The sequence below is a fragment of the Mesoplodon densirostris genome, chromosome 2 (genome assembly GCF_025265405.1).
Source record: "Mesoplodon densirostris isolate mMesDen1 chromosome 2, mMesDen1 primary haplotype, whole genome shotgun sequence".
Taxonomy (NCBI): Eukaryota; Metazoa; Chordata; class Mammalia; order Artiodactyla; family Ziphiidae; genus Mesoplodon; species Mesoplodon densirostris.
In genome coordinates, this window is record NC_082662.1 from 85,328,689 (window position 1) to 85,472,867 (window position 144,179).

Genomic DNA, 144,179 nt, shown 5'->3' on the forward strand with positions numbered 1-144,179 from the left:
AGAAAGGGAAATTTCTCTGTGCAGCCTCAGGAGCAGTGGATTAAATTTCCACAGTCAACTTGATGTACCCTGCATCTGTGGAATACCTGAATAAACAATGTATCATCCCAAAATTGAGGCGGTAGACTTTGGGAGCAACTGTAGACTTGGAATTTGCTTTATGCATCTAATTTGTTTCTGGGTTTATGTTTATCTTAGTTTACTTTTCACTGCTGGTTATCATTGGTGGATTTGTTTATTGGTTTGGTTGCTCTCTTTTTTCTTTTCTTTTTTTAATTACTTCTTTATTATTTTATTTTAATAATATATTTTTTAATTTTTTAATTTGAACAACTATTTTATTTTATTTTTTTATCTTTCTTTCTTTTTTTCTTCTCCCTTTTTTTCTGAGCCATGTGGCTGACAGGGTCCTGGTGGTCCGGCCTGGTGTCAGGCCTGAGCTTCTTTGGTGGGAGAGCCAAGTTCTGGACATTGGACCACCAGAGACCTACTGGCCTTCTGTAATATCAAATGGCGAGAGCTGTCCCAGAGATCTCTGTCTCAACGCTAAGACCCAGCTTCACTCAATGACCAGCAAGCTCCAGTGCTGGATGCCCCAGGCCAAACAACTAGCAAGACAGGAACACAACCCCACCCATTAGCAGAGAGGCTGCCTAAAATCCTAATAAGTTCACAGATACCCCAAAACACACCACAGAAAGCAACCTTGCCCACCAGAAAGACAAGTTCCAGCCCTACCCACTGGAACACAGGCACCAGGCCCTTCCACCAGGAAGCCAACACAAGCCACTGAACCAACCTTACCCACTGGGGGCAGACACCAAAGACAACGGGAACTACAAACCTGCAGTCTGTGAAAAGGGTACCCCAAACACAATAAGTTAAGCAAAATGAGAAGACAGAGAAATATTCAGCAGATGAAGGAGCACGATAAAAACCCACCAGACCAAACAAATGAAGAGGAAATAGGCAGTCTACCTGAAAAAGAATTTAGAGTAATGATAGAAAAGATGATCCAAAATCTTGGAAATAGAATAGAGAAAATACAAGAAACGTTTAATAAAGACCTAGAAGAATTAAAGAGCAAACAAAAAATGATGAACAACACAATAAATGAAATTTAAAATTCTCTAGAAGGAATCAATAGCAGAATAACTGAGGCAGAAGAATGGATAAGTGACCTGTAAGATAAAAATAGTGGAAATAACTACTGCAGAGCAGAATAAAGAAAAAAGAATGAAAAGAACTGAGGACGGTCGCAGAGACATCTGGGACAACATTAAATGTACCAACATTCGAATTATAGGGGTCGCCAAAGAAGAAAAGAAAAAGAAAGGGTCTGAGAAAATATTTGAAGAGATGATAGTTGAAATCTCCCCTAACATGGGAAACAAAAGAGTCAATCAAGTCCAGGAAGCACAGAGAGTCCCATACAGGATAATTCGAAGGAGAAACATGACAAGACACATATTAATCAAACTATCAAAAATTAAATACAAAGAAAAACTACTGAAAGCAGCAAGGGAAAAGCAACAAATAACATACAGGGGAATCCCCATAAGGTTAACAGCTGATATTTCAGCAGAAACTCTGCAAGCCAGAAGGGAGTCCAGGACATATTTAAAGTGAGGAAAGGGAAAAACCTACAACTAAGATTACTCTACCCAGCAAGGATCTCATTCAGATTTGACGGAGAAATTAAAATATTTACAGAGAAGCAAAAACTAAGAAAATTCAGCACCACCAAACCAGCTCTACAACAAACACTAAAGGACCTTCTCTAGGAAGGAAACACAAGAGAAGGAAAAGACCTACAATAACAAACCCAAAACAATTAAGAAAATGGTAATAGCAACATACATATCGATAATTACCTTAAATGTAAATGGATTAAATGTTCCAACCAAAAGACATAGACTGGCTGAATGGATACAAAAACAAGGCTCGTTTATACGCTGTCTACAAGAGACCCACTTCAGACCTAGAGACACATACAGACTGACAGTGAGGGAATGGAAAAAGATATTCCATGCAAATGGAAATCAAAAGAAAGCTGCAGTAGCAATTCTCATATCAGACAAAATAGATTTTAAAGTAAAGATTATTACCAGAGACAAAGAAGGACACTACATAATGATCAAGGGATGAATCCAAGACAAAGATATAACAATTGTAAATATTTATGCACCCTACATAGGAGCACCTCAATACATAAGGCAAACACTAACAGCCATAATAGGGGAAATCGACAGTAACACAATAAGAGTAGGGGACTTCAACACCCCACTTTCACCAAAGGACAGATCAACCAAAATGAAAATAAATAAGGAAACACAAGCTTTAAATGATACATTAAACAGATGGATATAATTGATATTTACAGGACGTTCCAACCAAAACCAACAGAATACATTTTCTTCTCAAGTGCTCATGGAACATTCATATCTTGGGTCACAAATAAAGCCTTGGTAAATTTAAGAAAATTGAAATCATATCAATTATCTTTTCCAACCACAACAGTATGAGACTACATATCAATTACAGGAAAAAAACTGTAAAAAATACAAACACATGGAGGCTAAACAATGCGCTACTATATAACCAAGAGATCATTGAAGAACTCAAAGAGGAAATAAAAAAATACCTAGAAACATATCACAATGAAAACATGACAACCCAAAATCTATGGGATGCAACAATAGCAGTTCTAAGAGGGAAGTTTATAGCACTACAATCCTACCTCAAGAAACAAGAAACATCTCAAATAAACAACCTAACCTAACACCTAAAGCAATTAGAGAAAGAAGAACAAAAAAACCCAAAGTTAGCAGAAGGAAAGAAACCATAAAGATCAGATCAGAAATAAATTAAAAAGAAATGAAGGAAACAGTAGCAAAGATCAATAAAACTAAAAGCTGGATCTTTGAGAAGATAAGCAAAATTGATAAACCATTAGCTGGTCTCATCAAGAAAAAAAGGGGGAAGACTCAAATCAACAGAATGAGAAGTGAAAAGGAGAAGTAACAACTGACACTGCAGAAATACAAAGGATCATGAGAGATTACTACAAGCAACTATATGCCAAAAAGTGGACAACCTGGAAGAAATGGACACATTCTTAGAAAAAAAACAACCTTCTGAGACTGAACCAGGAATAAATAGGAAATATAAACAGACCAATCACAAGCACTGAAATTGAAACTGTGATTAAAAATCTTCCAACAAACAAAATCCCAGGACCAGATGGCTTCACAGGTGAATTCTATCAAACATTTACAGAAGAACTAACACTTATCCTTCTCAAACACTTACAAAATATAACAGAGGGAGGAACACTCCCAAACTCATTCTTTGAGGCCACCATCACCCTGATACCAAAACCAGACAAAGATGTCACAAAAAAAGAAAACTACAGGCCAATATCACTGATGAATATAGATGCAAAAATCCTCAACAAAATACTAGCAAACAGAATCCAACAGCACATTAAAAGGATCATACACAATGATCAAGTGAGGTTTATCCCAGGAATGCAAGGATTCTTCAATATAGGCAAATCAATCAATGTGATACACCATATTAACAAATTGAAGGAGAAAAACCATATGATCAGCTCAATAGATGCAGAAAAAACTTTTGATAAACTTCAACACCTATTTATGATAAAAACTCTCCAGAAAGCAAGCATAGAGGGATCTTACCTCAACATAATAAAGGCCATATATGACAAACCCATAGTCAACATTGTTCTCAGTGGTGAAAAACTGAAACCATTTCCTCTAAGATCAGGAACAAGACAATGTTGGGCACTCGCACCAATATTAGTCAACAAAGTTTTGGAAGTTTTAGCCACAGCAGTCAGAGAAGAAATAGAAATAAAAGGAATCCAAATCGGAAAAGAAGAAGTAAAACTGTCACTGTTGCAAATGACGTGATACTATACACAGAGAAACCTAAAGACGTTACCAATAAACTACTAGAGCTAATCAATGAATTTGGTAAAGTAGCAGGATACAAAATTAATGCACAGAAATCTCTTGCATTCCTATACACTAATGATGAAAAATCTGAAAGAGAAATTAAGGAAACACTCCCATTTACCACTGCAACAAAAAGACTAAAATACCTAGGAATAAACCTACCTAAGGAGACAAAAGACCTGTATGCAGAAAATTATAAGACACTGATGAAAGAAATTAAAGATGATACAAACAGATGGAGAGAAATACCATGTTCTTGGATTGGAAGGATCAACATTGTGAAAATAACTATACTACCCAAAGCAATCTACAGATTCAATGCAATCCTTATCAAACTACCAATGTCATTTTTCACAGAACTAGAACAAAAAATTTCACAATTTGTATGGAAACGCAAAAGGCTCCAAAGAGCTAAAGCAATCTTGAGAAAGAAAAACGGAGCTGGAGGAATCACACTCCCTGACTTCAGACTATACTACAAAGCTACAGTAATGAAGACAGTGTGGTACTGGTACAAAAACAGAAAGATAGATCAATGGAACTGGATAGAAAGCCCAGAGATAAACCCACGCACATATGGTCAACTAATCTATGACAAAGGAGGCAAGGATATACAAAGGAGAAAAGAGAGCCTCTTCAATAAGTGGTGCTGGGAAAACTGGACAGGTACATGTAAAATAATGAAATTAGAGCACTACCTAACACCATACACAAAAATAAACTCCAAATGGATTAAAAACCTAAATGTAAGGCCAGACGCTCTAAAACTCTTAGAGGAAAACCTAGGTAGAACACTCTATGACATAAATCACAGCAAGATCCTTTTTGACCCACCTCCTAGAGAAATGGAAATAAAAACAAAGATAAACAAATACGATCAAATTAAATTTAAAAGCTTTTGCATAGCAAAGGAAACCATAAAGAAGACGAAAAGACAACCCTCAGAATGGGAGATAATATTTGAAAATGAAGAAACTGACAAAGGGTTAATCTCCAAAATACACAAGCAGCTCATGCAGCTCAATATCAAAAAAACAAAAAATCCAATCCAAAAATGGGCAGAAGACCTAAACAGACATTTCTCCAAAGAAGATATACAGATTGCCAACAAACACATGAAAGGATGCTCAACATCACTAATCATTAGAGAAATGCAAATCAAAACTACAATGAGGTATCACTTCACACCGGTCAGAATGGCCATCATCAAAAAATCTACAAACAATAAATGCTCAAGAGGATGTGGAGAAAAGGGAACCCTCCTACATTGTTGGTGGGAATGTGGATTGATGCATCCACTATGGAGAACAGTATGGAGGTCCCTTAAGATACTAAAAATAGAACTACCAGCAATCCCACTATTGGGCATATACCCTGAGAAAACCACAATTCAAAAAGAGTCATGTACCACAATGTTCACTGCAGCACTATTTACAGTAGCCAGGACATGGAAGCAACCTAAGTGTCCATTGACAGATGAATGGATAAAGAAGATGTGGCACATATATACAATGGAATATTACTCAGCCATAAGAAGAAATGAAATTGAGTTATTTGTAGTGAGGTGGATGGACTTTCACTCTCTGTCACTCTATATGACAGAGAGTGAAGTAAGTCAGAAAGAGAAAAACAAATACCATATGCTAACACATATATATGGAATCTAAAACAGAAAATGTTTCTGAATAACCTAGAGGAAGGACAGGAATAAAGAAGCAGATGTAGAGATGGACTTAAGGACAAGTGGAGGGGGAAGGGTAAGCTGGGACGAAATGAGAGAGTGGCATGGACATATATACACAACCACATGTAAAATAGATAGCTAGTGGGAAGCAGCTGCATAGCACAGGGAGATCAGCTGGGTGCTTCGTGACCACCTAGAAGGGTGGGATAGGGAGGGTGGGAGGGAGACACAAGAGGGAGGGGATATGGGGATATAAGTACACATATTACTGATTCACTTTGTTATACAGCAGAAAGTAACACAACAATGTAATGCAATTATACTCCAATGAAGATGTAAAAAAAAAAAGTTTTAGTATTCCTTCTTGACAAGCTTCCCATGTAATTCTGCATATAACATAATATTGATTAGTAACATTTTACCAGGTGAGAGACAAATTCTTTAAGATTTTTGGCCCTCTGTATGAACCCAAAGTTAGTTCAAGGACAAGAAGACTTCATTTAGAACCCAGCTTTTGGGAAATTTTTCAAAAACATCAAAAAGTTTTGGACACTTGACCAAACAGGACCATAGATCATTATGAAATGGTACTTAATTTATCTATTTGACGAAAGTAACAATAAAAGATTTCAAAGGCAAACACAAATACCTTACATAGTTGTAGCAAATCTTAGCTCTTTGAATATTGAGAAGATTCAGTTTCCTTTAGTAATCAAACACCTGATTAAGACCACATGAAGGGTGGGAATTCCCTGGCAGTCCAGTGGTTAGGACTCTGTGCTTTCACTACTCAGGGTTGGGGTTCAATCCCTAGCTGGGGAACTAAGATCCCACAAGCCATAAGGCCCGGACAAAAAAAAATACCACATGGAGGACAAGAAATTATTTTCATAAAACACAAATCTTTGTTTTCTAAGCAGATTACTTAATAGGTAAAGAAAAATCCTTCACAATCTGTCATCAGGAGCGGACCAGAATAAAAGTATATTTCCTTCATAGTAAATTTTCCAATGTGGCACCAAAAATGTTTACCAATATACCCAAATATCTTTAGTTTCTTTGTAAAGAAAGCCAAAAGTTGATGAATCTATTTTTAGTAATGTTTCAGTATTTTAACTTATTTGGAAATGATCTCGATATTTCCATATGTAGAGATCTAGACTACTCATCATTTAATTTAATCTTAGCAAGACTCCAAAGTTTCAAGTTACCAAAAAGTTTTCAGGAATTTACTTTTCAAGTACATATACCTCAAAACATAATTATTATACCAAAAACTCTTATTCTATTTTCCTCTACCTAAATCATTTGTTTCCAACAATTATGTTTAGATTATTCACAAAAACTTTCATATGACATTAAAACAGTTAGCCATCTTAAGTTATTTTTCTGGCTGACAAATTTTGTAAAAATAATAACATGAACTTCTCTGGTCAATACATCCAGATAGAATTAAAATTGTATGCCTGCAATTACTTTCAGATTTGATAACTCCAAAGACATGCTTGTTTTTAATTAAACCAACAACTAAATTAAGTTTACTTGCCCAGGTAGTCAAAGTTTTTTGTTTGGTTTTTGTTTTTGTATGCTGTAAGGATCCTTTTAGAGATGTTTTTTGGAGTCAGTTTGTCTTTCAGAAGCTTCTGCATAAAAATTAAGAAATAGATTCCATTGTCTCCTCTCTTTTAAGGATGTCCCTTAAGGTAGACTTATTTAAAACAAAGTTTCCCCCTTTTGAAAGGAATGGGTGACTTACCAAATGCCTTCAACAAACAGACTGACAGAAACAGAAAGCAAGTTTTCTCCTAGGAGTTTTGGAGTATATTTGTCTATTATGAAAAATCAAGGGTAATTGCTATTTTAATCTTTCCTTCTAGTTGTTTATTTGCTCCAGTTAACTTAGAAACAGAATTAGGGGTTTTGCATTTGGATTCTCAGAGGGTCCGATTTTAAGGTGTCAGGTTGTTTTGTTGTTTTTTGGTTTTTTTTTTGCGGTACACGGGCCTCTCACTGCCATGGCCTCCCCCGTTGTGGAGCACAGGCTCTGGACGCACAGGCTCAGCGGCCATGGCTCACGGGCCCAGCCGCTCCACAGCATGTGGGATCTTCCCGGACCGGGGCACAAACCCGTGTCCCCTGCATCGGCAGGCGGACTCTCAACCACTGCGCCACCAGGGAAGCCCAAGGTGTCAGGTTTTTACGGAGGAGGAGAGAGGAAGATGGCACGGGGGTAGAGTTTGAGCACAAGATGCCTTCTGGGGAAGACACACAAGATGTCACCTGAGACAAAGAGGTTGGGGAAGGGGATCATGAGAAGCATGAGGCTTTGAACACCATTTTGTTCTTCTCTAGTTTTTTAGATGTTTTGGCCAGTATAGAAGCAGTATCTTGCTGGCAGGTGTGAGAGCAGCAAACCACTTCCAGATACCACTCTGTCTTGGTGGAAGAGTTCCCAGTCACTATCCAACCAGCTTCGACTCTGCCAAGTTCAAGGCCCTCACAGGATGGAGCCAGATAGAAGGTTGGACCTAGAAAAGGAGAAAAACTGCTTCTATAGGTGTGTGTGTGTGGTTACATGTGGTGGCTCCAATTCCATATCCTCTGTGAGGCTAAAATTTCTGTGTGTGTGTGTGTGTGTGTGTATGGGGGAGAGAGAGAGAGAAAGGGAGCATTTTTACGTCTCTATATCCACTGAATTTTCTTTGTTTGTGCCAGTGATAACCCAGCAACCTGGAAAATCCAGCAGCCATCAGAAGTGAATCTCAGGTATTTGAGGCAAATGCTAAACTCTCTCACATCATTTCTGTCCAGCCTTTCTTTCTGTTCTTCGTTTCTGTGTCTGCTCAGCTATTGACTCCTTCTGTGTTGTGGTTAAGAGCTCCAACTCTGAGGTCACATAAACCTAGGTTCCAGTTCTGGCTTCCCCAGTTACTGTGTGACCTTGGGCAAGTTCCTTATTGTCCCTAAGCTTTAGTTTCCCTAAAAATAAATAAAATATGTTCCTATAAGTGGAGGCTCTAGTAATTACTCAGTCTTTCCCTTTTCACCCCTCAGACCAGACAACAAAATCTTGATAGTGAACTTTAACACTCTTCTTTACCAGGACACCGACTGCAGCTACTCTCTCAAGGGCTGCTTCACATACACACCTCATCCAACCTCATTCTCTAGGGCACCACGAGAAGTTTAGCCATGAGGTCAGTGCCCATCTTAGGGCAGCAGGCAGCTAATCCTCATCTCCCTTCCTCTCCCCTTTCCTTCTCACTCCATACACTGTTCCTAGTGTGGATAGAAGTTTGTTTGTTTGGTCTTTTTTTTCTACATTTATGGAACAATTTTATGTAAACTCTTCTTAATTTTAGATGCACATGAATATAATGTTACACATTTCTAGCTCTAAAAAAAAAAAAACCTAACAACTGAAATGGCATTAAATTGTTTTGTCCTAATGCTTATGTTTTTCTCTGGGTCTATGCGTGTGGATGGGAATGAAACAGTCCCCCAGCCTGGGACTCAATGATCTCCTGAGGTTCTTTTAGAGATATGAAAAGCAAGCTTATGACAAAATAATGAGTTCTAGCCTTACATGATGTGCAAGGTATGTGCCCAGGCTTTGTTGATAAGTCCAAGATGTTGTTGGCTGGTATTCCAAGAAAACAGAGTGTAGTCGTCTATATTTCTTTACATTTAACCTTTTTTTAAGGATTTTTTTAATGCTAGTTTCTTTCTTGATTTCTGAGTTCAACAGTAAGGCTCCTGATTAGACACGTATATTTTGTATATCAACACTGAATGCATTTTATCATGACATTTTTCTGAACTTTAATTTTGAAACAATTTAGATTTACAGATGTTACAAAGATAAGTTACATAGTGCAGAGATTAAGTTACAAAGATAGTACAGATAATTCTTGCATATGTTTCACCCAGCTTCCCCTAATGTTATTACATTGCGTATTCTATTTATCAAAGCCTAATAAATCAACTTTGGTACAGCATTATTAACAAAATCACAAACTTCAATTGAATTTCACCAGTTTCCCCACTTCTGCTTTTTCCGTTCCAGGATTGAGTGGGATTCTATACTGCATTTAGTCATCATATCTCCTTAGTCTCCTCTAATCTCTGATGGGTTCTCAGTCTTTCCTTGTGATTCATGAACTTGATGCTTTTGAAGAGCACTGGCCAGATATTTTCCAGAATGTCCCTCAATTTGAGTTTGTCTAATGTTTTCTCATGATCTGACTGGAGTTGTGGAGTTTTTAGAATACCACAGAGATGAAGTGTCCTTCTCATTGCATCATATCAAGGATACATGATATCAGCATGTACTAATCAACTTATTACTGGTGATCACTTGGTTACAGTGGTGTCTGCCAGGTTTCTACGCTGTAAAATTACTATTTTTTTCCATTTCCATACTGTATTCATTAGAAGCTACTTTCTAAGTCCAGTCAACACTCAAGATCTGGGGAAATAAATGACACCTTTTGGAGGGAGAAGTATTAAAGAATTTGTGGACATATGTTAAAACCACTAAAGCATTTAATAAAATATTTGGGGGGAGATATGGTGAGGCTGTGCAACTATTCTGTTTCTCCTTAAAGTTTCACCCACTAATTTTAGCACACATCCTTGAATCTTGCCCACAGTAGTTATTACTCTGGTGTTCAAATAGTGATTTTTCTATTGCCCTCATTCCTTCTATATTTATTATTTGGAATTTTGGAATTTTTCTGTAAGGAAGAGTTTTCCCTTCTCCATTTATTTATTCAATTATTTATTTATATCAGTATGAATTAATAGATACTTATTTTATTCTTTGAGTTATAATCCAATACTATTGTTATTAATTTTATTGCTCAAATTCCTCCAAGTTTGGTCAATGAAGCTCTTTTTATTTCTGTATCATTTATATTTATCTATCTATCTATCTATCTATCTATCTATCTATCTATCTAACAACTATGTGAGTTTATGCTGATATCTTTGACTCATTCAACTCCACAGGGTTCATTCTAGCCTTTCCTCCCTTACTTATTTGTAATTTACTTTCTCCAACAATGAGAAACATGATTTCCATTATCTACAATTTACTTACTTTTGTTCAACCCTAGTATACTTGTAATGCAGTATTGGAATTGCTAAACTGTACTCTTGTGTGACACACATTTACCAAGTAAAATATATCAGTGTTTTCATCAGTTCTTTTTGCCTTTAGTCTTACGGTTTCCAGTAAAAACCCTCTTCTCCCAGATGGGTCAGCTCTTCTCCTATCCCCATGCAGCTGAGTCATTTATTTTTCATACATTCTTTCCCCTGCTCTAATGCCTTCTGGTAAAATAATAAACATTTTTAAGCAATAAAGAATATTAGGAATCAACTTGTCCAAAATTTTTCTATTTTATACATTTTTTTGTATTTTTAAAATTTATAAAATACACACACATTTTTGTTTAATGGTAGAGAAAGGTATAATGTGAAAACAATTCTCCCTCAGTTGTTTGTATGTGTGAATATGTAAGGGTTTGACTATTTCTGTAGTTCTTTTTATCTCCATTGGTATGTCCATATCTGGCCTAGTAGTTAATAATGGTTCCAAGCCCCACTCTCAGAGTTAATTGGTATTGACTCTTTTATTTCACATATCAGAGTTTAAGGTCACACAAGTTTTGTTATGACAAACCGAGCTGGATCTCAGACTCAAGACTACCAGATCATTTTTCTTTCTACTTCCTGGTGTTTTTGTTCAAAGGCATGTACTCAGATCAATCTGCAACCCAAATATAGATGAGTGTGAAATGGACAACTTGTAAAACACCCATGAGGTGGTAAGTAGACCGTTTTGACCTCAGCTGCGGTAGCTGTGGATAAAGGGGCAGTCATGTGTTGGGGGAGTATGATTTTTATCTTCCGTGTTATGCCATGAAGGGCTATAAAAAACCTTTCCACTCTGGCTGCAGCAGGCGTTTAGTAGGGATTCATAGAGCAGCTCACAGACAGAAGGCACCAGCAAGGATTTTCTCATGGAAGTCCCTGTTTTGCAAAGATTGGAGCAGTAGCAATTAGAAGCACAATATGCTAGAACAATAAAAGAACCATTGATAAAATCTGTGCCCTTGAAACTGAACTTTGATGAACAGGACCGGAATAGAGCATCACCCTAGTGCCTCTTGGATGAAGCCTACACCAGCATCTAGAGGAGAGGCGCTGCTGCGACTCTAAAGCTATGCTATGATTATAGCTGTGAGTACTTGAAATATGGCACAGACATTTAAACTAGCATTATTTCCATTGCACAATTTAGTTTTTGTGGACTAATCCTTTTATCATTTGAATAAAATGAACTCCTTCATGTACTGCTAAAGACAGATGCCTGAACTGGGTGGAACTCAGGTAACACACGTAGTTGCAGCCTTGGTTTGGGCCCAGTGTGAGCAAACGAGGAGAACATTCCCAGCACAGAATGGTGCCCAAACAGGCCCCAGTTCTATGAAGACATGCCACTCCTTATATGTAAGAGAAAAATAAAAACCATAGCAGCAAAATCTGGGCATCCTCACAAGTGTAGCAATATATGCATCTTTTGGGGTTAACAAACTAGTTAGTTATGTTTTGAAATTAACCGTACATCCCACAGGACATTCTTAAATATTCTAACGGTTGTTTGAGGGATGGTTAAGATAAATTATTTCCCTTCCATGTTTTCAGATACCCTAGGTCTTCTTTTTTTTTTTTTTTTTTTTTTTTTTGGTGGTACGCGGGCCTCTCACTGCTGTGGCCTCTCCCGTTGCGGAACACAGGCTCCGGACGTGCAGGCTCAGTGGCCATGGCTCACGGGCCCAGCTGCTCTGCGGCATGTGGGATCTTCCCAGACCGGGGCACAAACCCGTGTCCCCTGCATCGGCAGGTGGACTCTCAACCACTAGGCCACCAGGGAAGCCCCCTAGGTCTTCTTAAGATAAATTATTTCCCTTTGCTATTTTTAGAAACTCCAGGTCTTTCTCAGGACATAATGGTCTTAACACTGGAACAAATTCCAGGGATGTTAACTTCTCTTTGAACCTGAATTTACCTTAAGTTATTGTCCTTAAAAAAGAATTAGCTTGTTTGTTTGTTTATTCATTCATTCATTTAGTTGTAGTTATAATTTATAGACCATAAAAGACACAGATCTTAAGTGTTCAGTTTGATGTTTTGACATCTGTAAACACCCATGAAACCCTGACCCCAAACAAAATATAGAACACTTTAATCACCCCGGAAAGTTCTGGTCGATTTTACCCCACTTCCAAATGCAACCATTTTCTGACTTCTATGATACGTTTATAGTATTTTGCCTGTTCTTGCACTTCATATTCATTGAATCAAGTAGCATGTGTGTGCGTGTGTGCACATGCATGTGTGCATGGATCTTCTTTCAGTTTCTGAGATTCATCCATGTTGCTGTACTTGTCAGTAGTTCTTCATTTTTGTTGTTGAGTAGTGTTCTAGTGTATGGCTATATCACAGCCTGTTAACTCATTCTCTTGTTGATGGACACGAGGGTTTCCAGTTTTAGGCTGCTATGGATGTTCTCGAATGTCTTTAAATTTTCTCTTTTTAAAAAACTTCTTTTTAAAAAATAATTTCAAACTTACCAAAAGTAGCAAAAACTGAAGTTGCACAAAACACTTATATACCCTTTATCCAGATTTATCTATTGTAACTATTTAAACTTTGCTTTATCATTTGTGTGTGTGTGTGTGTGTGTGTGTGTGTGTGTTTTCCCTGAACAATTTGAAGGTCCTTTGCTCCAAAATTATGGCCTTTTACTCCTAAAAAGTTCAGTCCATACTTCCTTAGAATGTGGATCTTCTCTAATATAGTCACAGTATAGTTACCAATTTCAGTGACTTTAACATCAGTGTAATACTCTAGTCTAGCAATTGTATTCCAGTTTTGTCAATTATTGACCCAATAATGTCCTTAACAAAGTCCCCTACTCCCCCAATAAAAAAATCCAGTTTAGGATCAGCTATTGCTTTTAACTGTCACCTCTCTTTAGCCTCCTTTAATCTGGAATATTTCTAAAGCCTTTTTTTGTCTTTATAACATTACATTTTTGACAAATTGGTACCCCCCTCTCTTTAAAAAAAAGTGTTCCTCATTTCAGGTTGTTCTGATGTTTCCTCAGAATTAGATTTATATTATGCAGTCTAGACCAGAATACTGCATGGGAGATGCTATATCTTTCTCAGGGTAGCACAGTTAGAGGCATGAACTGTCCATCTGTCCCCCACTGGTGATGTTAATTTGGATTGCCCTGTCAAGATGTTGTCTAATTTATTCAGTGTAAAATTACTATTTTCCTCTCTGTTGTAAATCATAGGTGGACTATGCAGAGATAATTTAGAATCAAGAAAATATCCTACTCCTTATGAAAATTTCCTCCTAGATTTAGCATCATTGGTGATTCTTACCTGATACAATCTTTACTGTGATTGTTGCAAAATGATCATTTTCCAACTTGCTTACTCTTCCACATTTACCAGTTGGCCCTCAACATTCAACTGTAATCAAGAGCTCTTTCCTCTGCACTATTATTTATTTATTTATTATAGGTACAAACTCATTAATTTCTATTTTTTCAATGGTTTACAATTCATTACTCTACATATTTTGACACACAAATTACCCCAGATTTGGCTAAGAAAAGTCTCTTCAAGATGGCTGTTGTGTTCTTGTGACATTCTTTCCCTCATGATTTTTTTAATCACTTTCTTATTTTCTGGTATAACTAGATGTTTCAGGTTCATCTAACATCTACTTTGCTCCATTCCTGGTATTAGCCATTTCTTTGAGGAGCCCTGGTTCGTCTTAGTGAAGAATGGTATTAAAGACCAAGACCTAAGTACTAGGTATGATCATTGCTGCCAGTATCTTTGCTTCTTGGTCCTTTCAGTGGACAGAATTAAATACCTATACCTACATACTTACACACATGCACTGATATATGCACACACACCCCATATGCATATTTTAGAAATCATAAATTCATACCTGAGATCTCCAGTTCCAATCCATGCCCTTAGGGTTCTTTTTTGTCTTCTTCTATTCCGTATTTGTATGTCCTTTCTTCCTCTGTGAGATCTCCAGCTCCCAGGAACATCAGTACATTTGTTCAATCCTGTAATATATTCTAAAATAGCTTCAGTATTTTCCCATACTACTACAATAAACAAATCTCTAAAATGAGCTCAGGATTCACTTGTAATTCTTTCCTAGCCCCCACCCTGTCCAAGACTCAGGGTGTGTAGTCAAATATTTGTTCGTAAGTGTCTAGGCTTCCTTCTTTCCTTGGCTCTTTCCTTCCTTTTTCTTCCCTCAGTGTGGTTATGGTATTCATTTGAAGTACAATTAGATTCATTTGTTTTATTTTGCTTTAAGTTTTTGATTTTCTCCCCATTCTTAGTGGTTGAATTTAATTTTTGAATATGTAGAACATAAACATGCTTTCAAGTATCAAAATTATGCAAAAAGGTATCCTCAGAGAAGGGATACTCTCTTCACATTCCTTCCACCCTATTTCCTCCTATCCTTGTATGCCACCACTTTCACTGTTACCTGGTTTCTCCTTCAGTGTTTCTTTTTGTAAAGATAAGCAAAAATGGGCTTCCCTGGTGGCGCAGTAGTTGAGAATCTGCCTGCCAATGCAGGGTACACGGGTTTGAGCCCTGGTCCGGCAAGATCCCACATGCCGTGGAGCAACTAAGCCCGTGCGCCACAACTACTGAGCCTGCACTCTAGAACCCACGAGCCACAACTACTGAGCCCGCGTGCCACAACTACTGAAGCCCGTGCGCCTAGAGCCCGTGCTCCGCAACAAGAGAAGTCACCGCAATGAGAAGCCTGCGCACCTCAGCAAAGAGTAGCCCCCGCTCACCACAGCCAGAGAAAGCCACTGCGCAGCAACGAAGACCCAACGCAGCCAAAAATAAATAAATTAAAGGGAAAAAAAAGATAAGCAAAAAAAGATGTATCCTTGTTTTCCCTTTTTTTGTACATAAAATATAATATCCTATGTAAGCCCTTCTGCTTTTTCTAAACTTAGCCATACCTCCTAAAATTATTCCATTTCAATTCACAGAGATCTTCTCTATTATTTTTTTAAAGCTGCATAGAACTTCTTTGTGTGCCTGTATCAGAGATTCTTCAATCAATGTCCTATGCTTGAATCTTTGGCTGGTTTCCATTATTTTGCAATTTCAAATAATGCTGCAAGAAAGAATTTTGTGCACATGGATTTTTGTATTTCTGGAAGTGGATCCACTTCCTTGGGCATTTAAGTTCCTAGAAGTAGGATTTCTGGGCAAGGGGTAAATGCATGTATAATTTTGTGTTTGTATTTGTATTGCCCAACTTCCCTCATTTTTTTTTTTTCCATTCCCACGGTGATGTATGAAGGTGTCTGTTTTCCTCATATTATTGCCAGAGGGTAACTTGATAAGCTTTTGAATTCTTGCCAATGTTATTGGTAAGAGATTTACTTCCATTAATTTCTCTTATTAAACATCTTTCAATATGTTTAAAGGCCATTTTTTATACCTCTTTTTGTAAATTGTCTGTGTTTTGTCATTTGCCCATTTTTCTATAGGCTTTTTTTCTTTCAGGTTTTATACATTATTTATAAATTAGGGATATTATCCCATCAACTGGAACGTAGGTTGCAAATATTTTCTTCTAGTTTATCATCTGTCTTTTGACTTTACTTATGCTGTTTTTTGGACATATCAAAATTTTTAAATTTTTAGTCCTTATATTTATCAATCTTTTTTTTTTACTGCATCTGGATTTTTAATTATAGTTAGAAAGACTTTTCTGATATCTGTGTTATAGAGGAATTTACTCATGTTTTCTTGCAGTACTTCTGTAATTTATTTACTTATTTATTTATTTTGATTTAATTTATTTTTTTAGTGGTACGTGGGCCTCCCACTGCCACGGCCTCTCCTGTTGCGGAGCACGGGCTCCGGACGCGCAGGCTCAGTGGCCACGGCTCACAGGCCCAGCTGCTCTGCGGCATGCGGGATCCTCCCGGACCTGGGCACGAACCCGCATCCCCCGCATCGGCAGGCAGACTCCCAACCACTGAGCCACCAGGTAAGCCCTGTAATTTATTTTTTACATTTAGATATCTGATCCATTTGGAGTTTATTCTGGTGTATGGTGTGAGAAATGGACTTAAATTTATCTTTTCTCAAATGGTTATCCAGTTGTCTCAACACCATTTATTAAAAAATAATTATATTTGCCCAGTGATGAGAGGTAACACATTTATCATATGCTAGACTGTTATATGCAGTTGGCTCCATTTCTGGATTTTCTATACTATACCATTGGTCTATCTATTCATGTGTCAATACCACACTTTTAATTATAGAGGCATTATAGTGTATTTTAATATCTGAAAGGGTTAAACCCTTTCTTGTCAGCTATTCTTGCATGTTTATTTTCCCATATGAACTTTGGGATTAACTTATCTACTTCCAAACAAAGCTCGTTGGGATTTTTCTTGAAATTGCAATATTTACTAAGGGAGAACTCACATATGGATGATGTTGAAACATCCTAACCAAGAATGGGGATGTCTTTCTATTTGTTCAAAACTACTATTGTGTCTTTTGGGAATGTTTTATAATTTTCTTCATATCGGTTTCAAACATTTATTACTAGGTTTATCATGAAATATTTTTTCTTTTTTGTTGCTATTGTAAATGGGGTTTTCTCATCCATTATATCTTCTAACTGGTTGTTATTTGTGTATATGAATGTTATTGATTCTTGCATGGTAAATTTATATCTTGCTATCTTTTGTAATTCTTTTATTGTTTGAGATAAATTTACCATTGATTCTCTAGGGCAGAAGTCAGCAAACATTTTATGTAAAGGACCAGAGAGTAAATATGTTAGACCCGATGGTCTAAAGGTCTCTGATGCAACTACTCAACCCTGCCATTGTAGTGCAAAAGCAGCCATAGACAAGTCACAAATGAGTAGACATAGCTGTGTTCCACTAAAACTTTATTTAAAACACAGATGAGGGGATGAATTTCACCTGTGGTCCATAGTTTGCTGACCCCTATTCTAGGGTTTTCCAGGTATATCACCATCTTATCTGTAAATAGATAGATTTACTTCTTATTTTCTTCTGCCTCATTGTTTCCAGTAGTCTAATTACACTGGATAGTAACTCCAGAGAATGTTAAATAACAGTGGAGATAGCAGGCAACTGTTGTTCCTGACTTTAGTGAGAATGCTGCTAGAGTTTCCTCATTTAGGAGCTGACTTTAGGAGTAAGGTTCATATATTTTGTCATGATGAAAAAATATCCATTCATTCTTGTAGCACAAATGAAACTATGAACAAAACTGCTCCAAGATGCTATCAGGGATATTAGGAAACAATTAATTGAGACCAAGAGAATAGAATAAATAGATCATAAGATGAAAATAAACAAAAATTTTAAACAAAACTATCAAAACCTTCTTAATGGTCATGGATTGGTAATCAAGTCAACTTTCCTATGTATAGCTTTCTTTAAAAAGATATATTTAATTGGCAATTTCTTAATTTGTTTAATGAATCTCATTATTTATTTTCTAATAATCCTGCTTTGATTATTAAAACCTCAAGTTAACAACTTTAAACAGAAATATTTGAATTCAAGTGGGTACCAACATTTATACACTACTGTGAATGGGTCTGTCTTCCTGTAACTATATTACAGAGGAAGGAACTGGGAAGAATATAGAAACAAAAAATAGAATAGGGAAAATTATACTGATTTTGTCACTAATTAGTCACAGAACATTGGCCAAGTCACTTCACCTCTCCTTAACTCAGTTTCTTCATCTGTAAATAAGGCCATGGGTCTAGATGTAAAGGTCCATTTATCTGTCAATGGACATTTAGGTTGCTTCCATGTCTTGCTATTGTAAATAGTGATGCAGTGAACATTGGCGTGCTTTTTGAATTATGGTGTTCTCTGGATATATGCCCAGGAGTGGGATTGCAGGATGATATGGTAGCTCTACTTTTAGTTTTTTAAAAACTAAATGCCCATTGACAGATGAATGGATAAAGAAGATGTGGTATATATACACAATGGAATATTACTCAGCCATAAAAAGAATGAAATTATATAATCTGCAGCAACATGGATGGACCTAGAGATTATCATATTAGGTGAAGTAAGACAGACAGAGAAAGACAAATATCATATGATATCATTTATATGTGGACTCTAAAAAAAGTGATACAAATGAACTTATATACAAAACAAATAGACCCACAGACATAGAAAACAAATTTATGGTTACCAAAGGAGAAAGAAGGGAGAGGGATAAATTAGGAGTTTGGGATTAACATACACATACTACTATATATAAAATAGATAATCAACAAGGACCTACTGTATAGCACAGGGAACTCTACTCAATATTCTGTAATAACCTATAAGGGAAAAGAATCTGAAAAAGAATAGATATAGATACATGAATAACTGAACCACTTGCTATACACCTGAAACTAGCACAACATTGTAAATCAGCTATACTTCAATTTAAAAAAAGCATTAGCATCAAAAAAAAGGTCCATTGTAGCTTTAGAATCTTCTGTTCATGCTTACCTTTTTATAGCTTTCCCCCCATAGTTATCATTATGATTTAAATCATCATCTTCTTGAACCTGTTTCACAAAGTAGGACCCAAGTAAATATAGGAATAGACATGAAGGCATAAAGTAAATAAAGTAAACTAAGTCAGTTGAATAAAGTAAAATACCTACATGTTGGTGGTATTTCTCTTTTTAATCAGTGCTAATTTTTAGGCTTTAAAAATTGTTCCACACAGTCAAGGATCATGAGCACACAATCAAGGATTATTAGACATCCAAGGAAAATCTCCTATGTGGAAGATAAAGGCATGATAGAAATAACAACTTGGGGAATTCCCTGGTGGTGCAGTGGTTAAGAGTCTGCCTACCAAAGCAGGGGACATGGGTTCAAGCCCTGGTCCACGAAGATCCCACATGCCACGGAGCAACTAAGCCCATGCGTCACAACTACGGAGCCTGGACTCTAGAGCCTGCAAGCCACAACTACTGTGCCTGTGTGCCACAACTACTGAAGCCCGCATGCCTAGAGCCTGTGCTCCACAACAAGAGAAGCCACTGCAGTGAGAAGCCCGCGCACCGCAATGAAGAGTAGCCCCCGCTTGCCGCAACTAGAGAAAAGCCTGCACGAGCAACGAAGACCCCATGCAGCCAAAAATAAATAAATTAAATAAATAAATTAAATAAATAAATTAAAAAAAAAGAAATAATAACTTGGAGAAAACAGAGTGTGCAGAGAGAAGACAACTTAAAAATAACTATCATTCGGGCTTCCCTGGTGGCGCAGTGGTTGGGAGTCTGCTTGCCGATGCAGGGGACGTGAGTTCGTGCCCTGGTCCGGGAGGATCCCACGTGCCGCAGAGCGGCTAGGCCCGTGAGCCATGGCCGCTGAGCCTGCGTGTCCGGAGCCTGTGCTCTGCGGCTGGAGAGGCCACAGCAGTGAGAGGCCCGCATACCACAAAACAAAAACAAAAACAACTATCATTCATAGTCTCAGAGAGATAAGAAATGATACCACAACCATCATGTAAGAATAAGAGTCTATAAAAGGAACATTCAGAGAACAGAGAACTTTTCACCATACTAATTCCATTCATATTATTCTGCTCCTTTTTGACACTTCTAAGGCATTTTTGCCTATGCTCATTTTTACATTAAATAAGTCACCTTACAGTTTTAAAGGTTTTATGTTTCAGTCCTTTTTCCCTAAAGATCACTGATAGGGCTTCCCTGGTGGCGCAGTGGTTGGGAGTCCGCCAGCCGGTGCAGGGGATACGGGTTCGTGCCCCGGTCTGGGAGGATCCCGTGTGCCGCGGAGAGGCTGGGCCCGTGAGCCATGGCCGCTGGGCCTGTGCGTCCGGAGCCTGTGCTCCGCGATGGGGGAGGCCACAATGGTGAGAGGCCCGCATACAGCAAAAAAAAAAAAAAAAAAAAAGATCACTGATAGATCTTTGAAACATTTTATGAATAGGCAATTGAGAAAACAGAGGAAGAATTAATTTAGATCTACAATTTTATTATAAGCCAATTTACATTTTTCTTATCTCACAATTTATCACTACACTATGCAGCTACACAGTTGACTGTTGAACAATGTGGGAGTTAGGGGCACTGACCCCCCTGCCCAGATGAAAATCAGTGCTGCTTTCTCTGCCTCAAAAACAAAGGAATTCCACAGCTAGCCGGGAGGGAGTCCGGGAAAACTCTGGAGCTGCCGAAGAGGCAAGAGACTTTTTCTTCCCTCTTGGTTTCCTGGTGCGCGAGGACAGGTGATTAAGAGCGCTGCTTAAAGGAGCTCCACAGACGGACGCGAGCCGCGGCTGAAAGCGCGGAGACCAGAGACGGGCGTGGGATGCTGGGGCTGCTGCTGCCACCGCCAAGAGGCCTGTGTGCGAGCACAGGTCACTGTCCACGCCGCCCTTCCGGGAGCCTGTGCAGCCTGTCACTGCTGGGGTCCCGGGATCCAGGGACGGCTTCCCTGGGAGAATGTACAGAGCGCCTTGGGCTAGTGCAACGTCACACCGGCCTCTGCCGCCGCAGGCTCGCCCCGCACTCCATGCCCCTCCCTCCCGCCCGGCCTGAGTGAGCCAGAGTCCCCGAAGAGGCTGCTCCTTTAACCCTGTCCTGTCTGAGCGAAGAACAGACGCCCTCCGGCGACCTACACGCAGAGGCGGGGCCAAATCCAAAGCTGAGACCCAGGAGCTGTGAGAACAAAGAAGAGAAAGGGAAACCTCTCCCAGCAGCCTCAGAAGCAGCGGATTAAAGCTCCACAATCAACTTGATGTACCCTGCATCTGTGGAATGCATGAATAGACAACAAATCATCCCAAATTGAGGAGCCAGGAGTCAGGGCTGTGCCTCTGAGGTGGGAGAGCCAACTTCAGGACACTGGTCCACAAGAGACCTCCCAGCTCCACATAATATCAAACGGCGAAAATCTTCCAGAGATCTCCATCTCAACACCAGCACTCAGCTTCACTCAACGACCAGCAAGCTACAATGCTGGACACCCTGTGCCAAACAACTAGCAAGACAGGAACACAACGCCACCCATTAGCAGAGAGGTGGCCTAAAATCATAAAAAGTCCGCAGACACCCCAAAACACACCACCAGACGTGGACCTGCCCACCAGAAAGACAAGGTCCAGCCTCATCCACCAGAACACAGGCACTAGTCCCCTCCACCAGGAAGCCTACACAACCCACTAAACCAACCTTAGCCACTGGGGACAGACACCGAAAACAACAGGAACTACGAACCTGCAGCCTGCAAAAAGGAGACCACAAACACAGTAACATAAGCAAAATGAGAAGACAGAAAAACACACAGCAGGAGAAGGAGCAAGATAAAAACCCACCAGACCTAACAAATGAAGAGGTAATAGGCAGTCTACCAGAAAAAGAATTCAGAATAATGATAGTAAAGATGATCCAAGATTCTATTTCCAAGAGCCAAAATCTTGGAAATAGAATAGACAAAATGCAAGAAACAGTTAACAAGGACCTAGAAGAACTAAAGATGAATCAAGCATCGATTAAAACCACAATAAATGAAATAAAAAATACTCTAGATGGGATCAATAGCAGAATAACTGAGGCAGAAGAACGGATAAGTGAGGTGGAAGATAAAATAGTGGAAATAACTGCTGCAGAGCAAAATAAAGAAAAAAGATGAAAAGAACAGAGGACAGTCTCAGAGACCTCTGGGAAAACATTAAACACATCAACATTCGAATTATAGGGGTTCCAGAAGAAGAAGAGAAAAAGCAAGGGACTGAGAAAATATTTGAAGAGATTATAGTTGAAAACTTCCCTAATATGGGAAAGGAAATAGTTAATCAAGTCCAGGAGGCACAGAGTCCCATACAGAATAAATCCAAGGAGAAATATGCCAAGACACATAGTAATCAAACTGTCAAAAATTAAACACAAAGAAATCATATTAAAAGCAGCAAGGCAAAAACAACAAATAACACACAAGGGAATCCCCATCAGGATAACAGCTGATCTCTCAGCAGAAACTCTACAAGCCAGAAGGGAGTGGCAGGACATAATTAAAGTGATGAAGGAGAGAAACCTGCAACCAAGATTACTCTACCCAGCAAGGATCTCATTCAGATTTGATGGAGAAATTAAAACGTTTACAGACAAGCAAAAGCTGAGAGAGTTCAGCACCACCAAACCAGCTTTACAACAAATGCTAAAGGAACTTCTCTAGGCAAGAAACACAACAGAAGGAAAAGACCTACAATAACGAACCCAAAACAATTAAGAAAATGGGAATAGGAACATACATATCGATAATTACCTTAAATGTAAATGGACTAAATGCTCCCACCAAAAGACACAGAGTGGCTGAATGGATACAAAAACAAGACCCATATATATGCTGTCTACAAGAGACCCACTTCAGACCGAGAGACACATACAGACTGAAAGTAAGGGGATGGAAAAAGATATTCCATGCAAATGGAAACCAAAAGAAAGCTGGAGTAGCAATTCTCATATCAGACAAAATAGACTTTAAAATAAAGACTACTAGAAGAGACAAAGAAGGACACTACATAATGATCAAGGGATCGATCCAAGAAGAAGATATACCAATTGTAAATATTTATGCACCCAACATAGGAGCACCTCAATACAGAAGGCAAACACTAACAGCCATAAAAGGAGAAATCGACAGTAACACAATCATAGTAGGGGACTTTAACACCCCACTTTCACCAATGGACAGATCATCCAAAATGAAAATAAATAAGGAAACACAAGCTTTAAATGATACATTAAACAAGATGGACTTAATTGATATTTATAGGACATTCCATCCAAAAACAACAGAATACACATTTTTCTCAAGTGCTCATAGAACATTCTCCAGGATAGATCATATCTTGGGTCACAAATCAAGCCTTGGTAAATTTAAGAAAATTGAAATTGTATCAAGTATCTTTTCCGACCACAATGCTATGAGACTAGATATCAATTACAGGAAAAGAGCTGTAAAAAACACAAACACATGGAGGCTAAACAATACACTACTTAATAACGAAGTGATCACTGAAGAAATCAAAGAGGAAATTAAAAAAATACCTAGAAACAAATGACAATGGAGACACGACGACCCAAAACCTATGGGATGCAGCAAAAGCAGTTCTAAGAGGGAAGTTTATAGCAATACAATCCCACCTTAAGAAACAGGAAACATCTGGAATAAACAACCTAACCTTGCACCTAAAGCAATTAGAGAAAGAAGAACAAAAACATCCCAAAGTTAGCAGAAGGAAAGAAATCATAAAAATCAGATCAGAAATAAATGAAAAAGAAATGAAGGAAACGATAGCAAAGATCAATAAAACTAAAAGCTGGTTCTTTGGGAAGATAAACAAAATTGATAAACCATTAGCCAGACTCATCAAGAAAAAAAGGGAGAAGACTCAAATCAATAGAATTAGAAATGAAAAAGGAGAAGTAACAACTGACACTGCAGAAATACAAAAGATCATGAGAGATTACTACAAGCAACTCTATGCCAATAAAATGGACAACCTGGAAGAAATGGACAAATTCTTAGAAGTGCACAACCTGCCAAGACTGAATCAGGAAGAAATAGAAAATATGAACAGACCAATCACAAGCACTGAAATTGAAACTGTGATAAAAAATCTTCCAACAAACAAAAGCCCAGGACCAGATCGCTTCACAGGCGAATTCTATCAAGCATTTAGAGAAGAGCTAACACCTATCCTTCTCAAACTCTTCCAAAATAGAGTAGAGGGAGGAACACTCCCAAACTCATTCTACGAGGCCACCATCACCTTGATACCAAAACCAGACAAGGATGTCACAAAGAAAGAAAACTACAGGCCAATATCACTGATGAACATAGATTGAAAAATCCTCAACAAAATACTAGCAAACAGAATCCAACAGCACATTAAAAGGATCATACACCATGATCAAGTGGGGTTTATTCCAGGAATGCAAGGATTCTTCAATATACACAAATCAATCAACGTGATACACCATATTAACAAACTGAAGGAGAAAAACCATATGATCATCTCAATAGATGCAGAGAAAGCTTTTGACAAAATTCAACACCCATTTATGATAAAAACCCTGCAGAAAGTAGGCAGAGAGGGAACTTTCCTCAACATAATAAAGGCCATATATGACAAACCCACAGCCAACATTGTCCTCAATGGTGAAAAACTGAAACCATTTCCACTAAGATCAGGAACAACACAAGGTTGCCCACTCTCACCACTCTTATTCAACCTAGTTTTGGAAGTTTTAGCCACATCAATCAGAGAAGAAAAGGAAATAAAAGGAATCCAAATCAGAAAAGAAGAAGTAAAGCTGTCACTGTTTGCAGATGACATGATACTATACATAGAGAATCCTAAAGATGCTACCAGAAAACTACTAGAGCTAATCAATGAATTTGGTAAAGTAGCAGGATACAAAATTAATGCACAGAAATCTCTGGCATTCCTATATACTAATGATGAAAAGTCTGAAAGTGAAATCAAGGAAACACTCCCATTTACCATTGCCACAAAAAGAATAAAATATCTAGGAATAAACCTACCTAAGGAGACAAAAGACCTGTATGCAGAAAATTATAAGACACTGATGAAAGAAGTTAAAGATGATACAAATAGATGGAGAGATGTACCATGTTCTTGGATTGGAAGAAACAATATTGTGGAAATGACTCTACTACCCAAAGCAATCTACAGATTCAATGCAATCCCTATCAAACTACCACTAGCATTTTTCACAGAACTAGAACAAAAAATTTCACAATTTGTATGGAAACACAAAAGACCCCAAATAGTCAAAGCAATCTTGAGAACGAAAAACAGAGCTGGAGGAATCAGGCTCCCTGACTTCAGACTATACTACAAAGCTACAGTAATGAAGACAGTGTGGTACTGGCACAAAAACAGAAAGATAGATCAATGGAACAGGATAGAATGCCCAGAGATAAACCCACGCACATATGGTCAACTTATCTTTGATAAAGGAGGCAGGAATGTACAGTGGAGAAAGGACAGCCTCTTCAATAAGTGGTGCTGGGAAAACTGGACAGGGACATGTAAAAGTATGAGATTAGATCACTCCCTAACACCATACACAAAAATAAGCTCAAAATGGATTAAAGACCTAAATGTAAGGCCAGACACTATCAAACTCTTAGAGGAAAACATAGGCAGAACACTCTATGACATAAATCACAGCAAGATCCTTTTGGACCCACCTCCTAGAGAAATGGAAATAAAGACAAAAATAAACACATGGGACCTAATGAAACTTCAAAGCTTTTGCACAGCAAAGGAAACCATAAACAAGACCAAAAGACAACCCTCAGAATGGGAGAAAATATTTGCAAATGAAGCAACTGACAAAGGATTAATCTCCAAAATTTATAAGCAGCTCATGCAGCTCAATAAGAAAAAAACAAACAACCCAATCCAAAAATGGGCAGAAGACCTAAATAGACATTTCTCCAAAGAAGATATACAGACTGCCAACAAACATATGAAAGGATGCTCAACATCTTTACTCATTAGAGAAATGCAAATCAAAACTACCATGAGATATCATCTCACACCAGTCAGAATGGCCATCATCAAAAAATCTAGAAACAATAAATGCTGGAGAGGGTGTGGAAAAAAGGGAACACTCTTGCTCTGCTGGTGGGAATGTGAATTGGTACAGCCACTATGGAGAACAGTATGGAGGTTCCTTAAAAAACTAAAAATAGTTCTACCATATGACCCAGCAATCCCACTACTGGGCATATACCCTGAGAAAACCATAATTCAAAAACAGTCATGTACCAAAATGTTCATAGCAGCCCTATTTACAATAGCCCGGAGATGGAAACAACCTAGGTGTCCATCATCGGATGAATGGATAAAGAAGATGTGGCACATATATACAATGGAATATTACTCAGCCATAAAAAGAAATGAAATTGAGCTATTTGTAATGAGGTGGATGGACCTAGAGTCTGTCATACAGAGTGAAGTAAGTCAGAAAGAGAAAGACAAATACTGTATGCTGACACATATATATGGAATTTAAGGAAAAAAATGTCATGAAGAACATAGGGGTAAGACAGGAATAAAGACACAGACCTACTAGAGAATAGACTTGAGGATATGGGGAGGGGAAAGGGTAAGCTGTGACAAAGTGAAAGAGCGGCATGGACATATATACACTACCAAACATAAGGTAGATAGCTAGTGGGAAGCAGCCGCATAGCACAGGGAGATCAGCTCGGTGCTTTGTGACCGCTTGGAGGGGTGGGATAGGGAGGGTGGGAGGGAGACGCAAGAGGGAGGGGATATGGGAACATATGTATATGTATAACTGATTAAATTTGTTATAAAGCAAAATAAAAAAAAATTTTCATAGTATGTTTTAAAAAATTTGGGATTTTTGCCAATCTGGTAGGTGAAAATTGCATTTTAGTGTAGTTTTATTTTGTATCACTTATCATGTGTGACAAAAAGCATCGTTTCATATTAATTTTAATTTTTTATTCTATGAACTATATTTCATATTATTAACCCATTTTCTATGTAGCTATGGTCTTTTTCTTACTGATTTGATGTACTTTTAGGAAAATGAACCACTAATCTATGAAATAAAGTGCAATTGTTTCCTACAGTTTTCTTTCTGCTCAGTTTATTGTGTTTTTTGTCATGAAGAGATTATTTTTAGTAGCCAAGCATCAATTATTTTCTTCTACGGTTTCTGGATTTTAACACTTGTAAAGGTCTTCCTCATGCCAAGTTTATAAGATAATTATTTCATGAATAATTATTTTATGTTTCCTTCCAATATTTTTATAGTTTCTTTAAATTTCTTTTTTCTTTTTATTCATTCTTTGATCAATTTGGAAATTATTCTCTTTATTTTGTTTGGAGTATGAGGTATGGATCCAATTCTTTTTATTGAGATGATGCAGGATTAAAGAAAAATAAGACTTGGTTTCTTCCCTTGTAATGGTTACTGCCATTTAAATAAATAAGCATTATAGGAGCTGTGACAGAAATCAGAACAGTGTGCATTGGGGACACCAAAGAGGACAAGAGAGTCCAGAAAAGGCTTCACAAGGGAATGTATCTCCAATACTTACTGATCAGAATTAATGCTCCTATATACTTCTGGAACTCTCTTTTATCTTGACTTCTCTGATTCTCATGTCTCTGCATTCCCATACTACCTTTTAAAGTATTCTCACTGTCCTGGCTCCTTTTCCTTCCTTTATCCTTAAAATGTAGGTGTTTCATAGGATTACACTCCACTTCTCAACTGCCTATTCTTCTTTTTAACTCTTATTCACTTCCAAGGATTCATCTGTTTTGTATATGGAAGACCTCTAAATCCATGTATATTTTTTCTAAATGTGTGTTTGAAACTCTTATTATATTTGGGATTTTATATTTATTTGATTATTTGTTTAGTATCTGTTCACCTACTAGACTGTTCTGGGTTAGGACTATTCTGTTTTTCTCACCTCTGGCCTCAGTTCCTGGCACATAGTAAGTCATTAACAAATATTTTCATATGAATAAATGTTTAGTACTGATCTTTTTTCCTATGAACTAGATCTTAATTTTCTGATTACCTACTGGGCATTTCCACTTGGCATTTCTCTTAACACTCCAAAATATTTGTTCAGGTTAACAAACATTTGCTGTGTGCCAACAGTATATAGGGCCTAAGGATATATCTATTCTAAAGAAACAAAAAGCACAATTGTGTGTGTGAGTGCTTTTAATCAGTATGACCTGCTCCATCAGTTTGGGGTAAAAGTCACATATCATTTCATATCATTTATTTTTCCAATTAATTGCTCAATTTAGGTCCTTATTAGGAAAACCTGCGTCTTACCCCTGAGGCTGCCTTTCTCACCTAATTCACCAAAAACCACAGGCAGTAATTTAGTCCAGAGAAATTAAAAGTTGTCTGTCTCCAGGTGAGAGGGAACTACTGCCGAAACTCTTTGGGTACTAGCTGCTGTGGCCATTGCCAGTTGGCCCTCCTCAGCATCCTTGCTCCCCTGTCATGTTGTCCTGGGTGCACAGCTTGTAGGGTGGCTGAAGCATGGACTCCCAAAGTTTTTCTACACTTGGATACTGTTCCCAAAGAACACGGGTATTCCTAGATGGCTGAATTTGGATGGCCTTCATGACTTAGCCAAGTACTGTGCTGGAACCAGCTCTCCTTGTGGCCATGAGGCTGTTTTTGAACTAGTTCACCAGCCCAGGCTTCCTATTTCCCCTGGGAGTTTCTCTTTAGGATCCCGAGCTTATGAGACAGGACTATCTCAGTCTATCAGAAGGTTCTAATAATATGGAACCTCAAAAGGAAAGAGGTTGACATCTCAGTCTTTCTTCCCAGAAGGCAATCCTAGGCAAATTTTCACATTACCAGTTTGGGCTAACTAGGGTTATTTGGAGGAATGGTCTTGTCCAGATGTCCTGTTACATACTTTCCCCAATCCAATGGGTACCAAACTCTCCTATAAACGCGTCAGTAAGAAGCGCTTCTCAAGTGTTTCTTTTCTAAGCAAAGATGAATTGTTCCTTGTGACCAGAGGTGTTTACCTTGTCAGAGAAATGATTGGCTGTTTCTCTTTAAAAATGTTTTAAGATCTGCCTCCCCGACACCCTACTATACATTAATAGAATTACATGTGAACATAAGTAGTACAAAGGGGGGAGTGATTAACTTTGCAGGGAGTGGGGGTGGCAGTGGGGGGAAGTGGTCAGAAAACAGTTTGGGGTAGGAGACCATGAAAGCTTCATCGTAAAGGATGTTAGGGCAGAACGGGATTGGTATTTCAGGTAGAAGGAATAGCATGCTCAAGGGAAAACCACAGAGGGGAATAGAAGTGCGTCCTGGGGCAGGGGTAGAATATACCTGCTGGAGGGGAAGAGTGCCAGGTTAGGAATTCAGAGAGGTAGGCAGAGCTTATATCATAACTGCCCTTCCGTAAGATGCTAAGGATCTTGGGGTCTATCTTGGTGATGAGGAACCAGTGAGGAATTTATTCATCTGCATCTCAATATCTTTCCTGACAAGCATGTGCCATTTCTGTGCCCCTACTCTCTGGTAAATATTATTATCCTCTCAGGCACTCAACCAGGAAATTTTGGAGTTAATAAAAATTTTTTCTTCCTACTAAGTAATGATCTCACCCATCCCCACCCAACTTGAATCCACAAAGTCCTTTCCTTCCTGTTTGCTCTGTGCTGCACTCTCTCAGATGCCCACAACATTTTACCTAGATTATTTCAGGAGTGTTCAAACTGGTTTCTCTACTTGATGTTTCGCTCCTTCAATCTGTCCTACACACTGCCACTAGCATGGTCTTCCTTAAATGATAGCTGAGGTCACTACCCTTCCCCCAAAGCTGCAATACTCCCTCTTACATGCAGAATAAAATCCCACCTGGTTAACTTAGTGTTTTAGATCTTCCATTAAACATTTCATCCTTTTCTCTCATTTCACACCCCTTCTTGAACCTCCGTCCACACCAGAGTTAATCACCTTCCTGAATCTGCTTTGTACCTTCTTGTCTCTGTAGCTTTGCTCCTATTATATCTTCTCCTAAAGCCCTTTTCTTCCATCCATTTTTCAAGGCCTGGCCCAAATCACATCAGCTGCATAACATATTACTCCAAAATTTAGTAGTTTAAAGCAACGACCAGCATTTATTATCTCCTACAGTTTGTGTGAGTCAGGAATTTAGGAGAGTCTTGGTTGAGTGTTCTGGCTTGGGATGGCTCATGAGGCTGCAGTCATCTGAGGCTTGACTGGGGATGGCAGATCTGCTTCCTAGGCTGGGAACCTGGTGCTGGTTCTTGGTAGGAGTCCTCAGTTCTTCCCTAGGGCTATTTGTTCTCTGCGCAGCTGGCTTCCCAAGCAGCAGCAATCTGAGAGACCAAGGCAGGAACCACGATGCCTTTTATGATCTGGTTTCAGAAGTACATACCATCACTTTTGCCATACTCTTTTGGTTACACAGACCAGTCCTAGCATGAGGGAGATTACACAAAGGCATAAATACCAGGAAGCAAGGATCATCTGGGACAGTGTTGGAGGCTGGCTGTCACAACATCTCTTCAAGAGGCTTTCTAGATTCCCTATCTCCATATGCCCCTCTCCTCCCTATTCCCAAAAGTTCAAATTCTTTAAAAATCAGAGCTCCTGAAGATCTCCCAATTAATTCACACTTAAAAAAATCATTTAACATTATAAAGTATAAATCCAAAAAATTGTTTTGGTTAATTATCAAAGGACACAGTGCTAAGGAACCTTCTCTAAAATCCTAGGTTGACAGAAACTTCATTGTTTGGAACTCATATTAGTGAGCAGAACATTCCTTTCTTGCCTGGGGGATTTATACCCTCCAGGTCACTTTGATTTAGAGAATTGGCTTCAATTTTCAGTGCGGGGGGGTTTGGACACAATACTCTACATTAATCTTAAATTTATCTTTCAAGAAAATAGAACCACTAGTCTGCTTCTCAAGCCAGGTCTGATATTAACCCCTTTACATACAGATCTGATTTGCTCTGAGCCTATTAACTACTGTTTTATTTAGAATCTACCTAAACTCTTCCCTTCCCCTGATACCATAATGATCCCCATTTCCTCCCTTTTTTGGAGACATACCCACAATTCCTCTGCTTCCTCTGCTGTGTGGTTTCCTTTGCTGCAGCGAGTTAATAAACCTAACTTTGTTGGGTTACAGGTTTGTCCCTGGTGGTCTTTATATGATGGGCTTATGAAGAACTAAAATTATTTGAGCTCATTATTAACTAATTTCATTTTTTAAGAATCACTCATGCTCCTTGAAGAAGGGTATCTTTTAGAATATCTTGCCCAATGAGTCATTCTTATCTTTCCTCTGAACTATAGTCTACTTCATAAATATATCTTTTCTTTGAAATATAATCTATTTACTAATTAGACATGTTTTGGACTAACCTTTCATGCCCTTCCTTCAGTGCTACAAACTCCAAGATGATACAGTCACTTTCTCCCAAGGTCCCTAACACTTTCACAGTACTATGCAATTTATTAGTGAATTAGTAACTTTCCTTCTTGTCTTACTGAGTGACTCTTGTAATCTTTATTAGGCAACTACCAATTTATATTGAGAAAACACCTAGGAAACCACTGTTTTGTGGGCTACTTTAAAGTGGGCTACTTTAATATGTGTATTATGCAAGGTTTTATGTACTTATTTTCTGACTGACACACTTGCTTTTTTCTCGTTTCCTCAACTAAAGACAGGGACTCGCTAGTCACTGTACATACCCGAGTCTAAATGCTAAGGATAAGAAATTCTGTATCATAGGGCCTGACAGAAGAATGCTGTAATCTGTAATGCCCTTCTGATTCTGAGAGTAAGGCCAGCATTAATACAATGCACTCTTGTTATGTCTGAATGTCCCTCTGCAAAGAACAGTGTTTCTCAAACTTTTTGTTTGATCAGATCCACATTAAGAAATACTTTTTTTTTTTTTTTTTTTTTTTTCTGTACGCGGGCCTCTCACTGCTGTGGCCTCTCCCGTTGCGCAGCACAGGCTCCGGACGCGCAGGCTCAGCACCCATGGCTCACGGGCCCAGCCGCTCCGCAGCATGTGGGATCTTTCCGGACCGGGACACGAACCCGTGTCCCCTGCGTCGGCAGGAGGACTCTCAACCACTGCGCCACCAGGGAAGCCCAAGAAATACATTTTGTATCACCCCTCGGGACACATAGATATAAAAGACTGGTATAAAAATTTCTCAAAACAACTCCTTTACATGTAATGCACTCTGAGATTGTTCTATTGTGTTCTATTCTTCTAGATTTCATTTTAAAAAAAAGTGGTGGTCTCCATCTATCAAACCGATAACACAATCCCCTAGAGATTATAATCGATGGTTTAGAAAACACCGCCTTGGCAAAAGGTTTTTGATTTGTAGTCATTCTTTCCACATTTCCGTACACCTCGGAGAGTTCCCCACAGCTGTTTTCATCTAAAGGATTACTGTGCCCTCAGTTTTGTGTAAATGCTCTGTGACGGGGCCGTTTCCCTTCTTCCTGGCTCCTTTAAGAGGGTGGTAACGGCCCATACTGGAGGTGGAGTGGCAGGTCCCACCAATCCCCCGGCGCAGGCCAGGCCCGCTTTTCCAGTTCGTGTGAAAGCCTGCGCGTGTGTGCGCGCGGAGGTGGGGGGTAGGGGTGAGCCAGTGGCGACACACTGACCCAGCAGTAGCCAGGAGCAGCAGAGGGAGACCCAGGGCCGTTTCCGAGCCCGCGTTCTCGGAGACACTGCGAAGGTCCACGCGTGCGCAGAGCGCGTCCCGGGACCTTTCCGGCCTCCGTGGCGCCCGCGCGCGTTCCCCACGAGCTAAAGGCCGAGGTGGGCTCCGGCGCGCGGCCGGTGCGGCGGCGCGCGCCAGGGGGCGGTCCTGCGCGGCCGGCACTGCCCGCCCCCCGCGCGCTCCTCTCCTCCCAGTCTCCCCCGCGCTTCCTGCAGTACGGTAGTCGCCGCCGCGTCCCCGTGCCTGTCCCCGTCTCGCTAGCACAGGCTGTGCCATGGCGGCCTTCAGCAAGTACCTGACCGTGCGAAACTCCTCGCTGGCGGGGGCCGCGCTCCTGCTGCTTTGCCTGCTCCACAAGCGACGCCGCGCCCTCGGCCTGCACGGGTAAGAAGGCCCGTGGCCGCGCCGCCTTCCCGGGCCCGAACGTGAGCTCCCCGCGTTCTCTTCTTCTTCGTCCGGCGGACGAGTCCCTTTGCCCCGCGGGGTCAAGCGGAGAGGGGGCCGGCTGCGGCCGCTGCCAGGCTCCAATGTCAGGATGTCCGGTGTCCCCGCGGCGCGGGCGTCCCCCGTGCTCCCTGCGCTCCGCCGGCCTGTCCGGCTGCTCACTCTGCCCCCGGGTGTGCGAATCTTTTTCCTGCGCCCGCTAGCAAACCCGTGCCTCTGCCCCAAGGCCGTCGCCCCTGATGTCCTCCTCTTTTTTGCATCAACTTTATGGGTGTATTCTTGTTTTGCCATCTCATCTCCTGACAGACCGTGGATTTGCTTTGTGGACGTGTATGTGTGATTTGAGGATGGGGATTGGACTCACCAGGCTGGCGGCTGTTGTCTAAGTCATTGGATGAGTGAGATTTGGCACGATTCCTTAGTAGTTGCTGGTGAAAGTCGCGAGGATGGTTCGTGTGAACTATCCTGGGTCCATTTGGCAAAGTTGCTTTCTAAAGTGGTGTCCCCTTCGAGTTGGCCAGTGAACGCCCTAGCATTTCATCGGAAAAGCTGAATCGGTTCCGAGGTATTTGGAGGGCAAGGTTCGTTTTCCCTGACTCCCAGGTGGAACGTGAAAGTGTGTTCTAGATAAGGGTCCAGATCCCTTTTGATGATATGCCGCTGCTTCTCCCTCGAGAATTTTAATGTTTAAATTTAACTTTGGGAGATTATAAGATTAGAGAAGGAAGAGAGAGAATTGAGTTACTGTTGTGGCGTTACAAGACATTTTTTATTTGCTGGGAGTCACTTTCATTCAGCAAATGAGTGAGAAAAGGCTACTTCCAAAGCATTCTTGCTACTATTGGATATTTCATATTAAATCTTAGCATAGTGCTTTCATCCATTTTACTTCATTTCTTTGGGCAGGTACTGTTGCCTTCTGTTCTGATTTGCCTAATATATCTTATTAGTAGTAGATTTTGGACTAAAACACTGACAAGTGGCCTTCCTTCCCATGAAGTTCTTACTAACCTTCCCCTGGCTTCTTTATCTTATTAGTCTGGAGCAGCGGTCTTTCTTTTCCTTCCTAAATCTGCTTAACAAAGTTGAAAATGATTTGCTTCTTTGTCAGGACAGTACAGTACCTATTCACTTTTCCTCTCTTCAGTTTGCTTTTAAAATGATTTATTCTGGAAAATATAAACAAAATTTTCTGTTAGATTGTGTGCTTTCTGATCTCCCAGTTGCAAATGGAAGTTATTTGTTATCTGGGAATATGCCAATAGAAAATGCTGAATGCTATAAAATAACTTTGAATGACATTTTTGCAGAGAAGTGTTTTAGTGCATAGAACAGGTGTTTTAGTATGGGAGAGGGGGATTTGAGGACAGCCCTAACAGCTCTGGCTTGCTTTTATGATTTTTTTAATTAAAAACTTTGTTTTATTGGAGTATTACATACTTGTAGAAAAATACACATAAGTGTAGAGCTTGAAGAGTTTTCACAAGTAGAACTCACTCATGTAATCATCACCCTCATCTGCACCCAGATAAAAATATTATCAGCAACCCAGAAGCTCTTTTCAAGTCCCTTCCAGTCACAGCTAAAGTAGTTACTGATTAATAAGGCCATAGATTATTGAGCGAGGGAAATTTTAAACATAATCTAATGGGAAATAGTAGCAATAATAGCAAGATGGTATAATGCAATCAGTTTTATTAAATAATTTAAGTGTTTATTCATTATTATGTAAAATGCTTTACAAACCTCTTTTTGAGAAACTGTGTAAACTTTTGGGGGGATTAAATTATGCAACTGTTAATTTACTGAACAAAAGATTGTTGTTAATCTTTTGCACTGGCAGTAGTGAGGAAAATCTTTATTTTACACATAGTTTGTGGGAGGAGAATGCAAATTATGAGCAGATAAGCATGTTTAAATTACTGAGGTAAAATGGTTGAATTACTATAAAACCATTAAGAATGGTGTCAAATCTATCTTTGTAGATAATATACTTCCATAATCATTTGGATATCTTTCAGCTGCTATCTTTGGCATCATAGTTTGAAGATCAGAAAATTCTAACTTTATATTTTACTGGCTTTTCGGGTAGCTTTGGTAACAGGGCTAATTAATTTTACTATCTAGTGCCTAATTAAGGAACCTGTGACTGCTTGACCTTTATTTGTCTATGCTATTGACAGTATATTTGTCTTAGAAGATATTCCTTAGAACCAGATAGTTAATAAAGATAATAAAATCACTTTAAAAGTTACAGTGTCATTTTATTCCAGACATTGGGAGAATGAGTAATTTAATGTTCTGAGTAAGTTTTTAGTTACATATGATTTGACTGGGTGAAATTTACTTTTTATTATGGAAAATTTTACACATATTCAAAGTAAGCAGAATAATGTAATGGACCTCCTATACACTTCACACAAGAAGTACCATTAACATTTTACCATTCTTGTTTCTTATAGCTCCTTGCTCCCCACCCCTTATTTTTACAGATTTTTAGGTAAAATTTATATATATTGAACTGTACACATCTTGTACATTTTTAAAATAAATGGATACAATAGTATAACACATCCCTTTCATAAATTAGAACATTTTCATCTCCCCAGAAAGTTCTCTTGTATTCATTCTACATGACCACCATACTAACCTTTTTCACCCTAGTTTTGCTTAATCGTACATCTTATTTTGTTTATTATTTATATGGGGAATAGTGGAATCTTTTTACTCATGGATAAAGGAGACCATGTATTTCAGTTCAAAGGAAGTATCTGTTTCAGAATGTTGTATTACTAGGTGCTATGGGTTGGAGAGGTGTGTGTGTGTTACACATACATTAAAGAAATATATGACATCTTTAAGTGTGAATTAGTTAAAAATGTAAGATGATGACAATGCAGTGTACAGACAGTCATATTAAAAATTTTGAGAAAGAAGAGATTAATGTGTTTGGGAAGAGTTAGGGAAGGTTTTATGAAGGATGTGAGCTAAGCCTAGAAAGAGGGTAGGAATGAATAACTGGAGATAAATTGAATGTCAGTAGCAGCCTTTATCAGATTTTTGTTGCCTTTTATGGGAGGAAGAAGCTTGGTGGTACTCTTTCAGTCCAAACACAAATATAATCATGTTATTTCTTCATTAAAATCTTTGAGCTATTCTAAACTACAAAATTCTTAGCATGAGTGAATGATGTTCATGATCTGGTCCTTTGCTACTTCTAGTCAGCCAGCCATATGGAATTAACACACTCTGAGTAGGAGAGGCTCTGCCCAGCCGTTGCCCTCTTATTGTAATCACTGTCATCCCCACCACTTCTTCCCACCCTCTGATGTTTATTTTCCTTCAAGACTCAGTTCAGTTAGCACTTTCGTGTCTTTTCCTTATCTCCAAACTGATGTTGTTGTCCTCTGCTCTCAGGCTGCTCTAAGCATTCCCCTACTCAAGTTACCACTCTGTATGGTAGTTTATTTTCTTGGCTTCTACCTGCATCAGACTGTGAGTTTCTGGAGGGCATGGACTGAGTCATCTTTAAATTCCTAGTTTGCACATGTCATAGGATAAACATTCAGTAAGTATTTATAGGGTGGACAAATGATGTAGAATAGTTGAAGAATTTTTAAGGGTAATTGTCTGACAGGCAGTTGGAGATGGGGTACTAGTTCAAACATGAGTAAAGGCATTATCTTCAGATAAGTGATAGTTGTGTACCTGAGATTATATAACAGGAACTGGGGGTAGGAAATCAGTGGGCCAGTATTAGAAGGCAGGGAAGAGACCAGTCTACATTGCCAAACTATTTTATGATCTTAATAAAACCAAACAAAGAACAAAAACAGAACAAAGCAGTTTTCTTTCTCTTCCCATGAATGCTTGTCAAAGTTCAGATTTCTCTTCCTGGATTTCAGAACCTTCCTTTATCTGGTCTCACCTTACCTGGCTAATCTTTTATTCCATTGCCTGCCAGTGACTACTCTCTGTTCCAAATAGGCCAGTTTCTGCACTGTTTTCTGAACAGGCCACACTCATTCCTGGCTTTGGAGCCTTATTCATGATATTAGCCATACCTGGAATATCTATCTCTTCCTGTATCCTCTGTTGTTCAACTCTTATCCTTTAAGGGTTACATCAAGGTCACCTTTTCCATGAAGTAATTTTAAACAACCCCTTTTTAATCTTATGAACCATGTATTTAGGTACTTTTCTCTTTTCATCTATTAATTGTTTGACTGGGTATGATCTAGTTGTTAGCCATCAGAGTGTAGCCATGTCCACCAGCTTATGGGGTCCTCCTTCGTCCTTTTTCAAATCCCCAATCTATAGATGGTAGGAATAACCAAATATTTTTGGAGAGTTTCAGGGAGCTTTTGTTTCTCTTAGTCATGCCTTACTTCTATGCTTCTGCTCTATTTTAGATCCCACTTGTATGTTGTCTCTTGAGCCTGTCATTTTGGTATCTGCCTTGATTCCTCCAAAGCATCAGTCACAAAGCAGGTATTTGTAGTAGAGCTTTACTGAAAATTTGGGAGTAGTGGCAGGGATTATATTGCAACATAGGGAACAGCTTAAAGTGGAGAAGTTCTTTTATTTACAAGTTTCTTTTCTTTTTTTTTTTTTAAACACAAAGGTGCTTTATTTCAAGTCCACGCCATCTAAATCTACTTGAGTACAGTAACCGGGACCGGAGAGGGGACGTATTAGAACCTAAACAATGACATTTATAAGTTTCTTGTACATTCCCACTGTTGGAAATTTGTTGGCTATTTTCCCCTGAGACTCAGCCCTGTGGCCTGTTGCTGGGTCTTTTCTGTACCCCTTGGATGTTTCCATATCTCTAGCTTCTATTCTACTCCCTGTACTCTCTCCCCACTAACCTCCCTACAGCTTTCCTGCATACTGAATTCAACTTTCCTTCTTGAGATCTGCTCCTTTCATATCAAGCTTTAGAAGGGGCTGGCTTCACTTTTCTCAGTTTCACGGGCTCACTGAATGTTCTGCAAAGTACAGGCGTGTGTCAGGTGAGGGGCTGGAGTTGAATGAGACTCTTAGGATGAACCATGAGTGGATGTTGTAGGGTTCATCACCAAATGGATCCTCAGAATAAAAAGGAGATGCTTAAGCAGCTATAGGTAAAGAAGGCCTTAAAGGATTTGCCAGGAAAAGCAGCTCTATACAGAAACCAACTGATGCAGGTCATGTTCTCAGAACTGTGCAGCTGTCTGTGGTATGCTGGGGGTAACTGGGTACTGACTGTTTAATTATTATAATTAAACTTCTCAGCTTTGGGCACATTAGCATCATTGGCCAGGCATTCCATTTTAGGGCTTTTGCAGTTGCTATTCCCCTGCCTGGAATTCTCTTTCCCCATACATCCTCATTGTGTTCCCTCCCATTTTTCTTAGAGCTGTGGTTACTGTTTGTTTAAATAACAATTTTTTTCTTGCTACAAATGTAAATGTTGTCTCCTGAAGTATATTATGAGCTCTTTAGGAGCCAGGCCCCTTCTATATGCATGGGTAAAGCAAGTCTTAGAAATTTATAAAAATAGTATCATTATTTTATGACCTGCTTTTGACACTTAACAATAGAGTAGAAACACTAAAGACAATATTAAGAAATTAAAAATCATGTACTTTGGTGTACAACAGACACTAACACAGTATTGTGAAGCAGTTATACTCCAATAAAGATCTATTAAAAAATCATGCATGTCATCACCATAACACACATATTGTTTTATTTTTATTACCTTTTATTATTTATATGCATATATTTTTACACAGTTATATACATGGTTTGCTATTTTCATTTAAAGCATAGACATCATTCCTGTGTTTCTACATGAACCTCATTACTATATTTTAAAAGAAATACATACATACTCCTTTGTGTGACTATATCATAATTTATTTTACCCTTAAATATTTGGTATCTAGATTGCTTCTGTAATTTTTACAGATAATACTATGTGTGTTTGTGAGTGAACATTTCTGTTTCTGCTGAGTTATTTCCTTGGAATAAATTGCCAGAATTAGGATTAATGAATGAAGGTTATAAGCTTTCTTTAGTGTTTGTGGAAAAGGAAAACATAAACATTCTGGAGCTACACAAGTTCCACATATTACTTTTTAAGAATTGTGCCATAGAATACTATGAATGGGTGCTAATTTAATTCTCTAATCATCATTAAGGGATGTTTGAATTTTTTTGGAGGGGGAACTACTTTAGAGATGTAAAATAATGTTTCAGGATTATTTTATTTTCCAAGAATGCATATTTTTATATGCAGAAACCTGTCTTTATTATGGAGGCACTCAGCATAGTATAAAACATGGTCTTTGGTGTTAGATATGGGTTCAGGTTTTTATTCAACCATCTGCTAGACCTGTGATCTTGGTCAATTTACTCAGCCTCTTTGAGCCTCAGTTTTCTCATCTGTAGAACAGGGATAATAGTATTTACTTAATCAGTATTTGTGAGGATTAAATGAGAAAATGTCCTAACTCAGTAGCTGGAACAAAGGTCGGTAAAAAGAAGATAGCTTTAGCTTTCCCTGTGCTTACCAAAGGACAGCAAAACATCCCATTGTTATGTACTCAGTAACTATTGAGCCTTCATAAAAATTTCCTCAAATATGCCCACGAAAATCTCCCTAAAGAAACCTTTCGAATTGATAGACTCATTCAGAGTTGGAAAGTATTTAAGTTACTTTTATGTGACATGGTTTCAGTCCTCTGTTTTTTTTTCAGTTGTTGCTTCCTGAATATGATACTCTATTTCTCCACCCCTTAAAGGGAGGTGTGAAACTGAATTCATTATTCTAAGTGTGGTCTAACTGACAGAGTGGAGTGGGCTGTTACCTGCTTTGTAAATCCAAAACTTTTGTTAAAATAGGTGAGGTTACATTCATTTTTGTGACAGTCAGTATTCTTCACTCATATTTTAGCTTGCACAATTGTTTTCCCTTCCTTTCCCCTTCTTAGCTTGCTGTGTTTGATTTTTTTTTTTTAAACCTGGGTGTGGGTATTTACAACTTATCTTTGGGCACATCACTTTCTCCTAAATTTTTTTTTCATCATGCACATTTAAAAAAAATTTATTGGAGTATAGTTGCTTTGCAATGTTGTGTTAGTTTCTATTGTACAGCAAAGCGAATCAGCTATACATATACATATATCCCCTCTTTTTTGGATTTCCTTCCCATTTAGGTCACCACAGACATTGAGTAGAGTTCCCTGTGCTATACAGTAGATCCTGCACATTTAATTAGTATCCTTTCTGTATATTTTGTCAATAAGTTATTGGACAGGACTAAGTATAGAACAATGTATTTATGTCACTATAGCCTTTCTTTTAAATGATACCTTTTGGGGGTTGTATTGGTTCTCATCTTTAACTTACCTGGTACCTTTTCACACCTTTCCTTCTGGTGATATTTTGCACTCGGACAGTAGGGCTAGGCGTTTGATCCATACTGGGCCAGTCAGAATCCTTCCTCCTCTGCGATGTTTCTGCTGTGGAGTCAGTGGGGAATGGTCTTCCTTTTTCGGTCATGGATGATGAATATCACCACCTTCTAATCTGTTGCAATAAAATATAAACTGGAATTATTATTATTATTATTTTATTGGCCTCACCACGCAGCTTGCAGGATCTTAGTTCTCTGACCAGGGATTGAGCCCATGCCCACTGCAGTGGAAGCGTGGAGTCCTAACCATTGGACTCCCAGGGAATTCCCTAAACTGGAGTTATGAAGAAGAAAGATAGGCGCTCTTTATAATTTTCTTTAGAGTTATATATGGCAAATTAAATTTTATGCAAAATGGGTACTGTATTTCCCTATTGTTATTTTTTTTGGAGTGATTTTTTTACAGAATGTTAGAGTTGTTTATAAATGACATTTGTAGTCATTTCTACAAAAAATTAGACATAAGGCCCTTGCTTAAGAATATGGCTTTTATCATAACATTCTTTTTATGAGGAAATAACTTTTGTTTTAGGCATCTCTTTTAAGAATATAGCCTTCCATAAGCATTAGGATAAAATGGTCTGGATAACTGATGGTTGTGTGTTTTTTTAAAAAAAACATGCATTTGTTGTTTGGCTAATTAGCAGTCCTGAATGACTGCAATTAAATTAATAAAGTATAAAATTGAAAATAAAGCTCATCAAAGCATTCAGCTAATTTGGAATCTGTGAATAGACGCAACAATCTCACATACCACTGTAATGGTACCATAATAATAGACATAAACATGGGTTGTATGATTTACTCTCTGCTGAAGAAGTTATTGGCATTAATTTAGTGCCAGTAGTTATCTGTTGGCATTGAAAATAAATGTACTATGTGGAATGAGGCAGCTTCTCTAGGTAAATCATAATTTGGTTATTTAATCAGCATACTGTGTCTGTAGGTCACTACATGTCGCTATTTAAAACATTTACACTTTCATAAACCTATGAAGTAAGCAACAAGACACATAGTGTCTCCTCAGAAGGAAAAAGTATGGTCCTATAAATTTATCATACTTTAGTGAGTAGGACTTTTTTACATTTCAGCTTCTCTGAAATTAGGATGCAATTTACAGCTGACGCATCTTAGCTTTGATTAATATGGTATTGGCATATTGTTACATTTCCTTTTTACTATGCATGTTTTTAATTTGCTTATCAAAATGCTTCATGGTAATTTACATCAAACTCAATCTTCTGACTCCATATTCAGTGTTACTGTCATTCTTTCTTCATTATATCTTAGAGGTTAACTTAAGTTAACTTAAGTTGAGGTAGAATCAGATCTTTTCCTCATTCCAGAACAAGGACTGGAGGAAGTAGGGTGGCATGGGAATCAACGAACCACTCAAAGAAAGGGACCCAAAGATCATGCACTAACTCATAAAACATCTCGTGCCTGCTACGTGTCAGATGCTGGGTTTATAGAGATGAAAAAAAGGTCCTATTCTCGAGAGTTGAGGGGTACGATACAAGTCTGTACCTTCATTCAACATTTAGTGCTAGGTGCTGAGGACACACAGTAGTGAATGAGAGTAGGTCTGTTTCCTAGATGGATCCTGTAGTGAGAGAAGACAGCCCATTTCATTTTAGTTTTGTATTGGGCACTTGGGAAGATTAAAAATTAAATCAGGCAAGATTTTTGCTGTTAAGAAACCCACAGACCATTAAAAGAGAGAATCCTGTGTCTGGACATTTCACACCAAATTTCTAGTTAAGAAAAGAAACTCCTGGTATATTTTATTTAAAATATTATTCTCTATTTACCTGTGATACAATTTTGTTGCATCAGGAAATTAGATTTAAGGTGTTTTCAACTATGGTATTCATTTTCTTTCCCCTGCAGTAATGCCCAAGATGTGTTGTTTAGTAAAGCAGTGGAGGCACGGGGGGAGGCAAGTGTAGGACAGAATCAATGAAATGATCCCATTTTTAACGAAAGTATCAGATAATTTCCAATTTAACTATTGATGAGTGAATGCATTTCTCTCTGTATTTTATCACTGGTTCAACAAAATAGCTACTTCCCCTTACTTCATTGAAGAAAATTTCAATGTGGAAGGAAATACAATGTTTATCCAGTACATTCTATTGAATGCTTCTTGTATGTCTCTAAGCTAGGCATTGAGATACCAAATTGATGAACATTATTTCTAACCCCTGTCTTGTGGAAACACAAATACATAGAAAAGTTGTACAAGTCAGTATGACTAGACCTGTGGTCTAATAATAATTCTGTGGGAGGGAGCGCTGAATTGGGAATGTTTGATTGTTTTGGTTGTTACCTGGGGAGGTTTCACTTTTGTGCCTGATCTTAAGAGATAAGGCGTAAAAGGCATTCTAGGTAGAGAAAATAGCATGAGCAAGGCATGGCGTTAGTGGAGTTATGATTTGAGAAGAAGGGACTGCAAAGACATGAAGCTGGTAACCTTACTATTAACTATTTATTGAGCACTTGCCATATTATAGGTTCTAAATATTTTACATTTATTCCTCACAACAGTCTTTTGAGATAGTTGTTTTTTTATCTTTATTTTATCGATGAGTAATCAGAAAGGTAAAAATGGTACCTGATTATAAGAGTTCTTACGTTTGAATTAGCCAGGTGGAGGGTAAAAGACAGAATAAAACATTTTTATCAGATCCTTCAGATAGATTTGTAACCAAGCAAGGCCTCATGCGCCCATGGACAGAAAGCCAAACTCTTGACAGCAGGTGTTTTCAGCAAAGTAAGGGTTTATTGCACGGCACCAAGCAAGAGAGTGAGAGACAAGCTTCAGATCCACTCCATCTTGGTCTTTGAGTTAGGGATTTTTTTTTTTTTAAAGGGGAAAAACAAAGGCTGGGACTAATCATCATCTTGTGACATTTCTTCATCATAGTTTCGGGAGTTGGAATGTTCTGGTTTATGAGGCTCAGACCAGGTGGTCCGTGGCTTGGGGGTCCATTAGCTCATCTTGCCCTGGAGAAACAACCTGGGTTTGTATGTTAATGATGATATATATAATAGCAATTTTAGTACATTAACGATGTTATCAACAATAGCAGTTTTCATCATCTGACTCTGGTTGATTAGTCTTCAGTTAGCACAGGATTGAGGTCAGAGGGGACAAAAAAGGCAATAAAGAATTGGATAGAGAGAGTAATCATAAACTCAGTGAGGGAACTCGGTTTCAGATTCAAAAGAACAGTCAAGAATCATTCAGGGGCTAAGAAAAAGACTTATGTTAAATTCAAAGTTATGTTAATTGTTAGATTAACAATTTTATTGTATATTAATTTTAAAATATAGTCATGGTGAAATACTCTTAAGATTTTAAAAACATTTTTATTGTATATTATACAGCAAATATAGAAAAGTGCATAAAACACATATATAAATTAATGACTTTTTTTGTAACTGCCACCCAGGTCAAGAAATATCTTTGCCATCCACCCAGAAGCCACATGCCCCTTCCCAGTCACAGCCCCTTCCCTGTACTATCCTGACTTCTATAGTAATTACATTGTGGCATTTCTTTATAATTTTATCACCCAAAGGTGCGCTCCTGAGCACTATAATTCAGATGTGTTTGTAGGATTTTTTGTTCAAGTCTCTCTTAATCTATGAGTCTGCATGCCATTTCTCTTTCCCCTTTGTTATAGTTTATTTGTTGAAGCAACCAGGTGTTTTCACCTATACATATTCTGTAATTTGGATTATGCCAGTTGCATAATTTTTCTTCATTCTCTGTATTTCCTGTAAATTGCTAGTTGGATCTAAAAGCTTGATCAAGTTTAGATTTTGTTTTTATTTTTTGGACAAGAATGCTTCCTAGGTGTTGATGTGGTATACTCTCTGTCATGAGGTATATAATGTCTGATGGTTTCTTTTTGTGATTTGAGCAGCCACTGATATTTGATACCTAGAACGATGAGTTTATTAGGTCTTACAAAATGGTGATATTTGAATTCGGTTATTACTTCATTTATAAGGTGGAATGCTTCTGTAAAAAGGAAGTTTTCTTCATCTGTTTGGTTCCCCAGTGGTACAGTTCAGTTAGGAAAGGCAGGATGGATATTTGCTTCTTCATTATACATCAGTTTCTTGTTATTCTCTGGAGGTGACCGATGAATTCTTCTTAAGTGTCATTATGAACCTAATGATTCACTACTTGTAAATAAGTAGTTAATGCTCTGTTATAGATGCTTTGGAGGAACCTTTATGAATGCAGTGAATCTTATAAAAATATGAAATGTGCCTCAGTTATCAACTCTTGCATTGGTTTTATTTCTATTTAAATTTTAGAATCAGCAAGTTGGGATTTTGATGAGGATTTCATCTAATTTATAGATTAATTTCTAAAATTGGTTATAGTGCCCTTTTTTGTTGATCAATCTTGCCATGAGTTTGTAACATGTGTCAATTTTTTTAAAAATCTGACTTTCAGTTTTGCTTACCTCTGTTGAGTGTCTTTTATTTCATTTTATTTGCTTTTATCTGTATTCTTTTATTCTTTATACTTCAGTTAATTTTGTTCTTTTTCTAATGTTCACATAGATGATGAATTTTCAGTCTTTTCTAATGTATTCGTTTAAGGTTATTTAAGTTCACTAAGCACTGTTTAGTTGCATCCCACAGTTTTTTTGATACGTAAACTCTTATGTTGTAAACATATCATTTGATATGTATATCATTCGTTTCAAATATTTTAAAAATTCCTTTGACCCATGACTTTTCACAAACCAAAGCGAATCTCTTTATTTATGTCAGTTACCTATTGTTGTGTAACAAACCACCCCAACAGTTATTTTCCCCCCTTATTTCTATGGATGGCTGGGTAGTTCCTTTGCTTGTTTTGTTTGGGTTCCCTTATGAGGAACCCAGTAGAGGATTGGCTGCACTGGAAGGTTCATATCTGGTAGTTGGTGCTGGCTGGTGGCTGGATGCCTTGATTTTCATCTAAGTGACTATATCATTCAGTAGGCTGTACCAGTTCCTCACATGGTGGTCTCAGGTCAGCCTTCCAAGAAGCCAGGGTGAAAGCAGAAAGGCTTCTACCCATTCTGTTGGCTAGAGCAAGTCACAAGCCTGGCCCAGATTCAAGGGTGGGAAAAAAGATTCCTCCTTTTTAGGAATTTGTCTCAGTATTTAGTATACTAGAATTTCAAAACATTTGGGAATTTTTCTTGTATTTTTCTTTTTGCTGTTGATTACCAGCATAATTGCTTTGTGGTTAGAGTATTGATTTTTTTCCTCATTTTATTTTTAACTCTTTTAGTTGTTTGGAAGTTATTCTCTATATAATTTTTTTTTTAATTTTACTGGTTACCCTAGAAATTTTGCCATCTGTTTACCTTTTCAAGTCTAAATATTAATCAATAAGAAATACTTCATCATTCTCCCAGGCAGTAAAAGGACTTCAGAGCAGTGACCCCATTAACTTTTCCTCCTTATTTAGATGCATTTGTTGTGGGTTTTTTTTTAGTACTATAAGACATTATTATTATTGTTTTATATAATATTTACTTAGAGTTAGTTATATATTTAACCACATTCTTTGCTTTCCATTCCTTCTTGCAATCTATACCTTTCAACTGAGATCAACCCTCCTCTCCCCCATAATATGTCCTTTATAAATTTCTTTAGTACAAGTCTGCTGATGATGAACCCTCTCCATGTTGCCAGGGAATGTCTTTATTTGCCTTCATTCATGTAAGTGTCTTTTTTCCTGAATGTTTAATTCTAGATTGGCAGTAATTTTCTTTTTGTACATTGAAGATTTGATGCCACTATATTCTGGTTTCCATTATTAATGTTGAGAAGTCAACTGTTAGTTTGTAACTGTTGCTGCCTTGAAGGTAATTATTCTTTTTTGCTCCCGTAGAGGCTTTTAAGGATTTATGTTTGTCTTTGGTTTTCTGAAGCTCACTATGATTTGGTTAGGTGTGGATTTATTTTTTATCTGTCTTGCTTAGAATTCACTGGGCCTTTTAATTTTTGTGGATTGGTGTCTTTCTTCCATTTTGGAATATTCTCAGCCATTACCTATGCCTTGTTTTCTTTCTTTATTTTTCCTGGACACCAACTAAGATAGTCTTATTGTAACCACTGTCTCTTATTTCTTTGTTTGCTGTCTTTTTGTTTTCTCCTTGCTATACTCTGTATAGTCAATTCTGACTTAGCTGCTAGATTATTAATTTTCTCTTCAGCTATGTGAAATCTATTAAACCTATTGATTAAATATTTAATTTTAATTTTATTTTTATTTTTAAGAATTCCATTTGGTTTTCTTAAGTCTGTGTAGCTTTTGATTATTTCCTTATCTTGGTAGATATCTTTGTTTTATTTTATCTATTTATTTCTTGAAATATAGTCTGCCTTGTTTTATAGGGTATGTTTGGAAATTCCAACATCTGAAATCTTTTTGGGTCTGCTCCTGTTTTCTGTAATTTCTACTGGTTCTTGGTTATGGAGTGTAGTTTCCTGTGTGCTTGGTTATTTTTGATTATGGTCTAGACATTTTATTTAAAATTACTTGTAGGAATAATTTTGAGGCTTATAGTAAACATACTTTCATTTTAAGAGGAAAGTTTACTTGTTAAAGTACCTGGGAACAGTATCAGTCAGGGAACAACTTAAACCAAGTTTCTTAAGAGCACATACTAAAATTTTTAGTACAGTAGCTTAATAAACAGGTGCAAGACTCGCATTTCAGATTTCATATTTTTGTTTCCCAAAGGAGTTATATCATTGTATATTCACGGTATTGTCATGTTAATTCCTGTCAAATCAACATCTCCACTCTTGAACTTCAAATCTAAACTTAAAAAAAAAATCTTCTGGACAATTCCATATAGTTATCTTATTGGAACCTGAAATTTAACACATTCATAATGAGTCCAATGATTATTTCCCTGAATGCTTCTACTGTTATTCTTTATTATGGTAAATGGAATGACTGTCCTCGGGTCACTTAGGGTGCAAACTGTTTGTGAGACCTGAGGAAAAATGATCTTTGCCTTGCAGGGCATAAGTTTGGAGCCGAAGGTTTCTAATACCTCCTGTATCTTTACATAGTTCTTTAAGTCTTTGCTCGTCTTCTCCTCTCGTTTCCATATTCAGTTAGGTCTTAGCTCTTATCTATTCCCTCACCCTGTTATTTCTAGCAATTTTCTTTCATCTTTCCATTTCCATAGCCACCACCTTTGTTCAGGTCTTCATCATTTCTGGGCCCTGATTGACCTTGGTTGTGTGCGTGTGCATGTGTGCCCCCACACACAAACACACACTCACACACACACAGCTATATTTGATATGGCTAAGGAAGTGAATTGGGGGACAGTAGAAATGATAAGGAACCTACTTAGAAAGCAGGTGAGAAAATTGTTAGTTTACATGAGAAATTTTGATAGCCTGAACTGAAGTCGTTGCAATAGAGGAAAAGGAGAGCATGGAGAGAGATTGGATAGGGAGAGTATGAGAAAGGGAGAATATCTAAGAATAATTCCCAAGTTTGTGGCTTGGGTGATTGGATAGAAGAAGGTACATTCACTGAGTTAGGGCCCAGCTCAGAATGATAAGGTGGAAGGGTAGATTTGGGGTGGAAAGGTAAGTTCAGACATAGAATGCATGTTGAGTTTAAAATGATTTCAGTAGATCCAGGTACAGATACCTTATTTAAAGTCAGGAGCTTAGGAAAGATGAGGGAGCTAGGGATTTGGGGAGTCATTAGAGAATGGGTGATAGCTGATATCATGGTTTTGACCGAGGTGTTCTAAAGTAGTATCTCTAGGGCCTAGAGATAATGGATCTAATGATTCATTCTTCAGGGTCCTAAAGTCTATGAGAATTTTCTAACTTTGTGTTTTCATCCTGGTGATAAATTATAAATAAATTAGTATAAGCACATTCTGGATCATCTGAATGACTACCATAGTATTGCAGATTTTTGTGCCCGTATTTGTGTTTGAATTGTTGCTTAAGTGATCATCGAAAGAGACCACATGTATGGTAGACAAATTTGCTGCATTAGAACCTACATCAGGCTGAAGGGTAGTAATGTAAAACTAAGAAAATCATCTTCAACCTTAGTATTCATACTGAATTATTTTGCTATTAAATTTTTCTTTTATAGTGATAATTACAGGTGAAAGGTGTTTTCATAGAATTTCTAAGTAACTGAAATCTTATAATGAAGCTTTGGTTTGAAATCATGAAAAAGACGTAGAGCAATTGAGTAGTGTATTACTTTGTCACAAACTGATAAAAGAACGTAGGGCCAACATGTAGATTATGTGTTTACACCAAGTGAATGCCTCATAAGATGTCATGGTGTACTCTGAATAAGGTATTTCATGGTAGCTTGAAGAGAGAAAAGTGATGGGAGAGCTGACTGATCATGTGGCCCATTGTGGGTGTGTGTATGTATATGTATTGTGGGTGGATATGTGTGTATATATGTATATGTATGTTTTATATATATATGCAAATTATATTTTTGTGAGCAGTTACATTGCATGGATCTCCATTTGTCTCTATAAATACCAATTTGTAACACTTATTATTAGTAGTATTATTAGCAGTAAGTTCTATGACATTTTCACTGAGTATTTTAATTTTTAGAATTTTGTTTTGGGGTATACTAATAAATTGATTATCCCATCAACATTACTGAAGCAGTGATTTAAGGCCAGTTCATTGTTTACAAAAGAAAAATAATGAAGATTATTTAAAAATCTTGGCTATTAACTGGAACATATAACACATAAATAATTCCTTCTACTCTTTTACCCCAGCACTGGTGATTAGTTGTAGCAATGTTATCTCATCTATCACTTTAAATGAATGTTGATTCCATTTTTATTGGCTTTAAAATTTTTGCAAGTTTTTAAGTGATAAATTTTATTTTGTGGTTGTAGAAGAGCTGTAAACAAAAGGAATGTATACAGTTGACCCTTGAACAACATGTTTTCGAACTGCGAGGGTCCACTTATGTGTGGATTTTTTTCACTACATATGTACTTCCATACTACATGATCCATGGTTGGTTGAATCCAAGGATCTGGAACCTCGGATACAGAGGGCCTACTGTATAGTTATAGGTGAATTTTCAACTGCAGTGAGGGTCAGTGCTCCTAACTCTCATGTTAAGGGTCAATTAACTTAATTTTATGCTTATACGTTTTTAAAATTTTTATTTATTTATTTTTGGCTGTGTTGGGTCTTCGTCGCTGCGTGCGGGCCCCCCCTAGTTGAGGCAAGTTGGGGCTACTCTCCGTTGCGGTGCGTGGGCTTCCCATTGCGGTGGCCTCTCCCATTGTGGAGCATGGGCTCTAGGTGCATGGGCTTCAGTAGTTGTGGCGCCTGGGCTTCAGCAATTGTGTCTCATGGGCTGTAGAGTGCAGGCTCAGTAGTGTGGCGCACAGGCTTAGCTGCTCTGTGGCATGTGGGATCCTCCCGGACCAGGACTTGAACCCGTGACTTCTGCATTGGCAGGCGGATTCCTAACCACTGCACCACTAAGGAAGCCCGCTTATACATATTTAAGGAAGCACCAAATTAAGTCAATGCTGGGGTCTGTAAGAATTTTTTTTCCTTCAGGAGAGGTTCATATATTATCTGGAGTCCAGGAAACACTGGCCTAGAAAAATGAACTAAGTGAGAAATTTTAGGGTCACAGTTATTGTTCTGGGTAACTAAACTCTGATCAAAGTTTTCAGAATTGTTTTCTTTTTTTTTACTTAGTCTGAAAGTTATCTGAAAACTCTTTTAATTTTTGTCAGTTTCTTTTTCCTAGTCTCATAGTTTGTTGGGGGAAGTTTCTGCTTATTAGTTTTACATATTTTGTTGGCATTATTAAGGAATAGTTAGCTCCATCTCCTTCTCCCTCACCCCTCCAACAATAAAGAACAAACAAAATGTACTTTTCTATCGTGTTCTTAGGAAAAAGTCTCCCCTAGGTTTTGGTCATCTTTTTCTTTTGTAGCTTTATTGAAGCTTTACTGATGTACAAGAAACTGCTTATGTTTAAAATACACAACTTAATGAGTTTTGACATGTAAGCACCTGTGAAACCATCAGTCCCATCAAGATAGCAAACATTTCCATCACTCCAAAGATCCCTCATGCCCCGTTGTAGTCAGTCTTCTCCCTTGCACCAGCCTGAAGCGACCACTGACCTGCTTTCTATAACTGTAGATTAGATTTGACTGCTCTAGAATTTCATGTAAGTGGGATCTACACTATGTACATTTTTGTCTAGCTACTTTTAGTCAGCACAATGATTTTGAGATTCATCCATGTTGTGTGCATCAATAGTTTTTTTTTTAATTGTTGAGTACATTTTATGGAAATAACTACAATTTTTAAAATCCATTCACTTGTTGATGAACATTTGGATGTTTCCAGGTTTTGGCTATTAAAAATAAAGCAGCTATGAATATTTGTGTAAAGTTTATATATGGAAATATGCTTTTATTTTCCTTGAGCAAATACTTAGTAGTGGAATGGCTGGCTTGTATGGTAGGTGTATGTTTAACTTTTTAAGAAACTGTTTTCCAAAGTGATTGTACCATTTTATATTCCCATCAGCAGTATAAGAAAATTCCAGTTGCTCCACATCCTTGATAACACTTGCTGCTATGATCAGTCTTTTTAATCTTAGCCATTCTAGTGGATGTGTATAGTGGTTTCTCACTGTGGTTTTAATTTGAATTTCCCTATGAACTAATGATTTGGAGCATGTTTCCTGTGTTTATTTTCCATCCATACATTTTCTTTGACAAAGTGTCTGTTTAAATCTTTAAATGAATTGCCACCTTATTTGATTGTAAGAGTCTGTTATGTATTCTGAATACAAGTTTTTTCTTGGGTATGTATTTTGCATATATTTTCTTCCAGTTGGTGGCTTGTCTTAATTTTCTTAGTAGTATATTTTGAGAAACAGACATTTAGAATTTTGATGAGTTCTAGTTTATTGATTTTTTTTTCTGTGTGTAGTTTGTACTTTGTTCTATTTAACAAGTCTTTAACTCAAGATTACTGAGATCTTCTGTTTTCTTCTAGAAATTTTGTAGTTTTAGCTCTTACATTTAGGTCTCTGTTTCACTACAGGTTAATTTTTGTATATGGTGTGCAATAACATCTGAGGTTCCTTTTGATTTTTTTGCATATGTCTGTCCAGTTGATCCAGTACCATTTGTTAAAAGATTATCCTTTCCTCATTGAGTTGCCATGGCACTTTTGTCTTAAATCAATTGACCTTATATGTGTAGGTCTACTTTGGACTTTTCTGTTTCTTTGATCTCTGTTTATACTCCAGTATCAAACTCTTGATTAGTATAGCTTTATGATAAGCCTTGAAATCAGGTGCAATTCCTCCAACTTTGCTCTTTGTAAAAATTTATTGATTGTTCTATGTCCTTTGCATTTACATACGGATCTTAGATTCAACTTGTTATTCTCTATAGAAAAGTCTGGTACGATTTTGATTGGGATTTCATTGTATTTCTAAATCAATTTGGAAAGAATTGACACTTTAATAATATTGAGTCTTCTGATCCATGACCATGATATATATCTCTCTATCTAGTCTTCTTTGAACATTTCTTTGCAATGTGTTGTAGTTTTCAGCATGCAAGTCTTGCACGTCTTTTTTTTTCTTTTTAATTTTAGCCCTAAGTATTTAATATTTTTGATGCTTTTATAAATGGTGTGTTTAAAATTTCAATTTCCAATTGTTCTTCACTCATATGTAGAAATAAAATTGGTATTTATATATAGATGTTGTATCCTGGAAACCAGTTGAACTCACTTAGCTTTTTTGTAGATTCCTTAGGCTTTTCTATATAGTGTTTATAGAGTCTGCAATAAAGATAGTTTTACTTCTTCGTTTTCATTCTATGTGCCTTTTGTTTGTTCTGCTTACTTTATTGCACTGTGTCCTTCAGTAACAATACTGAATAAAAGTGGTGAGTGTTGGCATCTTTGTAATGTCCCAGATCTTACAGAGACTCGGTCTTTTGTTAATTGGTATGATGATAGTTGTAGGTGTTTAGTGATGTCCTTTATCAGACTGAGGAAGTTCCTTTTATTTCTAGTTTGATGAGAGTTCTTAGGATGAGTAGGTGTTGGGTTTTATAGGCCTTTTCTGTATCTATTGATGTGATCATATGTTTATTCTTCTTTAGACTGTTAATATGATGAATTACATTGTTTTCTCAAATGTTAACCTGACTTTACATTTTTTGGATGAAACCTTCCTATACTTTTTATAGCTGGTTACTGATCTTGTCTTTTCTTTTTTGTAATGTCTTTGCTAAAGAAAAATGAGAAATTTGCAAAAGCACTTCTCGTAACATATCAAGTACAGAGGTTGTCTTGAGGGAAAGCACTGTGCAGTTGTTTGAGTTGTGAACTGAACTAGCCACCTTTTTTTTGTTGTTTTTTTGGTGGAACATCATTTTTACTTGAAAGAAAGACTGAATAACTCTGGTTATTCAGCCTTGAATGTTGCAGACATTTTCTTGTAATGCCTTCAAGGAAAAACAGCTGGCAGTGTTTGTTGCTAATGTTACAGTTTAAGCTTTCAAGTGAAAATTAGAATTTGGAAATCTTGTCTGTTACCACGAGCTTGCTAGCTTCCCAGTGCTTAAGACCTTTCTGATGAGATTGGTGGTAATGTTAACAAATATAATTTAAAAAAATTGTATAATAAAATGTATTACATTTGGAAGGCCTACTATATAACTCAGTGAACCAGCATTTTCCAAATGACTAATGCATGATCTTAGAAAATTTTGAGTGGGTTAAAAGAGCCACTGAAAGTGTAATATAGGGGCTTCCCTGGTGGCACAGTGGTTGAGAATCCGCCTGCCAATTCAGGGGACACGGGTTCCATCCCTGGTCTGGGAAGATCCCACATGCTGCAGAGCAACTAAGCCCACGAGCCACAACTACTGAGCCCATATGCTGCAACTACTGAAACCCGTGTGCCTAGAGCCCGTGCTCCGCAACCAGAGAAGCCACCACAGTGAGAAGCCTGCACACTAGAACGAAGAGTAGCCCCTGCTCACCGCAATTAGAGAAAGCCCGTGCACAGCAACGAAGACCCAACAGAGCCAAAAATAAATAAATAAAATAAATTTATTTTTTTAAAGTGTAATATAATATAGACCAGTGAATTTTATTGTATCAGAGTACAAGTTCATTGATATAATTATCAGACTGCATTGCAGCATTATAGTATCACAGAAGAATATCCACAGTTATTAGAATACTCCTGTTTTACAACTACCTATCTGAATTGCAGTAGATAGAACAAATACAGACTCAGATATGAGAATCCATTTGTCGTCTGTTGAGCCAGACATAAAGGAGATTTGCCAAAATGTAAAAACAATGCCACTTTTCTTACTAAATTGTTTTGTTTGAGAAAATATAGCTGTTTTTATAAAAATTTTATTTAACATGTAATGTGTTTGTTGTCTTTAAGTGAGTAAATAAGTATTTTTTAAATTTATGAGGTTGAAATTTCATATGATAAATATCCGTGTAACACAAATATATAAAAGTTCTTGGGGATCCTGAGACCACAAGGTTTGAGAAATGCTGATCTAGAATAGTGCCTAGCATGTAGTAAGCAATTAGTAGATGTTTGAATGCTTCTTGACCGTGTCACTTTTATAATTTACCTGTCTTTTCAGTACCACATGTACTTGATAATGTATCTTTTCTGTGTGCCTTTGTTTCATACTCTAGCAACCAAGTTGTTTTTATATATCTTATCCTGGTACTGCGATTCTCTTTTCCTTGCCTTTGCCCATGCCTGGATGTTGGGCAAGGCAATGAAAAGGATTGATGCAGGAGTGCCGTCGTATTTTGGAAAGTGTGCTGATTTATTGAGTGAGAAGAAGATAGATGAGCAGCTCCTGACTGAACATGACATTGATATTGGTATAATAGATTGGTTTAAGGTAATCATTCACATAGTCACAAAATTAGATTTAAAAATAACTTCAGTTGGTTATACCCTGAAATGTAACAAGATAACTGATATTTAGTGATTATTCTAGATATTATAGACACCTCGCCATTTTGTGTGCATATTGATAATATATTTCAAACATGTTGAATACTTTTATTTTAATGGATTTAGCTCATAAATATAGTATACTGCTCTAATTTATCCTAAGTAATTTATATGTATTTATATAGCTGGTATCTTCAAAATAGAGGAAACATTAAAGAATTCTTTAAAAAGAGGAATTTAGAAAGCCTTATTTATAAAAGGGGCTCATAATTAACTGTGCATGCTTGAACATATATATAAAAGGCATTCTGTGAAACAGTTTTGCGGTCTCATGGAAATTTAAAAACAGATGAACAATCCTGCAGTATAATTGAAACTAGAAACAGTAATAAACCTAAGCACTTTAAAAATGATAGCATCTACTGAATTGTATCAATAGTTGTTTGCCTTTCTAGCGTTATTCAGTGATGTGGTATCCTATTACTGAAAACGTTCACTGATTGCTGTACAGATTCCTGTGGCTCAACTAGGTATTGAACCTATAGGGTTGGGTAATATATGACCCCTGTAGTAGACAAGGAGATATGCTACCCAGATTCCCCTTCAAAGAAGGGCTCATTGTCCAGCTATGAGGAGTGCGGATTACCAGGTAGCCCCTTCTGCACACATCTCTAGGGTCTGCCTTACCTGCAGAGCTACCTCCCTCAAGGTCATGATCTCCCTGGAGCAGCATACATTTGCATGCTGAGCTAGAAAAAAGTTTAAAGACCTGACCATTTCATCCCATCACAGAGCACTATGATGGACAGTATTTGATTCAGGGCTTCCCACTTGGTTGGCTGAAATTTTGTTGGCCTATATCACAGTTTGAGTTCTGCCCAAACTTTCTTTCTTTGCCTTCCTTTCACAGATACTGATCTCTAATAAACATTTTGTACTCCAAACACCACCTCACCTCTACTTTGGAGAAGCCAACCTGCAATAGCTCCTGATCTCATGGAACTAATATACTGGGAGGAAATATATGTTAAACAAGAGATTTAAAATGTGATTAATGTTATATAGAAGCATAGGATGCTATGGTAGTGTGTATAAAAAGAAGCCAAGCCTGGTTATTATATTGTTTTGGGGGGAAGCCTGGGTTAATAGTCAGACCTGCGTTCAAGTGCTAGATTAACTACTTTTTTTTTTTTTTTTTTTTTTTTGCTGTACGCGGGCCTCTCACTGTTGTGGCCTCCCCCATTGCGGAGCACAGGCTCCGGACGCACAGGCCCAGCGGCCATGGCTCACGGGCCCAGCCTCTCCGCGGCATGTGGGATCTTCCCAGACCGGGGCACGAACCCGTATCCCCTGCATCGGCAGGCGGACTCTCAACCACTGCGCCACCAGGGAAGCCCTAGATTAACTACTTTGAGTAGCGTGAACCTTGGGCGTGGTACTGACTTTTCCAAGCCAGTTTTTTCTTTTTTTTTTTTTTAAATTAATTAATTTATTTTTGGCTGCGTTGGGTCTTTCTCTAGTTGCAGTGAGCGGGGGCTACTCTTGGTTGCGGTGTGCGGGCTTCTCATTGCGGTGGCTTCTCTTGTTGCGGAGCATGGGCTCTAGGCACGTGGGCTTCAGTAATTGTGGTGAGCGGGCTCAGTAGTTGTGACTCACGGGCTCTAGAGTGCAGGCTCAGTAGTTGTGGCACACGGGCTTAGTTGCTCCGCAGCATGTGGGATCTTCCCAGACCAGGGCTCGAACCCATGTCCCTTGCATTGGCAGGCGGATTCTTAACCACTGTGCTGCCAGTGAAGTCCCCCAAGCCAGTATTTTCATTTGTAACATAGAAATGACACATGGTCTCCCATCCTTTAGGCAGCTAACCTGGGATTGCTCACGTGGCTGGGAAAAGATTCCCAGCAGCAAGAGAGTGAGCCAATGCACAAACGTTTTTCAAGCCCTTCCTTGTGTCAATTGCTAATGTCACGGCCAAGCCTTGATTCAAGGATGGAAAAACAGACTCTGCATCTCCATGGGAGAATTTGTAAAATAAGTGTATTTGTGTGTGTATGAAAAAATTACAGTGTAATGCCTGATATATTATAGTAGTAGTTAACATTTATTGAGCACCTTTTGTGATTTATACTTAGTAAGAGGACTGTGGATTATACAGTTGGACTATTGTATTTAATATATTCTATCTCAGTATGAAATGTAAAAGAAGAAATTCATTTGGAGGATTTGGTATATTCTTTTGATATCTTAAAATAATATTTTATGATGGGAACAGTTTGCAAATAAAGCTGTCTTGCTCTTTTTTCTTTTTCTCTGCAGTAAGAAAAATGGAAAACCACCATTACGGAACAATGAGGTAAAATTTATGTTGTCTACTCTTTGGGATTTCGTGCATTTATTTCATTTGTTTCATTATATATTTTTGAATTAGGATAAAATCATGGAATTTAAGAATTAGAAGGGAACTTAAATATCACCTCTAATCCACTACATATTATAGGAATTCTTCCTAAAATAGGAATCCTTGGTAGGTCACTTTTCGTATTTACTTGAATCTGTTCATTTGATGGAAAGTACTACCTAGGAGATAGCCATAACTGTATTAGTTCAAGTCCATGATGGAATTAATCTTCCCTCTCTAAGCCTCTATTTTGTCGTTTGTAGAAACACAGGATAAGTTTACTCTATTTTCTCTTAATAGACTCTCATATTGTTTGAAGATGGTTGTATTTTCTGAATCTTTTTCTCCCGCTAAGCAATCCTCATTCCTTCAAGTGTTTCTCAGGTGACATGGTTTCTAATTTTTCTTCAATTATGTATACATTCCTCTGGATCTATACTAGGTAGTTCCTCTAGACATCATGTTTAGGATAGAATGTAGTCTATGGTCTATAGAATGTAGTCTAATGTAAATGTGGTCTGACTAGCGTGGAATGCATCAGCACTACTACATTTCTTGATATGATGTGTTGATATGTTGCTAAAATTCAGCCTAAAGTTGCTTTTACTTCTTTAGCCATTACTTCTGTTTATATTAAGTGGAGTTTGTGATAAATTGTAAGCCTTCAGGCGTCTTTCTGATGAACAGCTCTTTTGACAGACGTCTGTATTCATTAGTTGATTTCTTTATTTCTTTTTTTAATAACAATTTTATTGAGATGTAATTCATATACCATAAAATCCATCTATTTAAGTGTACAATTCAGTGGTTTTAGTATGTTCACAGAGTTGTACAGCCATCACCACTATCTAATTTTAGAAAATTTTCAATTCCCCAGGAGGAAATTCCATACACATTAGCAGTCATTCCTCATTACCCTCTCCTCCTGGCCCTTGGTAACCACTGATCTACTTTCTGTCTCTATTGATTTGCCTATTTTGGACATTTCATGTAAATAGAATCATGTAATATGTGGCCTTTTGTGACTGGCTTCTTTCACTTAACATGATGCTTTCAAGGTTCATATGTATTGTTGAATGTATCAGTATTTCATTCTTTTTTATTGCTGAATAGTATTTCATTGTTTAGATATACCACATGTATTTATCCATCAGTTGAGGGAAATTTAAGTGGTTTCCCCCTTTTGGTCATTATGAATAATGCTGCTATTAACATTCATGTACAAGTTTTTGTGTGGACATATGTTTTCATTTCTCTTGGGTATATACTTAGGAGTAGACTGGCTAGGTCATATGGTAACTCAGTTGTTTCCCTGTAAATGTCAGCCTATAGGGTCTATACTATTAGTCTATCCTATAATATGTCTATTCTATTACTGTAATTTTCTTTTCTTTTTTTTTTTTTTTTTTTTTTTTGGCCACACTGCACAGCTTGCGGGATCTCAGTTCCCTGACCAGGGATTGAACCCGGGCCATGGAAGTGAAAGCCTGGAATCCTAACCACTAGGCCACCAGGGAACTCCCTAGTGTAATTCTGAATGTAATTCTAACATCTAGTTTGTTAAGTGGAAGGTATTATCTACAAACTTAATTTGTCTTCTCTATGTTCCTCACAATTGCTGATAATATTGACTAGGTTAGGACCAGAAAATTCCTCTGTGGCATCTCTTAATCTTTGTTTTTTTAGTTATGGTTATTCAGCTGTGACTATATCCAACTGCAGAAAAATCTGGTCTTTATTTCTCCATTAAGGCCACAATAGTTTTATAAGAAACATCAAATTCCTTGATTAATTTGTTAATTCATTTATTAAGTCAGCCTGTCAACAAATATTGATTGAGCCCCTCATATATGCCTGGCATCGTTCTTGATTCTGCGTGTATAGCAGTTAACAAAAGTTCCTACCCTCATGGAGCTTAATGTTGTGCATGTCAGCTAATATACTAGCACAGTATCCTTAACAAAGAAGGAAATGAGAAGGCTTTGACATGACTTCTTCCTAGTAAACTTCTGCTGGCTTCTAGTGATTAGCGTCTCTTAGGTCTTCCTAAACCCTCAATATTAATGTCTATTCTCTGAATATCCTGGAGATTGACATCAAAATTGCTGTACTTCAGTTTCCATAATCTTTGAAAAATGAGACAGGATATGCTTATCTCCAGTCATTTGGCAAGTTTCCATCTTCATAATCTCTCATATCTAAATTATACTGAGTAATCAAACCTTAGTTATCTTAGTTATAGCTACTATTTGTATACCGCCGTATCTGAAAGTTCTAGGATATCAGTGAAACTATCCAGTACGGCAGTATTCATTCACTCATTTTTTAATTCTTCCTATTTTTTTGGTACATTTAAAAAATATATACTTGTTTGCTAGTCATATAGTGTAAGCAAAATAAATTTAGTTTAGATCAAATGGTTGGCCAAAAAAAAGGTTTAAGGCAGTGTACGTCCTGATACCACATTTGTGAAATCTATAGGAAGTGCACACACAGACATATGCTGAAATGAAATTTGGCAAGAGATGTGCCAAATATTAACAGTTGATGTCTCTCAGTAGTAGCCATAGGCTCCTTATTTTTGCTCATCAGAATTTTCTAATTTTACGACAGTGAACGTGTGTCAGTTATGAGGGGACGCAATTGAAAAGAATTTTTAATTGAAATTTTTTATAATCTTTGGTGGGATGGGTTGAGGTGAGACAAGTTTCATAAGACATGAGATTTAAGGAGAAAAATATTTAGATAGAGAATAGTATAAAGAGATAGTTGACTTGATTTTAAAATATTAATTCTTTTTGATGTAATACACAGGGTATAAAATTCAAAATATACAAAGGTAGCACTGTGCTGGGTTTGGTCTTCAGCATTCCTATGCATATTTTTGTACTTTTGGGGTGTGTGTATCTCCATAAACAATATAGGTAGAATTATTTTGCTTATTGAAAAATTTCATAAATTGAATCATTGTATGTATCATTCTCCTTTTTTTTCAGCATAATGTTTTTTTAAGATCCATCTATGTTGATAGCTATAGATCTAGTTAATTAACCACTCTATAGTATTCTCTTGTATGAATATGAGCTGCTTCCTTTTCTACAGTTGTGTAGAATCTTCATTGCATAAATTTACCATGATTTATGTAGTATCTCATAATTGATGTACATTTAGGTTTTTAATTTTATAGTATTATAAAACAATGTGCAAGTTTTTTCATTTATGTGTTTAAGCATATGTTCAGGAATACCTAGGATAAGTTTCTAAAAGTAAATTTGCTGGGTTGTTTTACATTTTGCAATGAGTGTACATTTTATATTTTGATAGATGCAACATAATAGTTATGTTGATTTATACTTCCCCTAACAATATACAGAAATGCTTACACATTTGTCAGCACCACATGACCTTTTATTTGCTATTTCAGACATCTGTCTTTTCTGGTCAGTTCCGTTCATGTCACCTTTCTAAGTTGATTGACACATCAATAGGAACTTCTCATTGCCCTTTGACCTTGTTGCCTCCTGAATGTTAGGTACATTTTTTTTTTCTGACTGCATTATTACTTTAGCTTCTTAAATGGTCTTTAATGGTTGTTGTTTTTTTCTATGATTTGCATGTTATATTTATATCATAAAAGTGTTTTTTATATTTTTTTAAAATTACTGGGAAGTTTAAAGGTGGGGAAAGTCAATTGTGGTTAAAATGAATTCTTAGGAGAAGCTAATAGTATTTATGAGATGTACTGTCTCTGTAAGTATTTGCATTTAGATTGGTTTCAGGTATAACTTTTATTATGTATCAAGAATAGTACAGTGCTCGCTTCGGCAGCACATATACTAAAATTGGAATGATACAGAGAAGATTAGCATGGCCCCTGCACAAGGATGACACGCAAATTCGTGAAGCGTTCCATGTTTTTTTTAAAAAAAAGAATGGTACAGCATCTTGATTATTTCTTCAGCCTGAGTCAGCCCTCCAGTCCAGATGTTTGGTGTTTCCTGACTTTAGGAAGTATATCGTTCCCTTTATGGATTCAAATGTAATGAAATAATAAGGTCAGCTTTCAGACAGCTTAAGAAATAGGAGCAGTGACAACAGGGACAGAAGAAAAAGAGGAGGAGGAATTAATACCAGGTAAACTGCTAATTGTATACGACATGCTTCATTGTTACTTTCTTATAACATTTTTTTAAACTTACCTCATTGTTGGCCCTAGATCATTTCTTGAGAACAGCTGGAAATAGTTATCCTCAGTTTAAATCAGAAGGTGGCCGTTTCACCTTGGAATTATTCTGTCTAAGGCTCAAGCTAGGGATGGAGAAGGTACTGACTTCTCCATTATGAAGGTGGGATGAAGTGAGGTAGGGAGGCAGTGACGGGAGGGAAACGAGAGTAGAGGTCTAACTTTCTTTAAAGGTAGTTGATGTACATAAAGCGCTTTCTCTTTATTCTTTTCTTCCTATACTTTCTCAGTTTGGGGGGGTGAAAGGGGAGATTTAGGTTGAAGTTGTAAGGTTTAGCTTGAGGAGAATAGGCTAGCTAGAGTAAATAGACTGTGAGTAGGGCGTTTTGTGTCTTGTTCACTGGTGTGTCCCCATGGTTTAGAACAGTGCCTTGGGCCAAGTAAATATTGAATGAATGAATACATACATGTGTGAATGAAGTAGACTAGGCCTGTGACTCAGGGGGATGGGGTTTACAACCTTTGTACGGTTTGAAAGACCTGAACTCTGTTCCAGCCGTTACACAGTAGGTTGGTTCTTATCCAGTTCTTTCTGTCCTAGTCTTTCTGATCTAACTCTACACACCCAGTGCCTTCATCTCTTGTCTACAATTCTGTACGATATGCAGTGTCTATTTATTAGGAGTACATATATAAAGCCCTTAGCACAGTGAGTGACATATGGATGGTAGCTTATTCTTCTAATTCAATACACAAACAACTCATTTAAGGTTTATCAAGTTAGATATTAATTTAATTAAAGCATATTTACAGCAAAGTTTGTCTAACTAATAGAATTTACTATACCATGGGTATTTGTTTATCAAGAGCACAGTAGTTAATACATAAGTGAGCTGTGATTATAGGAGTTGGGGAAAGGAGCTCAACTGGAGATGGAGTCCTTCTGGAGAGTCTTGCCTATTAAGTTTCTTCTGCCTGTTCTTCCAGACAGCCCAAGGGTAATGAAGTAAATAACATCCACTATACCCAGTTTGTGTCACTCTTTCCTTATCCTTGCAAATGGTTTTATAGCTCTATTTCCTTGGACCAGTGAAAATGAAGAAATATCTGAGGGTAATAAAATGATTTACTGCTCTTAATTATTGTCAGTGGTTTCCCTCTACACTAACAGTAAACTCTAAATCCTTCTATGGCTTCAGGGCTCTGTTTTTTTATAGGTCCTGCCCATCTCTTCAGCTTCTCTCCTTTTGTCCCCTCTGCTCTAGCAGCACTGTCATCTTGCTCTTCAGTGTGCATACCAATTTTATTCCTGAACTGGGTTTTGTGCTTGGTGTTCCCTGTGCTTTACTACCCTCCCCCAAAGAGACCTTTCTTCTCATACTTTTCTGGATCATTCTTTTTCTCTTGACCCTGCCTAGTCTATCTGTAACAGTTTATTTATTGGTTTATTTTTATCTGGATTTCTCCTGCTAGAATGTAAACTGTATAAGTGAGGGAACCTTGTCTGTCTTTGAATTTGTAAGGAAGAGTGCATATTAGAAATGTTAAATGATAAATCTAGGAATCCAAAAGTTTCCTGTAATAGATAGCAGGAAAACTCCTGTTCAGGATTTTTTAAAAATTCTGTTAATAAGGAAGTGAATGATGTACAAACAGTAATGATATGGTTAATGGCCATTTCTTAGCTGTCCTCTGACCTCATCTTCTACTTTCTCTTGCTTACAGCTCCAGCCAGATTGGCCATTTTGTTATTAAACGAGCTTTTACCTTGGTATTTGGCATTTGCTGTTTCTTCTGTTTGCAGTGTTCTTCTTCCAGATATTTCTGCAACTTCACTTCTGAAAGAATTTCTCACTTCCTTATTCAGTTTTTGGTAACAACTTAGTTTCTTGAAAGCATGTTTGAATATGAAGACTATGTTCTTCAAATGCAGTATCCATCTTAGTAGTTGTTTATGTTGCCTTAGATGAAGCATGGTTCTTTAATCTTATTTGTTATAACTATTTTAAAAGCTTTCTTTCTTTTTTTTAATGTAGAAAGAGGGGAAAAAAGAACGAGCTGTGGTGGACAAGGTGTTTTTTTCAAGGCTCACACGAATTCTGAAAATCATGGTCCCTAGAACATTTTGTAAAGAGGTAAGTCTTATGAAACGATAATGTTAAGTGTTCAACTTTAAAGCTTATGTGAGATCAGAACAATAGAATTATAAAGCCTTTGTTCTACTGCAGGTCAAGTGTCTCCTCGGTAGGTAATGAAGACTAAATTTTTGTCTGAGTCATTGCCTGTCATGCAAGTACCCTTGTTGTTCAGCGCCAGTTTTTAAATGATTTTCTCTTGTTTATGAAATATTATTTTATTATATTTTATGTGAAATACTAGAGTACTTCAGTACAGCCAGCCTAAATAGTGTTGCTTTATTATAATATAATGAAAACGAGATTAAATTTAGAAAGACCTTTTTATTACATTAAGATGTTAACAAGTAGCATTGATATGGCATATGTTTGAGAGTTGCTTCGTATTTGATTAAATATGTTTTTAAGATACCTGAATTCTTCAAGTATTTTCAGGAAGTGAACTGGTTGTAAGAATAAAGTTTTATTATTCTTTCATTTGCTCTTTTGTCAAGATTATCTTTGTCATGATTTTTTAAGTATTTTAATGATTAAAAAATAAAATAATGCTGTGTTCTCCATCTTTAATTACCTTAGTATTCTCCTTTTGTACAACTAGAAATATTATCACTGTTGACTCTTTCTCCTCCCCATACCTACCTCTCATCCTTTCAGTCACTGGTATCTGCTAATTTTTCTTTCTAAATATTCTTACCTAGATATTACAGTGTTCTTAATTAGTCTCATTTCAAAGAATCTCTCCTTTTTAAATCTTTTCTGCCAAGTTTGTCTTCTTCAAACATAATTGTTTCCCACCGTTCAAATTTTAAAAAGCATTAGGCTTGTAATCTATTGATAGCAGGAAAAGGATAAGATGTTCCAAAAGCACTATAATTCTCAAAGGAAAGGCACATTCCTCCATCACACTGGACTTGCTCTCCTTCCCCTCACTTCAGCGTCATGTCTTGTTGACTCTGCCCTTAAAAGAGACTAAAAATAATTTAATAACATTTGGTTTTTTTCTAATTAGAGATCCTATGTGTTTCTTGAAGAAAAATTGGAAAATGCACTTTTTAAATCTGCTTCGTCCCTTATATTTTAAATGTTTTTTCCAAGCATCCTTGAGTTTCTCTTCGATTAGTCCCTTACTTTCCATTTTTACTGTTCTCACTTGCTTGGATTATTATAATCTCTTCTCCTTTTCCAACTAGTCTTCTTTCTAAAACCTGAATAAGAACACTTGGCTTCTTTTCTCCTGTGGGGTAAATCACAACGTGACTTTGCCCTTCCTTTGCATACCATCTACTTGGAAGGTTCTTTGCTGTTTTGTAGCCAGGCCTTGTGCCCTCGTACTTTCATGACACCATTGTTTGTGACAACACCCCCAACAAAAACAAATATGTTTAAAAAACAGCTTAATGCTCTTTATCTTCTTTGTGAAGGCATCCCGTGACTCTCTGGATATAATTAATTGTTTTCTCATTCTACAATTTACCTGACTTTGAAGAATCTTTATTTAAAGTACAAGCTCTTCTCTGGAAAGATTTTTGTATTACCCCCCCCCCCTTATCAGTTAACAGCTTAATGTTCATTTAACCTTTTAGCAGAGGTTTGCTGAATATGAAATGAATGTGAGACATTGAATAGATCTCTGGGAGTTAGTAAGAAGGTAGATAGGCCTAACTTGGCCAACCTCCCAGTTCTGTCAAGGTATATCCATGCCACAGAGCCATTTTATGAACCATCTTTGAGGGATATAAAAATCCGGGCTTAACCCCAGTTCAAGAAAGTGAAATAAACTCCAGTAGAAATCACAGATAACTGGAGGTAGAGATAGAGAGATTAATTTAATCAATTTATGAAATAAAAATACTGCATATGGGGCTTCCCTGGTGGCGCAGTGGTTGAGAGTCTGCCTGCCGATGCAGGGGACACAGGTTCGTGCCCCGGTCTGGGAAGATCCCACATGCCGCAGAGCAGCTGGGCCCATGAGCCATGGCCGCTGAGCCTGCGCGTCCGGAGCCTATGCTCCGCAACGGGAGAGGCCACAACAGTGAGAGGCCCATGTATCGCAAAAAAAAAATAAAAATAAAAAATAAAATACTGCATATGAACATATGGAAGTTCATCTGTATCATAAGGTGAGGGACTGCCTAAATCAAGCCTATCTTTAGTTTCTGACATATTCTACGAACCCAGTAATGGAATTATGGTGATTCTGAGGACAGCCTTTGCATAAAAAGGCATTTCAGGACTGTCAGTAATCAAAGTTCGGCAGATTTTGCTAAATGAGGCAATAAACTTGATACTTATTTAAAGAAAAAATTAAGCAAAGTATATAAAATAAAGGAAAAAATAAGCTATCTTTGTCTAGTGCTACCTTTATTCCTCAAATGATTAATTTAGGATTGAGGCTGTACTTAAGGTCTGAATTAAAAGTTAGCATTACCGTTAAAGTGTCATCTACAGATAGGATTTATTAAAATCAGTAGGCTCTTCTGTTGTCAGTTTAATACCTAACTTTGAGATGGTGGGACAGGGTAGGAAGATGGTATCTTCCTTGCTGGACAACTCTGGCAAACGTTGGGGGAGCAGCTGTCACAACTCAGTCGTGTAGACTTTCTTTGACATTGTCCTCTTTCTTATGGATTCATTTATTACTTCCGTGTTTATGACTCCCTGCCTTGTCTTTCACTTAAGGGCTGTATTTTCAGTACCTTCACCTTTTTTAAAAAACAAGATTTGTTTTGCAAAAATTACAGAAGTCATAGATGCATTTGCCCCTCAATTCCATAACTTTGAAATCAAACACCTTATCCAACAAACATTCCCCCTGCCACACACCCTCTTCTCTGACTTTAGCTTCTATGCTGCTGTCATATTTTTCCCATTTAGAAAGTTTAAGGCCACCTTTGAATGGGTGTGTGTTGCAATTGGAGGCTGGAGGGTAGATTTTCATCCCACACAGACAATTGACTCCTATCCAGCCACTCAGCCTCTCATCTCTCCCCCATGATGATCCATCTTGCCCAGCATTGCTTAAGTAAACAACACTTTTTAATATTTTGTTCTACCTAAAAGCTTGCAGTAGTTTTATAAGCTCTGCTGGATATGCAATACCATAATTCATATGGTTTTAATCTATTTTTATTTTCCGTTAAATCTTTTTTTTTTTTACTCATAATCCTCATTTTCTCCTTTGTTTTACTTGGTTTATTTAATGTATTTCTAATGTCATAAGCCTTTTTTGCTACCTCAGACCTTTCGATCCTGCCACGTATCACATGAAGTGATGCAAATATCCTTACCTACACTGGTCTGTTTTCTTACATTTTATGTGTAAATTTGCCTTAATAAATAAATTGAAAGCCCTGCAAGGGCAGGGGCACTATTAAGAGATTTTTCTAACAAACCGAACCAAATTTATTCTACTTAAGCAAAATTTTAGGCTTCAGTATTTGTTCTTAACTGTATATTGGTAGTTGTCATTTTTCTTTATTAGAGTTGTATATTAAAAACATAGGACAATCACAGTACACTGTGATTTAGGTAGTCTAAGTTATACTGCTGGTTTCTGTCATTGACTAATTATATGAAGGGAAGTCATTTGACATGCCTGGGATTCACTTTTGAATCTGGATGAAAAATTAGATTAAATGATCTATAAGGCCTTTTCCATTTACATTATATATATATATATATATATATATTTTTTTTTTTTTTTTTTTTGCGGTATGTGGGCCTCTCACTGTTGTGGCCTCTCCCATTGCGGAGCTCACGCTCCGGACGCGCAGGCTCAGCAGCCATGGCTCACGGGCCTAGTTGCTCCGCGGCATGTGGGATCTTCCCGGACCGGGGCACGAACCCGTGTCCCCTGCATCGGCAGGCGGACTCTCAACCACTGCGCCACCAGGGAAGCCCATTTACATTATATTTTAAACTTCTTTCAAAATTATATTTAAAAATAACCTGTAGGTAAAATGTCAGCCAACTACATTAAAGCTAGAATAAAGCTTTGAATTTAGAAACCAAAAATCTTTACCAAAGTAATGTTTCTTTTAACTTTCTTAAATGCATTTAATTAATTTACCTGGTTTATTTTAGACAGGTTACCTGATACTTATTGCTGTTATGCTGGTGTCTCGAACATACTGTGATGTTTGGATGATTCAGAACGGGACACTCATTGAAAGGTATTTTTCATCTTCCTCCTGTATGTATGAAATACTAATTTGTGTCATATTTAAGTATTATTTTAAGCAAGAAATAGATTCTAAGTTAGGTATAAATACTTAAGTCAAATTATGTCTTTGTCCATTTACTTAGTAGATATTTATTGTCTCCCTTGTGCCACAGGCAGTGATAGGGATGTACCCATGAGTGAACAGGAGAGAGCCTGTACCAAGCCCTGCAGAGCTGCCCGTTTATAGAGGGTCAGAGACAAGTAAACAGAAAATTATGGAACTTCCCTGGCGGTCCAGTGGTTAAGACTCCATGCTTCCACTGAAGGGAGCACAGGTCCGATCCCTAGTTGGGGAACTAAGATATCGCATGCCCCCGGGGCCCGGCCAAAAAAAAGAAAGAAAGAAAGAAAATTAATATGCAGTATAATAAATGCTGTAGTGGGAACTTAAAAAGTCACCAAGCTGGATGTCTGAAATTAATGAGATAATTTGAGGAAAATATCAAAGCGTTTCAGGGAATCATGTTGAGAATGTTTATTAAACAGAAAAAAATTCTTAGACATTTTCTTCAGTTTCTGAAGTTAGTGCTTTATATATTTTTTCATTATAGTCTTTGTACATATATTAATTACTGCAATTGATGATTTGGAATTTAAAAACAAAAGAACAGTTGGGATATTAACATTTATCTGTTAATAAAGGATTTATTCCTCATGATACCAATTTGAATGTCAGTAAAAAACTTTTTCTTGGAATTTTGTTTCCTGGCATGCAGTATTTTATCAGAAAATTTCTTAAAGTACTTAATATAACATAACTGTTTGAATGACAGTACTTAAAATTTTTAAATGCTCCCAAATTTTGTAAGTTTTTTTCTGACATCCTTGATTTGTGTGTGGCTTAGAGGATTTGTAGGAGAGGCAGAATGCTTTATGCAGGCGTTTTCTGACTCATCTCTCTAGAAGAACAAAGACTGTTATCTGCATAGGATTAAAGCCATGACCATGTGCCTCTGAATATGTGTAAATGGTATAGATGCCAATATTCAATTCAGGTCTCCCTGAATCCTTTGGTCAGTCCCATGCCTTTTTATTTTAATCAAAATAATATATGAAAAGCTTAAAAAGTAAAACATGAATATAGTTTAATATCAAATAGCCTTACAGGACTTAATCACAAAAACATTAGTTCTGTGCCCCATTCCTCCCACCTGTAACTGTCATTCCTGGAGCCAGTTGTCTTCTGTTCTTTTTACTGTTTCATCTCTTATTTTGTCTCTGCATTTCATTGTAACACACTTATGTTACTGCCTCTAGATTTTTCAGTCTTAGAGAATATGCGTGTATTTATTTCTCTTTTGGAAGATGAGAATTACCTCTTTTACACTCCTACCCATGTCTGTGCTCATTCTCTCAATGTTATATCACAGTTTTTTGTTAAATCAGAATTTATTGTTTACATGATTTTGACTTTTGTTTATAGCTGAGCCAAATGCTCTTCTTTGGTAGTTTCTTTTATATACAACTTCTTTTCCTGGCATTTATAAATTGCAGGTTTTTGTGTACATTAATATTTTGCCTACTTCTTACTAATTCAGCTCAAGCTTATTGACAACACTATAAAATCTCACTATTTGGGGGCTTCCCTGGTGGCGCAGTGGTTGAGAGTCCGCCTGCCGATGCAGGGGACACGGGTTCGTGCCCCGGACCGGGAAGATCCCACATGCCGCAGAGCGGCTGGGCCCGTAAGCCATGGCCGCTGAGCCTGCGCGTCCGAGCCTGTGCTCCGCAACGGGAGAGGCCACAACAGTGAGAGGCCCGCGTACCGCAAAAAAAAAAAAAAATCTCAGTATTGTAATATGTCAAACACTAGATAACTTACTGATTTTTATCTATTACCACCCCACCCCATACCTCTTGTTAGTTTTCTGTCCTCCGGCTCTCATTAGGATTGATTGTGCTTTAGCTTCACTAAATAGCAGTCATGTTTGAATTTACTTTTATCATGATCTTAGGAATTTTTTTCTTCTTTCTTTCCTGCATTAAATAACTCCTATGTTCTGGATCTTTTGTTTTCCTCTTCCTCAGTTTACGTTCTCATTTTGGCAGATGCAGTCTTTTTCTGAGAAAAGGTTACAAGGGAAGTAAAATTTTGAGACCTTGTGGGTCTGATAAAGTCTTCTACTCTCACACTTGATTGATAATTTAGCTGTATTTATTCATTCTAAATTGGAAATCACTTTTTTTCAGAATTTGGAAAGCATCACCCTGTTGTCTTCTATAGGACTCTGTGGTTCTCAACCTTGGCTGCAGTATAATTAGAATGATCTGGGGAATTTTGAGACCTACTAATGCCTGGGCCCACCCCTAGAGATTCTGATTCAGTCATTACTTTTTGAAGCATCCCAGGTGATCCTAACCTTGATCCCAGCCAAGGTTAAAAACTACTGATCTAGCTTCCACATTTGGTGTTGAGTCCCATTCCTGTGCTGATTGCCCGCCCTTAGCAGCGGATCTCTTTTACCTGCTTTGGAAGCTTTTATTTCTTTATTGTTGATGTATTGCTGGTGTTATGGGAATTTCACTGAATGGTGGTGTGAATGTTTTTTTATTCCTTGTGTTTGTGCTAGGCATTAGGTGGGCTCTTTTCAATCTAGAAACTCATTCTTCATTCTGAAGAATGAAATTTTCTTGTGTTCTTAAAAAAGTTCTTCCTCTCCAGTTTTTTTCTGTACTTTTTCTGGAATCTTAGTTGAGTGTTGGACTTCCTGGACTGATCTTCTGACTATAATTTCTCTGTTTACATCTCTGACATTTTATATTATATTATAGGAGATTTCTTTTAACTTTATCATCCAGTGAATTTGTATTTGTTTTAATTTTATTTTCAGGAGCTATCTTTTTGTATGAATGTTCATTTTTGTAGCAGTCATTCTTTCAAGTCTGTGACTTTCAGTGTCCTTTGTTGTTCTGATCTTTGTCATTCAGTTTAGAGCTTTCCTTAAGCAGTCACTCTTGGCTGTGTATTCATATTTAACTTGCTAGAAGCCAAGTTGTGGGATTGTTGATTGTCTGGTTTCCCTGAAGGGAATTTGTAGGGGGAGTCTGGTCAGTTTTGTGTGTTTGTGCCCCAGTGAGGAATCCTCTAACGAATTCTAAGAAGTTAAGCATGAGTGTAATTGAAGTATTTGTTCATTGCTGCTAGCACATCAGCTTTAGCAGGATCAGTTTTGTTAAGTTCTCTTTCTATGAGCTTTGTGCACAAGTAATTTGAGTCATTTGTATAATTAATATAGAGAAGACATTTATGTCCTTTTACATGATTATAGAATTTTATATTTTTTTCCTTTGATGGCTTTACTTATTATTTAAATGTCATATCTGTTAATAAAAATACAGGCTCCCCAACTGTAGTGTTATTAATTACCTGCGACAAAAATAACAGGTTACATCCACTGTGAATAACATTATATTAGATATCTGTGTACAGTCAGTCACATGGTACATATAAAGAACCCTGTACAATCATGGTATAGTATAGAAGATTATTTTTTAAAGTTTTTTCCCTTTTATTCAGATTTTGTGATTTCATGTTTTTGTAACCTAAAAGAATAATATTTAATTTTCTAAACTAGGGATTCCCAACTTTAATTAAATAGGTGCTTATTTTAATTTTCTCAAAGACTGAATGCTCTAGAGAAAATCCATCACTAAGAGTATGTGGTGCATTAATTTAATGGGTAATGATGAATAAGAGGAAAGTTATTATGTAGCATGAGCCAACTTATAATTCTACTAATCAACTTGTTGGGTACTCAGCCTTAAAATTCAGTTATGAGATGTAGAAAAAAATAAAAATACAAAAACCTTAAGAGTTTTTAAGAAACATATGATTTTGACATAATTTAAGCTTGCAGAAAAGCTGCAAGAATAGTACAGGGAGCTTCCTTATACTCTTAACCCAAATTCACGATTCCGAAGCAGTCATTTTATTTATTTGTTTGTTTGTTTGTTTATTAGCTGCATTAGGTCTTTGTTGCTGCGTGTGGGCTTTCTCTAATTGCGACGAGCAGGGACTACTGTTGGTTGTGTTGTGCGGGCTTCTCATTGTGGTGGTTTCTCTTGTTGTGGAGCACAGGCTGTAGGTGTGTGGGCTTCAGTAGTTGCAGCAAGTGGGCTCAGTAGTTACAGCACGCAGGCCCTAGAGTGCACGGGCTTCAGTAGTTGTGGCGTGTGGGCTCAATAGTTATAGCTGCAGGCTCTAGAGCACAGGCTCAGTAGTTGTGGCACACGAGCTTAGCTGCTCTGCGGCATGTGGCATCTTCCCGGACCAGGGATTGATCCCGTGTCCCCTGCATTGGCAGGCGGATTCTCAACCACTGCACTACCAGGGAAATCCCTGAAGCAGTCATTTAAAAATTAATTGTTGAGGACTTCCTTGACAGTCCAGTGGTTAAGACTGCGCACTTCCACTGCGGGGGGCATGAGTTCAATCCCTGGTCGGGGAAGATCCCGCATACTGTGCAGTGTGGCCAAAATAAATAAATAAATAAAATTAATGGTTGAGTTTGGGTTTTTTTTGAGCATGAGCCACCTCTTCTCCTTGCTTGGCCCTGCAATAAACCTTTCTCTGCTCCTCCCTCAAAAAAACAAAAACAAAAGTTAATTGTTTACTTTCTCCTGAGTAAAGATTTTTGAGCTTCTGCTATGCATGAGATCTTTTGATATTTGGTCAAATTAAAAGTTTTAAAATATTATGAATTCATAATATAGAACAGTTTTATTTGAAAAATTAACACATTTCTCTAACTTGCTACTAAAGCTACATTGTAAACTTTATTTGTCTTTTCCATTTTGCCTATTGCAAAGTGTGTTTAGATTTATGTTCTTCTGCTAAAATAGAGTCACAAAGAGACTTGTTATGGTCCTTAATGTACTTAATTTTAATATCCTTTACATCTTTTAGGCTTACTTGTTAGCAGTGACTAATGACTTCGGAATGGGGCAGATTTTAATAGGGCAGACCCTTTCTTTAAGGTAGAAACTGGCAATTCTGTGATATGGAAGGTAATATTTCATATCTTGTTGCTGCTGCTGGGGAGGAAGAAATTCCCCTCTGCCCTTCTAGGTTATTCTGGCTGGTCTAAGAATTAAATGGGCGTGAGACAGATTAACAGGAGAAAATCAAACAAAAGTATAATAACATGTGTACATGGGAGAGACCCAGGAGAACTTAGTAACTTGCCAGAATAGCCGAAGCCCTCATCTTGAATACCATCTTCAGCTAACGACAGAGAGGATGTTGGGGGTAGGGGTTTGGGACTTCACAGGGGAGGAAGGCAATTCACATGAAGATGGAAAAGCAAATGTTTGGTAAACAAATGTTTGCTGGGCCATGTGGAGACTCTGGGATACAGCATGGACTCTGATCTCTAGGTCCTGCCTACTTTCCCCGCACACACTTAGCCCATATGCGTTGCAGATATCTCTGGTCATAGCTCTGTTCTGGGAGCAGGCCATTTTATCTAAATTCTTTAGGCAGCTAAGGGGGAGGCAAAAAGAAAGACTTCCTGAGGCTTCTGTTTCTTAAAAATAATCAGTCTAAAATAATCCTTATGCCAAAGAAACACATTTTGGGGTGGCAGAGTTTGTTCCCCTATACTGCCGTATGTAATCATAAATATATATTTTATTTTTAACCACTTGGCTATAAGTAGCATTTCAAAATTACCAAACTATCTTAAGATTCCTGTATGTTTTAGAAGTAACTATGATTGGGACTACTCTAAAATTACTTTATTGATGATTATTTTTCTTTTGCAGCGGACTAATAAGCAGAAATAAAGCTTTATTCAAGAAACCATTTTTTAAATTTGTAGCTGCTACTCCAGTGGTAAACCATTGTTGAATGATGGCATGTGCTTTACCAAAGTTTGATAATCTTGTGTGTTTCACAGCTTGGGCAGCACTAAAGCACTTTGGTTTTATGTAAAGTTTGGTTCAAATAATTTTAATTTAAACCTCTAAACTTTTGTACTTAATTACTTTTCATCTCTAATATTCTTATTGCTGTAAAAAGCATTTTTGTGTGGCTCTATTTTAACTTCTTTCTAGTTCAGCTTTAAAAAAATTTTTTTTACACTTTTTAGCAGCTGTGTCAAAATTGGACTATTAATTTTTCTATTGGTCTAGAGTAACATTTCCCAAAGTATGTTCTTTGGAATCTTAGCTATGATGGAGGAAATGCTAGTGCTACAAAGCCCTCTCAGAGAGTTTTACAATGCATATTATACATTAGAGCTTTGAGAGGGCCTTTGGTAAAGACATTTGTTAGCGTTAACTCAGGTTTTTGGAAATTTATTTGACCATGGAACTTTTTTGCTCTAAAAGATCAGTTCATATTACTTGGCATTATTCATCTACTCCCTCATAAAAAGAAATTATTTATCAGTATGTATACCAGTCATTTTTTTTGTGTAGAGCTAGGTTTGAATCATTTAGCGCATTGTTTTTCAAAATATGGTTAATTTACTTCTGGGAATATTAGCATTACCTTTGCACTAGACCACAGACATTTGGTAGTCAGAGATCCTTTACTTATAATGATATAATGGCTTTCTAGCTTTTTAAAAAAGTAGTGGAACCCTTTAAATAAGTTCTTAGTGGATATTTTTAAAACAGATAAATATTTAAAATAGATTAAAAATAGATAAAAGATCTGGTTTCATTGAAATCCCGCTGCCATCTTTTTTGGTAAAATTTTCTTAGGACCACAGTCAATCTCATTCTTAGCTGTTTTAGCTTTACAATAGCAGAACTGAGTAGTTGCAACAGAGACCTTATGGCCCACAAAGCTTAAAATGGTTGCCCTTGGCCCTTTATAGTAAGAATTTGCTCATCTGTCATTAGTCTGTCTCCTTGCCATTAGTTCATACAAATGACAGGATGTTAAACTATTTAAAAGAAAACAAAGAAATAGTACTTTGTTTTATCCACAGTAATCCATTCCTGGGTGTATAAAGTTGTTAATTGTTTCATCATATAAAACCCCTTTTGTGACTGCTTAAGTATAAGCCTGCTGGGGGGGGGTTTGTGTGTTTTTTTTTTTGCGGTACGCGGACCTCTCACTGTTGCGGCCTCTCCCGTTGCGGAGCACAGGCTCCGGACGTGCAGGCCCAGCAGCCATGGCTCATGGGCCCAGCCGCTCCGCGACATGTGGGATCCTCCTGGACCAGGGCACGAACCCGCGTCCTCAGCATCAGCAGGCGGACTCTCAACCACTGCGCCACCAGGGAAGCCCAAGCCTGCTGTTTAATTACCATTTTTACGAAGGAAAGAACTAGCTATCATTCTTATTTAATTTTGCCGTTTGTAGAGTGATTTCCAAGCAAGCTGTTTAAAATGACAGAATTTCAAAAGTTAATGTTTTTGTAAGAAAATGCTTTTAGCATCTTTTTCTTATTGATTCATTTGATTCAATGAAAATTTCCAAAAATAGTTTTAGAGATTTAGAGAGGTTTTTTTAGTGTTAAATATTGCTTCTTTTGCAACTAATGCATTGCATGTGGTGGTTTGCAGTGGTATCATTGGTCGTAGCAGAAAAGATTTCAAGAAATACTTATTCAACTTCATCACTGCCATGCCTCTCGTAAGTGTTAATTCTTTAAAGATTTTTACATAGGGAAAAAATTGCGTCTTACTGAAATCTTTTAGGATTTTTACTTATTAAGTTCTTTGAAGATTTATATACTAAGTTTTTTCAAGTTTAGTTTTGTAACTTATAGTGGAGTTTTTCAGTGTGCAAACCTTTACACTAGATAGAAAAATTTAAAGGAATTATGTTTGGATCAGTTTCTTTGCGTACATATGTAGGTGTATACAAGTGTAGATGATTTTTTCTTTGACCATTAGGCCAGGGTTTCTCAAATATTTAGTAACATGCCACTAGATGGAAATAGTACCCCTCCCCAAGTTGTGACAACAAAAAAAAATGTCTTCAGTGTCTCCAAACATTGCCAAGTGGCCTGTGGGGGGCTAAGGTGAGGTTGTGGGGCAGTGAGCTGAGGGCAGAAATCCTGGGTGAGAATCATTGCTGTAGGCCATAAACTGTTACAGTAACTCGAACCACTAATGTAATGTAATGTAATTTAATTGGAATTTATTGTCCGAATTTACTAAAAATAAATGTTAAGTGGTCCAAATCATAAGTAATTTTCTTAGCTTGAGTCTTATCTTTATTCTATTTTATCGGCACGAAAAGAATTTTATTATTGTATGTGTGGGAGTAAAAGGGAGGAGCTTGATTATACAACTTAATTAATTAGAACATATGTCAGATTTAATAAAGCTTGAGGATAGACCTACATGGAAGACCTTTTAAAATAGAAAATTGAGAAAAGCAGCATTGATGTCAATCAAAGATGGAGATTCAGCAGAAGACCAGTGTTTTCTTGAGAAAATTTTTTTATAAATGTGACCTCAGAACTATGGAAGAATTACTTTTAATATAATGGTGGAAAAGAGTAGTAAAGTTGACTCCAGAAATAATCTAGAAGATGGCATTAGTTGGTATAAAACTTGTAGTAATTTTTTTAGCAAATGCAAATACAGTGGGTATAGAGTTCCATTGTCTAGGGTTGTAGTGCTGGTAGCAGGAAAGAGAAGATATACTAAGCATAAATGTCAGTACTCCTAAAGTAAGTTCTTTACACTGGATAGAAAGGTGACAGATTTGCTCTTTGGCTTGTTTATATCTCCCCCCCCACAAAAAAAAGAGGTAACAAGGTGCTTCTCATAATTAATAATATTAATATGTTCTAAAATTAATTTCCAAGTAAAGGGTAATACAGCTAATTGCATTTGATTTAGCATGTTCTCTTTGTGTCTTTGGAAATGTTAAGTAAAACAGAACTGAATTATATCAATTTGTATTACCAGTTATAAAAAATTTATAGGATTTGGAGACAAAATCAATGATAGGGAAATAAATTATAATTTAGTAAGTAGAAATGAAGCAAAACCAATAATATGTGTTTGTTTGTTTTAGATTTCTCTGGTTAATAACTTCTTGAAGTTTGGGTTAAATGAGCTCAAACTGTGCTTCCGAGTAAGACTAACTAAGTACCTCTATGAGGAGTATCTCCAGTAAGTGATAACCTACTTTTATATTAAAAATACTTAAACAGTAATGCTTATGATATTGAGGTGTAGAAGTTTTTCTTTTTTATTTGATATGTATTTCAAGAGGATTGCTCTTAGACCTAGAAGCATATAGGGAAAGACATCAGCTATTTGGAATCTAATCCTAGCTCTTCCATTAACTGGCCAGTGATCCTTCTCCAGACTTGCATCTGCATCTCTAAAATAAATTAGGACAATCTTTAGGGCCTCTTCCAGCTCCAGATTTTTCTGTTTCTATGAATTTGCACTACATAGTATAATGTGAATTTTTTTGTTTTTAAAATCATTTGTTTTAAAGTCTTCTTCTTATTGTTATTTTAGAACTTTCACATATTATAAAATGGGAAATCTGGACAACAGAATAGCCAATCCAGACCAGCTGCTTACACAAGATGTAGAAAAGTTTTGTAACAGTGTAGTTGATCTGTATTCAAATCTTAGTAAGGTAAGTTTTTCTATTTTTATTGTTGTTACTTTGCTTATTTTTGAATCTAAGCAAATTTATATGGAATTGATTTGATGCACATAACAGTAGCATGTAAGTATTTAATGCTTTTATAAGAAAATTATAGAGTTGTTATAATAGTTTTAACTACAGTTCCTTAATTTTTTATATTATTGGTGTGAGGTGCTTTGGCCAAGAACTGAGAATTTAGTGTCTTATAAAGATTTTATAAGAACTTTGCAGGCTGATTTCAGTAAAACGACAGAAACTTGGATTTTTATCTCTTGACCTGTGTACTTCTGGCAGTTGTTAGAAATTCATGATCAATTTATTTTTAATTCCACATTCATAACCCTAGGCTAGGACATATTCCTGCCCAATTCTCTGCTTCAGTATCTCTAATAGATCATTTAAGTAATAGTCAAAAAATTTTCACAAGATATTAGTACATTTCAGTTTTTTCTAATTACTGTTTTTTCCCCCTTTCCAGAATATTGCCAAAGCTTTTGACTCTGACCTTAACTAGTTTTCTTCCTGCTGATTATGTCAGCTCTTAACTTCCTCTTCTTATCTCACCACCCCTACAGTTTTTGCTGTGGTCTTCTCATTAAGCCATCTTCTTTGCTGTTACCTCCTGCATTGGCTAGCACATGTAGAGGGCATCTACAAGACTGTCTGCCCAGCATTTCCCCCGCCACTCTTCATCTTAGATGCCCCATTTCCCATCCAGTCCACATGACTGCTCTTGGTTTGTGGTCGGAGCTTGTCTCAAACTGGACCATTTGTAGTATCTTGCCTCTGACCACAATTGATCCAAATACCCAGTTTTGAGGCAAAACACTATATACTACAAGGGGCTGGGTCACATTGTAAGAATAGGAATGCTCCCATTTCAACCATGTGGATGGAAGGAGGATAGGCAGTTCTAAGAAAAGCGATGTGTATCTATAAGAACTTCACCCCTCTTGATAGGCCCACTGCTAGGACACCTTTTCACTTCATGCCAAACTTTGTTCTTTATTTAGCTCTCTTTAAGTCTTTACTGATCCAGACTCTAGAAACTCAGACAGCTGCAAGTTGTTCAGTAATTCAGCTGCTTTTTTCCCTCTGCCCATCACCACATTTTAGTTTGTTCTCTGTGTGTGTGTAGGGGGGAGGTGCTGTATATAATATTCTTCATGTAATTCTGTAGACATTGTTGTGTATTCTTTATTACATCTTGGCACTTGAGTAAGTCCATAGCTCAGGACTTGTCACAGCTGCAGTAAAGAAAAATATTATCAAATTAATTGATTGTAGTGGTGCTATATACTACAGTATATTTAGTTTATAAAATATCTGATTGTTTGAACTCTGACTTAAATTGAGTAACTTAAGTGTACTTGAATTTTATATATCTAAGTATATGTCTAAATATATCTAACTTATTGATAATTCATAAGACAAGAAAGAAAAGGTTCATCTTAGTACAAGCCAATTAATAAACCAAGCCACCTATCCTAATATAGTCAGAAAGGAGTGGCTATGGACTTAAAGTAAATGAACACAGTTTGGGTTTCTTGAAAAACAGTTCAAAATATGTACAACTTTTGGTATGTCAGTTGAGTTGTCTCTGTGTGAGGAGCAGTACATTAATGTATTATTTTAGTTCTAGGAGCTTGAGTTTTAGGTCAGAAAATTAGATTCATAAGCTCACTCACCATATTTCAACATACAGATGTTGTGATAAAATCAGACAACGTTAAGAGCAGAAAGAGTCTCTCATTTTTCAGGTGAAGATATATAGAAACCAGAAAAGCTGTTAGTAGATTTGGGGTTAAAACTCAGGTCATTTTATTCAGTGTCTTTATACTACATTGAGAAATTGCTAAGTAAGTAATGGCTAATTATTACAGTAGAGCTACCTTAGTTGATGGAAAGTGGTAAATACTTTTCCCAGTTGATGGTCAGTAGACATTGGTCAGGCTGTTTCCATTTTGAGTTTCTTGAGAGTAAGAACTGTGTCTTTTATGTATTCATTGAGCTGCATACTGTTCCAGTACATTATACATAGTGGGAACTCTGCATGTTGACAATTATGTGTTAAATGTTGAATAGCATTTTGTATTTAACATGTTTATTGGCTATCAGTCTAGGCAATCTAGTTCTTTTTAATTCTGAACCTTCTGATGTTTATTTTACAGCCATTTTTAGACATAGTTTTATATATCTTCAAGTTAACAAGTGCAATAGGAGCTCAGGTAAGTTTACTTTTATTCTGTCTTTTAAATGGCTACAGTACTGGGCTGTGAATAGCTGGATGGTTTGTAAGAATTTTTATGTATCTCAAAGAATGTATTTTTTACAAGTGTAGCTAATAAAGTCTGTTTATAAAATAATACCATACTAGAGATTTTTAAAGTTTTCTAATTTAGCTTTTTAATTTTGCTTAAGCCAGACACTGGAAAATTTTTGTGGCTTTAACAACCAGAATTGCTTAAACATTGAACATACATGTATTTATTGTTGCAAAGTAATGTCTAAAAAGAAATTTGGAGACAGCTATTTTACTATGAAATTTGAATGTTTAAATACTTTTAGAGTGGCCATAACAGTTTCAAGAATATTTTATAATAATATAAATGGTTGACTATCCCATGAGCCTTATTAGGTGTCTCTCTGACATTTGTGTTAGTAAGAATGACCTTTATATTCTGAGTATTCTCGTTGAAGTCTAACTTTAGTCATTTAATATGTAGTATTATTGTTATATATTTATAACAATCATATGATAGTGTGGTTGTTTTATGTATATATGTACATGTGTATGTATATACTTTATGTAGTTGATTAATAAATAATTTATGTAGTGATTTTTGTTCTGTTCCAGAACATTGGGGAAAGCAGTTTTTTATTTTAATTTTCATGTCTATCTTCCTAACCTTTTGATATCCCATAAGCCAGGTTTAATCATTCTTAAAACTTGTTTTTACTGTAAACAAGTGAATAGGCTTAATGCCTCTTATCGGTATATTGTAATATTTTGATGGTACTTATTACATGTTTATAATACTTAAGTATTATATTTATATTTAAATATATCTCCATGTGTTCTTATTTTCTGATTTTGTATTTCTTAGGTGGAAACTATGTTTTAGTTATCTCTTTTGCCCATACTTCTAGTAATTGTTGAAATGCATTGAATCAATCATATTGAATTTAAAAATAACACACACTATATTCCATACACACTGTCTGAATAAAAAGATGAGTAAGACACAGTTCCTACTGAAGAGGGATTATGATCTGGTGAAAGGGTAGATATTCAAACAATTGTAATGCAGAGTGATAAGTCCAGTAATGGAAGTGTGGAAATGTATTTATTGTCCAGAAGAATTGGAGGTGATATTTGCGCTGCTTTGAGGATGATGAGTAGGCCTCCATTAGACATGTCAGGCTTACCAGACATAAGAACAACTTCACTGAAAGGCATGTTCAGGAAACAGTTATTTCAGTATGGCAGAACATAGGATATATATATGGGAATGAGGGAAGTACTTTCGATGAGCTTGGAAAGGCAAGCTTGAAGCTTCTCTCTTAGAAGGGTCAATGCGTGATGAGGTACTTTACCACATTAGAAAGTACGGCAGCTAGAAGCAAGACGCAGGAGAAGGGAAAGGCAGATTGAGCTCATTTGGGGGAATTGAGCTTGAGGTTCTACAGAGTAGTAAGCTTCAGATGTACAGTAAGTATTTGGAAATAACATCTTGGATTCTTAAGAGTGATGGGATTAGAGGTATAAATTTGGGAGAAACGAGTGAAAGAGGAAACCTCAGGGAGTATTAACATTCAAAGAGAAGGCAAAAAAGAGGTTTGCGAGTTATTGTGGAATTAAGAGAGTATCAAGAAGAGTTCCATCAGAAGAGTTTTAGGTGCTGTAAAAGAAAGAGTGAGGACTACAGTTAGGAGTTTTTAAGTGAGCAGATTTGGGAGAGCTGGGGAAAGAGTGGTGGGAGGAGGAGTAGACGAGTAGTAAAACCAAAGAAGACCCAGTGTGTAATTTCTCGGAAAAGAAACAATTAAGGGAAAAAATGAGTCAAAAGAGTAATTCCTCTCAAAGTAACTGGAGTTAATTATAATAAATTGTGAGTGTTGCCTTCAGTGAATTTATTATATCCTTGACCTTTGTATATCTTTCTCTCCCAATAATAACAGGGCCCAGCAAGCATGATGGCCTACTTGCTTGTTTCTGGGCTATTCCTAACTCGAATTAGAAGACCCATTGGTAAGATGACAATAACTGAGCAAAAGCTTGAAGGAGAGTATAGATATGTTAATTCTCGGCTCATCACAAACAGGTGTGTACAAATGTATTAAATGTAATTGGCTGTACTAAAAATTCCTTTGTATGGATACTGAAGTCCTGTAAGCTGACTCTAAAAAGTCTAGTGACACTGTTACTGAAATTATGTCTGTGTATTTACTTCTTTTGAAAATATACATTATGAAGGATATCAGTTTTATAAAGTAGTAATCCTCTACGTTTCTAACCCTTTTTCTTGTTAAACTGTTTAGTATCCCTGATTTACCTCTTCATGTCTTCTATTGACTAACTTTCTGTTGATTTCACTTTAAGCAAAGTCAAAAAACAATTTCAATTCAAATTTACCTCTTCAAAGAAAATTTTGTCTCAATTTATCCACAAATGTTTTTTGTTTGAGACTATATTTGGAATACTCAGAGTTAATTCAGTCTCACTGCATGTGTCTCTACCTATTTTCCAGACAGTTTAAAAATCCAAAGAAGGAAGAAGTATTGGGTGTTGGAGCCAGCCTGACTAGTTTCAAAATCTACCTTCTCCACTTACCAGTTATATATGACTTTTGGCAAGTTATTTATAGCCTCACTTTTCTTGTTGATGCTAGGTAGATAATATAGGGTTGTCATGAGGATTAAATATGAAATATATATAAAGCTTCCAGCACTGTTTTTAATATGTAGCAAGTGCTCAATAAATTTTCTTGCATATTGATGATCTGTCAACCTTAGGTCATCTTGAGGGTCCTAATATTTATTTACTACCCTGTGTTGGCATTACAAAATTATTTAGGAAATTATTCTTTTAACAGTTCCCTCTTCCTTTATTTCCTTGGATTGCTAAAATAGTACCAATTCTAAATAGGGTTTTTGTGCTGTAGGGAGACAGAAGAACAGAAGGTTGAGTAGAGCGGTGATCTGCCAAGTGAATGAAAGATGGTATCAGCTAGGATGCTTTCCATTGCAAGAAACAGAAAACCCTGACTCAGGCGGCTCCAACAATAAAGACACTTACTACTTCACATAAAAACTCTTAAAGATAGAGCAGTACCAGGTGCAGCATGATTGGGGTGTCTGGGTCTTCTCTTGGCTCTGTCCTCCTCTGTATGTTACCCTTTTCCTCTGGCTAGTTCTTTTTGTGATCACAAGATGGCAAAAGCAGTTTTAGATCTCACCAGCCCTCCTCCCCTGCAAAAAGTCCAGAAACAAAAACAGACCATTTCTGCTGTCTCTTTAAGAGAGCAAGGAAACTTCGCCAGAAGCCCCACAACAGACTTTCTTTCACATCTCATTGGCCAGAATTATCACTAAAGCAATTACAGCAAAGTGATTGGCTTAGACCATTGGGAACTCTTCCCCTGTGGATGGGGTTGAGGCCATTCCTCAACCATTTGGATGCATAGAAAAGGAGAGAGAACTTTAAGAAAATTGGGGTTCTCTTAGGAAGAAGGACATGGAAGAGAATAGATGTTGGATAGGCAGTTGTCAGTATTCTGGGATGTTCTGTTCTTTCAGGTTTTAGGTTTAGGCTAAAACGTTCAGGAGAAGTAGAATTATCACCTCATCTTTCTCCACTGACTTAAATGTGCAGATGAAGTAAAAGGAAGTAAGAAAAGAAATTATAGATATAGAATTGTGTTAAACTGGGATTCTGATACCCTGGGGCCCTGTATTATTGTGTAAAGGAAATTGTGAAAGGCAGGTCAAACACGAAGCAACTTTATGGAAAGTTAATTTTACTTGAATGGGTTGAGATAGGGGCTACCTTGTTTTTATGATGGAAAAAAATACAGATACATTTTGGACTAGAATATAAAACTCACATAAATTTTTAAGGGAAAAAGGAGACTTTAAAGAAATATTGTGTGTTTATTAAGAGCTGTTTTAACTGTGCCTTCTAGATGCCTATGTAAATCTTTACTTTCCTCTGCTGTAAGAGGTACTTTGCTGGGAGAGTTTACATTATACTGAATAGAGTGGAAAACTAGACTTTAGTGTCAGATATGAGTTATAATTTCAGCTATTTGACTTGCCAGCTCCATGACTTCTGCAAATTTAGTTAACTATATTTAACCTTTCTTCATCCGTAAAATGACCCTTTTTTCCTAGTTAAGATACTTGTGGCCCCTGTGTACCCATTCACATCAGCTCAAAGAAATAGGAGTTGCGAGGCTATGCTGGGGTTCCAAGAATAAGAACAACTGTTCAGCTAGGCCTCTTGGGAACTGGCACTGTGAGGTGGGCAGGACTTAGTTTGCTGTTCTGTCTTTTAAAGGCTGTATGTCATGGCATCACTACCTTATTTTTTTTCTAACTGTTGTTTTCTCCTCTCCCTTCTGGTTAGATCTGAACTCAGTTTGTAGTAATGGCTGCCCTAGTCCTGCCTCCCTATATGTCATGGCAATTTCCTTCTTACTTCTTATTTCTTATTATATTTCTTATTTCTTTATTCACATTTCTGAGAATTAACCCAGCACATCTTTTCCATATGCAACCTATGTCAGTAGTGCAGTCTGTGATCCAGTCAGGTGTGTATTCCTGTGCTCTGATCAGTTGAGCTAGGTACAGATAGTGGCTTGAGATGTACCCAGTAAGCTCATAGTCACAAAATGTCCAGTTATATACAAATATTCAGTCATTAAATATGGTATTTCAGTTGTTTTTCAGGATTAGGTAACATTAAAATTAATTGCTAAATAATTTTCTTTAATAGTGAAGAAATTGCCTTTTACAATGGAAATAAAAGAGAAAAGCAGACAATCCACTCAGTCTTCCGAAAACTGGTAAGATAACATGTTGGAGGTTCATGTGTTTATGGAAAAAAAATTGGGGGCCTTTGCCAAGATACATACATACACCTTTAATCTTTAAAATATTTATTTTTTAAATAACTAACTATGAAGAATTTTTATACTGTGTTTTCCTAAAAACTATCAAATCGATGTATTAAGCTGTCCAACTATAAAAATGGGTAGGTTTTATTAACATAATTGTCTGTACTTTTAAAGCGGTTACTTAGGAGTCTTATTTAGTGATAAATTTAGTGATTATTACAGAAAGAATTTGTTCCTATAGCATTCATGGAAATACTGTGAGCACAGTTCAGCAAACATTTTCTGTAATGGGCAAGATAATACATGTATAGTTTAGGCTTTTCAGGCCATATGGTCTCTGCTGCAACTGTTCAACTCTGCCACTCAAGAGTAACCATATTCTATATGTAAATGAATGGATGTGGCTATGTTCTAATAAAACTTGATTTACAAAAATAAGTGACAGGCTGGATTTGAACTGTGGGCCATAGTTTGCTGACCCTTGATTTAGAATATAAACGTTATTTCTTATGAAAACTATACCTTGGTTTTTATTTACTTGCCACTTGGAAAATTTGAATTTAATTAATTTTATTGATTATTCATTCAAAAGATATGGAGCACCATCTAGGTGTCTGTGCTTGTCCAGGTGATTAGTGTGGTAACAGTGGTGTGTGTAATGGACCACATCCTCCCTTTAAGGAGCTTACATTTTAGTGGAAGTCTTTGAAATTAAATACATATTTGAGGTGATTTTTAAAGGTTAAAGAAGTTATTTTAAATTATTTCAGAAATTGAATTTTTGCCTTTTTTATATTTAACATGACTGAACTTTGATAGTATTCACTGATAAAATGCATTTAAGGTAATGTTCTAAGGGACTGCTGTTAACTAGTTCACTCTTCACATGGCTTGCCCATGCTTATCCTTTAGATTTCAGCCCAAAAGTTAACACCTTTTTGAGGCCTTGTCTTCTCTGATGGCCTCCACCAGTTATTTTCCCATTTTAATGATCTGTTTCCTTAAAAGCGTACATTGTGATTTATAATTATCTTGTTTGTTTACTAGTTTGTCTCTTTCATTAGTATGTGAATTCCAAGAGCTCAGGGACCTTGTCTGCTTTATTCATTGTTGTATCTCCAGCATTGAGCTCAGTATGTAACGTCTGTCATTCATTGAATACATGTTCCAGCCATTGTTCTTTTACAGAAGATATTAAGAGCAAGCTACCCTGTACTCAGGAAATCCACGTTTTAGTGGGGGAGACAATAAACAAGTAAACAACTGGATATTTTACAATATATGATTTTAGGTTGTAGTGAATTTTGTGACCCAAAATAAAATGGAATAAAGTGGTAGAGTATGATGGGGGCTGTTGCCTAGCTATTTTAGGTAGGGGATGGCAAGAAGGTCTTTCTTGAAGAGGTGGCATTTTATCAGAAACCCATATGAAGTGAGGGAGTTAGTCACAGAATATAAATATCTAGGAAGACAATAATCCTGGCAGAGGGAACAGCAGGAGGAAAGCCTTAAGGCAGAAGCATGTTTGAGGAACCAATATTTCTGGAGCTCAGTGAGAAAGAGCAAAGTAGAAGCAGATGAGGTTTAAGATAGAAACCAGTGCCGGATCATGCAGGGCCTTGAGTAATATGATAGATGGAAAAGTCAAGAACATTAAAAATGCAGAATAAAATATATTTTTAGACTTGTAATTTTGAGATAATGCATGCTGAGATTAAAGCTACAGACTCGGGCTGTGCAGCATCATTAGCGCTTGGTTCAAATTGAGTGTAATATAATTCTTAGAGAAAGCACAGGCCAGAGGTTTCCAACTAAGGCAAAGCATTGAGTGCTATTTCCAGACAGCTGGTGTTTCACCTAAATTAGCTCATCTTTCTGTTCTTTTTCTTTTGATTATTGATCAATTTTAACATGTATGTATCTGACAATATTATGAATACAGTATCATTGTACTGTTACATGCAAGGGACACCACATTAATATTCTTTAAGTAGTTTCCATTCTGTTTGCATAAAGATGGTTTCATGAAGTATTTGTTTGGCACCTGTTCTGTGATCAGCATTGTGCTCAATGAAATGTGATATATAATGTAATTAGAGATCACAGGCACTCAGTTAATATTTGTTGAATACAAAAGTTACTTAGTTTCTTTTGTCCTCATGGTAGATTCACTTTTTTAATATACAGAAAGTATATATATTTTTTGTTTTTGCTTTCTGCCAGGTGGAGCACCTACATAATTTCATTTTGTTTCGGTTTTCTATGGGCTTCATTGATAGCATAATTGCCAAATGTAAGTATGCTTTAAAAGAGATAGTGGAATGGAATTTGTGGGAAAAGTGAAGTATTGTTGATGTTTTTAAGTCTTAACTGTTTTGTTTCAGATTTCGCCACTGTGGTTGGTTATCTAGTTGTCAGTCGTCCTTTCCTAGATTTGTCTCATCCTCGACATCTCAAAAGCTCACATGCAGAACTTCTGGAGGTAAAGTGATAGTAGTCATACTCAATTGAAATTTTAAATATAACAATAAAGAAAAGCTCGTTTTAATCTTAGAAATATAAGTGAAAACTAATATTTATTTCTATGTCAGGATTACTACCAAAGTGGAAGAATGCTTTTGCGAATGTCTCAAGCTCTGGGTCGAATAGTTTTGGCTGGCCGTGAAATGACAAGATTGGCTGGGTAAGTAAGATTAGTAATAATGAGCAATTGCAGAGAATAATTTTTTTCAAATATGTTATCCTTAATGATTGTGCCCAGTTGAGGTTGAGATAAGGGGCAGTGAAGCCCTGTATTTCTTGCTCTTGCAAGCTGGTTTTGATAGAAAATTAGGAAGATTTTCTTTGATAGTGAACTTTTCATGTTTCCTTAAGATAGCTGTTTGGAGCCTTAAACTAGGTTAGTTGTTCTCAAGCTGTCTGTTCTGTGGACACTGGTATTCAGTAAGCTGGGAAATGTCGAATTGTGGCAGTCTTTCCTTGATTCATAGAAAATTAAGTTAGTGAATAGAATTTTCTCGTTTGAACTTTTTTGTCCCCTACCATACTTTTTTTTTCCTTAGTTCTTTGATACCTGGCAACTCAGCAAAAGATAAAAAAGGATGAAGTTGATTTTAATGAAAAAAATGAAAAGTTACCTTATGGTAGCTGTAGGTCCAGTTGTAAATATGGTCAGGGTGTCTAGTAAAATTGTTCTTAAACCATCAAATGGAGTTAAATATTTCAAAATTTCAGGGTCTAATATAAAGGGCTTGGTATGGTGTCAAAAAAACTATAATGTAAAAAAAAAACACTGTAAGTTTCAGGTCATCTGAAGAAATTAGATGTCTTTGGATCTTTCCCAGGCCTGTGATTAGTCTGCCTATTTCCTCTCTTCCTTCTTTACTCCTTTGGCAGTTAAGGTCTTCATGGCAAGATAGAAGAAGTTATAAACTACTATGAGGAGTCTCTGTCTTGAGAATGCTGACATTCTTCCTACTTGTTAATAACTTTCTCATGCCTTTACAGTTCCTAGCATATAGGATGCTTCTGTTCCTTTAGGAAGTTTCTGCTTGTTATTCACAGAATGATCCTGTTTGCTTCTCTGGTTAGACTGCTTTCTCTTCGACCATCATATCATTCTTCTACTCCTCAACTTCTTGTCGTTAGTTTTGATTTCTATCACCACAGTGATTTCTCTCTAATATTAAGAACACTTCATCGTTTTCCCTCTTCAGAGGAAGAAAGAGAGGAATCCTTCAAATTCTTTCATGTTTGCAGGGAAGTAGTGTGCATTTGGCATACTTAAAATAAATGATGTCCTCAGAGAGAAAAGCCAACTTTGTCCAAGGCTTTATAACTCACTCCAGCAGGAACTCAGGGTCCACGCTTCCTGGACCTAAGGAATGCACTAGCATTAGTCCTTTTATAGTATTTACTAGAAAATTCCTTAAAATTCTAGTGGCAGAGAACCTTCTTGATTTGCCTATTAATGAAGTATCTGTTGAGATGGGATCCTATGAGACCTCTTTTCTTAGCCACGTGTTCCTGCTCTCCTATTGAAGCATAATAATAAAACGTGTACTGTCACTAATACTTCATGTTGATGAGATGTCTTTTAAGTTATCTTATTTAAACTTAATGATAAGTTTAGAAACTTCAGTTAGATTTGTATAAAGTAAAAAATATGAACTTAATGTTATATGTCAGTTATATTCAAATAAATAAATAATAAAAATTAAAGATATAGCCTTTGGAGTTTTGATTATGACTTCTTTTTTTCTTCAGCTTTACTGCTCGGATTACAGAATTAATGCAAGTACTAAAGGATTTAAATCAGGGCAAATATGAACGCACCATGGTCTCACAACAGGAAAAAGGTAAATATGAATGCACTAGGTCACATATTATAAGTTTTTGCTGACATGACATGATGCTTTAATACTGATTTTTCCATTTAATGTATTGAAGGAGCACAAGGCATTCCCTTGATACCTGGTGTTGGAGAAATCATCAATGCAGATAACATTATAAAGTACGTACAGAAAAGGGTTCTTTAGCACCATGAACATCTGTTAAACTACACAGTAGCCTTTCTCTTACAGCTACATCTGCTTAGTGTTTAATGTAAAATTATTCTCTTTTTATTAATTTCCTCTATAGATTTGATCATGTTCCTTTAGCAACGCCAAATGGAGATATCTTGATTCGAGACCTTAATTTTGAAGTAAGTTTTTACATGGTTATATAAAAGCTTAAATCATCTTCAAAACGTGAAATGAAGAACTGTTGTCTGAATATTTAACATAATTTTAAGGCTTCACTTAGTTTCTGAACCCACAAAATTGCTTTAAAAAGTAAGCCTTTATAAAGGAGGACTGCCTTTGATTAAGGTAGTCATAAGGTACTGTAAATTTCCAGTTATAAGATAAATAAGTACCAGGGATGTAATGTACAACATGATCAATATAAAAACACTGCTGTATGTTATATAGAAAAGTTGTTAAGAGAGTAAACCCTAGGAGTTCTCATCACACACACACATTTTTTTTCTATTTCTTTAATTTTGTATCTGTATGAGATGATGGATGTTCACTAAACTTACTGTGATAATCATTTCATGGTGTATGGAAGTCAAATCCTTATGCTGTACACTTTAAACTTAGACAGTGTTGCATGTCAATGATATCTCAATAAAACTGGAAGAAAAATATTAAAAGTCTTTGAAATAGAAATTTATTTTTCTTATTTGACAGGACTTTAAAGTTTCAAATACTACTATCAAAAATCTTTTGCAAATAAAGTCCATCTGAAGAAAGCCATAGAAGATATAGATAATTGGAATCTCTGATGTAAGATGAATATTTAAACATGCAAATATAACATTAGTCTCTTTAAATTAAAATAATTTACCATTTGGTAGTATTTTGATGGTATAGGAGGATCTGTACCTATAAAAACAAAACATAGATTTTCATATTACTGATGAAAACAGTGGAAGAGCAGCACAATAGCACTGCAGATTGCCACTCACCCAAGACACATAACATCTCGAGCCAAGTGAATCGTGATGCTGATCAATATAGTCTGTCAACCAAATGAGAATATGGCAGGCCAAATTAAAAAGAAAAAGCAAAAGATGAGAATTATTGTTATTGTATGATTTTAAAAGACTCTTGCAGACTTAAGGGTTACTATTTAGGTTATGTGTCTATTGTGACTTTACGAATAGTCCACATCTGAAAATCTTGAAGATTAGTAACAGATGTCTATCATGTGGGCTGTCTCTCCAGTTCCAGATACCATTACTCTAGAATAACACTGTCCAATAGAACTTTCTGCCATGATGGAAATGTTCTATATCTGCATTGTCCAGTATAGTAGCCACATGTGGATATTGTATTCTTGAAATATGGCTAGTACAGTTGAGGAACTGAATTTTAGATTTTACTTAATTTTAATGAATTTGACCTTAAATAGCCATGTGACTAGTGGCTATTGTATTGGACAGCACAACTCTAGAATTCTCTACATGCTTATGTTTATGGTCCTCTGTAATTTATGTTGTATATGGAGATTCTTTTCAACTGCTGTTATTGAAGGAATGTTGTCTGATAGTTTATAAAATAAGGAGTATAATTATTGGATTTGTTTTCAAAGTGTTATAATTATAGGTAAGTCTTCAATTTTTCTACTCTTAGTCATGTATATTTATTATGTACATCTCCACTTTCTTTTTAAGGAACTGTAATAATGAAAAGTGTTGGTTATGCAAAGTACTTTGGACTTATTCAACAATGAGTATTATATATTGTCATGTTTATTTTGAAGCCAGGAAACAAAAAGGGAAGTACAGAAAATGTGAATATAGTTGGTAAATATTTAATGGCACAAGTATTACAGAAGTGTTTTCTCATTTAGCTCCAGGTGCTGCAGTCAGAGCTACAGCTCTAGGTGCTGCTTTGCTCCCTTGGCAAAGTAGGTGGCCACCTACAGGGCTTGATTTCAGGAATAAAACAGAGCTCAAAACTCCACCTTTGATAGATTTCCAGTAGCCCCTTTATTGTCACTACCCAAGAGTAAAAAGGGCCATGATATTTCTCCATTGAAGAATCCTCTTAGCCCTTTCTCCTACTTTCCCTCACTTGTGTCTTTACACAGACATAGAATACGCCAACAATACAGATGCACACATGGCTTGAGCCTAGTGAGGAGAGATTTGTGATCTGTATGTACAGCCACATGGAATAAATAGATCATGATTATGGTCTGTGATATGCTCACTTTGTCATAGTGTTACCACACTAATGCTGTCCCTTTTATTTTAGTCCAAAGCCGCCCTTCCCTTTAAAGCCTTTATGTTTGAATTTTAGTATACTTCTGGCCAGTCCTGATAACTTCACTCTTTTAGTCTCAGAAAGGACCTAACTTTTTTGCTCTTATTTTGGGTTCATTTTGGAAAGTCTTATTTTAGTTATCAGTTACACCCCTGCTTGTTTAAGTTTTTTTACTCTGTGACCATGTTCTATATCACTGTTGTCTATTCTGTGATTCTTGTATTGTTTTCTCCTCCACTTGGAGCTGTTTCTTTGACTTCTGTACTTTTGGTCCACTGTTATCAATTACTCTTCTGTCTCTTTCTGACTTAGGGTATTCTAAGTTAGACTTGGCTTTTTCTCATTTATTTTGTCTTTCTATCATTTTTTAAACATTGTTTTGTTTTGTTTTTTAATTCAACAAACATCCATCACTTCTTTGTAACATCTGATTGTTTTCTATCCATCTGGCTTACTTGAAAATAAAGAGTCCTTTCTCCTGCAAAGAGGCATGATAAAACTGAGACTTGGCCATCACAAATAAATGTGTCCTACTTTATGATCAGTTTGCCTTTTGGGTTACCTAATAATCAAATAATGTAAGCTTCTTTGAGATAGGAGATTTTATATCTTATTCCTTTATAAACTCCCTCAGCAATGGCATATTTATATAGACTGGAGAAACCCTAAGAAATAACTACTTGTATGTTATAATGTGGGCATTAAAATAGTACTTTGTAACTTACTAAAATTTTTACCTTTTCAGTAAGCGAGCATATTTTAATGTTTAAAGAAGCCTAAGTTAATCTTCGTAAACAGCATACTTTCATGTAATCTCTCTTTTATTTAAGTCATATTTATGTGTAGAATATTTTGATGTTTTATTATAGTAAATTCATAGGAAGTAGGATTTATCAAGAAGTGATATTTCTGGGGGAATATTTTTATTGGTAAAGATATGGTGGTTCAAAGCGTTCGTTGCCCCAGTAAAGCAATCCAGGATCCTCAATAATAGAGTGTTATTGGGACTTCCCTGGTAGCACAGTGGTTAAGAATCCGCCTGCCAGTGCAGGGGACACTGGTTCCAGCCCTGGTCCGGGAAGATCCCACATGCCGCGGAGCAGCTAAGCCTGTGCTCCACAGCTACTGAAGCCTGTGCCTAGAGCCCATGCTCTGCAACAGGAGAAGCCACCACAATGAGAAGCACACCGCAGCAAAGAGTAGCCCCCGCTCACCACAACCAAAGAAAGCCCGTGCACAGCAATGAAGACCCAATGCAGCCAAAAATAAATAAAATAAATTTATATTAAAAAATTTAAAAATAGAGTGTTATTAACTTAATAACTGGTTTTCAGTGAAAGTTACCCTTGGCTTTTAGTCTTAATTCAACCCAGAAAAAAAATACATGTTTTCACAAATCTTTAATTTGGAAAAATTATCACTGGCTTACCATAGCTGATGTCATAATTGGAAGTTTTGTCCAACATTATCAAAAGCCACGGAGTAAAGAAAAGTTAATGCTGAGTCTAAGACACTTGTGCGTAGAAGACTACCTAAGGATTTCAGTAACTCTAGTTATTATTTATACACATCATTACAAACTTGGTTTTTAGGTTTCCTGGCATGTTGCACCAAATAATGTGGAGGGGTATTGGGTATCAGTGAAAACCACAAAAAGCAGTTAGGTGCAGAAAACAGTACATATGGCTAACATTACCTAAATAAATCAGAGTGATAGGGAACCATTTAATTAATCGTTCTCTGAACTTTAAGGTGCTCCTAGGGGAAACACTTTTATAGTAGAGTACAATTATATATAATGTATTACTAGGAATATTCACTGTATTCAACTTTATAGGAAAAAGAAATATGTATTTAGAAGAAGTCCATCAAAATAACTCTTTAAAATAATTTTTCAGAAAAAAAGACAAATACCTGGAAAAGTCATTCAGAATAGCTCATTCTCTAATACACAATATAAAATTTACCATTTTAACTATTTGGAAGTATACAATTCAGTGGCATTAAGTACATTTAGTGTGTTGTGCAACCATCACCACTATCTTCAGAACTTTTTCATCACAGCAAAGAGAAACTCTGTACCCATTAAACAGTAACTCGTTTCTCCCCGCCCCCCCCCCTTAGTCCCTGGTAACCTCTGTTCTACTTTCTGTCTCACTGTATTTGCCTATTCTGGGTACCTCATGTGAATGGAATCATAATATTTGTCCTTTTGTGTCTGGCATATCTCACTTAGCATCATGTCTTCAGATTCATTCATGTTGTGGCATGTATCAGAATTTCATTCTTTTTAAGGCTGAATAATAATATTCCATTGTATGTATATGCCACATTTTGTTTGTTCATTTATCCACTTGGGTTGCTTCCACTTTCGACTATTGTGAATAACGCAGAAGGCTCTGCATTCCATCAGAAAAAGTTCTTTCAGTGGCTTACAGCACCCTATAGTGTTTACCTGCCATTACCCTACCACCACCTCTGACCTCTCTGAGCTCATTTCCTACTACTCTTCCCTCCTGCTCATTCTTCTTCAGCAGAATCCTTTCTGATTTTTGAATAGGACAGGTACATTCCTGCCTTAGCATTTGTAGCTACTTTTTGTGGGTAGGGTTGGGACTGCAACAGTCCCTCCAGATAAACTTCTGGTTTACTCTTTCTTTCACAACTTTGCCCAGTTGTCATTTTCAGTGAGGCCTGGCCTGACCACCTTAAAAATGCAACCCACCCACCCCCACAGTTTTTTTTTACCTTTATCTGTTTTTTCCCTGTAGCACTTATTTTCTAACTACTGTTTAATTTACTTATTTATTATGCATGTTCCTTATTGTATATCTCTCCCACTAGAATGTATACTGGTAAGGGTAAGGATTTTGTTGTGTTTTTTTGTTGTTCTTTGGGTTTCTTTGGTCTCTTTTAATCACTAATGTACCTGCATTGCCTCGAACAGAGCCAGACACTGAGTATTCAATACATATTCATTGAATTAAAAAATAGGAACCTAAGGCTCAACAGTTTAAAAAGGCAGGTTCCACAGCCAGGGTAACTCATATCTCTCTGTTGTCTTTTCCTGCTGTGATACATTGCTGTGTGAGCTACAATTATGACTCAGGTTTTTTGATTCATCACCAGGTTGATTAACTCAGATAAGACCATAAGCTTAGAAATCAACCACTCTTGATATTTTTCATTTAACTTTATGTTGTTGCAGAGCAATTTGGTGGCACTTATAAATATTTATAATACATATGTACTTTGATACATAATTTCTAAGAATCTAATCTGTAGAAGTATTTCTCACTAGTGCATCAATTTGCTCTCAGCTTCATTGCAGTATTATTAAAAGAGCAAGCAAAATGCAGATGACCTAAATATTTAACAAAAGGAGAGTACTTAAATAAGTTATGATACATCCTTACTATGGAATACACTGCAGGCATTAAGAGAGGAATGGGGAGAATCTGAATATACTGAAGAATATCTGTGATATATTGTTTGTTTATTTATTTTAAATTTTATTTTTATACAGCAGGTTCTTATTAGTTATATCTTTTATACATATTGGTGTATATATGTCAATCCCAATCTCCCATTTCATACCACCACCACCCTGCCCCCCAACCCTTGACCCCCACCTCCGCTTCCCTCACCTTGGTGTCCATACATTTGTTCTCTTCATCTGTGTCTCTATTTCTGCCATGCGGACCAGTTCATCTGCACCATTTTTCTAGATTCCACATATATGCGTTAATATACGATACTTGTTTTTCCCTTTCTGACTTACTTCACTCTGTATGACACTCGCCAGGTCCATCCACGTCTCGACAAATGACCCAATTTTGTTCCTTTTTCTGGCTGAATAATATTCCATTGTATATATGTACCACATCTTCTTTATCCATTCGCCTGTTCGTGGGCATTTAGGTTGCTTCCATGACCTTACTATTGTAAGTAGTGCTGCAATGAGCATTGGGGTGCATGTGTCTTTTTGAACTATGGTTTTCTCTGGCTATCTGCCCAGTAGTGGGATTGCTGGGTCATATGGTAATTCTATTTTTAATTTTTTAAGGACCCTCCATGCTGTTCTCTATAGTGGCTGTATCAATTTACATTCCCACCAACAGTGCGAGAAGGTTCCCTTTTCTCCACACCCTCTCCAGCGTTTGTTGTTTGTGGATTTTCTAATGATGCCCATTCTAACTGGTGTGAGGTGATACCTCATTGTAGTTTTGATTTGCATTTCTCTAATAATTAGTAATGTTGAGCAGCTTTTCATGTGCCTCTTGGGCATCTGTATGTCTTCTTTGGAGAAATGTCTATTTAGGTCTTCTGCCCATTTTTTGATTGGGTTGTTTGTTCTTTTTAATACTGAGCTGCATGAGCTGTTTATATAGTTTGGAGATTAATCCTTTGTCCATTGATTCATTTGCAAATATTTTATCCCATTCTGAGGGTTGTCTTTTTGTCTTGTTTATAGTTTCCTTTGCTTTGCAAAAGCTTTGAAGTTTATTAGGTCCCATTTCTTGATTTTTGTTTTTATTTCCATTACTCTAGGAGGTGGATAAAAAAAGATCTTGCTGTGATTTATTTCAAGAGTCTTCTTCCTGTGTTTTTCTCTAACAGTTTTATAGTGTCTGGTCTTAAATTTAGGTCTTTAATCCATTTTGAGTTTATTTTTTGTATATGGTGTTAGGGAGTGTTCTAATTTCATTCTTTTACATGTAGCTGTCCAGTTTTCCCAGCACCACTTATTGAAGAGGCTGTCTTTTCTCTATTATATATCCTTGCCTCCTTTGTCATAGATTAGTTGACCATAGGTGCATGGGTTTATCTCTGGGCTTTCTATCCTGTTCCACTGATCTATATTCTCTTTCTGTGCTAATACCATATTCTCTTTATTTTATTTTATTTTTTTATTTTTGGCTGTGTTGGGTCTCCATTGCTGTGCGCAGGCTTTCTCTAGTTCTGGTGAGCCAGGGCTACTCTTCGTTATGGTGTGTGGGCTTCTCATTGTCGTGACTTCTTTTGTTGCAGAGAATGGGCTCTAGGCGCACAGGTTTCAGTAGTTGTGGCACGTGGGCTCAGTAGTTGTGGCTTGTGGGCTCTAGAGCTCAGGCTCAGTAGTTGTGGTGCATGGGCTTAGTAGCTCCGCGGTATGTGGGATCTTCCTGGGCCAGACTCAAACCCATGTCCCTTGCATTGGCAGGTGGATTCTTAACCACTGTGCCACCAGGGAAGCCCCTACCATATTGTCTTGATTACTGTAGCTTTGTGATATAGTCTGAAGTCAGGGAGTGTGATTCCTCCAGCTCCGTTTTTTTCCCCTCAAGCTAGCTTTGGCTATTCAGGGTCTTTTGTGTCTCTATACAAATTTTAAGATTTTTGTTGTTGTAGTTCTGTAAAAATTGCCATTGGTAATTTGGTAGGGATTGCATTGAATCTGTAGATTGCTTTGGGTAGTATAGTCATTTTCACAGTATTGATTCTTCCAATCCATGAACATGGTATATCTCTCCATCTGTTTGTGTCATCTTTGATTTCTTTCATCAGTGTCTTATAGTTTTCTGAGTACAGGTCTTTCACCTCCTTAGGTAGGTTGATTCCTAGGTATTTTTTTCTTTTCATTGCAATGGTAAATAAGATTGTTTCCTAACTTCTCTTTCTGATCTTTCATTGTTAGTGTATAGGAATGCAAGAGATTTCTGTGCATTAATTTTGTATCTTGCAACTTTACCAAATTCATTGATTAGCTCTAGTAGTTTTCTGTTGGCATCTTTAGGATTCTCTATGTATAGTATCATATGATCTGCAAACAGTGACAGTTTTACTTCTTCTTTTCCAATTTGTATTCCTTTTATTTCTTTTTCTTCTCTGATTGCCGTGGCTAGGACTTCCAAAACTATGTTGGATAAAAGTGGTGAGAGTGGACATCCTTGTCTTGTTCCTGATCTTAGAGGAAATGCTTTCAGTTTTTCACCTTTGAGAATGATGTTTGCTGTGGTTTTGTTATATATGGCCTTTATTATGTTAAGGTAGGTTCCCAATATGCCCACTTTCTGGAGAGTTTTTATCGTAAATGGGTGTTGAATTTTGTCCAAAGCCTTTTCTGCATCTATTGAGATGATCATATGGTTTTTTTCTTCAATTTGTTAATATGGTGTATTGCATTGATTTGCATATATTGAAGAATCCTTGCATCCCTGGGATAAATCCCACTTGATCATTGTGTATGAGCCTTTTAATGTGTTGCTGGATTCTGTTTGTTAGTATTTTGTTGAGGATTTTTGCATCTGTGTTCATCAGTCTGTAATTTTCCTTTTTTGTAGTATCTTTGTCTGGTTGGGGTATCAGGGTGATGGTGGCCTTGTAGAATGAGTTTGGGAGTGTTCCTCCCTCTGCTATATTTTGGAAGAGTTTGAGAAGGACAGATGTTAGCTCTCCACTAAATGTTTGATAGAATTCACCTGTGAAGCCATTTGGTCCTGGATTTTTGTTTGTTGGAAGATTTTTTTTTTTTTTTGCCGTACACGGGCCTCTCACTGTTGTGGCCTCTCCTGTTGCGGGGCACAGTCTCCAGACACGCAGGCTCAGTGGCCATGGCTCATGGGCCCAGCCGCTTCGCGGCATGTGGGATCTTCCTGGACCGGGGCATAAACCCATGTCCCCTGCCTCGGCAGGCGGACTCTCAACCACTGCGCTGCCAGGGAAGCCCTGTTGGAAGATTTTTAATCACAGTTTCAATTTCATTACTTGTGATTGGTCTGTTTATATTTTCTATATCTTCCTGGTTCAGTCTTGGAAGGTTATGCTTTTCTAAGAATTTGTCCATTTCTTCCAGGTTGTCCATTTTATTGGCATAGAGTTGCTTATAGTAGTCTCTTATGATGCTTTGTATTTCTGTGGTGTCCATTGTGACTTCTTTTTTGTTTCTAATTTTATTGATTTGAGTCCTCTCCCTCTTTTTCTTGATGAGTCTGGCTAAAGGTTTATCAATCCTGTTTATCTTCTCAGAGAACTAGCTTTTAGTTTTATTGATCTTTGCTATTGTTTTCTTTGTTTCCATTGCATTTATTTCTGCTGTGATCTTTATGGTTTGTTTCCTTCTACTAACTTTGGTTTTGTTTGTTCTTCTTTCTCAAGTTCCTTTAGGTGTAAGCTTAGATTGCTTATTTGAGATTTTTCTTGTTTCTTGAGGTAGGATTGTGTTGCTCTAAACTTCCCTCTTAGAACTGCTTTTGCTGCATGCCATAGGTTTTGGGTCATTGTGTTTTTGGTGTCATTTGTCTCTAGGTATGTTTTGATTTCCTCTGTGATTTCTTCAGTGATCTCTTGGTTATTTATTAATGTATTGTTTAGCCTCCATGTGTTTGTGTTTTTTACGTTTTTTTCCCTGTAATTGATTTCGAATCTCATAGTGTTGTGGTCGAAAAAGATGCTTGCTATGATTTCAGTGTTCTTAACTTACTGAGGTTTGATTTGTGACCCAAGGTGTGATCTATCCTGGAGAATGTTCCATATCTACTTGAAAAGAAAGTGTAATCTGCTGTTTTGGGATGGAATGTCCTATAAATATCAATTATATCTGTATGGTTTGTTGTGTCATTTAAAGCTTGTGCTTCCTTGTTAATTTTCTGTCTGGATTATCTGTCCATTGGTGTAAGTGAGGTGTTAAAGTCCCCCTCTATTGTTGTGTTACCGTTGATTTCCTCTTTTATAGCTGTTAGCAATTACCTTATGTATTGAGGTGCTCCTGTGTTGGTGCATAAATATTTATAATTGTTATATGTTCTTCTTGGATTGATCCCTTGATCATTATGTAGTGTCCTTCCTTGTCTCTTGTAGCATTCTTTATTTTAAAGTCTATTTTATCTGATATGAGTGTTGCTATTCCAGCTTTCTTTTGATTTCCATTTGCATGGAATATCTTTTTCCATCTCGTCACTTTCAGTCTGCTTGTGTCCCTAGGTCTGAAGTGGGTCTCTTGTAGACAGCATATTTATGGGTCTTGTTTTTGTATCCATTCAGCGATCCTGTGTCTTTTGGTTGGAGCATTTAATCCATTCACATTTAAGGTAATTATCAATATGTATGTTCCTATTACCATTTTCTTAATTGTTTTGGGTTTGTTTTTGTATGTCCTTTTTTTCTCTTATGTTTCCCACCTGGAGAAGTTCCTTTGGCATTTGTTGTAGAGCTGGTTTGGTGGTGCTGAATTCTCTTAGCTTTTGCTTGTCTGTAAAGCTTTTGATTTCTCCACTCAATCTGAATGAGATCCTTGCCAGGGAAGTAATCTTAGTTGTACTTTAGATATATCATGCCACTCCCTTTTGGCTTGTAGAGTTTCTGCTGAGAAATCAGCTGTTAACCTTATGGGAGTTCTCTTGTATTTTTCATTTTTCCCTTGTTGCTTTTAATAATTTTTCTTTGTCTTTAATTTTTGCCAGTTTGATTACTGTGTGTCTTGGTGTGTTTCGCCTTGGGTTTATCCTGTGTGGGACTCTCTGCACTTCCTGGACTTGGGTGGCTATTTTCTTTCCCATGTTAAGGAAAGCTTTAGACTCTAATGTCTTCAAATATTTTCTCGGGTCCTTTCTCTCTTCTTCTTCTTGGGACCCCTGTAATGCGAATGTTTGTGCGTTTAATGTTGTCCCAGAGGTTTCTCAGTCTGTCTTCATTTCTGTTCATTTTGTTTTCTTTGTTCTGTTCCACAGCAGTGAACCCCACCATTCTTTCTTCCATATTCTGTTCCACTGCAGTGAATTCCACCATTCTGTCTTCCAGGTCACTTATCTGTTCTGCCTCAGTTACTCTGCTATTGATTCCTTCTAGTGTACTTTTCATTTCAGTTATTGTGTTGTTCATCTCTGTTTGTTTGTTCTTAAATCTTCTGGGTGTTTGTTCTTTAATTCTTCTAGGTCTTTGTTAAACATTTCTTGCATCTTCTCAATCTTTGACTCCTCCGTTCTTTTTCCGAGGTCCTGGGTCATCTTCACTATCATTGTTCTGAATTCTTTTTCTGGAAGGTTGCCTATCTCCACTTCATTTAGTTGTTTTTCTGGGGTTTTATCTTGTTCCTTCATCTGGTACATAGTACTCTGCCTTTTCATTTTGTCTTTCTTTCTGTGAATGTCATTTTTCATTCCACAGGCTGCAGGACTGTAGTTCTTCTTGTTTCTGCTGTCTGCCCTCTGGTGGTTGAGGCTATCTAAGAGTCTTGTGTAAGCTTCCTATTGGGAGGGACTGGTGGTAGCTAGACTGGGTGTTGCTCTGGTGGGCAGAACTCAGTAAAACTTTAATCCACTTGTCTGCTGATGTGTGGGGCTGAGTTCCCTCCCTGTTGGTTGTTTGGCCTGAGGTGACCCAATACTGGAGCCTACCCAGCTCTTTGGTGGGGCTAATGGTGACTCTGGGAGTGCTCATGCCAAGGATTACTTCCCAGAACTTCTGCTGCCAGTGTCCTTGTCCCCAGGGTGAGCCACAGCCACCACCCCACCCCCCGCCTCTGCAGGGGACCCTCCCACACTGGCAGGTAGGTGTGGTTCAGTCTCCTGTGAAGTCACTGCTCCTTCCCCCTGGGTCCTGATGTGCACACTGCTTTGTGTGTACCCTCCAAGAGTGGAGGCACTGTTTCCCCCAGTCCTGTTGAAGTACTGCAATCAAATCCTGCTAGTCTTCAAAGGCTGATTCTCTGGGAATTCTTCCTCCCGTTGCCAGACCCCTAGGTTGGGAATCCTGACGTGGGGCTCAGAACCTTCACTCCAGAGGGTGGAGTTCTGTGGTATAATTGTTCTCCAGTTTGTGTTCTCCCAGTGGCTATGGGATTTGATTTTATTGTGATTGTTCCCCTCCTACCGTCACATTGTGGCTCCACCTTTGCCTTTGGATGTGGGGTATCTTTTTTGGTGAGTTCCAGTGTTTTCCTGTTGATGATTGTTCAGCAGTTAGTTGTGATTCTGGTGCTCTTGCAAGAGGGAGGGCACGTCCTTCTATTCCACCATCTTGATCCCTTCCATGAAATTCATTTTGTTTATATCTGTTCATATATTTTGTACAAGTCTTTATTTATACCTTTCCTGAGCCGTTTTATTATGGTATATTTCTTGTAAGCAATATATAACTAGATTTTTTAAGTACATTTTAAAAACCTCAAAGGCAAAGCAAAATAAAACATAGTTCTTTGCTGACCTCCCCAACTAGGCAGGATGAGTCTATTCAGCACCTGATATACTGTTAAATAATAACAAGTTGTAGAGCAGTATATATAGTATAATTCTATTTTTTTTTTTTTTCTTTTTGCGGTATGTGGGCCTCTCACTGTTGTGGCCTCCCCCGTTGCGGAGCACAGGCTCCGGACGCGCAGGCCCAGCGGCCATGGCTCACGGGCCCAGCCGCTCCGCAGCATATGGGATCCTCCCAGACCGGGGCATGAACCCGTATCCCCTGCATCAGCAGGCGGACTCTCAACCACTGCGCCACCAGGGAGGCCCTAATTCTATTTTTTAAAACAAGACTGTGTTTACATACATAATTACTGTTTTCAAGAATTCAAGCTTTAGATCTTTGTATTCTGATTGAGATTAAGTTAATATCATTCAATAGTGATATTTAAGTGGGAAAAAAAGTGACTGAGTAAAAATTGAAAGTAAACAAAAATAAAAGGTCTTCATCCATACCCTCCACTGCTTCTACCTAATATCACATTTATAGACATAATAGAAAGCTTATCATTAGCAAAGAGCTATTTGACTCTACGGAAATGTTCATTGAGTGTATATTCTATTTAATTAATTCATAGACTCATTTCCTTTCAGGTTCGATCTGGGGCCAATGTTCTAATTTGTGGTCCAAATGGCTGTGGAAAGAGTTCACTTTTCCGTGTTCTTGGTGAAGTAAGTAAAAATTGGTCTCAAGGTTTTGTAGTCTTATTTTGCCATATAATCTACCACATTGTGAAATTTACAGCTCTTCTTCCCCCTCCTCCTTTGCTTTTATAGTTATGGCCTCTTTTTGGAGGACGTCTAACTAAACCCGAGAGAGGAAAGTTATTTTATGTTCCCCAGGTAAGACCTTGTTTGAGTTATTTTATAATCTTTGATTTCAAGATCTTTTAACTTATTTTTTAAAAAATCACTTCTAATGATTTTTGCTCTGTTACTATCAGAGACCTTATATGACCCTTGGAACACTTCGAGACCAAGTGATATATCCAGATGGAAGAGAAGATCAGAAAAAGAAGGGGATTTCTGACCTCGTAAGGAAATGTTTATATCCTAGACTTACTGAAAATACTCCACTTCAGAGTCTTTATCTTAATCAGTTAAGTATTTTAGATTTCAAGTAGTTTATAACCTTTTGTAAAGGCTTCTACAGCCTAATCATTAATTATAACTTTCCAGGTTGAGGTAAGACGTTAACCATTTTGCTTAAATATGACTTGTTGAATGTTTAACCTTGTCTTTACACTATTGTTTGTTTTCTCATTGCCCTTGTCCTTTAATTATGTACAATAGTATTATTTTCTTTATGCCTCTAGATATATTTTGTCAAAATTAGTATAAATAGGAAGTAAGGAGTTTGTTTACCTTTGTGCCACATTCTTTTGTGAAATGTGCCTTTTTTAGTGATATTGACAATAGTATTATAGTCCTTCTAGTTTAAAAAATAAAGCAAGATAGAGAATATTGGTTTATATTAAGCATGATTTCACCCTTAATCATTTTGCTGAAAGGTACTGAAGGAATACTTAGACAATGTCCAGTTGGGTCATATCCTTGAACGTGAAGGAGGCTGGGACAGTGTTCAGGATTGGATGGATGTACTCAGTGGTGGAGAAAAGCAAAGAATGGCGGTAAGTGTGCTCTGAAAACACTGCACAGCGATGCATCTGGTTGCATAAAGTCACTCTTAGAATCCAGCATTTTGATAATCAAGGCATACAGTTTTGTTTTAATCTTTTTATTTAGCAATTATTATAGTGTGGCTTAGTTTATATGATAATAGAAGTATAGCTTGCATGTAAATTTGGAATTCTGAAAAATTCAGAAATATTCCTATGAAAGGAAAAGATGCAGATCCAGTTATATACCATTAATCCGTTTTTCCAAAAGTTGGGGGAACTTTGTAGCACATAGGTCCTGGTTGGGTTATGAGATCCCTTTCAGTATTTTTTCCCTATAGACACCTCTCTGTCTTAGCCTGTTCTCTCTAAAGTAGCTGAAGGTGTTAGAGATGTTAATTTTATTATCATTTTATTCTTTATTCCGTTCTTGTCCTTTCCCTCTATCATTATATTTATCCTTGTTTCAGGGCTCAGTATCTACTACCTAAAGTTATTTAGAATTTAAAAATTTTCCTAATACAAAGAAACATTTCAAAGCAATTATTTTATGATCAACTGAAGTTATCTCAATCAAACACGACTACAAAATGTGACACATTAAGAGTGATTCTTTGAGTACTCTGTAAAGGGGGATAACTTATTTTTTTATTTTATTTTTTGTAATTAATTAAGTAATTTTTGGCTGCGTTGGGTCTTCATTGGTGCACGCGGGCTTTCTCTAGTTGCGGCGAGCAGGGGCTGCTCTTTGTTGTGGTGCACAGGCTTCTCGTTGAATTGGCTTCTCTTATTGTGGAGCATGGGCTCTAGGCGCGTGGGCTTCAGTAGTTGTGGTGCACCAGCTTAGTTGCTCCATGGCATGTGGGAATCTTCCCAGACCAGGGACTGAACCTGTGTCCCCTGCATTGGCAGGCGGATTCTTAACCACTGCGCCACCAGGGAAGTCGCAAGGGGGATAACTTTTAGGGAGTAATTTTCTAACTAGACATACCATAGTTTGAGCAGATCCAGAGGAATTTTTTGGTGAGGGAGTGTTATAACCTTGTGGAAATTAGAGAAAACTGTAGCCAAGGAAAGGTAGCAGAAGAATGTACTTATTTCAGAATTGTTTACTGTTTATCTTCAGGTTATATTCTACCTTTTGGTTACCTCCTGTTCCCTGATTGTTTTGCATGTTGTTTTTCTCCAGGTCATACCCATTCTATATGAACTTAATATCAACTTAATATTGTGATTTGTCTGGCTAGTGAGATTAATCTAGAGTGATGAATGAATCATAAACGAAAGAGAAGAGAGATATCAGCCATACTCAAAGTGGAAATTGGGCTGAAGGCGTGAGAATTTAAAGTGATTGGGCATTTCTGGAATCAGTTTAGAAGATGCCTATAGAAATAACTGCAATTCAAGAAAACTAATTTAAATTCCTATCCTATGACTTCAAAGAAACTGGAAGGATAAGGCAAGATTTACAAGTGGACACAATGGAGACTCAGAAAGAAAAATAAATCTGCTTAAACTAAGGAATTCTATATGTGTGGTATAAATGTTACACAGAGGGTAGTTTTTATTAGAAGATATGAAATTTAAGGGTATGCCTAGAGGAGTGAGAGGTTATTTTGGAAGAATAAGTAGTGGGGGAAGGAACCCTGTAAAACTAGATGAACCATGATAGAACTGGGAAATGGGGAGAGCTCACCTGTAACACAGTTGCATGGCCAAGCCCTTGACAGGGTGTGTTCTGTATAGGCCAATATTTGGAGAATTGAATGTGAAGTTTAAAAGAGAGCATATTGTTTTGCTACTTTAGAAGGGTTTGGAGGGAGATAGAAAAGGCTAATGCAATAAATATTAACATGGCTGAAGTTGGGTGGAGTAATCATTTATTCTTCTTTCATTTTTTTTGGTAGGATTAAAAGTTTCAAAGTAAAAAGTTGATGGGAAGAGAAGACATAATTTTTATAAGTTATAAAAACCTATAATTTATAAATTATAAAAATTATAGTTTTTAGGAAGAACAGACGTGAGAGGTTTAACCAAAACAGTGAATCTATAAGAGTGAAGGTTGGTATAAGACAGATGAACCAAGGCTTCCCTGGTGGCGCAGTGGTTGAGAGTCCACCTGCTGGTGCAGTGGACACAGGTTCGTGCCCCGGTCCGGGAAGATCCCACATGCCGCAGGGCGGCTGGGCCTGTAAGCCATGGCCGCTGAGCCTGCACATCCGGAGCCTGTACTCCACTACAGGAGAGGCCACAACAGTGAGAGGCCCGCGTACCGCAAAAAAAAAAATAAACAGATGAACCAAAGGAACTCTTAGGTAAGGAGAATCAGGATTTGAATTTAAGGGAATGGAATAAAACTACTGAATAAAGGGAGATCTGGTGAACACATTTCTAAAAGTCCCTTGAAAAATATCAACATAAATATAGGGGGAAATATTATTCCATTATTTTAACAGCAAAAAAATTAATTATGGTATGCTTGCCACAGAGTTTAGGATTAGCTAAGAATCTATTCTGTGCAAGGCACTTAGCTAAGTGCCTGCCTTTATAATCCAGTTAGGGGAGCCAGATATGCTCCTTTAATTATGATACCAGACAGGCAGTCTTCAGTGATAATTACAAAGAAAATGCACTAGAATATTGTTGAGGGAAAGATTGATTTGGAATGGCAGGTCCTGTTTAATTCTCCCAAGAGCCCTGTGAAGTAAGGTACAGATGAGGGAAAGACTTGGAGAACTTAAGCAGCTTTCTGATACCAAACAGCTGCTGCATGGCAGAACTGAGATCCATGTGCAGGTGGGTCTGACCCCAGAACTCTTGCTCTTAACCAGTACATTACAGTATATGGCCTTCAATGTTCAGGTGGACTGTCTGACCAATTCTCTTCTCTCACTGTGCCTTGAAGTCTCAAGTGACATGTCTTTTTCCCCCATTGTACCCATTTGGGTCCATCCATCAGCTAGTCCAACCCTGACCCAAACATCAGCCAGGGTTGCTTCACCTAATCGTAAATTGGGCTGTCTTATTTCTCTGACCCATAGTTTTCTTTTCTACTCTTCTATTCTTGCTCTTCCTCTTTAGTGATGGTTTTTTTTATATTGAATTATGAAAAAGTATATATGATAGAAAAGTTAGAATATTTATAAAAGTGTAAAGAAAGGCCCAGGGCTTCTCTGGTGGTGCAGTGGTTGAGAGTCTGCCTGCTGATGCAGGGGACGCGGGTTCATGCCCCGGTCCGGGAGGATCCCGCATGCCGCGGAGCGGCTGGGCCCGTGAGCCATGGCCGCTGAAGCCTGCGTGTCCGGAGCCTGTGCTCTGCAATGGGAGAGGCCACAACAGTGAGAGGCCCGCGTACCGCAAAAAAAAAAAAAAAAGAAAAGAAAAAGAAAGGCCCAAACCACCTTACCAGACATACCACTGTCATAAGATTTTTAGTGTTTTTTTAAATTCATTTTTGTAATTAATTCTTTTTCTTTTACCTAATTGGCAACTGTCCCCGTTCTTCAAACTCACTGAGGTCTCTCTATTATTGACCCATTCCTTCTCTATAATTGATCAGTTCCCTTCTGACTACCTTCTTTCCTGTCCAGCACAGACTTAACAATCCAGGGCCTAGAACATAGGAGATACACAGGAGATATTTCTTAAAGGAATGAACAAATGATCCTTCCCCTTAACTCCCTTTCCCACTTTTTGTTTTCTCATATTATTTAAACACCAATCCAAGAGCAATTGTTTGCCTTGGCATTTCTGTACATTGGCTTCTGAGCACAGCTGGAAAAAAAAATCAGAGAATGAGATAGATTGGTGGCACTGCACTTCCATGGTTTCCAGTCTTACAGGGATTCACAGCATGGCTTGGCAATCCTATTACTGATTTTTGTCCCTCTGTCTCATTTTTCATGATAATCATTTGAAAACTACCAGTCTCAGGCTTTCTACCCCATTACCTACTCCACCACTCTCAGCAGAATAACTCTCCTCCTACTTCTTAAAAAAGAGATACTGTTATTTCAGTTACAGGACTGCTAATTTTTATTTAGTGCTAAATAGGCGATAGACAGTATGCCAAGCACTTTACACAGGTTATCTCATTTCATTCTCGCCATAGTCCTGTGAGATGAGAGCTGTGAGTGTCCCATTTCACAGAGGAAATAGAATGTAGAACAGTTAAGTGGCTTGCCAGGCAAAGATAACTAGGAAATGTTAAAGCTGGTGGGGGGTGGGAGTGGCCTGTCATGCTCAGTCAGCAGTATGACTGCAGAGTTCATATACTCCAAAACCTCCTTGTATTGAGAAACCGAGTAGCTGACTACATAGTGGGAGAGAGAAAGACACATGATGAGAAAATTTCCATATAATGTGCTAAGTGTGGTGACGAAGGTATGCAAAGCATTGCATGGGAACACAAAGGAGGGGCATTTGTGGAATGCCTTCAAATAATCACTCCTCTTAATAACTTTGCACCGGGCTGTCCTGACCTCCCTGCTCCCACTGTTAGTGGAGGATATGTCATCCTTCCTCTTGAGAAAGGCTAAATGTCTCCATCTATGTTTTTGGACCCTCCCTTCTCCAACTTCATCACATCCCTCTCCCTCAGTTATGCACCCTCTCCGACACCCCCCCCCATATTTAATCTCTTTTAGTCCTCTTATAGAAAGATATTTTCAGGTCTCTGTGATCTAAAAAGCAAACTCTGCCTTAACCAAAGGTCCCATGTAGTCTATACCTTTCATTCTCTGCACAGCTGAAATTCTTGATGGTCTGTCCTTGCTGCTTCCCCTTCCTCACACCTCTTATAAATAAGATATAAACCCCAAGAAAGCTGTTTTTATGTTTTAGTCAGTCATTTATCAAATATTTGAATGTTTGCTATACTATACAGGTGTTGGGTGTACAGTAATGTTTAAAACGGAGTCTCAGCTTTTGTGAATATTATAGCCTAAGGGGTAGACAAAGAAGCAGACAACATACAATTTACAGTATGTGAAGAGCTGCAAAGATGTTACAGAAGGGACCCACTTGGAATGGGGAAAGGGATCAGGATAGGTTTGTCTGAGAAGGTGACATTAAGCAGAAATTTGAAAGATGCAAGGAGCAGAGTAAGGCGTTTGAGACATAAGGAAAGTGACATGTGCTAAGCCTGTAAGACCTGTGACACATTGTGTCCTGGTAGTTGAGAGGAGATGGTGGCTGGAATGTTGAAGTTAGAGAGTGAGTAGTAATAAGGTTGTGTGGGGCCTTGTAGACCATGGTAAAGAGTTTGAATTTTATTCTAAGTGAAATGGGAAGTTATTGAAGGGTTTTAAGCAGAAGAATGAAATTCTCTGTTATGTTTCTGGAAGATCTTTTCTGGTTACATGGAGAATGGGTTAAAGAGGTGCAAAAGAGGAAGCAGGAGGCTATTTGTGGTCATCCAGGCAGGAGAGGATTATGCTCTGGGCTAAGGACATGATTGTGAGCTGGGAGAAAGTGAGTAGGGTCCACAGGACTGACTTGAATGGACTAAAAATGGGGGGGAAGGGAAGGGAGGAGGAGAAGGGAAAGATCAAGGAGGACTCACAGCTTTCTAGCTTGAGCAGCTGTTTGATAGCTTCATTTCTGAAATGTTCAAGATGGGGTGGGGGAAATGGATCAATGGATTTAAGGGAAAAATCTAGAAAATCCGTTGAGTTTTAGATTTTTAAAGTCTGCGAGTCCTGTAAGATATCCAAATAGAAAGATCAAATAGGAATTTTTATGTATTAGTTTGGAAATTAGAAGAGAAGTATGGGTGAGGGAGATATATTGGGAGTTTACAAATGTAAATAATATTTGAAATCATGAGATTTGATGAGATCACTCAGAGAGAAACAACATAGGAAAAAGCAGAGAGGACCTAGGAATTAACCCTCAGGGACCCCAACATTTAATGGTCAAGTGAAAGAGAAAATGCTGGAAAAGAAACTGAGAAAACAGCATAAGAAATGGAAAGAAACTTAAAACCATGGTTTCACTCTCACTTTCTCAAGAAGGAGGGAATGGTCACCTGCGTTGAATGTTGCAGAGAAGATAAATTGGGCAAGGATAGAAAGTGTCCATTGGTCATGCAACATGGAGATCATTGTTAGGAGCAGATGACAATTTGAAATATCTGTTAGACAAAGGATCAGAATAAATAATTCCCAGAAAATAAGATACATATGGAAAATAAACAGCAAAATGTTCAGCATTACTGCTAATCAAAGAGATGTAAGCTATAATAACCTTGATGTTAATTTTCACTTATAAACTTAGCACAGCCTTTTAAAAATGAGCATGCCCAATACTGACCACATGGATATATACAACAGGTACACTCAAACACTGTTGGTGGGAATATTAATTGGCAACATAATATTGACATTACTTTAGCAACAAAATGTTTAAAAATAGTCAGTTTTTGCATGAGTCATCTATAGTCTGAATTCTAAGATTTCATCAAAAAGTGTACCCTCTAACCTTTTTTAGAGAACTTTCTTTAATACTAGTTTAAAACTCAACTTCATCTCCCATCAGTCTTAAAAGTTTTTGCTTTACTCTTAACAATATTTCCCATGTGTTACATTTTTCCCTTTGTTCGGGAAGACAATAAAAACGATCAGGTTTCTTTATATTGTTTTTGCTTCTGAGGAGTCGATTTTTTGAGTTAGAATAATTTTCATCTTTGCTTTAGAAGACTGTAAATGAGTATTTAAAGTAAATCTATTTTCGCATATTAATTTTAGCTCTCTAAATGATTATACAGAATATTTCTTTTTATACTTCAGATGGCAAGATTATTTTATCATAAGCCCCAGTTTGCCATTTTGGATGAATGCACAAGTGCAGTTAGTGTGGATGTGGAAGACTACATTTACAGTCATTGTCGAAAGGTAAGTGTGATAAATTCTTAGTCCCCCCTTTCAGTTTACTCTGTGTCCAACCAAATATCTATCCAAAGAGAAGATTCCAAGTTATAAAGTGACAAAATTACTATCAGGATGATATCTTGCTTTAATATTTTAAACTGATAATTAATAGATATGAGTAAAAAAAAATTATCAATGAATTCTGAATATAATTCTTTTTAGCCGTGTATTAGATATAAAATAAATGTTTAAATTTATTTTCCTTTTAACTCATTCTCTATACTCAGAGTTAATAAACTGATATTTTCTTAATTTGTTCCATCAACTTTACCTAAATATCATTTGTTTTTTTATAAAGAAAATTCGAAAAATAAAAAAAAATTTTAATTAAAAAAATTCGATAGTAATTATTTGGCAACTTTTAATTTATCCATTTTTTTTTCTGGCCTGGCCAGTGTTTTACCAAGGCTTCTTTTGGTAGCCTTTTCTTAGGCTGTCTACATTGGTTCCATTCTTTAAGTAATTACTCAGTAATCTCAGTTTTTTTGTTTGTTTTTTTTTCCTGTGAGGAATTGTCACCATCATCTATACTTGCTTTGGATTTTGAGAACAAGAGCAATGTATCCTAACTGTTTTAGAGTTTCAGTGTAAGCAAATGAAGTACAGGAGTCTTTTAACATTTTGTAACTGCTCTTTGGGAGTTCACAATAAATATAAAAAGTCATGATGCATATATACAGTATCAATTCCTTCTGCTCAAAGTGTGGTCATAGCTCAGCAGCGGCAGCATCGCCTCGGAGCTTGTTAGAAATGCAGTCTCAAGCCCTACTACTAAATCAGAGCCTGCATTTTAACAAAACCCCCAGATGATTCAAATGCACATTAAAGTTTGAGAAGAATTGGCATAATGATGAAGGCATAAATTTGCTACATTCATCTTTTAGGAAGATTTTATAGGTACTGATTTTATTTCTTTAATGGTTTTCTGTTCTTAATCAGTTTTAGTCATTTATAATTTTTTATCCATTTGTCCATACACATTTTCAGATTTATAGGCATTAGAGGTGTTTGTGGAATCTCTTACACATAAAACCATGTAGTCTCTACTTGATTAGTGATTTAGAGGCTCTTTGCTAGTAATTTTGTCCATGCAGTTTCCTCTTATATCTAGCTGTAGGCTGCAAGTCCCCACAATGGGTGCAATTCTCCTATGTATAGATTCCACTTAAAAGAAAAAATTCTTATGGAGCCCCCAATTGATAAATTACTATAATGCCATTACTATAATGGCACTTGAATATGGAAAAGCATGAAATGAAGTATGAACTTAAACTTAAAACTCATTTACAAAAGCTACAAAACCAGTATAAACTTATAAATTAAGTACAGATAAAACTTTAAAACACAGTTTCAAAACTGCAGCATTAGAGAGACCTATGATACTGTTTTGCTGAAACTAAACCACTGGTTTAGGTTTAATCTGAGGTCCAAAAATAATAGGAGGTCCAGATCTTATGTTTTGAATTTTGCTTACGTATTTTGACTTAAGTAATTCTATTATAAGAATGCCTTCATTAAGTTGAGATCTAATCCAGTTATTTTAGAGTTGTAAGAGAAATAATATCTGAAGTGAGCTTTCAAAAATCAGATGTGTTTTACCATCGAAATATATGTTTTATTAATAACTGACCGTATACTTGTCATGCAGTTCCTAACCTGTTTGAAAACCTTTCCCCTGGCAGCCAAACTTATGATACATTAAAAGTTTTAAATGATACCACTTTAAGTCACCACTTGGTGCCAACAGAAGTGTAAACACAAACTTGGGCACATGATAGAAGTGATAAGAAGAACATACTTACTCAAAATTCTTTTTAATTATCAAAAGGAATATAAAAATTGGATCTCATGGTGGAGATTTCCTGGCTACCCTAGCATGTATCTCAGCCTCGAGAGATCCATTTTGAGAAACACTGATCTAGAGCAAGTTTTCTCAATCTCAGCACTATTGACATTGTGGGTTGGATGACTCTTACTTGTGGGAGGCTGTCCTCTGCTTTGTAGGATGTCGGGCAGCATTTCTGACATCTACTCATTAGACTTCTGTAGCACTCTCAGTTGCAACAATCAAAAAAGACCTTGCCAAATGTCCCCTATGGGACAAAATCCCCTGCCTCCCCTCCCTGGTTGAGAATCACTGATCCAGAACAACTAGCTATATCTCTTAGTGTTGTTTTGAAAATTTGAAGAACAACCCATAAATCCTCATTCACAGTCTGAAATCCAGTAAGCTTGTAAAACCAAAAGATTTTTCATTATTTTGTAGCAAGCTCACTGGGTAGCCAGACCTGGCCTGAACTAACAGAAGATTTTTAAGCTCTTATTTATCTCACTGAATGTTCATGTCCAAATGTGTTGTTGCAGAAACATTGATGTGTTTGATTTCAGAATTCTGCCTCAGAACCCTCTGGGGGTGGTAAATACTACTTTTCCAAAATCTGAATTCTAAGACATTCCAAAATAAGGGTTTCCAATAAAAGATTATAACCCTGTATTTGAAAAACAAATTTACTATAGGCAGTACTATATTGATTTAATTTTCCTGTTTTTGACTTTTTGCTACTTTTACCACCTTTATACTCTTTTCATATATTTTTCACAATAAAATATAAAATGTGCTAGGATATATATTTTCTGCCCAAAACAAAATAATACACTTAATTAAGCTAGTACCTATTAGTTTAGTTTTTTTTTCTTAAAGATTATATTGATACTTGTTAGTTTTTATTCTGTGGTCAATGGCCTATACTTTGCATTACCTTAAACATTTGGCGTCAGTTATAGTTTTTTCTCTTTGGCATTGATTTTTAACTATAGCTACTGAAGACAGTTATCTTAACAGCTTAAATTATATAGACTAGTTTAATTTGTGACTCTGTGTTATTGATATAAACCTAAATCATTTTCCTTGTATTAGGTTGGCATTACCCTCTTCACTGTGTCACATAGAAAGTCTCTTTGGAAACACCATGAGGTTTGTATTTCTTATACTGAATGGTATAGTGAGAGTTTATTTTCATATATGAATTCAGGTGATTATGGTTTTAGATTTCTTGGTGTATATTCCCTTATAAATATATAACTTAAGGGAAAAAGGTGATTCTAATTCATTTTTATAAAACAGGATTTTCATAAATATTATTGTAGTTGTTAATTTTGAAAGCTACAATATATGTAAACAGTCCCTAGTTACATATGATAGATATTAGAGAACCAGTTAGTGGTTCTCCAGTTTTATAAATGACTGTTGTATAATAACTGACTAAAATGTGCATAATCTTATCACAACTATGGCCAAACCAACTTTTTCTTACCATTCTGTATTGACAGAAGGAGAAAGTCTTAAGAAGGATCAGATAGCAAAAAGTTTAGAGACAGTTTTAGTAGAGATCAGGACTACAAGGAGGAAACTGTATAATGTCAGCTATGTTTGTCATCACACTGTAGTAAACAGAATCCATTAGGTGGTCACTATAATCTACACAGATAATGCAGTGAGGTTTACACGGGTACAGGTGCTCCAGCAGTGCCACAGTGCCATCCTCAGTATGGGAGTCCTTTTCAACTCTTAATGTAAAATAATCAAACCCTAAAAACAAACCCAGCTTAGTTCCTCTTTTCTTTTCTTTTCTTTTCTTTTCTATTCTTTTCTTTTCCCTCCCTCCCTCCCTCCCTCCCTTCCTTCCTTCCTTCCTTCCTTCCTTCCTTCCTTCCTTCCTTCCTTCCTTTCTCCCCCCTTCCTTCCTTCCATCCTTTCTTTCTTTCTCCCTTCCCTCTTCTTTCCTTTTTTTCCTTCCTAATTGATACAGAAAAGGGTTGAGAAAAATTGGAACATGGTAAGGGTGTTTTGTCCCATAAAATACATACCTGATTATCTTTTTAGCCAGATACTGGGCTAAGTGTCATGAGGGATACAGAGTACTGTCCTTACACTCAAGAACCTTACGGTTTAGATGATAGTGTATAAATGGTTAAATGAAGAACATGGGATTTGAAGTCGGAAAACCTGGGTTCAGGTATCACTTTCTGGCATTAATTGCTTCCTTCATATAATAAAGTATTGATCCTTGCCTAACTGTCTCAGATTACCGTGAGGATCAGAGAGGTAGCCTGTATGAAAGTTCTTAAAAAACCGTAATGAAATTCTATATAGCTGTTGACTTTTAAAGATACTTTTATTATCTTAATGACATATTATAATTTGCCCATTTTCATGAATTGAATGAAAAACTAAATAACTAGAAATCAAAGCAGTTTAAAATATACCCAAGCCTTTGTGTTTTCTCAGAAGTTCATAAACATTACAGCCATAGGACAGTGAAAGCACTTGGGTTTCCCCTCTCCTCTTCTCCTGGAGGTGTAGACAGTTATCAAAATAACCATCAGGCCAGTGATCATGTGAAGGAGGGGTAACACAAAGAACTGCAATGTTAAAGAGTCCAGAATAGCTTAAAAATAACAATATAGAAAATGGAAAAACAAAGGTCTTTTCTGTAAACAAAAAACCACTAAATAAAACGGAAGGCTTTGTAACTGCTGTCCTAAGCATCTTCATAGGATGAGATATTTGAGCTCACTCTATAGTTCTCATCCTCCTCTGCTAAGTCAAAGAACAAATGAACAAAAAGCCTTAAGTTAGAGGTTCTGAGCTGATCTGGGAAACCAGGTAAAGTAAGTATTTTAGAGGCTCTCCTATACGACAGGCTTGCACTTAGTGCGCTTGCACCTCTGTAGATCAGATCGTTGGTTGTGGAGTGGTAGAAGCATTCTAATTTGTGAGATGCTTACAGATTTGGTTCCTTTAAAATAATAAGGAAAAAAATAATAAGGAAGCCTGGTGTTTTAGTTCTCTTAATGGAAAGTACTATATCCACTACAAGCAGATGTATATTGTGGCTCCTTTTAAAAAGAGCGGACATCTTCTTTTAGTCTTTCCTTGGAAAATGGTATGCATTTCTGAGTATAAACTTTTGAAGATTTTAGTGGCTTAAAATAATTATTTTCAATCATTTTCTTGTATAATAACCTCTACATAAATTCCTGACAAAAAGGAGATTCTCAGTTATTGATTTTTCCCCCTTCTTTCCCATAGTACTACCTGCATATGGATGGCAGAGGCAATTATGAATTCAAACAGATAACAGAAGATACAGTTGAGTTTGGCTCTTAGAATCCAGAGAACTGTATTGAACCAGCTTCAATGAAATAATTACACAATACAATTAGAAATACAAAGTACATTGTAAAATAAACTTGAGCTTGTTTTTTTAAAGAAAACAACAAATTAACTAGATATAAAATAATCATGAATAAGTTGTTGAAACATTTGATATTATATAGGATATTGCTAATTGTGTATATGTTGGTTTAATTATTAATATGTACTAAGAATGTCCTTATTCTTGTGGTTAAAAACCTGCCTAAATTAAATTGGGCTTAAATCAGTGTAACCTGATTCATCCTGGGGTGTAAACCATTTGAAGTCAGCTACTTTGACTTTTATGGCTCTATCTTTTCCTTCAATGAAGAACCCTGTTTAAAACTAGGGTCATCACTTGTCCTGTTCTAACAAGATAGTCTTGAGTTTCATTTTCTTGTGGCCCATGATAGTGGGAAACAAACAAATCATAGTGTATTATCAAAATGTACATCTTGTCATAATGGCCTTTATTACCCTGTGGCAGATGTCTTCAGCTGCCACAGTTATACTCATTCCTTATGTCTTGGGGTACATTTGAATCCAGGAAAGCCATTTGGATTTTCTTTGGCTAAATAATAAATATGCCCCTCGCAATCTTCATTATTGAGTTGTTTTGAGGGTTATTTGTGGTGATGCAACAGAAGTATATGTGCAGTCTTGCTTACAGGGAATGGTTACTGTGTTTCACACCTAATCTTCTCAGTGATGGAATATGAAAACACAAAGTCCTTACATGTCAAGCTCAAGGTCTTATAAGATTTTTAGAATTTTTAAAGAATTAGATGGATTTGTATATGTTAGGAGCCCATTCATTAGAAGTGTGGTGGTTACATGGCATTAAACTCCAGATGAGCCGTAGGAATGTACTACATGAAGTAAAGCACTGAGTATGCAATGTTATCACTGTCTTTGACTGTGATTTTATGTTTAAAAAATATGTTATAAAATTATGCACATGAGTGAATTATGTTTCCTAAGGCACTGGTTTATCTCTGTGACTCTTTAATAACCTTTTTATATTTGGGTCATTATGTTGAACTATATCCTAAGAGGAATCAATTTCATCTCACCAGACCACCATTAATGATTGTGTATTATTTGCACAGGGAGAACTGAAATTGAGTATTATCAATAAGCTAGATATGAAATCAGTTTTATCAAACTGGGATTCAGAAAGGGGCTTTTTATATTCTTGTTTTGCATAACTGGTTTGGGGTTTTTTTTGCAGAATTAACTGTAAGAATCACTGACTACCAAAGTTAAAACTTGATGTACTGATTCCATAATACATAACATTCAATTTTTACCACTTCTCTTTAGCAAACTTGTATACTTACCTATTTTCTGTTCAGATTAAAAAAGAATCAGATATCCTATACAACCTTTGCTTGTTCTTTTTATTCTGGTATATAAATCCTAGGTAGTTCATACAGAGTTATACAGTCTTGACTTGAAAAATACAAAAATAAACATTCAGAAAGCCCTTTTAGCATCCAGTATCTCTTTTTAAAAAATTTTTGTCAAATGTGGTTTTAATGGAATGAATTTCTTCTTTAGAAAAGCCAGGAAAAAACCTTCAGTGTACTTCACAAATGCTACCAAATAGACAGGAGACCTTAAAAGATAGTGTCAGTCCTGGGAAACATTTTATGGCATAGGGGAAATTTCAGATTTTCAGATTTCTAGGTTACCCTAAGCCTACTAATAGAAGTATTTTCCTAGCTGCCTCCTTATTTCTCTGTAATGAATTCTTGCAATCAAAAAAATTTTTTTGTTTTTGTTTTTTTTTCTTTATTTTTTCTTCCCTTTTTAATTTAACAAATGTTAAAGTGCCTCACCATATGAGGTATAAAGAAAGATCCCTTTCCTGGAGAATCGCAGTATACATTAACTTGTTGGTTCTAGGAAGGCTTGCAGTAAAGGAATCCAGTGTTTCCAGAACGTGATTGACCATGGAACATCTTTTCCCACATAATTCCTGTTAGTATCATCCATAGACTGAACTGGGAAATGGCAGTTTAATCTGAAGAATAAACTGAAGATAAGGACTTTCATCCATGAGCAACACACTGCATATCAAGTGTATCAAGTGTATCATACCAAGCTTCTACTTCTTCTGTGAGAAAATAGGGATGCAGACACCTAGGGTTGTATGCTATGCACTAATAGAATAAATGTATCTGGGGTTTGCCTCTATAGGGGAGGCAAAAGTTTACTTCTATCCTCTTAGGGTTTTTGACTGGGCCTAAGAATTAAATTGACATAAGACAGATTAACAGGACAAAAACATATACATTTATTTAATGCAAGTTTTATGTGACACGGGAGCCCTCATAAGGAAGTAAAGCCCCAAAGAAGTGGCAAAACCTGAGGCTACAAAGCTGAACAGACAAGCAATTGTGGAAAATAACTATGTGGAGAGGCTAAAAGAAGGTAAGAATTATTTTTAAAAAGTTTTGTATAGAATTCTCTCAGCCTCAACATCTGTCCTTGATAACAGTGTTATTCTCCTTCTGGTGTAGTGAGGACATATTCCATATGGGGGTTTTTTCTCCTGTTTTTAGGAAGAAAAAGGGGAGAGTAAGAGTGCCTTTCCTGCACCTGCTGTTTAAGTGCCTGTAGCTCAGACTAGTCCTTATGCCAAAGTGGCATATTTTGGGATGACAAATCCTACCACCCTTCACCTCTTCCCCCTCCCCCCCTTAATTAGCATTTGGCTTAAAACTGGTGATATTATAGCATATATCATTTCCTTATATAATTTTTTAACTTTTAAATTTGGTGTTTAAAACCATAGTTTGCCTAAAAGCAGAGTGAGTTTTCTCCTATCAGATGGGACTTTAGCATTGTTAGTTTTAGGAAGCTGTTTATATTTTTACCTCCAGTAATTTTTCTTTTGTGAAGAGTTGAAATGCTCTGACCTATAAATGTATGCATGCCACTTAAAAAAAATCTAGTAGCAGAAATTCGTAAATAACAGTCCCCACACCCTAGGGGCAATCTCTCTCTCTTTTTTTTTTTTGTTTTAAATTGGAGTATAATTGCTTTACAATGCTGAGGTCGTTTCTGCTGTTCAGTGGGGCAACCATTTTTAACCTGTAACTTTTTTTTTTTCTTTTTTTTTGCTTTATAACAAATTTAATCAGTTATACATATACATATGTTCCCATATCCCCTCCCTTTTGCGTCTCCCTCCCACCCTCCCTATCCCACCCCTCCAGGCAGTCACACAGCACTGAGCTGATCTCCCTGTGCTATGCGGCTGCTTCCCACTAGCTACCTTACGTTTGGTAGTGTATATATGTCCATGCCGCTTTTTCACTTTGTCACAGCTTACCCTTCCCCCTCCCCATATCCTCAAGTCCATTCTCTAGTAGGTCTGTGTCTTTATTCCTGTCTTACCCCTATGTTCTTCATGACATTTTTTTTCTTAAATTCCATATATATGTGTCAGCATACAGTATTTGTCTTTCTCTTTCTGACTTACTTCACTCTGTATGACAGACTCTAGGTCCATCCACCTCATTACAAATAGCTCAATTTCGTTTCTTTTTATGGCTGAGTAATATTCCACTGTATATATGTGCCACATCTTCTTTACCCATTCATCCGATGATGGACACTTAGGTTGTTTCCATCTCCGGGCTATTGTAAATAGGGCTGCTGTGAACATTTTGGTACATGTCTCTTTTTGAATTATGGTTTTCTCAGGGTATATGCCCAGTAGTGGGATTGCTGGGTCATATGGTAGTTCTATTTGTAGTTTTTTAAGGAACCTCCATACCGTTCTCCATAGTGGCTGTACCAATTCACATTCCCACCAGCAGTGCAAGAGTGTTCCCTTTTTTCCACACCCTCTCCAGCATTTATTGTTTCTAGATTTTTTGATGATGGCCATTCTGACTGGTGTGAGATGATATCTCATTGTAGTTTTGATTTGCATTTCTCTAATGAGTAAAGATGTTGAGCATCCTTTCATGTGTTTGTTGGCAGTCTGTATATCTTCTGTGGAGAAATGTCTATTTAGGTCTTCTGCCCATTTTTGGATTGGGTTGTTTGTTTTTTTGTTATTGAGCTGCATGAGCTGCTTATAAATTTTGGAGATTAATCCTTTGTCAGTTGCTTCATTTGCAAATATTTTCTCCCATTCTGAGGGTTGTCTTTTGGTCTTGTTTATGGTTTCCTTTGCTGTGCAAAAGCTTTTAAGTTTCATTAGGTCCCATGTGTTTATTTTTGTCTTTATTTCCATTTCTCTAGGAGGTGGGTCAAAAAGGATCTTGCTGTGATTTATGTCATAGAGTGTTCTGCCTATGTTTTCCTCTAAGAGTTTGATAGTGTCTGGCCTTACATTTAGGTCTTTAATCCATTTTGAGCTTATTTTTGTGTATGCTGTTAGGGAGTGATCTAATCTCATACTTTTACATGTCCCTGTCCAGTTTTCCCAGCACCACTTATTGAAGAGACTGTCCTTTCTCCACCATACATTCCTGCCTCCTTTATCAAAGATAAGGTGACCATATGTCCGTGGGTTTATCTCTGGGCTTTCTATCCTGTTCCATTGATCTTTCTGTTTTTGTGCCAGTACCATACTGTCTTGATTACTGTAGCTTTGTAGTATAGTCTGAAGTCAGGGAGCCTGATTCCTCCAGCTCCTATTTTTCGTTCTCAAGATTGCTTTGGCTATTCGGGGTCTTTTGTGTTTCCATACAAATTGTGAAATTTTTTGTTCTAGTTCTGTGAAAAATGCCAGTGGTAGTTTGATAGGGATTGCCTTGAATCTGTAGATTGCTTTGGATAGTAGAGTCATTTTCACAACGTTGATTCTTCCAATCCAAGAACATGGTACATCTCTCCATCTATTTGTATCATCTTTAATTTCTTTCATCAGTGTCTTATAATTTTCTTCATACAGGTCTTTTGTCTCCTTAGGTAGGTTTATTCCTAGATATTTTATTCTTTTTGTGGCAATGGTAAATGGGAGTGTTTCCTTGATTTCACTTTCAGATTTTTCATCATTAGTATATAGGAATGCCAGAGATTTCTGTGCATTAATTTTGTATCCTGCTACTTTACCAAATTCATTGATTAGCTCTAGTAGTTTTCTGGTAGCATCTTTAGGATTCTCTATGTATCATGTCATCTGCAAACAGTGACAGCTTTACTTCTTCTTTTCCAATTTGGATTCCTTTTATTTCCTTTTCTTCTCTGATTGCTGTGGCTAAAACTTCCAAAACTAGGTTGAATAAGAGTGGTGAGAGTGGGCAACCTTGTCTTGTTCCTGATCTTAGTGGAAATGGTTTCAGTTTTTCACCATTGAGGACGATGCTGGCTGTGGGTTTGTCATATATGGCCTTTATTATGTTGAGGAAAGTTCCCTCTATGCCTACTTTCTTCAGGGTTTTTATCATAAATGGGTGTTGAATTTTGTCAAAAGCTTTCTCTGCATCTATTGAGATGATCATATGGTTTTTCTCCTTCAATTTGTTAATATGGTGTATCACGTTGATAGATTTGCGTATATTAAAGAATCCTTGCATTCCTGGAATAAACCCCACTTGATCATGGTGTATGATCCTTTTAATGTGCTGTTGGATTCTGTTTGCTAGTATTTTGTTGAGGATTTTTGCATTTATGTTCATCAGTGATATTGGCCTGTAGTTTTCTTTCTTTGTGACATCCTTGTCTGGTTTTGGTATCAAGGTGATGGTGGCCTTGTAGAATGAGTTTGGGAGTGTTCCTCCCTCTGCTATATTTTGGAAGAGTTTGAGAAGGATAGGTGTTAGCTCTTCTCTAAATGCTTGATAGAATTCACCTGTGAAGCCATCTGGTCCTGGGCTTTTGTTTGATGGAAGATTTTTTATCACAGTTCCAATTTCAGTGCTTGTGATTGGTCTGTTCATATGTTCTATTTCTTCCTGATTCAGTCTTGGCAGGTTGTGCATTTCTAAGAATTTGTCCATTTCTTCCAGGTTGTCCATTTTATTGGCATAGAGTTGCTTATAGTAATCTCTCATGATCTTTTGTATTTCTGCAGTGTCAGTTGTTACTTCTCCTTTTTCATTTCTAATTCTATTGATTTGAGTCTTCTCCCTTTTTTTCTTGATGAGTCTGGCTAATGGTTTATCAATTTTGTTTATCTTCTCAAAGAACCAGCTTTTAGTTTTATTGATCTTTGCTATCGTTTCCTTCATTTCTTTTTCATTTATTTCTGATCTGATTTTTATGATTCCTTTCCTTCTGCTAACTTTGGGATGTTTTTGTTCTTCTTTCTCTAATTGCTTTAGGTGCAAGGTTAGGTTGTTTATTCGAGATGTTTGCTGTTTCTTAAGGTGGGATTGTATTGCTATAAACTTCCCTCTTAGAACTGCTTTTGCTGCATCCCATAGGTTTTGGGTCGTCGTGTCTCCATTGTCATTTGTTTCTAGGTATTTTTTAATTTCCTCTTTGATTTCTTCAGTGATCACTTCACCTGTAACTGTTTTGTGATGGTTTTATTTTTTTTTTTATTTTTATTTTTTTTATTTTTTTTTTTTTTGCGGTATGCGGGCCTCTCACTGTTGTGGCCTCCCCCGTTGCGGAGCGCAGGCTCCGGATGCGCAGGCTCAGCGGCCATGGCTCACGGGCCCAGCCGCTCCGCGGCATATGGGATCCTCCCAGACCGGGGCACGAACCTGTATCCCCTGCATCGGCAGGCGGACTCTCAACCACTTGCGCCACCAGGGAGGCCCTGGTTTTATTTTTAAGCAGTGTATTATATAGCTACTTCTTACTTTGTCAGTTCTAGGCATCCCCTGCTGCTTGTATTCCAGCCACAGCCACCACATATAACACTTTATTGCAATATAATACATAAGCAGAAAGACCCACAAATCATTGGCTCATTGGATCAATCAAAGGCTCATTGGATTTTTAGAAAGTGTTCATGTGCATTACCACCCCCCAGATCAAGAAATAGGACGTTGTCACACCTCTGAGCCTCCTTCATGTCTTCTTCCAATCGTTAGCCCATAAAAGCCACTTTATCCTGACTTATAAATTAGGTTGCCTGTTTGTGAACTTCATATGTAATTGGATACCCTTTGTGTACTCCCTTCAGAGTACAGGTCCTTTGCATCCTTAGGTAGGTTTATTTTTAGGTATTTTATTCTTTTTAATGCAATGGTAAATGGGAGTGTTTCCTTCACTTCTGTTTCTGATCTTTCATTGTTAATGTATAGAAGTGCAACAGATTTCTGTGTATTCATTTTGTATCCTGCAACTTTACCATAATTCATTGATGAGCTCTAGTAGTTTTCTGGTAGCATCTTTAGGATCCTCTATGTATAGTATTATGTCATCTACAAACAGTGACAGTTTTCTTTTTCAGTTTGTATTCCTTTTATTTCTTTTTCTTCTCTGATTGTCATGGCTAGGACTTCCAAAACTATGTTGAATAAACGTGTTCTGTTCCTGATCTTGGAGGAAATGCTTTCAGCTTTTTACCATTGAGTATGATGTTAGCTGTGGGTTTGTCATAGATGGCCTTTATTATGTTGAGGTAGGTTCCCTGTATGCCCACTTTGTGGGGAGTTTTTATTATAAGTGGGTGTTGAATTTTGTCAAAAGCTTTTTCTGCATGTATTGAGATGATCATATGGTTTTTATTCTTCAATTTGTTAATGTGGTGTATCACACTGATTGATTTACATGTATTGAAGAGTCCTTGTATCCCTGGATAAATCCCATTTGATCATGGTATATGATCCTTTTAATGTATTGTTGGATTCAGTTTGGTAGTATTTTGTTGAGAATTTTTGTGTCTATGTTCATTAATGATATTGGCTGTAATTTTCTTTTTTTGGCATATCTTTATCTGGTTTTGTTTTCAGGGTGATGGGGGCCTCATGGAATTGAGTTTGGGAGTGTCCCTTCCTGTGCAGTTTTTTGGAATAGTTTCAGAAGGGTATGTGTTAACTTTCTCTAAATGTTTGATAGTATTTGCCTGTGAAACTGTCTGGTCCTGGACTTTTGTTTGTTGGGAGTTTTTAAATAACAGTTTCAATTTCAGTACTTGTGATGGGTCTGTTCGTATTTTCTGTTTCTTTATGGTTCAGTCTTGGGAGATTGTACCTTTCTAAGAATTTGTCCATTTCTTCTAGGTTGTCCATTTTATTGGCATATAGTTGCTTGTAGTAGTCTCTTATGATCCTTTGTATTTCTGTGGTGTCAGTTGTAACTTCTCCTTTTTCATTTCTAATTTTAGTGGTTTGAACCCTCTCCCTTTTTTTCTTGATGTGTCTGACTAAATGTTTATCAATTTTGTTTGTCTTTTCAAAGAACCAGCTTTTAGTTTCATTTATCTTTTCTGTTGTTTTCTTCATCTCTAATTCATTTATTTCTGCTCTGATCTTTATGGTTTCTTTCCTTCTACTAACTTTGGGTTTTGTTTGTACTTCTTTCTCTAGTTGTTGCAGGTGTAAGGCTAGGTTGTTTGAGATTTTTCTTGTTTCCTGAGATACGCTTGTATTGCTATATATTGAATACTTCCCTCTTAGAACTGCTTTTGCTGCATCCCGTAGGTTTTGGATCATCATATTTTCATTTTCATTTGTCTCTAGGTATTTTTTTGATTTCCTCTGATTTCTTCAGTGATCCATTGGTTATTTAGTAGCATATGGTTTAGCCTCCACATGTTTGTGTTCTTTATAGTTTTTTAGTTGTAGTTGATTTCTCTTTTTTTAAAAATTTGATTTATTTTATTTTTGGCTGCGTTGGGTCTTTCTTGCTGCGCATGGGCTTTCTCTAGTTGTGGCAAGTGGGGGCTACTCTTCGTTGCGGTGCGTGTGCTTCTCATTGTGGTGGCTTCTCTTTGTTGTGGAGCACGGGCTCTAGGCATGCAGGCTTCAGTAGTTTTGGTGCACGGGCTTGGTTGCTCCATGGCATGTGGGATCTTCCTGCACGAGGGCTCAAAGTTGATTTCTAATCTCATAGTGTTGTGGTTGGAAAAGATGCTTGATATGATTTCAGTTTTCTTAAATGTACCAAGGCTTGCTTTGTGGCCCAGCATGTGATCTGTTTTGGAGAATGTTCCATGTGCACTTGAGAAGAAAGTGTATTCTGCTGCTTTCGGGTGGAATGCTCTATAAATATCAATTAAGTCCATCTGGTCTGATATGTCGTTTAAGGCCTGTGTTCCCTTATTGATTTTCTGTCTGGACGGTCTGTTCATTGATGTAAGTGAGATGTTAAAATCCCCCACTACTCTTGTGTTTCTGTTGATTTCTCCTTTTATGGCTGTTAACATTTGCCTTATATATTAATGTGCTCCTTTGTTGGGTGCATACATATTTACAGTTGTTATATCTTCTTGGATTGATCCCTTGATCATTATTTAGTGTCCTTCTTTGTCTCTTGTAACATTCTTTATTTTAAAGTCTATTTTGTCTGGTAGGAGTGTTGCTACTCCAGCTTTCTTTTGATTTCCAATTGCATGGAATACCTTTTTCCATCCCCTCACTTTCCGTCTGTATGTGTCCCTTGATCTGAAGTGGGTCCTTGTAGATAACATATATATGGGTCTTGTTTTTGTATCCATTCAGCCAGTCTGTCTTTTGGTTGGAGTATTTAATCCATTTACCTTTAAGGTAATTATTGATATGTATGTTCTTATTGTCATGTTGTTAATTGTTTTGAATTTGTTTTTGTAGGTCTTTTTTCTTCCTCTTTTGTTATCTTGTGATTTGATTACCATTTTTAGTGTTGTGTTTGGGTTGCTTTTCCTTTTTGTGTGTGTATATGTATTGTAGAATTTTGGTTTGCAGTTACCATGAGGTTTTGATACAGCAGTCCATATACACACACACACACACACACACACACACACACACACAAGATTGTTTTAAGTTGCTGGTCTCTTAATTTCAAATGCATTTCCAATATCCTACGTTTGTACTCTCCTCACGATTGCTGGTTTTGATATATTTGTTTGTGGATGATTCCTATCTTTACTATATGTTTGCCTTTACTGGTGAGCTTTCCTATTTGTAATTTTCTTGTTTCTAGCTGTGGCCTTTTCTTTTCCATTTAGAGAAGTTCTTTTAGAAGTTCTTTTGTTGTAAAGCTGGTTTGGTGGTGCTGACTTCTCTTATCTTTTGCTTGTCTGTAAAGCTTTTGATTTCTCTGTTGAATCTGAATGAGAGCCTTGCTGGGTAGAGTATTCTTGATTGTAGGTTTTTCTCTTTCATCACTTTATGTTGTGCCACTTCCTTCTGGCCTGTAGAGTTTCTGTTGAAAAATCAGCTGACAGCCTTATGGGGATTCCCTTGTATGTTATTTGTTGCTTTTCCCTTGTTGCTTTTAATATTTTCTCTGTGCCTTTAATTTTTATCAGTTTGATTACTATGTGTCTCAGCGTGTTCCTCCTTGGGTTTATCCTGTATGGGACTCTGCACTTCCTGGACTTGGGTGACTGTTTCTTTTCCCATGTTAGGGAAGTTTTCAGCTATTATTATCTCAGGCCCTTTCAGATATTTTCTCAGGCCCTTTCTCTCTCTCTTCTCCTACTGGGACCCCTATAATGTGAATGTTGGTGTGTTTAATGTCCCAGAAATCTCTTAAACTGTCCTCATTTCTTTTCATTCTTTTTTCTTTATTCTGTTCCATGACAGTGATTTCCACCATTCTGTCTTCCAGGTCACTTATCTGTCTTCTGCCTCATTCTGCTATTGATTCCTTTTAGTGTATTTTTCATTTCAGTTATTGTATTGTTCAACTCTGTTCTTTATAGCATCTAGCTCTTTGTTAAACATTTCTTGTATCTTCCTGGTCTGTACCTCCATTCTTTTTCTGAGATCTTGTGTCATCTTTACGATCATTACTCTGAATTCTTTTTTTGAGTAGATTGCCTGTCTCCACTTCATTTAGTTATTCTTCTGGGGTTTTATCTTATTCCTTCAGCATATTCCTCTGCCATCTCATTTTGCATAACTTTCTGTGTTTGTGGTCTCCATTCCACAGGCTTCAGGGTTGTAGGTCCTCTTGCTTCTGGTGTCTTCCCCCTGGTGGGTGAGGCTGGTCTAGAGACTTGTGCTGGCTTCCTAGTAGGAAGACTGTTGCCTGCCCACTGGTGGGTGAGCTGGGTCTTGACCCTCTGGTGGGCAGGGCTATGTCAAGGGGCGTGTTTAGAGGTGGCTGTGGGCTCAGGAAGACTTGAGGCAGCCTGTCTGCTGATGGGTGGGGCTCTGTTGCCACCCTGTTGGTTGTTTGGCCTGAGGTGTCACAACACTGGAGCCTACAGGCTGTTGGGTGGGGCCAGGTCTTGGTGTCAGAATGACAGCCTCCAGGAGACCTTACGCCAATGAGTAGTCCCCAGTACCTCTGTCACCAGTGTCCATGTCCCCACAGTGGGCCACAGCCACCCCCCGCCTCCCCAAGAGACTCTCCAAGAGCAGCAGGTAGGTCTGGCCCAGGCTCCTATGAAGTCACTGCTTTTTCCCTGGGTCCCAGTGCACATGAGACCTTGTGTGTACCCTCCAAGAGTGGAGTTTTTGTTTTCCCCAGTCCTATGGAGTTCCTGCCATCAAGCCCCGCTGGCCTTCAAAGCCAAATGCTCTGGGGGCTCCTCCTGATGCCAGATCCCCAGGCTGGGGAGCCAGACGTGGGGCTCAGAACTCTCACTCCTGTGGGAGAACCTCTGTGATACAATTATTTTCCAGTTTGTGGGTCACCCAGCCAGGAGGTTTGGGATTTGATTATATCACAAATACGCCCTCCTACGGTTTGCTGTGGCTTCTTCTTTGTCTTTGGACATAGAATATCTTTTTGGTAGGTTCCAGTCTTTTTTGTTGATGGTTGTTCAGCAGATAGTTGTGATTTCGGTGTTTTCATGAGAGTAGGTGAGCTCAAGTCCTTCTACTCTATCATCTTGTCCCAGAACCCAAAGTAGAAATTTAAGATAATGAGCATTTCTAAAAATTAAAAAGGACGTTTCATGATGATAAAAGGTTGATCCACCAGTAGTGGGGGGAAAAAAACCCACATAAATATTGAACACAGTTAACCAACTTGACCTAATTGACATGTGTACCCAGCAACTGCAGAATTCACTGAGCATGATAAATCCCTCTATTTATTTAAGACTTCTTGAATTTCTGTCAGTAATATTTTGTTGTTTTCTGTGTAGAGGTTTTGCACATCTTCATTGCTAGGCATTTGACGTTTGTTGATTCTAGTATAGTATATTTTATTTTCTACTTGTTAATTTTTGTAAATTGATCTTTGTGACAGATTGTATTTTCCAAGGATGGTCCCATCCCACATGCTCTTTACAGTGTGGTATGAACATCCTCCAAGGAGAAGTGAGATTTATAATCCCACCCCTTGAACCTGTGAAGTTCCTAAGTTCTTGTGGTAAGTCAGGGGCTTGGGTGTTGATCAAGGAGGAGACAAGATAAACTTTAAATGCATAAACTTTATTTGGTTGGCAGTTGGACAGGATTGCATGAGAGAGGAAGTCCTTCAACACGTGAAAACTGACAGAACTTAAGAAAAAATTAGTTCCAGAGATGGTGGCGTGAGACCACTGCCTATAAGCAGAATAGGACAAGGGGACTCCCAGGGGCAACAGGGAAATCAGAGAGGGGCTCATGTGTCTAGTGATGTCCCTCAGCAGCAATTGCTCTGAAGGACAAGCAGTGGTTTGGGGTCTTACAGCTATAGGATTGTCTTATCTATGGTCAGCAGATGTTCAATACAGTTTCATGGGGTATATAAAGTTAGGTAGGCTCTAATCGGCTAAAATAATGGTTTGGAACAATATTTAAAGCAGTCGATGTGTGAGGATTTGAGTTTGTCACAGGTGGGCTTTTAGCTAATGATCCTAGCCTGCTTTACAATGTTGTGTTAGTTTCTGCTCTACAGCAAAGTGAGTGAGTTATACACATATCCATTAGAAATTTAAATTTTAAGCATCAATTAATTGGTCAAACTATTTAGCCAAAGATATTTTGCCAAATGGCTTTGACTTTGGGATGCTTAAGGCAATACAAAACTCCAAGCTTTTTCAAACACGTATTTATTTTTGGCATTATCCTATGTCCAAGACATTGTTTTGTGATCAAGCCTTCCGTCTTCCTGGAACACTTCTCACACTTTCTCCTCTCCCTTTCCTCCATCTGCCTGGTTAACTGTGTCCTTCAGCTGAGGTTTTAGGTAGCCCTTCCAAGTCCAAGTTAGGTGGCCCCACATGAGTTCCCAAAGCACCCTATACTTCCCCTATCATAATGTTTATGTTCTATTATCATTACTTGTTTGACATTTTACCCTGCAAATACATGAGCTCCACAAGAGCTGAGATTATACCTGTTGTATTTTATCAAATCCAAAATACCTGGCACATAGTAGGTGCTTAATATTAGAATAAATGAATGAATTCAAATGAACAAGCATGGTTCTTGCCAGAAAAATTACCATCTAGAAAGGGGCTGTAACAGGTAAAGATCTGTACAATACTAAGGGTGGTAAGAAAGAATTGTGAGAATGCAGTAAGGAGGTAGGAAGAGTACACTGGGAATATGGGAGAGGAAAGCTCCTGGGTAAGATCCAGGAATTATTATCCAGTCTGGAAGGATGGGTAGGTAGAAGCAGGGCACATGAATCAGTGAAATTGAGGCAGGAAAGCTTTTGGTCTTTAGAAAACTGTGGATTAAAGCAGAGGTCCTCAAAGTATTGTCCTAGTGAAATGTGTAGTATTTACAATATGATCATGGCTCTGCTTTTACTTTTGGCATGGATTAATAACTTGCTAAAATTTAAGTTTAATAAATGGCAACTTCTTGTCAAGGCTGTGCAGTTCTATCCATTGGTGAGGTGTCTCTTCCCTTTCTCCACCTCACTTCCCCTACCCTGCCTTTGTTAAATCAGAAGAGTGGGCTAAATGATTGGGGAAAGCACAGAGCACAGAGCTTCTCAGACTTCAATGTGCATATAAATCACCTGGAAAATGCAGATTCTGTTTCAGTAGGTCGGGGGTGGGGTCCGAGAATTTCCATCTCTAACTACCTCTCAAGTGATGCTCAAAGGCTGTCCTGAGACCACACTTTAAGTAGCAGGATCTGGGGTGGAGCTCTAGCTGTGGACTAAAGAGACCATCACAGGTAGAGTTGCAGCAACTTGGAGAAGGTTCTCTGGTTCAGTGATTCTGCCCACCCCTCCCACCATGTTCCTTCATTCTTAATCATTTACAGGTGTTTTGGGTTTTATTTACTATTCCTTTGCTTTTACAATCCAGTTCGTGAATTCTGGTTAAGTTGCAATCCTCCTCAGGAACTGAAGATGGCACCACAATCTTAGTCATTAAAAGGACACTTCCATCCTAAATGCTGTTATGCAAAGGAAAAGCATTTTCCTGCCCCTCTGAATGTTTCTTATTCTCCGGCCTGATATATGCTTAGAGAAGACAAGTTTCTTTGCAGATGGAGCATAGTTTTCCAGTGATTTTTGAAAATCAGGCTGGATTAAGATATGTCAAAAACGTTTTTCTTAAAGCTTTTTTAGAACCTTGTTTTAAATGTTTATTAAATTTTGTATATTCAAGATGAATTGCAATTTCTGTTACAAAATTCCTGGATTGTTTTGAAGTGTTTTCATTTCTCCCAGAGAAAGTGTTGTCTTTCGGTTGTTAATTATTCATGCTCTATCTAATGAATACATAATCATGGAATTTAGGCTAAAAGAGATTGAAGAGCTTTCAACCAATTAGCTCACTTGACAAAAGAGAAAACAGGCTCCCCAATTTTGCTTAAGTTCCCTTGGAAGAGTTTCGGTACGTTGCAACAGAAAATATTCTAACAGACCCATATATGACAGACCTTCCAGTGCAGCTAAAGACAGAGGATCTTGTCTATGCTTTATGTATTCTTAATTTGATTTTGGCTTCACAGCAAGCTGCTTTCTGACCTCTCCCAGGGCTAGGAATGCCCCATTTGTGTCTAGAGCTACTTGTTGTCTCTCATTGCAGTAAATTATAGATTAAGCCAGTGGTTCTGAAACTTCACTGGGCATTAGAATCACTTGAAGGGCTTCTTGTTAAAATGCAGATTTCTAATTCAGTAAGCCTGAGGTCAGGGTTGTGAAGTTGAAGTTCTAACAAGCTCTCAGGTGATGCTAATTCTTATTCCATCACCTGAGATGCAGGACCACACTTTGAGAACCATCAGATTAAGCTAACATTGGGGCTACATGTTTCTTCATTATGTTCATCAAGAAAGAGAGCATCCCAACATTCCCACAAAGAGTGCTGAGATTCACCCTTCCTAGACCAAGTTAGGGCATGTGCTTACCCCTAAACCAGTTTCTGCAGTCATGAGGAAGGAATGTGCTGAATGGCAAAGCCAGAATCACCTCTGTCTGCAGTTGAAAAACAGGGCTGTGGGAAAGAAGAACTAGAGTCCACTATAAGTGTGTGGTATGAATGAAAGTCACCTTGTAACCATCACAAAGCTTCTCAGGCAACCACCGAAGAAAAATAACACATGCTAAATACACGTGTCTTAGAACAGGTCAGAACTGCATTTGGTAATGAGTTTATTTACTATTTGATAGAATTGGTCCTTTGTTTATTTGAGACAAGTCCTTAGGTTATTGGCTCTCAGCTGTAACTAAGGTAAAATGTCTTTGGATTTCACAAGTATTAGTCTCTTATATGTAAGTCAAACTTGGTTAATAATTTAAGATGGTAAAAATCTGTCTTCAAAGCATGAACGTTTAGTTTACCAGCAGTTAGCTTTATGGGATACTTTTAAGGACCGGGATAAATAATGAAATATAATTTGGCCCACTGGAGGGCAGTAGTTTCTGGATACCAGCCAACAATTTAGAGTATGGTTTTCTGCTCCAGTGCTAATTACGATGTTGATTTGAGCAGCAGCTCTTTAGTCTCAGGGATAAGGGCGGGGGTGGAAACCTGAGTCGTGGTTAAAATTTGCAATATTGAAGCTTCCCGATCATTGCAGTGCAGCCTCATTTGGATCTGTAATGAATTCCTTCCCTGTGAACAGCCAGACACCTCATTACTACCCAGACCTGCTTTCACCCTGCCAGTACTTTCTTTAGTGGGACCATTCAAGTTCCTTAGATTATGAGACCATGGAATTGCATAATGCTGTACTTATTCCTGGCAGGGAGAGAGCAGCCTGATGGAACCACCCAGTCAGATACCCTCTCTGGGAGCTTGTTCTACCCCCATGCACTGAGCTCTTTGTCCCGGATAGCCCCATGTGAGCAGGAATTCAAGATAACAGCCAAAGCATACTTCTTTTGGGACATGCTCCCATGCCAACCTCTCCTTTGTTGACTCTGCTGCAAATGCACGCCCTCTTTCTCTGGCTTGAATGCCACTCCAGCATTGACACAGACTGGCAAACAACCCATCAGAACCAGCCAATAAACCAACCACTGGTCTGTTTCCCTTAATTTCTCCAAAATATATATATATATATTTTTCAGGCTGCCATCTTTCTGAGGACGTGAAAGGTTGTTTGGCCCCATTCTTTCTAAGAATATGGTGTTATACCTAACATTTCATGTTTAGATCTTTATTGACAATGCTTTTGAGTTCTTTGGAGCAAAGGAACAAAATGCACTTAATTCATGAACAGCTGGACAGTGAGCTGAGTCTTGGCTTTCAGTGCTTGCTCAGTGTCTCCTTGGTGGGACCACGTCCAGGTGGGGGTGGCCTCTGGAAGCTTTCCCCAGGCTGCGCTGGCCCAGCCTTCCACAACAGGAGGCAAACACAGCTGGGCTCAACCAGGTGCCAGGAGCCTCATTTTCATCTCTACTTAGAATCCTCTTTCAGTGCAGTTGTGAGATCAAGACTGTTCTGCTAGATTTTATTTGCATTTGAATGGAGAACTCACTATTTCTACATTCTAGGTGGAGGAAGTGAAGTCAGTTCGACTCAGCCATGTCTAAGAGCCCACTGGCACGGTCACCCTCAAGGAGCAGTAGACAGTGACCCCCCCATCCTGCCCACAAAGAGCTCTCAACCTAGTTTGCTTCTAATAACTCTAGAAACTCCACTTCTCTCTCTCCCTATCTTACATTGTCCTTTTATCAAATTTTCTTTCAATAATCTGAAGAATTTTTCTTCTCCTCTCCAACCCTCATCTGCAACTCAAACTAATGCCCATGGGAAGATCTCTCTCCCGCTAAGCCTGCAGTAGATGGTATAAGATCCTCCCTTCCCTGGAAACCATACATCCATGCCCATTGCTGTGTGACTCATGGTGCCTCCCGGCAGGCAGAGTGTTACCAGGCTTGGTCATATGTCTTGCTTAGGCCAGTGGCATGTGACCAGAAGTGACACTGAGCCACTCTGGAGTGGAGTTTTAGGAGGAGGCTTAAACCTTGAAGACATGGCTGCCTGTTCTACTAGTTTTTTGCTTTTCCCTCTGCCCTGATCCAAATAGGGGCTTCACCTTTGGTTTTGGTCCAAGAATGAGAAGACATTAAGAAGAGCTATAGTCAATCTACAGCCACCAAACTGTAAGTGTAATGTAAAGATACCATTGTCATAAGCCACTGAGAATTTCAGGGTCATTTGTTACTGCAGCAGAGCCAACTAATACAAAGGTCAAACCATAAATAATAACTAAAGATAAATAAGATATAATAAATAGTCACAATTCCCAGTTACCTTTATTTATATAAAAGTATATTAAATAAATTATCTCAATATATACAAACAGAACAATATTACCTCTATAAATAGAAAATCCCCATATATAAAACCTTTTTTCAAGTTATATAAATATGTACAATGTTGATCATAAAGTGTGAAGTACCTTAAATCTTAAACTCTATGTAATTTGTTGGTATAGTGGTCTTATAAAAATACAGCTATCTGTCAAGTGTTTCATCAACAGCATTTAAGTCAGTTAAAGTGCTAAACTGTAATGCATGTTATGAATGTGCCCCAAATACAAGTCTTCTGCTTTTAACACATTCATATAAATGTTTGCTAATTGTTTCGAACCTCCAAAAGTACTCAAAAAAAAAAAAACCCCTAAACACCATATTACAAAAGGACAGAGATATGTTAGAAAGTCTACCCAGTTTCCATTTTACTCTCCCACATGCTTTGAAGTCGGCCTCTCAAAAGTTCTCCAAAAATCCACCCAGGATTTTTTAGGGCATTTGTTCATTTGTTTTTCCTTAGATGATCTGTCTTCAACTTGAGTGTAGAAAATATACAGTCTAGAGCATGATATGTGCAAAAGGTGCTGTAGCATTAAAATAGAAATTTAAAAAACTTGAAATTGGTTGTACCGCTCATTACATTCCAAAGTGTCTAATGCTGATGTTGAAACCAGAATGCTGATTGTGAGAATAGGTCGGATAAGAGCTTTCTTTGAGCCCAGGGGTCTCTAAGCTCCAAACAAACGCTCATTTGTGTTTCCATGTATTCTACTGCCTTAAATGTTCTTGGTCACAGTGCAACGCGAGCTCTGCAGAGTTGGCAGATCCAAGAGCAGGATCTTTCATGCAACATTGAGGGGCAAGCTCTCCTTCCCACTTCGCCCTGCTCTCGCCTTCCTGCACTTATACAGAGACACAGACAGGACGATGATGAAGATGATGACCACAAGCGTCACTGCTACAACGATGAAGAACATTTCTGAAAAATAAAAGGTACCAAGTCAACTCAGACAGAGAGCTTGAATCCCATTTATCAGTGGGCAGAACTGAAGGCATAACCCCAAATTACACCATCCTGCTTTTGTGTAACTTGAAATTTCTTTCCTGCACTCTTTCCACCACAACACATTTCGATTAGGAAAGAATCTGTCAAACCCTAGATGTTTGCAGGCAATTGACAATGGTGAAAATGATTTAATAAACTGGATAATGCTCACAGTCTAGAAAGATACATGAAGATGGAAGCAAGAACGGCTGTTAGAAACAAGTGGCTAAAAATGATGCTGAGTTTGGTGGCAACAATTATAGAAGCTGAACTATGAGTGCAAAGAGAGATACAGAGCACTACCAAGATTCAAGTAAAGAAGAGATGATAACTGGTTGGGGCAGTAAGAAGGTTTCCTGGTGGAGGTGGCATCTGAAATGATTCTCAAAGGACCCAATTCAGCAGATAGAGAAGAGGCAGGGGAAGCAGCGACCTAGGTGTGCATGAAGTCAGAGAGCAGCGGAACTCAAGCTGGCTTTAGGAGGATGGACCTGAGGGCTGTGGGTATGAGGGCCCAGACGGTGCAGAACCAGAGGGAAGGAGAGCCCTTTCCTTCTGTCGGTGTCAATAAACGGGAGGGAATTTTAAAAGTGTTTTTAAAAGGCTTAAATTACATCTTAACAAGGCACTAGGTCATTATTGCTATCCTTTGACTTTTTTGTTCCCAAAAGTACTCAGAGCACTATCCCGCTCAAGCCTGGTGGGAGATTCCTGGGCTCTCATCCTCATGCACGTGTCTGAGCCTCTATGGCATCTCCAGATAAGATCCACTCCTCACTTGGTGTCAGGGCCCTGGTGTGGCACATATGTACACACACACGTGCCGGCCAGGGACACACACATGCACGTGGTATACCTGACAGACTCAGTCCCTTCCCTTCGTGGGTTACAACCTTTGTGGCAACAGCCCACAGTAGGTGCTCATAAATGTGCATCAGGTGCTACTGCACCTGGTCCAGAAGCTCCCCCCAAGCTCCCCAAATCAGAATTTAAGTATGAAGAAATGCTCAGAGAAATCTGCATTTGATGCTAAATTCTAAACACGTACCATGGGCCCAGGGCTCAGCAGAGAGCTTAGCGCATGGTATGTGCTCAAAAAAAACACTTGCTAATACAAGGGAACAACATAGAAACATCTCTAAATGCCTAAAATTATGAGTACCTCCAAAACCACAAAAAACCAAGGCAGTTTTCCCCTGAAGAAAGTACATCCTGGTCCTGGAAGGCACCCCTCCCTCCCAGATGGATCAGAGGTAGAGCCACTCACCCGTGGACGCAACTTTCTCTTGGCTAGTGCACTCGATGGGACTTTCTGGACTCTTCTGGTTAGCTCTTCGTGATGGAATCACTGCTTGAACATTGAAACAGTAGTTTTCTCCTTCATCCACATCAATCAAAAACTCATTAGTGTTTGTCGTGGCCTTTTTCTGTTAAAAGATAGAGTCCTTTATTCATCTGGGCTCAGAGTGAATTCTGCCCCCTTTACTAAGTCACTGTGATAGTTAAAGCCTACATGGACACATCTGACATAAAGGATTGGAAGTGAGTTGGCTCATCAAGTTCCCCCGATAACTGCTAAGGATGTTTTTTTTCCAAGGATGAAGATACCCAGTTTGGGCACATCCAACCCAGTTTTTAGCCCCTTTAGAAGATATCTGGGGCTTCCCTGGTGGCGCAGTGGTTGAGAATCTGCCTGCCAATGCAGGGGACACAGGTTCGAGCCCTGGTCTGGGAAGATCCCACATGCCGCAGAGCAACTAGGCCCGTGAGCCACAACTACTGAGCCTGCACGTCTGGAGCCTGTGCTCCGCAACAAGAGAGGCCGCGATAGTGAGAGGCCTGCGCACCGCGATGAAGAGTGGCCCCCGCTTGCCGCAACTAGAGAAAGCCCGCGCACAGAAACGAAGACCCAACACAGCCAAAAATTAATTGATTAATTAATTAATTAATTAAAAAGATATCTTCAGTAAAGGAAAATAGGAATGAAGTATTAATTGTTGAATGGAAAACAAATCTTGTCTCTGGGATCCTCCGTAGAGGAAGAAATGCGGGAGCCGGTGGGAACTTTGGAGATGACCGGTCCAGCCCCCTGGCTGAGGAACCTGAGTATCCGAGGAGGCCCTGACCAAGGCAGCTGGAAGTCACAGGTAAAACCAGGACAGCGGCCCCTCCCACTCCGCCACCCTGTCCTCTCAACCACCCGCTCTGATATTTGAGTTGGAAAAGAAGTAGGCTGTAAAATCAAGGATCTACAATTTAAAACGAGTCATAAAAACAAAAGAAGGCTCACTTTTCCTGTACTTGAAGCTCTCCAATAATAAAGTACATAATTCAAGTCCTTGCCAAAAACATCGCGGAGGCTTAGGAATGTGCCGCTCACTCTGACTAAGGTACGTGCATCTTGTACGGTCACATTCAGTTTTGTCCCAACTTGTTCAGAACTCCGAATTGTTGGCTGTCCAAGGTTTGCTAAAACACAGAAAATGAGCTTTGTTGGAACCAAAGAATTCTAGACAAAGTAGAATCCCATTAATCACGGTTAATAACAACTTGGTCATCCCTCATGAAACAGCTCATAGAACCAACTCCCTAGTCCCAGAGCTGGGCCCTGAGACGTTCTACAGCAGTGCTGTCCAGCGGAAATGTAATGGGAGCCACAGATGTCACCTTAAGTTTCCTAGGAGTCACATTAGAAAATGTAAAAAGGAACAGGTGAAGTTAATTTTAATAATATATTTCTTTTAACCCCATATGGCTAGAATATTATCATTTTAACATTTAATCAATATAAAAACTTTTGGAGATCTTTCTCAAAATCCAGTGTGTTTTACACTTAGGGCATTAGCCATATCTCAAGTGCTCAACAGCCACATGTGGTTAACCAAACAGCTGCATAAGGTTCCATATCTTAGATAAAATAAATTAGAGGCTGTGGGAAACCCCAAGAAATGTCCTTCGTACCTCAAGGAACCAGTTTTAACCACCAGGTCTCTCTCTCTTTTTTTTTTTTTTTTTTTTTTTGGCAGTACGTGGGCCTCTCACTGCTGTGGCCTCTCCCGTTGCAGAGCACAGGCTCCAGAAGCGCAGGCTCAGCGGCCATGGCTCACGGGCCTAGCTGCTCTGCGGCATGTGGGATCTTCCCGGACGGGGGCACGAACCCGCGTCCCCTGCATCGGCAGGCGGACTCTCAACCACTGCGCCACCAGGGAAGACCCCACACCAGGTCTCTTTGATGGCTCAATTATCTCATGTGCATTGGTTGAAGGACAGTAAAACAAATCCCAATAATTTAACAGGAATTATATGCAAGTATGTGTGTGTGTGAGCACACACAAAAACATAAACTATTTTCCCTCTTGCACTGAAAAAGGATTTGAAGTGGCTGACAAAAAACTCAAGAAGTATAAAAAGGAATCATGAGGATGCTGGAGAATAAATGTCAATGACCCTGCAATTACTGCAGGCGGCTGTGGGTAGGGTCGCTACTCTAGCTAAGTGCTGGGAGAGACACACAGGTAGAAGCACTAGGGGAGTTTGAAGATGGGCTCTGGCACACAGGGGCTCAGGGCAGGCAGCCAGATTCACCTGGGGTGAGGCTGGCCCTATTTCCACCCTCAAAGTAGGTGCTAAGGGGAAAGGCGGCTGCCTGTCCCTCTGGCCCCTTATCTCCATCCCTGCTTTGAGAAACTCCCCTCTGGGTCTCAGAAGGGTAAATATAAAAGCACCAATAACACTACACTTTCATTCCAAGTCTTCTTGCTAGAGCAGCTGATTTCACTCTTCTCAATGTGCTACATGTGTTTATTTAAAATACCTAGTTCAGAACCATAGCCGTGACAAAAAATTTACGTCTCCTACTTGGCAGGAATCCTCTGCTCTCCCTTAGTAGACGCTCAAGTCAGTTTACTGGGCCAAAGGCTGGGGAGAAAAGCATTCTGCGTTTTCAAGACCAGCATGAAGGAAGCAGGATGGGAGCTGGCCCAGCAAGTGCCAGCACATCACAGGACTCAAATCATGGTCAAGCGATTAAAAAGGTCAGCAAGCCCAATTATGAGATTGGAGGGAAATGGAACTCTCCCCATGGAATTGTGACCATCTGTGAAAAACCCTAAACTGGGACTTCTGGTCTGATGGGACTTCTGAAAATTCAGAAGTGAGGTATATAAAATCTCCTAAATATATATGGGGAAATACTGGAATATATATGGGAAAATACTGGAACCTCAGGCTTGGTGAATTTCCTACTCCCTGCCCCTCATCCAGCCAGTTACTGGTAGGGTCTGGGGACAGACTGGTGGAGAAACCTACTTGATGACATTGTTATCAACTCCAAAGTTCACGTTCCGTGAACCTCCTGCCACATCCGGAATGAGCGAAGAGGGCTGTGGCACTTACCAGTTTCTGAGAAAGAAGATGTGTTTATGGATAAATATTTTTTTATGTCATGGCTCCTAAGGGTCACAAGCTCACAAGAATATTCAGAAGTTTTTGAAAACAAGAATGAACGGTTACTACAAACCAAGCTACTTACTCTCTAGGTAAGGTGTGAACTCCAGGGAGTTGGTAAACGGAGGCTCCCCAGTAGAACCGATGGCATCCGATGGGTAGGAAAAGACCCGGGCCAAGTATGTCTCTTTCACATTTTTCACGATCTCATCGGTGATGTCACACTCTGTGTCTGTTGTGTAGAAGCATTTGTTTTTCCAATTTCCTAATCTAGGGCTGAAGGAAGAGAAATGGAACATTATGATTTGCATCCAACCAAACAAACTGTTTTCTGGCTGGGGTGCTGTGTTACAAGAGCAGCTTCCACAAGCAATCCCGAGGAGGCGTTTGGTATGCTGAGCACTTTAGATGAGTTTGAATCCTCACAGCAACCTGCGGGTGGCTCTGTAATTGTCTCTGTTCTTACAGATAAGGCAACGGAGGTAAAGGGAGACTGGGTGACCAGCTCCAAGTCACACAGCTGGATTTTGAGCCAGACAGCAATTTGACTACTGGGTCTGTGCTCTGAACCGTTTTGTTAAATATCTTTCTTAAAATGTAGATGATCTGTCATGACTATGTGGGAGAAAGGGCAATTTTCCATCAAGACCCAATTATTTATTACAGTCTACTTATTATATTCTGTTTACCACATTCTATATTCTATGTAATATATTCTATCCTATTACATTCTATTGTGACCATTCTTGGTGTGGTTATTTAACAGTCATTGAATCTACTATAAGCCAGGCACTGTACTGGACCCTCAACCATGTTACTTCATTTGGTATAATCCTTCCAAGAAGGTATTGGATCTTCCTCACATATGAGGACCCTGAAGCACAGAGCTGCTTGTACAAGTTACAAGGTAACTTGTAACAAGACAATTCTCACAGCTCATGCGGTGAGAGCTGGGTCTGTTCCTCTCATTATACTACATGCCTCCCTCACTTTCACAAGATGTGCTGTCAAAAACTATAGAGCAACAACACAGGTGGTTATCTGTCAAAGTCTAAGACTAAGAGACAGATCTGACGAAGGACAGAGCTTTCTTTTGTAAGATGTCATTGAAGAGGAAATGATTTAAAGAACTGCCAAAAATGAAAGTATCCTGAAATGATATAAAGAGCTTCTAAAAATGAAATTATTCTACAGAACCAAGATAATTCCTAGACAAATGTCACTGCAGCTGGATCCACACACATCTGTCCCACATAAGTTGACAGCTACCCTGCCCATCCCCATCATCAACCACCAGCGTTCCCTACCCTTCATTCAAGGCCACTTTCCAATCCCACCTTCTGCAGGAATCTCCAGATCTCCTTGCTCAGAACTGATCTCTCCCTTCCCCATCCCCCAACACTGACATCTCATTAAAGCACTTAAGGTGAGGGTGGTACCAGGGCTCCACGCCCTTGTGCTCCCCCATCACGCAGTTGGGCTTTAGGCCTTGCACATGGCCAGGCCTTGCTGGGTATTAGATGCTTTACATTTCCAGGTTGAACTGGGGGAAAACAAGCTGCCATATGGATTCAGTTGTCTAAATCCAGGCATGAGAACCATAAATAAGTATTTTTTTTTAAAGTCTGAACTAAGTAATCGGGCTAAGAGGGTGTGAGTAAACACCTCTTGGTCCTTAAATTCACAAACAAAGATTGATACAGAAATATCAGTTTACATATTCTTAGATTTCTCTAATTTTCTGTGATAAAAGTAGAGATGCAGTCTTAATTCCAGAATGACCAGAATGCATTTTTTAAAATTACATCATTTCTATTTTAAAAAGTGAATGAGAACCTGATGATTCTTCTCCACTGCTATGGCAAACACATGGTTCAGATAACAGGAGCAACACTGCTGGGTGCTGAGGCTACACTCCGTCTGAGAGATAGCATTTGGTTCCTCCCAGCTCACAGTAGCAACCACAGTCCTCTGACCAAATTTAGCACAAGCAACTAAATCATCAAAAGTACTAAAGCCATAAAGTGCTGTGAGAAGGTTAGGAAGGGGCAATTCTGCAGTTCAGTTTCTCTGAATGCTATAATCAGCATGAACAATATAAACGCCTCCAAGGTTCCTCTGGGTATTGCAAAATCTCCTGATTTGGAAATAATAAAAGTTCCGCCTGAACTTCTAAAAACTCCCAACAGAATCCAGACTCACCAATTAAGAAGCAAGTTGTTTTCTACAAGCTTGGGGAGTTCTGTTTTAGAATTCAGAACCTTTCATGGAATCAATACTACAAGGGCTGGTCGGTGCTAAGGCTTGAGCCAGTAACACTTTGCAACCACCGGTGAACACTGTTTCCAAAGGGGAAAAAGGCAGTTGGTGCTCCAAGGAGGGGCTTCAGACACAGCAGCGGCGCCCTGTGTTTGAGGACAGGCTGGTGGTGAGGTGGGTGGGTCAGAAGGTGCAGCAGGTCAAGACGCTTTCTCTAGGGAAGGAAACTGGAAGGGAGGAAGGCGCACTGAGGAGACTAGTGGGAATGACTTTCTTTCCCCCTCCCGGCTTTGGAGCCCCACATCAGACCCGGGGAGACCCACTGAGGGGTGGTGGTGCGCGTTGCTGGGTAAACCGTGGTACCCGACCCTGCTGGGCGAGCCCCATCAGCGCAGTCATGAATAAGTCCCTCACCTTCCCAGGGCCAGTTTCCTCTTCTATAAAATGATTGCTACGGTCCCTTCACCCAGGAATCCCATTTACCCGTGGGCTGGTCGCCGAAGAGTGCGGGTCTCCGGCAGGGGCGAGGGACTGCTCACACGTCCTCCAGCACAGGTGTGGAGACGGCCGGTGCGGCGGGAACCACCCCCAGCCCGGGTCCGCGGGCGCCCCCAAGAGGCAGCTCTGCACTAGGATGTTTGCACAAGGGGACTGCGTCCACTTTAGTAACAACAGCCTAGCAAAGTCCAAGAACTTTGAGTTGACAAAGGCTTGTGTTTAAAAAGCTGGTAAATCAGAAATATGTTTCCTCGTGTTCACCAAACTTAATATATTTCGGAGGTAAGCATTCCTCCTAAAATCTTATTTTCACTACCCAGAAGGAAAGCGTCTACTAAGGTAAACTTCAGCTCTGTATCAGTGGAATTACTAACTCTCAACCAGTAGAATCTGATTTGACAAGTTTGACCATAATCGTAATTATTACCTCGAGTTATGAAATTCCTTAAATCTTTCTATGTATCTATACAAGCATGCATGCACACACAAATTCTCTTCCGTGTTGCCTTGGCAATGGTTGTCATGAAGTTGATTTTGGAAAAAAAAAAAAAAAAAAAAAAAAACACCTAAAAGCCCCACTCCATACTTAGCAGCTGCATTCCAAATGCTACAAAAGGCTTGGCACAAGCTAAACAACATAGCAAAGCACCTTTAATTTTAGCCAGCGATACTTTTGTGCCTTTTACAAGCAGTGTTAATTTCCACAGCTGCTCTCCTCTACTTAATAAGAGCTCTACCAAGCCTCCTAGAACATTTCAGAAACCAAAAACTTGCTAAGAATATGGTGACAACCATCAAAAAGAGGACATTGAGACTGAATATGCTGAATTAGGGGCTCTTGGGGACAGCTGCCAATCAGGGATGGAGACGGATGAGCAGAGTAGCCCTGACAGCTCAGGGTGCAGACAGAGGAGTATTCTGTTCCTGCTCAGTGAGTCATGAATTTGACCGCCTCCAAGATCACGTATGCAACCGAATTTTGAATCATGAATCCAAAGATTAATAAATCAAACACTGTTTAAGGGCAATGTATACATCCGAACTCCTCCCCACCTCTTCTCTAACATGTTAAATCCCGCTAGCAGTCTAGACAGCACGGAAAAAGAGCTGTGTACTTAGATGAGATAAATTATCAGCGATCAGTGCCACCGTGGCTTGCTCAAGAAGGTCTCCTATCCACAGCTTATACTCCACTTACAAATTTCCCCATCATCTCCAAAAACAATTAAAATGTTCTATCAGTTTAAGGTCTGGAAATGTTGCAGGCTTGATAGAGTATGGCTCTGGCCAGCAAATTACGATGAATGCCCTCTTCTTTGTTATCTGTTAAATAATCTCATCCAACAATCAGCTTTAAAGACATTTATATTCAGCACAGGAAAGTGGAAACAGCAAAAATCTTATTTTTCTTTTTTGGTACCTAGCTTACCTTATCTGAACAGTGTAGACATGATTGATGGGTTTGGGTTCCCACTCCAAAATGGTCTTGAAATTAGTTGACTTCCAAGTTAAATTATATGCTACTACTACATCTGTAGTGCCTTTAAACAACAGAGAAACAGCTATTAATGTTTACATGAACTTCTCAGCACACGATTTCATGTTGATGGTATAAAACATCTTCCCACTCCCCAACATCATCATAAACCTCACATTAATATTTTTCCAACCACAAAAGCTTTAACTGAATTATCATAAGAAAAAATCTGCAGTTTTTTCCTAAACCCAGAATTTCCTCATGGCAAGATTGACCGGGTAATCTGAGGAAACACACAAGGATCTTGAAATCCTTGTTTGAAATTATTCATGGGGGAAGCCCTGTGATAATGACCTGGAAGCACAGCCCAGGAGCCATCAGTGGCCCAGGGTGTCCAAGGGCAGGACTCCAGGTTCAACTTAGCAGGGAAAGCCGGCTAGGAAGGGTTTTCCATAAATTACGTTAAAGGGCAAAGCCCACATATGTAAGAAGAGTTAGGACTGCATCCAATAAAAAAAAACCCAAACCTTGACTTTTTTCATTTATATCTAAAATGTCTCTATACTGAAACTTCCACAGACACCCGTGCAGCCGTTAAGCCTGTTACACCGTCGGATGTATTCGGTTAGGAAGGCTTAGTGTTAAGGTCTGCTTGGCCAGTTCTCAGCAGATCAGCCTCTGCCCTGCCCGCACACAGAACAGGCTTACAGGGCACGCACAATGTGGTGCCTGCTCCAGTCCAAGCGACATTTTGCAAGGACTGCCTCTAACGCAATCTAAAACACAGACGATCAAGATAAGACCTAGAGCCGCTTTTTATTATGGAAAGTGCATATATAATGAAGGATAACATTCAAACATTGCACGCCGACCCGTGCAGGTGAGGAGCCACGTCCCACCACCTTCAAGGTGTCGGCTCCCTGGGAAGCTCTTTCCCTAAACTTCAAGCGAGAGCCCCGAATGCACTTAGGCAACGCTGGACGCCACGAGCAAGCATCTCTAGCAGAAGGGGCGGCGGGTCCCGGGCGGGTGGCACCTCAGGGCGGCAGGACGAGCCTGCTGCCAGCCAGGACTGTCCTCCCTCCTCACGATGGCGGGCCCCAGGGCTCGGAGGTGGGGGGGGGGAGGGTGACACTCACCTGTGGCTCCGGCCACCCGGACCAGGACCCAGCCGAATAGGAGCGCCCGAGCGACGGCGGCCTCGGAGCAGGGCACCCAGGGCCCGGTGGGGGTCGCCATGT

The 144,179-nt window shown here is 37.8% G+C and overlaps 2 protein-coding genes and 1 non-coding gene across 4 annotated transcripts in view; 2 read left to right on the top strand and 1 right to left on the bottom strand.

Annotated features, from left to right (window-relative positions):
- The first annotated feature begins 33,365 nt into the window (after window positions 1-33,365).
- Window positions 33,366-116,994, top strand: ABCD3 (ATP binding cassette subfamily D member 3). Of its 2 annotated transcripts, XM_060085410.1 has the most exons (23): window positions 33,366-33,549; window positions 57,447-57,483; window positions 63,748-63,846; window positions 67,930-68,018; window positions 75,587-75,656; window positions 77,055-77,152; window positions 77,510-77,633; window positions 79,817-79,873; window positions 81,828-81,970; window positions 84,643-84,712; window positions 86,987-87,056; window positions 87,148-87,245; window positions 87,355-87,446; window positions 89,030-89,121; window positions 89,213-89,276; window positions 89,405-89,468; window positions 102,387-102,464; window positions 102,570-102,635; window positions 102,737-102,826; window positions 103,304-103,423; window positions 110,200-110,304; window positions 113,258-113,314; window positions 115,433-116,994. In XM_060085410.1, the coding sequence occupies exons 1-23, from the start codon at window positions 33,440-33,442 to the stop codon at window positions 115,508-115,510; spliced, it is 1,971 nt and encodes a 656-aa protein (XP_059941393.1). In that variant the 5' UTR covers window positions 33,366-33,439; the 3' UTR covers window positions 115,511-116,994. The 2 variants fall into 2 exon arrangements, with proteins under 2 accessions (XP_059941393.1, XP_059941403.1); XM_060085420.1 differs by lacking the exons at window positions 102,387-102,464; window positions 102,570-102,635; window positions 102,737-102,826; ... (2 more) ...; window positions 113,258-113,314; window positions 115,433-116,994 and adding an exon at window positions 89,998-90,083.
- LOC132484682 (U6 spliceosomal RNA) lies at window positions 61,341-61,447 on the top strand. Its single transcript, XR_009531244.1, has one exon. It is a non-coding gene; the product is annotated as a U6 spliceosomal RNA (small nuclear RNA).
- Window positions 116,995-133,258: 16,264 nt separating the features above from the next.
- Window positions 133,259-144,179, bottom strand: part of F3 (coagulation factor III, tissue factor) — an 11,097-nt gene continuing 176 nt past the window's right edge. Inside the window, exons 1-6 of the mRNA XM_060090158.1 lie at window positions 144,078-144,179; window positions 142,891-143,002; window positions 138,790-138,980; window positions 136,549-136,727; window positions 135,526-135,685; window positions 133,259-134,192 (exon numbers count right to left, since the gene is read on the bottom strand). The exon at window positions 144,078-144,179 is cut by the window's right edge and continues 176 nt beyond it. Of these exons, the coding sequence (XP_059946141.1) occupies window positions 134,056-134,192; window positions 135,526-135,685; window positions 136,549-136,727; window positions 138,790-138,980; window positions 142,891-143,002; window positions 144,078-144,177 (879 nt within the window). The 5' untranslated portion in view covers window positions 144,178-144,179 and the 3' untranslated portion in view covers window positions 133,259-134,055. The remainder of the gene's footprint in view (window positions 134,193-135,525; window positions 135,686-136,548; window positions 136,728-138,789; window positions 138,981-142,890; window positions 143,003-144,077) is intronic.

Bases quoted from the DNA above. Each gene is read 5' to 3' on its own strand.
- ABCD3 (XM_060085410.1), top strand. From the start codon at position 33,440: ATGGCGGCCTTCAGCAAGTACCTGACCGTGCGAAACTCCTCGCTGGCG. The intron at 57,484-63,747 runs GTAAAATTTATG...TTTTTAATGTAG, and splicing joins CACCATTACGGAACAATGAG to AAAGAGGGGAAAAAAGAACG. The intron at 77,153-77,509 runs GTAAGTGATAAC...TTGTTATTTTAG, and splicing joins CTCTATGAGGAGTATCTCCA to AACTTTCACATATTATAAAA.